General features: G+C 41.8%; 4 protein-coding genes across 8 annotated transcripts; 1 reads left to right on the top strand and 3 right to left on the bottom strand.

The window, feature by feature from the left end:
- Positions 1-48,692: 48,692 nt before the first annotated feature.
- On the top strand, positions 48,693-53,878 carry LOC132955454 (nucleoside diphosphate kinase A2-like). The gene is made up of 5 exons (XM_061028304.1): positions 48,693-48,824; positions 50,677-50,809; positions 52,319-52,420; positions 53,164-53,276; positions 53,399-53,878. Exons 2-5 carry the CDS (start codon positions 50,681-50,683, stop codon positions 53,511-53,513), a joined length of 459 nt encoding a protein of 152 aa, XP_060884287.1. The 5' UTR covers positions 48,693-48,824; positions 50,677-50,680; the 3' UTR covers positions 53,514-53,878.
- A 2,121-nt stretch (positions 53,879-55,999) lies between these two features.
- On the bottom strand, positions 56,000-77,151 carry mbtd1 (mbt domain containing 1). 2 transcript variants are annotated; one of them, XM_061029104.1, is made up of 17 exons: positions 76,969-77,150; positions 73,390-73,594; positions 73,153-73,286; positions 72,931-73,045; positions 72,769-72,851; positions 72,559-72,676; positions 71,616-71,750; positions 71,423-71,511; positions 70,299-70,533; positions 69,934-69,989; positions 68,819-68,923; positions 68,582-68,729; positions 68,010-68,092; positions 67,292-67,526; positions 66,258-66,329; positions 64,777-64,932; positions 56,000-63,545 (listed from the first exon to the last, which is right to left on the bottom strand). In XM_061029104.1, the coding sequence occupies exons 1-17, from the start codon at positions 76,987-76,989 to the stop codon at positions 63,427-63,429; spliced, it is 2,109 nt and encodes a 702-aa protein (XP_060885087.1). In that variant the 5' UTR covers positions 76,990-77,150; the 3' UTR covers positions 56,000-63,426. The 2 variants fall into 2 exon arrangements, with proteins under 2 accessions (XP_060885087.1, XP_060885088.1); XM_061029105.1 differs by lacking the exon at positions 64,777-64,932 and having other exon boundaries at positions 76,969-77,151.
- Positions 77,152-78,120: 969 nt separating this feature from the next.
- On the bottom strand, positions 78,121-92,177 carry tdrkh (tudor and KH domain containing). 2 transcript variants are annotated; one of them, XM_061028196.1, is made up of 15 exons: positions 90,937-90,992; positions 90,667-90,808; positions 88,288-88,451; positions 88,068-88,159; positions 86,581-86,782; positions 86,103-86,242; positions 85,703-86,021; positions 84,698-84,864; positions 84,236-84,411; positions 83,310-83,374; positions 83,067-83,218; positions 82,858-82,968; positions 81,211-81,265; positions 79,895-79,976; positions 78,121-78,396 (listed from the first exon to the last, which is right to left on the bottom strand). In XM_061028196.1, exons 2-14 carry the CDS (start codon positions 90,729-90,731, stop codon positions 79,921-79,923), a joined length of 1,764 nt encoding a protein of 587 aa, XP_060884179.1. In that variant the 5' UTR covers positions 90,732-90,808; positions 90,937-90,992; the 3' UTR covers positions 78,121-78,396; positions 79,895-79,920. The 2 variants fall into 2 exon arrangements, with proteins under 2 accessions (XP_060884179.1, XP_060884180.1); XM_061028197.1 differs by lacking the exons at positions 90,667-90,808; positions 90,937-90,992 and adding an exon at positions 92,114-92,177.
- Positions 92,178-93,152: 975 nt separating this feature from the next.
- Positions 93,153-138,793, bottom strand: tmem94 (transmembrane protein 94). 3 transcript variants are annotated; one of them, XM_061028987.1, is made up of 33 exons: positions 138,675-138,793; positions 131,775-132,183; positions 124,673-124,792; positions 123,162-123,289; positions 120,450-120,586; positions 119,629-119,834; positions 116,885-117,036; positions 115,640-115,742; positions 115,468-115,554; positions 115,228-115,344; positions 113,185-113,241; positions 112,778-112,807; positions 109,923-110,027; positions 109,211-109,384; positions 108,822-109,043; positions 108,419-108,731; positions 107,159-107,332; positions 106,886-106,988; positions 106,573-106,781; positions 105,713-105,894; positions 105,350-105,482; positions 104,483-104,598; positions 104,223-104,322; positions 103,933-104,041; positions 102,931-103,120; positions 102,439-102,516; positions 102,267-102,352; positions 101,354-101,435; positions 100,416-100,579; positions 99,297-99,391; positions 99,114-99,207; positions 98,816-98,986; positions 93,153-98,501 (listed from the first exon to the last, which is right to left on the bottom strand). In XM_061028987.1, the coding sequence occupies exons 2-33, from the start codon at positions 131,796-131,798 to the stop codon at positions 98,429-98,431; spliced, it is 4,134 nt and encodes a 1,377-aa protein (XP_060884970.1). In that variant the 5' UTR covers positions 131,799-132,183; positions 138,675-138,793; the 3' UTR covers positions 93,153-98,428. The 3 variants fall into 3 exon arrangements, with proteins under 3 accessions (XP_060884970.1, XP_060884971.1, XP_060884972.1); XM_061028988.1 differs by lacking the exon at positions 112,778-112,807; XM_061028989.1 differs by lacking the exons at positions 112,778-112,807; positions 113,185-113,241.
- Positions 138,794-144,179: the final 5,386 nt, after the last annotated feature.

The following is a 144,179-nucleotide window of genomic DNA, read 5'->3' as shown; positions in this document are numbered from 1 at the left end:
TACGAGGAGGAAAAAATGCTTAAAAAAGAAATAATTCAAATGAGCTCCATGAAAGCACATGAGATGCTGCAAAAAAGGAAACATTCACACTCAGCTATGCATAGATAGCTGTGAATAATTAATATTCATGAAAAAATAGGGTGCTATTAAAACAGATGGTTTGGAGCTGATGCCCATGATTTTCTGCTGGGAGTGTAAAAAAGCTTTTCTGTTTTCATTACCGTGTCCAATCTAATGAGTGATTGCACTGCATTCTGGGGTGGATATACTCTAAATACAATTTCACATCAGAAACGTTTGGCATGTGAAGCTGTGGCTGCTGCAGGAGGAATCACTCCCTGGCTAGGAGAAACCACCTTTTTAATAATGCGTCAAAAAAAGACCTCACGATGTGAATTAAAAGTTGATTTCTACCCCTCTTGTTCTATTCTATGCATTTCCAAGAAGGTATCGACTACCATGAGGCCATCTCTTTATCTGAAAAACAACCAATTAGGATCCAAAGTTTCATGGATGAGTCTGAGTGATAGGAAGACATATGTTTTCAGAGATGATGATGGTCAGTCTGTTAGATCTGAGAGCAAATGTGATTTCAGTGTTTCAAAGACAGAAACTAGCTTTTTTGTGAAGCAAGACAAAGATGTAACCCTCCAGTACATTGACTATCATACCGAGATCTCATACAGTTATTATGTAGTAATTTTAGTACATTACGGTGGTGCATGGTTCTCTGGGGAGTTTGCCATTTTCACAGATGGATCTTAGTTCATTAGCTTGATGCTAACACATAATGGTGATTGCCATTAATTGGCTAACAGACGTAGCATAAATCATGTTAAAGGCTGAATATGTGACATTTGACACATAAATGTAGCAGAAATCAAGTATATCCTCATGACTGTCTACAATGGGTGTGATGCGCGAGTCCCGCTGTCTGTGATGTTTTCCGAGCCGTATCTAGGCCTATATCGTGTTTACATTGACGGGACGGCCGGCCGGCTCCTCCCCTTGCGTATAAAAAGTGTTTAATTGAGGGACTAGAGAAAAAAAAGAATAACATACTGTACTCACTGCTTATTTGAAGTTATGAGCAAGCTAAAGAGCGCTAGCATTAGCATGCTAACACAACAATGCAGCGCAAGTTGTTTCATGCTGGTGCTCAAGGGCGACATCTACTGGATCAAAGTAGCATATTCTTCCTTTAATATTATCTTAGTAAACGTTCTGTTTAACTTAAGTAAAATGGATAAGTTAAGAGATGCTAATAGTTTCTTAACGTCTCTGCAGTCTGTAACACTACAGTTGTGTTATTGGTCACTCAGTTAGCTAAAGGGCAGGGGTGATGGTTGAGCATCTGTAGTTCAGTCAGACAACTCACGTTTGTATCATTTAAATATCGCAGCCGAACATAGTTTGTGTTTGGCATCTAGGCTCCAACCTCATCAGTCCTCACAGATTTTATTTACGTGCAGAAATTTGAGGAGTGATGAGATGATCAGTGGCGATTCTAGAGTTGGTTGGGGCCCTAGGCAAAAATGTATTGGGGGCCCCTTTAAACACATTTATATATCCAGTGTCCTGATGCTCTTCCTCTTTCTTTTTTCACTCCAAGACAGATAACCCCTCTTCATTGTCCTACCGTGCTTTTCATTGAAGAGTAATACATGAGATGTTAAGCAGGGCAATGAGAGTGAGGGCTGTCAGATGGGGCCCCGTTAGGGAGGTTTCCTTCTGCCATAATTTGCACATTTTGAGCTACCAATTTTAGTTTTCCGACTACTGGCGCAAGTTTGCACGGATGATGGTGGCAAGGCTTTCTTCAAGGGAGCCTGGTCCAACGTGCTACATGGGCGGCGCCTTCGTGCTGGTGTTGTCTGATGAGCCGAAGAAAGTCCTCTAAATTGTGATTTAGTCACATCACTGTCCAATTTGGCTGAAGGTAATAACCTTCCTGGCAACTGCTCGGGGCCTGCCTTGCCTGTTGACAAGCAACGCCTCTGCACAAAACGGTTTGATCTGTCGTTATTAGTCATCATGTGTGGGGTGTCTAGCATTTTAAACATCTGTTTAGATGACAGAAACATCTGTTTTGTGTGGACCAGGCTATATTGACATACTGTAGTGTGTATTGTGCTGATATTTTCAAATCCTGTTTTGTGTGCATGACTGAGACTAGAGATCAGAATATCTGAGTTCCTTCTTATATGTGTGCTACAGGTTAGGATTATGAAACTCCTGTTGTCTGAGAGAAATCAGCACTTTTCATTGTTGTACACCTGAACATTTGATTGCATACCTGCTGCTCTTTCTGTCCTTGTTATTTTAAGGAAAACTTGATGCAAATTTACACAGCACAATGCTTTTGTTCTGAAAGGTAATGACAACATACGCTACAGTTCTCGGCTCCTGAATAGAAAGGAGTTTCACTGCACTCATGTAAAATTATAAAAATAAACAATCTCACTGCAGCCCACACAACCCATTTATTAACATGACTGCAAGCAAACTGTAGGCTGTACCACCTCAAATATGCAAATCTACTATTCATGCAGTTGCCGAGCACAACTAATAGTATTCATTATGTATGAAGACAGTAATGTAGTTATGAGTTTGCAATGCTTTAGGAGAAAAATACTCACAACAATAAGATATGGGCAGGGTGTGTGAGTGTGTTTGTGTGTGTGGAGGGGGGGGGGGGGTTGAAAATGGTCAATCAAGCTTGATATGTTGGTGTCCGTGCCGTGACCCGCTGAGATTTACAACATTACCTTTCCACAGCCAAACGCTGCATTAGTATCTGGGCAGGTCTCCTGTCACTCCTCTGTGACAGGCCCTGCAGGGAGGCTCCATGAAGCTTACAGAAGCCCGGTGTATGTGTGTGGGTGTGTGCATGTGTGTATCAGCTCTTCCTGTCTGTTTGAGTCACGCCGCTAAGCTAACACACACACATAACCAGCATCAGTTTAAAGCCTACAAGGACACCGGCGGCCCTAATGCTGTTGTCAGTCTAACAAATGCCTCCGTCAGTCTGAGTGTGTGTGTTCAGGAGGAATAACCGCCTCTCTGCTCAAACACGAGCGTCACAGATTAGTGTGAAGACGGGCTGACAAGACGGTGTTTAAAGAGAGAGAGAGAGGTGGAGAAACAGTGTGTACTTTTCAATCCATCCTCCAGATAACTCTTGTTCTAAAAATGAGAACACTTATATCTGATAAGGCTGAAGGGAAGTGAGTGACTCACAGTTATCACTCTGTTGAATAACTGATCTGTGCAGCAAATACAAAGGAAGAGATATTTTTACACAGATTTTACTATATAACTATAAATCCCACTTCATGACACATAACTTACAAAGCCCTTTGTTTTCTCGCTTTTTCTTTTGGCGCAGAAACACCAAAAACTCCAAATAAGCTGCACAATGGAATTTATCTCTAAAAGAAGATATTCTTAATTAACCCCTCGAGGGGAAATTCAATTTTACACTCTGTTGTTCGACATACTACACACATATAGCTCAGGAATTGAACTGGCACCTCTCCAGTAGTGATGGGAATTCCGGTTCTTTTTAGTGAGCCAGATCATTTGGCATACTCTCCAGCTACCAGACCAATTTCCTGACTTGGTCCACACCGGGACATGAAGTAGCGACCCTCCGGTTCCAATACCTAAGTCCCTACAGACTGATTTAATGCCGTCCCCATAAGAGATCGATCTTAGCTGACATGTGGTTCTTAATTTCAGAGCTTCTCCCTGAATGGCCCATCACAGCAGGTAACAGACAAAGAAGGTTTGAAATATCAGCAGACGGTCTGTGATTGCTACTCCTGAGTAGAACGCTGTGTTTTGAGCTATGTTTTATTATTGTAGCGATAGTGTGCATGAAGTCTTGCAGCAGTTGCAGGATTAAACGTCAACCCTCCCTGCTTGCTCGTTGTGAATTTTTCTTAGTATTTCCTGCTGTGTTCATTGAACCAGATCACCCAACTTCACACAGAAAATGTACTATGGTAACTGGAAGGAGAAAGTTCAGGGAATCTTCAGGAGGTTTGTTTGTGTGAAAGCCTTTTTAGATTCAATCTCTAGTCTGAAAGTTTTACGCAGCTCAATGCATGTGTGAAGAAGAAAATGTTTGTCCAACAAACTGCAGTCCTTCCAGCACTGTGTGCTGCACATGTAGCAGAGCATCACAGCTGATCTGAAGTTTGTTCAAACAAGAGTTGGTTGAAAATACAAAATAATTGTTTAAGCAGTCCAACTGAGTTGTACTCTTCACGATGCACTGGTTGCCTGATCTGCCGCCTCGGATGACAAACAAGTGACGCAGCAGATTTGTTGTCATTAAAGAGTCAGACATCCGGACAAATACCCTTACCCTTATTTATAACTACAAATGAAAAACACAAAACACTGTCGGGTTGATGTTTTGAACGGTGACTTTCTGCATTGGACGGCTCAGTCTGCTAGTGACCTCCTTGTTCATGCAAATGTCATATAATTAGTCTACTGATATGTCTGATAGGTCACACAAACATGCAAAAGGTCAAGCTGATATATTGATGAATATTTTTAGCACCCTCCTCTGCATCAGGAGGAGAAAAATCTACTGCAAGCTACTACTGTGTGCGCAGTGAATTAAAACATTTCCCCATGTTTGCAAGGATGTTTTAATATTGTCTTTTTCAAAATTATCTGTAATTTTCACCTCTACTCTAACACCCAAATGTTTCAGAGAAGACCTCTGCTTGGTAACCAAGCATCACCTCTGTTCGCCTGGTGTGAAATGTGTGTCATAAGGTGAGACAAATAAGGAAGATTGGAGGAGTGCAAAAAAACTGACATATATCACCAATAGCTGCGTCTATTTCAGGTTGAGTCAAAATGGAGGACAGTGATTCACAGTCAATGCATTTTTTTCTCCAGAGTAAGCACAAAGTAAGAAGGTAACCATGATGACTGAAGACGCTGCATACACACATCTCCCTTATAAAAGAGAAACAATATGAAGGGAGGGGTCTCCTCTGGGATTAAGTCCATCCATACCACCTGAGGATTACAGCGTGTTTGCCTTATTTCCTTTACAAACATCAGGAGGAACACACTGTCAGACACTGAGGAGCGACGCACAAAGCTCGCCGAGAGATCCAATTATACTTTGACCAACCAAAGACAAAGGTCACACAACTGCAATTAGACATTTAGACCAACACGAGGAAGAGATTTAACCCCAGCTTTATCCATGTAATTAGTTAAATCCTTAGCTAATGGCTGTCAGGCTTTTAATGTATGAAATCAGATTTAAGACGGCAACAAGGTGGAGGAGAAAAGCATAAAAATACTTCATGGTTCCCGATGAGGCACACAGTCAGACTCGGCTCTGATTGGCTGCCTTACATTACACACTGTGAGACGATATGGTGAGTAATTGAACTTAATCACAGTCCTTCCTCTCTACATGTACTTTTTCCACAACTTCTGGCTATTCCAAGTGCTTTCACACCACAGGTCACATTGTGATGTAGTGAGACCAGAAGAAGCAACTAATCCCATTCATACACAATCATAAGACGCAGGCGAAGCAGCGGGAACAATTCAGGGTTAAGTGTCTTGCCCAAGGATACATTGGACATGTTGCATTACTGCTGACGCTGCACCAATCCACCTGTTAATCTCATGGTCCATTTTAAGGTAAGATGGGTTGGGACAGGTGCATTTTAAATAAGGTTGGCTTCAAGGAAGCAGTTCTTATAGACACCATAAAGTGATTTGCACTAACAGTTTCTTTAAAAAAAATAAAAATAAAAAGGGTTTCTATTTGTTGAAATACATTTTGCAATAGCATCGTATTTATATATGGGCTACTTCTCTACCTCCGACCATGTGACGGTACAACAACTGAAGGGTCTGACCGTCTCAAAAACACACACCATCAGGGTGTGAATGTGTAGGTGTGACCTGTGGAGTAAAAGCGCTTTGAGTAGTCAGAAGACCAGGAAAGAAATATACAAGCTCAAGTCCATTTAACATGAACCATCTTATAATTTGAGTTTCATTGTTTTAAAACACTCAAACTAATTTCCTGCAGCATGAAAGAATTTAAATTACGGCATTGCAAAGCACTCTGGGACTTGTATGTCTAAATGCAACAATGTGATCACTGTGTTTGCTGTTCTATTGTTCTATTGTTGTATTTTATCATGTGGGTGTCTTTCTTTCTGTCTTTAGGAGCAGCATTGTTGAGTCATATCTAGCCTCGCCGGAGGATATAAGATTCAGCAGACAGCTTGTCTTCAGAGACCTACATATCATATTTAAAGTGAGCTTTCCTCCTTCATACACCTTTAGGCTCATATATTTCCTGTAAAGAGAATCAGGGGCATTGCAAGACTCTGATTAGAATGTATGTGAATACCTCCTGTCATTGCAGGACTCTTCTTATTTAATTACATTGTGGTTTCCTCAAACTTACAGACTGACACAGAATATTGTAACTGCAGGCTGTAAATCAAAATGTGCTGAAGGATGTGGTAAATGCAGGTGTCACACTGAACCAAATGATATACCCAAATGCAAGACTCCAAGACACAAGACAAAGTTTAGTTCTTTTAATCAGGCATGATTCATCACATGGGGGCAAAATATGTTTTGTTAATGTTAACATACTTTTTATTAATTCACGTATTGCATATCAATTTTTTGCTCGAATATCACATTAAAATTAACATTTCACTTCTTCATAGCATCAACGCTGTTTTTTGTGCTGTCAAAACAAAAAAAGACAGACCTGAAATGAGGCACAGGGTAAGTAACCAACAAAAAACACAAAGGAATCATGAGTATAAAAAAATGGTAACATGATTATCCAGTAGCCATGACATGAGAAAAAACTCTGGACTTTTGATGACAAGTATTGGTAGATTTCCAGGTGACCCCTTTCCATTTTCCCATGATGCCTTGCTGTAATTGTCAAGATTTATGAAAAGTAAGCTGAAAGTCCTCTCAACAAGGGTTCCACTTGTTAATGGTTTAAATGAACTAAGGTCCCAATAACCCTTACATATTGTTATTTATATTTGGGACTTATTGTCTATTCTGTGGTATGTTCCTGATACCTACTGGTCACCAGCTGACATTACATGTAGGAGTATGTTTTGAGTCGCATGTTTTTGACAATAATCAAACCTTGTTAATAACTTATAACTAGCAGTATCAGTTGTAGTAGTACTCGAGTAAAGACACAACGCATATTATTTTTATTTTTTGGTCCACATGGAGGACAAGGTCTGCGACAAATCAGGAAGCACAGAGTGTGGATCATATCATATATTAAATCACTCTCAATATTCACAAATGCACACAGAAGGATTTACAAATTTATTTCAATGCACACACAAATATATACACTTTTTTATCAGACATTATTCTCCATTAGTATGCTACCTATAATACGAATGGTGAGCGACAGCGGTGTGAAAAAGGTCTTCTCGTATCATAACAACAGACTACCGCCGCCTGCTGGCAGGGAGAGTAATTTCCTCTCACCAAGCGCAGAACATACGTGGTGGTTGGCCGTCGGCTGTAGTCTTTGCGGTGTGTTCTAGTGGCTTTTTGGCCAAGACGTGAGGCGATGCTACAGACGGTACTTTGTCGCCACTAGTTCTTTGCCGTCTGCTTGGTGTGTCGGGGCCTTAAAGGCCCAATCTGTGAGATACCTAGTGAATGAAATGATGGTGGGTGTCTTAAGAGGCAGGACATGATGTGAAAAGGACAACAGGGAAATGATGGATGATGCAACAGCGTCCAACGCTACAATGACAGTCTTTATGCCCTTTATATCAGTGATAGATGTAATTGAACATTTTATATTAACAAATGAGTGTCAAAGAACATACAGTAGTTTCAAGCAAAAAGAGCATGAAGCGGTGTGAGCGCAATGATCTCACAATGCCACAAACCAATTTGCATGAGATTGACGTCATAACCCGTTAAAATCGCTTGACTTCACACGGACATTTTTCAAGGGGGCATGATAGGGAAACATGCAGGTGAAGTTGGGGTGAAACAAATCGGCTGTTTGCATTCACACATGCAGCTCACCATGAAAATGTCATTTGTGCACGTGTGAAGAGACCGTAAGAGGGTTCAATTTAGCATGAATCCATTGCATGGTCCATATTCGTCTGAACAGTGAGGATTAGATTCATGACACAAATAAGTGAGAACTGTGCACACAGCCAGTGAAAAGTAAAAGCGTTTAAATGGAAAAGGTTGGTTAAACTTTGTGCTGTTTGAGTTCTGAACCCGCAGAGACACCAAGCTGCCCTTCATTATTTAGAGCGCGCAGCCTGTGAACACTTAGAAGTACAGCGGTGGCGTGAGGTTTGATTCAAGTCCCCTCGCCCTGTCTCCCTACCACTGAAGTATCATTAATTATCGGCACAGACGTTTCCTTAGGCATTCCAGGCACAGCATGTGTTGCTTCAAACACAGGCCTGCTCACATCAATTCCACCACTAAGTTGGCTTTCTGAGGAGTTATCAAAGATCTGCGGTTCGCTTTGGGTTATTGTGCCCTCGCGGAGTCTCTTCCTGCTGCATTGGCAGTCGTTGCAGCTCTCCAGCACCTTCTTCTCCTCTCTACATCTCCTCTCCTCTCCACCCTCTCTCTCTCTTTGCTCTTCCCCTATAGCGCTCTTTCATAGCACACAGCAACTCTCCTCTTTGTCTTTGTCTCCCTCTCTCTTTTTTTTTTTGCTTCCCAGGAGCTTTTCATTCACCCCGGGCACGACTGCTGGTCCTCTTCTGAGTGTATCACGCTCTTCTGCAGCAAACATCCTGCACCCTGCCTCCAGACCTTCTTCACCCATGTTTCTCTACATGTTCAACTGGGCCTGCTTTCTTTAATCACCAGTGTTTTTCTTTTGCTGCGCTCATCTCTTTCATGGTATTCTAAATTATTTTCTTTAAAGCAGCATTTTTCTTCATCGCACCATGGATTTATTTTGAGATGTCTTTTGTGTATCATGCTTGCAATAAATGTGGATTTAAAAATCAAAGCTGCTTTTGACTACTTGAAATTGATGAGCAGAGTATTATTGTCGTCACTTGAGGGTATGTTCCTCATTTGCCCTCTGATTTGGACGAGGTCGTGATGAAGATTGGGGTTGCTGTAGGGCAAGATTTGGGAATGATCCTCCTGAAGCCAAAGGGCATTCTGCTGCTGAAAAACAAGAGTTGATTTGGTAGATAACTACAGCATGTCTCAAAAGGATAGTTTGAAATGGGGTTGTATGAGGTACTTCTGGATTCAAACTTTATCCTTTTGGGTGTACATAAATAACATGAATAAATTGTTAAAGAAAACTTGTATCTTTGAGCAAACAATCTGCTTGACAATCTGCTGTGCCAGCCAGCGTTTAGATTTCCCGAATTCCTTGAATGCATCAGAAATGATCGATCGGACCTCAATTCAATAAACAAACTTTTTAAAAGTTGTTTTCTTCACCTCTTGAGGACAGACCTGACAAAGCTTGACTTTTTACTCATGACAAATCTGCAACATAAAGTTACTTCAGCAAACTTAAGACACGTCAATGCAGGGGTTAGAGTTAGGGTTCCAAACCTTGGGGTCCCGAACACATGTGTGGTCGCATGGAATTCAAATTGGGTTGCCTGAAAATTAAATCAATTGATTATTAAAAAATATGATGCATATTAAAATATAGTGAACACAGGCTTCTGTGGGCCAATGCCAGAATAAGAAACTGGCAGAGTCTCTGTCTGTCTGTTATCCATTGTGCAGAAATGTCCTCCCAACCTTTCTTTCTCTGCCCACAATAATATACATGAAAAAGCCTAAATGGGGTATAAAATGAATGTTTATGTTCTAAACAATAGAAAAACTATAACCTGATTGGAAACAAATTAATTAGAGCAGAAAGCTGTTTGTGTTTTGGATGTCTGGGTTTCACCAAAGTCAAAGTGGGGTCATTCACAAGCCAAAAAAAGGGTTGGGAACCACTGCGTTAATGTGAGAAAATCACAAGGAAATCAGATTATTTTTAGGCTCATTCCGCTGAAGTAAACTTCTGTGTAACCTACTATTTACAGTTCAATACATGTTTTGTTTTGTTTTAAGTTGTCCACCACCATGACTGCGATGAGGGTACCAAACCCATCTCAAATCTAGAAGAAGCACAAGAGAGAAGGTTCACATCGAGGGGATGTTGAGGTTTTTTTTGGTTTATAACTCCTGTATAGTTTCGGCTTCTTCTCACCTCTTTCTCACTTTAGGGTCACCCTGTTCCAGTCCAACTTGTTCCTGCAAAGACTGAGTCCATGTTACCCTCCTACTCAGAGCTTTGAGTCCACCTGAGAGGACTCCAGTCCGGTCACGCTGTATTAATCCCATCTTAAAGCTTGAAAAGGGGGATAATATGTCTTCTTTAAATGACTTTAGACCAACCTGTCATTTATCATGATAGACACACCGGCGGTTCTGAACGCCCAATAACTCGTGATGTACATGAATATTTCAACTCTGTACATATACTGTGAGAGATTTAACTGTGTGAATGTGAAATGATCCCGGCTCCAGGACCCACTCTAACATAACAACACTAATGCAAAGTGACACTCGTGTAAATAGATTTCACAAAAAGTCCCTGTTGGTTGTTGACTAGCTTTCAAGCACCGCTGTTGTTGTGAAATAATCACAGAGCTCATAAATAGTTAAGGAAGGGGAAGAGAAGTTAAACTATTATTAGTATTATTAGAGAGGAGAAGATGCATTACAGCGAGCTCCCTTTAGGAAACAAACAGAACAAAACAAGAAGCCTGCTGTGCACTTTGTGACTGTAAACAGGAGATGGGAGTCTCGTCTTTTTAAGTGGTTAACAAAGTCATTGACCTGTTTTTAACACCTTCATAAAGGTCAAAGTTACAGAATGCCTTAAACCCTTTGCATGAATGATGCAGACCTTATTGTAAATGATTGTTCAAGTGTCAGGATTCATGATTTTCTCTCAATGCAGTGTTAATCATTCACTTTATAACCATCGCTTTCACAACCACCATCATGAAGACTATCACTGTCTACTACAGTCACTATACTTATACGTTAAATTGGTAAAAGCCACCATCTATTGTTTTTTTTAACTTCGACGAGTTGTTTCGTTTGAAGTAGGAGGTGACAGTATACAATGGGGCAGCTTGAGACAAAGACACAAAGTGTTATCCAACACCAAGTTATCTAAACAGTCGGTCAAAAGTCTAATTTGAACTTAAAGACAGAATGTGTTACTTTTTGGACCAGTAGGTGTCCCCTGAGCACCAGCATGAACCCAAAACAAACTGCTGTTTGGAGACACCTCCGTCACACTGAATCCTCCGCTCCCCTACAGCGACACCTCCAACCCCTCTCTCCTCGCGTTTGGCACCATAATTAACATACACACCACAGCCGAAAATAAAAGTTTGTAACGGCATAAATTAACATGTTTCCAGCCTGGTACAAAAACAAAATCGGTCTGATTAGTTATTGTCATCACTGGCACACACTTTACGGGGAGTGAATTCATTCAAACGGCTCCATTTTGATTCTGAAAACGAAACGTAGTTAGGCGTGTAGCTGACAGGGTTGACAGGTGGGCGCGGTGTAACGGTTCGTCTAGAGGCTTAAAACCCGCCTCAGCTCCAGCTCTCAGCCTGTCGTTAGGTTGACTGAAAGTTATGCTGAGACAGGATTTACAGCATGGAGGCTGCTGCAGATGAGCCTCCGGAGCCCCCTGCAGGTACAGATGGGTGTTGCACTCAGGCTTCGTCCATTTACATTTACAACCAGCCCCAAGTGGCCACTTAAGGAACTACAGTTGTTTGAACTACATCAATCACAATGGTCATCATCATCATTATGGCACATCTTAATTATCTTAATGTTTATCTTCATTATCACAATCATTTGTTGTCATCATCATCAACTGATTCTACGATCATGTATCATCATCATCATTATGAATACTCAGCATCATCAGCACCAAAGACATCCTCATCATAATTATTCATGTTTCAGACCTTCTTTTTTTTACGTTCTGGTAGTGGGGGCCATAAGGGACCATGTGGTGAAGTAGGTAAGATATAGAAGCTCTGCATGTAGGTATCGTTGGTGATGAGAATATGTTTTGGTTGTTATGGCAACTAAAGCCATAGGGTAGGTTATGTAACATATCAGTAGGATATAGAGGCATGACTGGAACAACGGGTGTCTTCACTGAGCACCTAGCCTTTCATTAGGGCATGAGTACCTTGTGTTTATTTTAAGTTAAATTCATTCACTAATATTTTCAACTTCATCATCATCCTCATCCTCGGTCGACATCATCATTGTTTTCATCGTCACATTCCTTTCTGTCACCTTTATTGCCTCTGCAATCATCAATTAATTTCATCATCTTTTATAATTGTTGTTTGATTTCATTACCAACCACAACATGTTTTGTTTTATGCAAGATTTTCATATTTACAATTCTTCATTATTTACAACCATCTTCATCATTGCATCGTCATCCTCATTATCAGGACTGTCAGATCTTTTAAAAACTGTTTTCCCTGCTTTCTCTCGGTTTGACTTTTGATTTGACTTGTCGAACATAAAGGCTCTGCAGAGAAAACACATCGATGTTCTGTCTGTCCAGTAAACTTTTCTCTTCACTTCTTTAACTCCACTTTTTGACTTTTAGCTCAACTGGTAAGATTTTTACTCTCTCTCCGGAGAAGCTCCAAACAACACTTGTTTGGAGAAATAAACTCCTGTTTTCTTCCTCTTATTTGCCTCTTTGTGTGTGTTTACCATATAATACACATGATTCACCTGTTGTGTCATGATCCTGAGCCCCCCAGGCCACCGCTGCCTGTATGTTTGTGTGTAACAGAGAGTTTTGGGGCTGTGAATCAGGCTGCGTGGCTGCTGTAGCTCTGGATCCAGGCGCTGTGTTCCGAGGCCGTCATGAATAAGTGATAACAAGGTAACACAGGAGAGCGCTCGCTGGGACTTGGCTGTATTACAATGCAATGAAAGAAAATCAGGTCAGGCCCCGGTTGCCTCTGTTGTGAGGTCAGAGCGGGGGAGACGGTGAGGAGGAGGTAGAAAGGAGGAGTGAGGAGGGAGATGGAGATGGGTTGAACACAAACAGAACATCCCAAACAGACAAAACCCTCCCTCTGCTGAGGGAGAAAATTTGGTGATTACTTTGTGCTCGAACTTTACAGCAACAACTGCAGAAGGCAGTAACAAGAAGCACATGTTTAACCTAAAGAGGAAGGTGTGAGTTTTACAGGAAGTGCACTACCATCAGGATAAAGCATTCAGTTTGGCCAGTGTGTGGAGAAGCCAGCCAGCGCAATGAGGAAAAAAAACAACAAAGAAGATCTGTGAGACAGAAACGTTGCTTTTGCACTTAAAGTTGCTGGGAGCTTTTAATACAGCGGGCAGATCGTTTTTTGATTCTTGCAAAATAAACTGTCATTTCTTGGTTCATTACATCCCCTGAGGAGCACCTGTTCATCTGTTGCTGGTTTAAAAGAAATATATCTTCACTTAGGAAAGGTTCAATGTCCAGAGGGTTGATTATTATTTTACTGCCGAGCAAAAAACTGCACCTTCCCTGTCTCTCTTGAATAGATTTTCAAAGTGAATTTATACGGTGGCTGGGAGGTGTCAGGCAAATGCATTTACAAAAAATGCATTGCAAACTCCAGAACACAAATGCAAAAGAGCTGCAACACGAATGCAGAAAATTTGTGTAGCGGCTCCTTTGCATTCCTGTTGCGGCTCTTTTTTGTTTGCGTTTTGGAGTTTGCAAAGCGTTGTTGTAAATCCATTGGCCTGACACCACCCAGCCACCGTAAATTTGCCTTTTTAGCTAAAGCCACAGCTCATTTACATTAGCCAGACAATGAAACACTATATCTATCTATCTCTCTGCTTACTGTTGAGCTGCAGGTAAACTTGCATCATGTGCACATGTTTGTTGTTTACATCCCGGCGTGTTCTCTACAGCAGTAATTCTCATCTGATCTTCCCTCAGGACCCACCACCCACCCCTTAATGAGGAAATGCAAACCAAATTTCTGATATTTTTCAAACAAAACAATTTATTTAATGAGAACAAAAGTGTGCAGTTTGGACCGCAGATGTCAGAACAAAGAAGCTGGAGCAACTTAGCGTTAAGTGTCTCTCTCAAGGACACATCGGACATGTTGCTGCAGGAGCTAAGATCGAACCCCCCACCTTCCGGTTGACAGACAACCGACTCTACCACTGAGCCACAGCCGCCCCTGTTTGTTAACTCCTTGCCCCTGCTGTACTGCCCATGTGCACATTCTACCTTCAGTGAGGCGGCACCTGCACATCACAGCAGTATGCATTTTAACATTAATGTATAAAAGTGCTCTATTCACATCATTCATCCTTCTTGTTGGGAGCAAACAGCCTTAAAAAGCACCATATTTTAATAATATTTTGTATGACAAATTGAATGCCTTGACATCGCATCGTTGTGTGCAACACATTTAACCTACCACTGCAGTATAATTTAGGAAAAACAACAGCCTCTTGCAGTCATTAAAATGGGTTTTCTGTTTCCGCGTGTGACACCAGAATATGAATGAGTGCACAGCAGAGGTCCGGAGAGGGAAGATGCTACAGTACCCCGCTGTATTTTTATCTTCTGACAGAAAAGTTTCAAACAGGCATCAAAAAGAAAAAGTGTTCTCATCTTCTCGACTTCTTAGTGAAGTACAACTTAAATCTGTTCTAATGAGGGGCTGAGGATATTTGAATTCCCCTCTTTTCCATTGAAAGACACAACAATTAATATTTAACTAAATATAAAATTGTAATGTGACAGAGGTTGCTCAAAGTAACAAACCGTCAGAGAATTATCACTTCACTGCACTTCCTTTTCAGCTTCGTCTCTTTGAGGTCATTGTTACAGTTCCCCAACCTAAAAACTCCACATTCATAAACTGGAAGCAGCAGCAGGCATGAGAAAACTCTTAAAAACAACAACTGTACACCTCCGCCCCAGCACCTAACAGCTCACCGATTCAGTTAGACATTGGCTTGTGAGGAGTGAGAAGCTTCTAGCAGTTAAAGAGACAGTGTCTTAGTCTAGCGTCAAAGTCAGGAAAGAAAAATGCCAGCTGACAATTTTAAAATATCACATCTATCCCATTTCTTTAAACTACATCTACACAAACACTAGACGGGAAAGAAATGGGAAATGACAGGAGGAACTGAAGATCCTTGTCAAGGATATTTAGGAAAATTCAGAAACTGCCCTTCCAAAATACAACTGAACAAAACATCTGTGCAGCACATTAAGGCCTGTCAGTAAGTTCATAGTAAGTGTAAACGTCTTGAGGCTGTAATTCTTAAAGGGAGCACAGGGTCAGGTGACAAAGTATGAAAACAGTAGAGTCGGTTTTGAGCGGCAGTCAGAGATGTTGGATCTGAGAAAATGACATCAGACTTCCATCCAGGGCACCAGAAATGAAATCCTGGGTGAAACGTAATGTCCATTTTGACTGTTGCATGCACAACATCTCTGTAGCCTTGGTCACATTTTCACAAACTTAAAAGGTAGAGTTAGTGACATTCAAACTGGGCCCCTCCTCCTGGGCTCATCGACCCCTGAAGTGCACACTCACTGCAGGACGTTGTGTGTACGTTTACTGCTTGCACCTACACTGCAAGCTAATGCACGCTAGCACAGGCTAACCGCCGGTGTTAGTCACCTGCCTGTCCAACAGGAAGCAGACCAACTCCACGTCTGCAGGTAAAAGCCAACACAAGGTTCACCCTCGTTTTAGAACGAGCTTTATCCGCTTGGTGTTTCTCCTCACTGTGATTATATTCTCTCTTCTTTGCTGCTACGTCCACGTCCGTCATATTCACCGGTCTGAATTGTGTCTGGACACTAGATTGCATCCATTACCAGACTCAACCGCTGCGCTGTCATTGGCTGGAGGAAACACACCTGCTCCACCCAGAAACGTCAAGAGTCAACCAGAACAAACCGTAAAATCCAGTCAGAGGACAGGGTCTCTGCACACACAGTCACCACCACACATGTACGGAGGCCCAGAAGTGATGAGTAAGCAGTCTGTATTTTATTTTGTAGGAAAAAGCTCCTGACTCTACCTTTAAAATACTGTTACCTAAGTTATCAAAGTAGGCATGAGAAGTGTTGAATTAATACTTCTACAGATCATAAAAACATTGGCTGTTCTTATAAATAAATACTTTCTGTGTTACTTTACAGCGTTAAGGCATAATGCACTCGCTTTTCTATTGAGCCTTATTTTAAAAGTGCAAGCTGAGTGTGTGTCGCTTTAACACATCTTTAAGTCAGAGACACCAGAAACCTTCTGCACCATAAATAATTGATGGTCTAAAAAATGTCACCTCCCATCTCACTGTGTGTACTCATCTCACCGACAGAGAGAGCGCGGTGTGGGAATGAAAGAGGAACTCAGGCAGAGATGAGTTTACATGCAGAGAATAGAAAACTGTAGATGAGTTCTGAGAAATAAAGTCTTTATTTTAATCTGACCTTCTTCGTCTCTGCATCTCAATAAAAATCTCAGAGCACACCTGAGCTCATTCAAGGGCAGACGAGACTCTGGTTTAAAAAGAGAGGGGGGGGGGGGACTCACTAAATCTCCTCTCCTGCCATTCCCTTGAAGTCCGAAGCTTTGGACAAAAAGATACTTTCAACAGTCGCTCTAACAAAGGAGGGATCACTTGCCTCTCACTGTATGAAGATGCATGTCTCACTGGCTGCTGCCGTAATTGTTCCAGGTGTAAAGAGGCTTCAATCAATGAGCCAGAGGACTGACAAACAGAGCGTGGAAGAGGAGAATACTGGATAATTTCCTTTTTGCTCTTTTGTACAAAACTGAGCTTTGAAGACACGGGAAAGTTTCATGTCAAATTTTAAAAAATGCATGTACACAGAGCTCTGCACACGTCCGTCAATCGTTAATTATCAGCGTTATATTTTTATTGTTTTATATGTAGGATGTTAATTTGGAAGACGATTATTGAAACCTTTAATTTACGCTAAATTGGGTTTCCGGTCATGTCCAGGTTAGGAGAACTTGAGCAAGAACACAGCGCCTCCTGTACTTTAGAGCAGTGGGCCTGAACTGGTCAAGCCTCAGGACCCACCACAAACTCGACCCACCACAAACGCAACCCAAATTTACGGTACAAAACATATGACATGAAACTAAACAGACATGTTTTAAAAGTGGGGTTTTTTTCGACTTTTTGACACTTTTTGACACCAGGCACACTTTTGCGACGCACTGAAAACGATTTCAAGACCCACTTTTGGGTCCCGAACCACCAGTTGAGAGTCACTGCTTTAGAGACCTTTGTGTAATTTTGAGTTTTCTCGATGTGGATTCTTAAAAAACATAAACAGCGACCAAACGAAGGCCACTTTGGTATTTTTTGACAGCACAATAAAAACTAAACAATCATAAATGATCACCCTGTATACGGTAACACAGGTTCACTTTTTGCTGATTAACTGCTATCAAAGTTAACGTCTTTGTTAACGGTTTAGCGCTAAAAAGTTAAAATTTGAATTCACTGTGCCCACCTCTACTTTTACATAAAAAACATTAAAGTCTCAGTAAGACCATCAGTATGAAATAAACCTCAGTATCTTTATCAATATGTCTTCGTAACTTCTAGATGACCTCAATTCTTAAACCGCTCCATTTATTTCTTTAGACTATTTCTCAAGACATTATGGGCATGGTCGATCACATTACATCTGCCTCATTTTGCAAAATGTAGGGGACATCCAGCTCAATGCAGCTCTTAAAACTTTGAGACAGTGGCATGACAAATATGAATGAATTCAGAAAATGTGTGCTCAAACAGGCCGTTTGGAGATGTTCCCTTCATGACATCACAAAGGGCAGTAACCCCCCCCCCCCGCAGGTGGGTGATACTCCCACAGCTAGGTGTTTGTTCTGTCCTCTGAGTCTGCCTTCTCACCGTAAACAATAGGACATGGAGCGAGAAAGCCCGAGACACCCAAGCTCTTCCAGAGAGGGGGCGTGGTCAAACACAGCTCATTTACATTTAAAGATACAGACACAGAAACAGCCTGTTCTGAGCAGGGCTGAAATAGAGGGGTTTATAGACATGATCAAATACAGAATCAGAGTGGATTTAGAACAAGGAACTTCACACTATTGTTTTGAGGAGCTCTGAGACTTATTTACACTGGTTGAAGAGAAGGAGGATTTGTGACCTTTAATTATTTTCCATATTTAACAGTTAGCTTACTAGCAAATTAACTTGCTTTATTTGCCTAGCAAATAATCTGGCCTTGCCTTACTCATGCAATGTTAGCTGGGATGCAGCTAATTGTTTTCAATACAATCTTCGAACTCAGAGGCTGTATCATCTGATGACCTCAACCACAGTCGTCACTCAACATCTGCAGCTGTTAATAATCAAACACAGCCGTCAGTCTTTGGCTTGCAGCGATGCTAACGCTGGATATAAACGGTCAAACAGCTGCTGTGTTACCTTTCTTATGACTGGATGACAGAATTTATTGATATCAGAGCAGAACCACGCCCAGTCCAAACATAATATCAGTACCGTTCACAGAAAGCATACTGTATAGGAACAATAATTTAAATGTGGTAACACTAAATTGGTATCCCAAGAATATATAACACTTTAAAGATGCTTACAGTTATGTACGGCATGTCCCTAAATGACAAAGTCAGATGCCTTCAATCTATTTAGGTGTCCATTGGCTTTAACTGAACACCAGCCAAGACCAGTTTTTCCTCTCAAACTGAGTCCTCGTGGACACTCTGATCTGATCGACATATTCAAACACCCTGTCACAGTAAGTCATATTTACTCCTCAGAGTGTCTTTAACCATCACGAATCATCTACTGTAAATCTGAGAGAGAAAAAACCTTCAGTGCACCAAAGATCTCTGTCCAAACCAACACTGCCACCTGTTGTTTGACGTGTGCTATTACATGACATGCATATCATGTAATTAACACTGTAATACCTTTAGTCCCACAGTGTAAAGGATTGCCATGTTGCACATTTTATAATGACAACCTTATACGTCGTTAATTCCCTCATTAACATTTTGATCAGAGATGATCTTCATCTGGGTGTCAGCATGAAAGGCACAGGCTTCAGGACTCTCAATGCACCACTGCCTCATGGGAGTTTTAGAGGCTGCATGTGTGTAAGTCAGAGAGGGGGTGGGGGGGGGGGGGGGTCAGTCAGCGTGCAGTGGGGGTCCCTGTGCACGCTCTGCAGCTGCATGCAAACATTGCACATCGCAGTATGCACATGAATAAAAGAGCAGCCTGACAGGAAATTAACAAACGATGGGGACCCGCTGGAGCTGCATCATTACATATTCATCTGAGGCGACTTCACACTCCTGTCTGATTCCATCACTCGATTTCTTTTAGCACCTCACCGGCTTTAAGTATATATATATGTGTACTTTATACTGCTGAAGTCTGTCCAGGTCAACCAAACACACGCTTGTTGAGGAAGTAGAAGAGAGCAGGCGGCTTGGGAAACAGAAAACAGACATGAAACAGAAAAGAGAAGAAGACGAGGAGAGAAAGTGTGAAAAAGAGAGAGAGAGAACAGCAGAGTTAGTCGAGCTCTACAGGAATTATTGAGGAGCGTCTGTCGGTTCTTGCTTTCTAAATAATGGATGAGATCCTCCAATAAGATAAAACCAAAAATTCAGCGCCGTTACAAGGACATAGACTGCCGTGAATACTAACTACTACACTGCGCTTTCATTTGGTTTACTGTGTGATCATTCGGGCCCCCTCCTCGCCGTGCAAGTGCCAGCCGCTCATAGAGCTGTGTGCATCATCACCTGCCTGGTATAAGGGATCTCCTGCACCTTAATGAGCCGGCTGCTGCACCCGCTGTCACATAATAACAAGGTGCTTTCACTCCTCAGATTTCTCTATTCTCATATTCCATACTGATCTCATATTCTCCCCTTGATAAGCCACCTCCTGTTTACTTATTTATACAGAGAGCATAAGGAATACACAGGGATCTGTCAGGATTATAGATTCTGTCCGGTGTTGTCATTTCTCAAGCCCACTGAAGACTTGTTACAGCAGCAGGTTTTTGTTGTTCTGGGTCTAAACAACCTCATCTCACAGAAAAACAACCCTGACGTTTTAAAATTACATGACGGCCACGTTTAAAAAATAAAAAAGCAATGCATAAAAAAGCACATGGAACATGAAAAAATCTTTCTAACGTGGTGGCTGTTGTGGAACCATTGCAAATTACAATGTTTAGAACTAGTTTGGTTTAGCCGGGGCTGCTGTTGCTCAGTTGGTAGAGTCAATCGTCTCTCAACCGGAAGGTCAGGGTTCCATCCCCTGCTCCTGCAGCAACATGTCCGATGTGTCATTGGGCAAGACACTGAACCCCAAGTTGCCTCCGCTGCATGGTGGCATATGAATGTGTATGAATGGGATTAGTTACTTCTGATGGTCTCTTTACACAGCAGCCTCTACCATCAGTGTGTGAATGTGTAGGTGTGTAGTAGTGCCAGATCACCTCACTGAAGGTTGGGGGAGCTCCATCTACTCAAGAGCCTGGCTTTTGCTGCCAGGACACGACCTCCTGACTGAAGGATGTTTAACTACCTTTCTACATTCAGTAAAATATGTTGATACACTTTTCACACATGCACAAATTCACAAGAATTTCTACACATTTGTGAATGCAAACAGCTGAATTTTTCAACCCGCCTTTCCCGGTCTTTTTCCTGTCAGCCCCCTCTTTCAGCAAGAAGTCAAAGTGAGCTGTTGTGTGAATGTAGCAGAAAATATTCTTGAAAATTCAACGAGAGCGAGCAACAAGTTTGACGCAATCATATCAAGCAAATGCTGTACAGCATGCAGGTTTGATCTTTGTGCACGTAAAACAGTTTCATCATTCTCTTTTCTGCCCTTCAATATGTTCTTCTCCACTCTTTTGTTTGTTCTGTAAAAACCTCAGATGGCAAAAAAGAATCAACATTACCTCTTGGTATGTCCGCTCTCTTTGGATAAGTTCTTCAAGAACTCACATGGGGTTTGTCTTTTATTCTTACCCTCATTCTTTTCTTATTACCACAGCATCAGACTTTCTGCTAAATGTATTTGTCCATTAATAAAGGACCCTCGTTGACTTTCTTTGTCATTTTCTTCTGTTGCAGGGGCGTGTCCAGACGGGTGGCAAAGGGTGGTATGGGCCCCCCTTGAAACCTGATTGTCCACCCCAGGTGCCACCAAAAAAATCCAAATCTATGATTGGCTAGTTGCCTAATTAGAGGCAGGACTCAAAAAATCATCTACTCTGTATGATCTCAACAGTCTGCTGGTAGTTATCTTTAAATACTAATGTATTATATTTTTCTGTTAGTAATTTCAGTAGTAAATTCATACAAGCATCATCCACACTTCCTAACTCACAATGGACTTTTTCACCAATAAAGGTTTTTTGCAAGTTAGACAGTGTACAAGAGTTGGCATTTTTGCAGTTTTTTCAGAGTACTTTATATTATGTCTTAGCACATCTTTGTTTTGGAGTCCCTAAAGAATCAAGCTAAGAAGGTTCATATGTTTCCAAATTATATAATAATAATAATAATAATAAAGTTTATTTATAAAGCACTTATCAAAACCAACGTCACAAAGTGCTTTACAGAAAAAAGAAAAAATCCCAATAAATACACAACAATAAAATCCTATTAAAAGCATGAAAAATAAAACAACAGTGCAGCAATCATTCAATTAACAGAGAAAAGAGAAACAACTGAGACAAAGATTGGCTAAAGTTAACAGTAAAACAAATAAAACATCCTGGATCAAACAAAGATTATAAGAAGGCCTTAGGATAAAAATGTGTTTTTAAAAGTGATTTAAAAGAAGATACTGATGTAGCTAGTCTGACATCCTTAGGCAGGTCGTTCCACAGCCGAGGAGCCCGAGCTACAAATGCTCGATCTCCTTTAGTTTTCAAGTTTGAGGTGTGAACAATAAGGAGGTTCCTGCCTGAGGATCTCAGGTTACGCACGGGCTGGTAAGGGGACAGCAGTTCAGAAATATATTCTGGGGCCAGACCGTGAAGTGCTTTAAAAGTAAGAAGTAAAACCTTAAAATCAATCCTAAAAGAAATGGGTAGCCAGTGTAAGGTCATTAAAACAGGGGTGATATGTTCTCTCTTCTTCGTTTTTGTTAAAAGTCTCGTGGCTGAATTTTGCACGATTTGGAGACAGCTGATTAATTTTTGGTTTACACCTGTTAAAATACCGTTACAATAGTCTAATCTTGAAGAGATAAAAGCATGAATAATTGTTTGTGTGTCGTTAAAGGATAGCATTGATCTTATTCTAGCAATATTTCTGAGGTGGTAATAGCATGACTGGACAATTTGATTTGTGTGTTTCTCAAAGGTTAGATTGCTATCAAAGGTCACTTCCAGGTTTCTGACATTTTGCTTTACATTAAAGGATAGAGGACCAAGGGAGGACAGGACATCTGGGTGCAACTTATCAGGGCCAATTATTAAAATTTCAGTTTTGTCAGCATTTAATTTGAGAAAATTTGCTGACATCCATTTCTTAATGTCTGCAAAACAATTTCTGAGGTCTTCTAGGTTTGGAGAAGCCCTTTGGTCAATTGGGAGATACAGTTGTGTGTCATCAGCGTAGCAGTGAAACTGAATGTTGTGTCTTTGTATAGTTTGGACAAGAGGGAGCATATAGAGGGAGAATAAAATTGGTCCCAATATTGACCCTTGGGGGACTCCACAGTTCACTGTGAGGGGAAGCATGTTCATCAATAGACACAAAAAATTTCCGATCTAATAAATAAGAGTAGAACTGTCCCAGATAAACCAACCCAGTGCTGAAGCCTCTCAATAATAATTTTATGGTCCACTGTATCAAATGCTGCACTTAAATCAAGCAGTACAAGGACAGAGCATACACCAGTATCAGCCATTCTTAAAATATAATTTGTTACTCTAATAAGCACAGTCTCAGTACTATGTAGAAATTGTATTACTTGCAAGTATATCTATTAGTGGGGGTACAAAGGTGTCAAAAGTAAACAAAACAAATGATTTGGGTGTGTATGCCCCTGCATACAAGTCAGTGTTTCAGTTAGGCCAGCCCAGTTAAAAGAAAGTCTGGACATGCCCCTGTTCTGTTGGGATTATATTTAACTTTATGAGACACCTCTTTTGAGCTTTTGATATCTTTAACTTGTTCTGTAACTTAACTTCTGTAAATGTTCAGTGACTGAATCCTCTGTAACCCATCACTTGTTCACACATGAGTTTTACATTCACAGAGTGTTCAACTGCTGTTTGCCCTACAGCTTCAGTCTGAGACTGTAGATCATGTAAAGCTTCAGTGTTTAAGATATGATGATGAGAGAAGAGATGTAGTCTGAGCAGTACAGAGAATCCACATCAAGAGGAAGACGTGAGCAGCATTTCAGTTTCATTTCAGTGTCAGTCTGTTCAATCCACGACATCTCTGACCTCTATTCTGCAGACTCCATCCTCAGAGGAAGCCGTGTGCTTTATCAAAGAAGCATATGACATGCATGTGATACAATGATGCACATTTCATCAAAAACATAGAGTGAGTTTGTTTCAGTGTTTTTTGAAGGGAGCCATCTGTCTTATAAAAAGGGCTTAATTAAGCAGCATACAAAGAAGCAACGGGCACGTTTCAGAAAGAGCCTTCATCGGCCTGTTCGGTCTGCTCTGACTAACCAAATCAAACAACAATGAAACAGCACCCCTAACCAACTGTTCCTTAAAACAACACAAATATCACATGTTTGTGGATATGTCCTGAGCGCTAACCGTTACCCAATCTTGTCTGAAGTGTCTCCAGACCCAGTTGCAGAACACGGTTTTCAAACAAGGATAATCTACAATGAGGCACAAATGAGGGCATCTCAGTGTCAGGTCAAGCAAGACGCCACTGGTCAGGCTCTTAAAGGCTGAGCAGGCAGGTGCTCTCCTTTGACTGGTTAATTGATTATTAGCATCTGTGCACCGACCAGAGGCTGCACAAGTGGATGGTAGAATCAGCATCATGTTGACTTAGAATGCAAACTTCACTTCTTGGCACAGACTTAAAGGCAGTGTTGGTAATTTTCTCCAGATCCACTTTTTCGGATTTTGGTTGAAATTGTCTTTAGGTCCTGACAGAAATTAATAACTCATGTGCTCTGAAAAAGGAACGAAGAAAATCCGTCATCTGTAGCAGTTGTAATCCTGTACAAACTTTGACCAATGTCTGCCACGAGGTACCAATCTGATGAACCAATCACACGCCTCCTTGTCTCCCTGCTCGTTCTCTACCACATGCGTGCACTAGCCCTCACTCAAAGCATGAGCTGAGGTCCGCTTCTGGAGCAACAGCGCTTGTGTATGTAAGTGAGGGGCGTGGCTTTTGAGGGAGCACAGAGGGGAGGGGGTGGGTGTAGACGGAGTACTGAGGGAATGCTACTTTCAAAATCATGCTACTTTTAGAAAACCCTGCCTTTAATGTGGGGGGAAAACAGCCTTTTGTCTCATTTTTAACATTATTTTTTACAAAATGCAATGACATGAAATGCTTATCAAGCTTGTTATATTGTGCTATACTTCGTTAGTGTAGCGTTAAGCTGTTATCTGTACACTCAATAGACTTAATTAAATATACCTTTGGGTGTGGGTAAGCAGGAGCACAGGGCCGACCTCTGCTGTGGGTCTCGTATACTTTAATGCCCGTCTCGTAGCGTAGCGTAGCATGATATACCCGTCTCATCTCCATCTTACATACTTCACTTTGTTCAGATGAAGTGTCCTCATTTCAAAGGTTATGAAAAATAATGTAACAAAAATGAATCTCAGCTCCATCTTGCATTAGCATAGTGAGTGGCCTGAGAATGTGTTTGAATTGATTTAGTTATATGAGCGCCTTATATCATCCTCATCAGTGTAACAATGAGTGAATGTGGCATGAAGTGTTAAGCTTTGAGTTGTGAGGAAACTAGAAAAAGTGATGCAGCTATTTATCATTGTCCAAAACTCTGATGGCTGTCAGCGTTAACGAGTTAATTACGCAACTAAGGTCTGTGTGCTTTTTTGTCCCTTGAGGCCCACTGTAGGTAAACCAAAGCAGCAACTCCATGTGATCACAAGAACGACCATGTTGCGTCTTTAGACGTCTCATTTCACTTTAAAAAAAAAACTCCCACACAGCGCATTTGAGAGTCAAAAGTATTATCCAGCTTATGACATCATACATTAAGCTTTTTCAGCGTCCTCTTTGGCCGTTTTTATAACTCTGTAATGAGTTCTCTGTTTTAGGCAGATCAATCTTTATTTGACCCTCGATCTACAGAAAGTTCCGGAATTTATTTAAAAATAAAAGCAGGTTTGTATCAAAGCAGGGATTAAAGAACCCTTAGGTCGAGACAGGACAAAAAAAAAGTTTTTGTAATGTTAAAGGTGCACTACGTAGATTTGGTAGTGAAATTTGAATGTTGGAGAAGTGAAACAATTCTATGCTATATTTTCTGAACTGAATACACAAACTCCCAGGAACACTGTTTAGAGCTAAAAAGCTCCCAGGAGAGTTACGGTTTCACTGATGCGGGCCCCCCACCATAACTTCTCACGTAGCATTTTATCTTCAAACTGTGTCACAGGAACCACATGTTCCTCTGAGGACAGTTTGTGTATAGAGTTATGAACATAGACCACAGAATCTGTACACTTCTCCAACTTTCACATTGCTCTACCAAAACTCCATAGTGAACCTTTAATTAATCAAATTTCAAACATTAGGTTTTTAATATGTGGGCTGCATGGTGGTGCAGTGGTTAGTGCTGTCCCCTCACAGCGAGGAGGTTCCTGTTTTGAATCTCTGTCTGACAGGAGCCTGTGTGGAGTTTACATGTTCTCCCCGTGCATGTGTGGGTTCTCTCCTCCCACAGTCCAAAGACATGCTCGTTAGATTAACTGGAGACTCTAAATTGTGAGTGTGGCTGGTTGTCTGTCTCTATATGTTCGTGCTGTGATTGGCTGGAGAACAGTCCAGGGTGTAACCCCGCCTCTCGCCCAATGACAGCCGGGATCAGCTCCAGCTCCACAAATGTTACAGCGGTAAAGATAATGGATGAATGGAGGTTGTTAACATTGTTAACAGTAATTAATCATGATTTTAAAAATGTATTGTCTGACTTCTCTTTATGAAACATGTAAATGTTTACTGACAGAGAAGTCAGTGATTTAAAAACATTTAAATGGAAAATAGGAAATGACCTTCAAATCGAGAATCAGATTGATTTGTGTTTTTTTAGAACTGTGACACCTCGAGCAAAAATGTTTTATCCTCCTCTACATCGGTTTTTACAGGACACTGTTTACAGCTCAGCATCAGTCAACCCATCAGCCTGCTGTATCAGGGAATCACAGCCAATAATAGAAGTGTCACAGCTACACACACATACACACACACACAATTTTCCACAATGATTCAAGGTCACACAGCTCCCTCTGCACCGTTTTAAAATTCTGTTTTTCTCTCATTTATTTTCTGTATCCCCGGTGAAAACAGATTTAGCAGCACGGCATCATGGGAATCAGGGGAGACAGGACCCCATCAGTGTCATGTAAATAGATTCTGATGATCAGCAACCAGGCCAAGAAAAGCACCGACTGACAAGTTAGTGCATTACAGCCCTGTGGATACTGAAAAACCATGATTTAACAAGCAGATCTGATTCCTTTAGACAATTTAAGACACTGATTGACTTCAAACACTTCAGGAAAGACAGAATCATGACAGAAAATCATGTTTGTAATGTGAAGGGAGATTAAAGTAAACTGTCTGATTAGTAACCAAAGAACTGCTTCCAGAAATGTTTGCCATGTCGTAAAAAAAACAAGGAGGAGGCTCCACATGCAGAAATCCAAAATATTTGATTAACCAATAAAAAGTCCATCAAAAGTCCAAAAATCAAAAGAGAAACAACAAGGAGGACAGCCACAATGGAGGGGGGGGGGGGGGACAGACAAAAGGATGATGTGAGAAAAGACAAGAAACACAGGGGACAAGAACTACAAAATAAAACAGGAAACACCAAAAGTTTGAGATACGGTGATATTTTATGAGATGTTTGTCCCTGGTTGTCTTTGATGGGGGATGTCTAGGAACTTTATTTCCATATAAAGTCCTGGAGTTGTATTATTTAGCAGTAAATGTCACAGCCAGTCTACAAAATACACAGCTGAAGGTGAAACATCACTCCTGAAATGACCTGTCAGTCATTCTGTGTTTTTTTCTTTAAGGATCTGATAAAAAAGGGGACTGGGATAAGGTTGGACTGAACATGCAGCTTTCTCAAGCAAAACTTTTAAGGTGCAAGTTGTGGGTTCAAATAAAGCATATTTGGATCCATAAAATGACATTTCTCATAATGTGCCAGTGAAGTGAAAACCTGACTCCTCATCAAAACTAAAAAGAGAGATCACATCATTTTAGCTTCCCTTCATTGGCTCCCAATACATTTTAGAATTGATTTATATATAAAGCACACTCTGGACTTGCACTGAAGTACAGTAAGTCTGATCTCCTTACCCATTACATACCGGTCCCAACCGCAGGTTCTCAGGCAAGGCTCTGCTCGCCATTCCACAATCAAGGCTGAGGACCAAATGTGACCAGGCCTTCTTTATGTAATTCTTCCAAATGCTCCTCATGTTCAACTTTCATGTTGTCAGTCTGTGAAAACTAAAGCTCTGCATGATTTAAAAAACAAAACGGTTTTGTATAGCTGCTGTCTCTTTAAGCCCCCCCCCCCCCCCCCCCCTCTCCACGTACCAACTGTCTTCTGATTGGCCAGCTCTCTGGAAACCTTTCGGGTTGGGCAGAACGCTGCAGGGCTGCCAGGGGATGGCTGCTCTCTAGTGCTGGGAGAAGAGAGCTTATGTAAAGGGCCACAAAAGACTCCAGATATTGCTACTGACTGAGCCCAGGTGTCCTGACATACTTGCTTTTGTTCTAGGAATTTTACTACATAGTCCTTAAAGGCCCTGACACACCAAAGAGATCGTCGGCTGTCGCTCCTAGTTGGACCGTCAGTGAGTGATCGTTGACCTAGTTTTTGCGGTTGCTAACCATCAGCCTTTTTTTGTTGAATCAGTGTCTGTGAGAAAAAAATCTCTCTGATTGGTTGTTAGAAGGTTTCATTTCTCTCCAGCTCTCGACACAGGTTCAGGAAAGCCCCTTGAGCATGCCGCTGTAGTATCCATGCTTTCACCCATTAGTGCGCTTTCTCCTTATCTGTCTCCCCTGCCTCTTCTTTTCTTTTTCCACTAAAAGACCAAGGACTGACAACGCCAGCTCCATTTTCAACTTTTTATCAGACATTATTCTCCATTAGTAGGCTACATACGAGTGGTGACCGACAGCAGTGTGAAAATGGTCTTCTCGTATCATAACAATGGACTACCGCCGAGAGTTATTTCCTCTCTGCCATGTGTTCTAGTGAAACTTTTTGGCCAAGACGTGAGGCCCTGAAGAAATGTACTATAATAATAAAAAAGCAGATAAAAACTCACATAGAAGAATCTGTAAACCGTCTATTTTAGAGGATTTTCTATGTTTACTATGTCTATGATTTTCTGTAACTGTGTGTTCTTTTCCTGAAGAGTTATTAGCCAGGAGGACATCAACCACCTGCTGCACATCACCCGTTACACATTTCCCTCGCTCGCTGTTTCCTTCAAAGAAAACCGGACTCCAGGGGTTCAGAGCCTAATTATACGTCTCAGGTGTTGATGAAGAGGTTTGTTCCTCTCTTTAGGTGACAGCTAAGGACAGGACGACTCTACCTCACTACACACACAGACTGATATCTCTATAAGAGCACATATCTCTGTGTCACGTTATTACTCTCTGACTGTCACACACACACACAAACACACACACACACACACACACACACACACAAACACGATATCTCTGATACTCTCTGATGTTTCTGCACAGTTATCTCAGTCCGACGCTCCACTCTGACAGCACGCAGTGAGATACATCAGAGGTGAAAATCTCTCCATCGTTGATGTTTGTCAAAGAAACAGGCAGGATGTGATGTCACTATCTCCTGTGCAGACATGTGGAGAGGCTGACAGGTTGAGATGAACACGTTTAGACGAGAGCATGCGGAGTGAGTAAGAAGAAAAGGTCTTGATAACGCTTCACAGCTGTGGAAGTGTTTTGGGGTCATGTCTCTGATTGTAACTCGTCACTGTTGACTTTTTCACCTCTGAAAAATATAAACCTATATATACACTACAGTCAGAGACATGACCCCCAAAACACTTCCACACCTTGTCAGCATCATTGCAGATTTGTGAAACGTTATAATCATACAATAATCTGAAACAGAAATTCCTACAAGAAGGTGAAATACATACTGGTGGAAAAAAGATCTTTCTTTCATTATTTCTCCAATCATACGGAGGCCCTTAAACATTGTACCTATACACTGGCTGTTTTAGAAACCAAGAGGTGCTGATTGTCAATATGCACGGCAGGTAACTGCTAAGAGCCCGAGGCCAACCACTAGCATATTGGTGATGAACACTGCTCGGAGGGGCCCCAGGTAGTTTTTGCCTGGGGACCCAATGGAGTGTAGAATCGCCAGTCGAAACCGCCACTATAATAGTAGTACGTACTGATTTGGCCAAAATGCATTATTTGAACAAATGCGAAATCCGCAGTGTGCCAAAAAAACCCGGATGTAATTCTGATTCAGGAAAAATGTTCAGTCTGCATCAGATCATTCTTCTTTGCGTACTGCTTCAAAACGCATATTGACGGACATCCAGCAGATGGCAGTAATGCAGGGCTTATGGAGGCCGACCACCATGAAAACCAACGGAAGAAGAAAAATGATGGACAGCAACGACCATCGTAACAGGGGAAACAATCACAATCAGACCAAACTACACAACGATAGCACCGATTATCTTTTTGGATTCTCAAAACCATGAACATATAAAGAATCACTTGTCAGCTTCTTTGAGTGGATGCTACATTTTACAGCACAGCTGTTGTTTACTTCTTCATTCCAAGACCGCAAACCAGCTTAGGTTTGGCATACTGCAAAATAACCACCGACTGGAGGTCATACTACATACTACTGTCCAGTGTAGTATGAAATACATACCGCAAACTGCATTTGCTAGAAGTAGGGGGTTTCGAAAAAAAAGCTACAGTCATGATTTACTCCAGTTAAGTTGTTTTTTCCTTGTTTTGTTGCTACATTGAGATTTCCTTGTATTTTGTCATTTACTACCCGCCCCTGTGTCTCAAATCCCTGTGTGTATATTGACTGTCATCTCTCCCCCTGAGTCTATTTTGTACTGTTTCCTGTTTTATTTTGTAGTTCTTGTCATCGCAGTTTCTTTCCTGCCTTCGTGCGTTTCCACGTCTTAACTCAAGAGACTGTTTTTGCATTTTTCTCAGTCGGTGGAGGATTGGTTTGGATTCAACATTGGGCGGGACACATTTTGAGCGTCAAACACTTAATTTCCTGCATTCTGGTGAATTTTTATGCAACAATTTGCGCCTTTTCTGAATTAATTTATGGCGGAAATTTCTTTACTATGTATAGGAAATTATAATTATTTTTGGTTTACTATTAATTATTCAACTGTATTGTTCTTAACTTTCTGCATATTCAAAACATTACAGGTGTTTTGGGATGTTTTTTTAGGAATCATGTACATCTCAAATCAAATCTATTAGAGAATGACACCTTGTTATAGCCTTAGTATCCAAAATTTAAAACTACATAAAAGCCGTTGTTATGGCTGACTAATCTTTCACTCACTGAAGAGCCATTATTTTGTAAAAACCCAATGTAATTACGAGGAGGCAGGAAAACTTGTCGCACAGTTCTCGCCTCCACGTCGTCCATTCATTACTGATAATTGGACACCTCGTCGGGCATTAAGTCGTATATTTTGTTGTGTCACCTCTATACAGTTAATGGGACACTAATGCAAACGGGGGACTATTTTCCTCAGGTGACTTACACTTTGTTTCGTGAAATATCTTCTAATATCTTCTTCCACCTTTCTTTTCTTGCCCGACATCCTCGTACATGTGTCGCACACCAACAGTATCGACCTCCCTCTCGTCAACACTGGCAAAGCCTGCAAGCGAAACAACTTCCGACAGCCTACAGGAAGCTAAGCCAATCAAAAAAACAGACCTGTCTCAAAGACGTATTTGAGAGGCGGTGCCGAAGTGGGAAAGGATTTAACCCTTTGTGTGCCGCATGAGGTGCCTTTTTTTTCCTTCAACCTTAATATTGCTGTGGACATTTCAGCCATCGTTTGAGATTGGTATGGACACGTCCATACGCGATTCTACGCCTATGTCCTCTACCATTTTCTCACAAATGTTAAAATAGTAGAAAATCTTGAAGATGAGAGCCTCTGTAGACACAGATGAAGGTTAATGCTGTTGATAGTGTTACACCTCACCAGAAGGCAGCCCTATGGAGTTAACAACAAACCACACATTGACCCAATAAAACACTTTAAACACCTTAACCAAGTCAAAATCTAGGGATTGCCAAAACACAACAGACAATCCCTGACTGACTCCAAAAGCCTCTCCTCTGAAACCAGCGCTGGGATTTTAAGCTCTGAGGCCAGGTGCGCATCGTTGTGCAATTAGTAGCGTCACCTGGGCTGGAGACAGCAGAGAGGGAGAAACATACAGCCGTAACAGATGGTAAGATTATCATTTCGAATTCAATCTAAAACATTTTTTTTAGGAACTTTTTATCAGAAATGACTACTGCACTTATTTTAGTGATAATATGTCACTGATATTTTAATAAATATAATAATTTAATTTTAACAAATAAACATTTTATAATAATCTTTAGTACCACCTGCAGCTCTCCAAAGTACCCTAGAGGTCAATAGCATAAAGTCCATTTGAGAAGGACCTATATATATTTATATATATATATATATATATATATATTTATATATATACATATATACTTCATTAATCCCCATGGTGAAATTCTGGTTTAACACTCTGTTATTGAACTTTATGCTTCTCACACACATAGGCCTGAAATACACACAAACAGATACCTGTGGACATGCATTAATGGAGACATGTCAGAGTTTTGCGGGTCCTGCATATTTTTGTGTAGCACTGATGTGTGTCATAGCCTCATATTCCAAACATGAACTACATGTATCCACATGAACCTCTCCACACAGAAACTCATTCCCCTCTCACTTCTCCTCCTCTCTCTGCAGACTCAGCTGCACGACGTCCAGCCTCCCCACTTTGCAGGTGCCAAATAACATCTTAAGTGGTTACAGCAGCACAGGGAGCAGCTGACGTGTGGATCGCCACATATAAAAGGCGTTTATGAGACAACTTAACAACTTCATCCTTCTACCTATACTGTACTATACTCTCCATCCACCTCCTGGCCTCCGCTGGAGTACAGGGGAGCCACTAGACTGCAGATAGCTATTAGTGCCCAGCGAGGAGCCCTGTGGTGTTCCGGGGGCCGGTAATGGCCCACTTTGAAGCATGGTGAGAGCTTGTCAGAGGGGCCTAATGAAGACAAAGGCAGGGTTTGTGAAGTACGGAGGCATGGACGAGAGAAGGCTAATGCTCCATTAATGGAAACCTCTGCTGTCCTTGACAAATCGTAGGTTCAACACAGAGGGCGTGTTAGTGCGGGGATGCATATGCACACGACACATACAGCGCTCTACACATGTGTTTTACATAAGGTTCTCAGAGGTTGGATATACATAAGGTTCAAAGTGTGCAGCATCAACACATAACTTTTACTGTGCAAATATGGTGTGTTTTTCCCTGAGGTGTTATTTCTTTCAAATACATAAATCACGTTACAACCAGATACAAAGTTAAGAAGTAACGAGAGGACATTAAACGTTTACGGCCGGCTGGAAAGGCCCTCCACATTCTGGTCAATTAAAGGATGCCAAATGGATTTCTCTGGTTGCTCACCTTCTTTTATGAATAGTGAAGTGAGAGTAGCACCAGGAAAATTGATATCAAGGGACACCCAAAAGGAAGATCACTGGCTCTGCTTCTTGCTCCACTTCCACAGCCGGCCGTATTCTAATGCAGCTGTAACCCTCTGTACAGTGGGATGGGTTGTAATCTGCAGCAGCAGCAAAGTGCTCCTAAAGATCTAGGGGATGCTTAATCAATACTTAAAGATGGAGATGGAGCTGTATAGTGAAGCATATAGCAGCTAAGGAGGTAAATGTTTTTTATAAGGAGATGGTTTGAATGGGAAAAAGGGCTTGAAAATGAAAACGATATTTATTTTCTCCGTGTTAAAAATAAGCGTGTGAAAGCTTTGAATCTTATTTGTTGAATGTTTTCTTGGCTTTTATCAGAACAGTGCCCGTTCAGAATGTGCTTGTTTATAATGTGTTTGGTGAGAACGTGGCTCAATGCAAGTCAACTGGTTGGTATGATGGCTAACGCCTGGCAGTGGCGATTCTAGAGTCTGTTGGGGCCCTAGGCAAAAAAACATTTGGGCGCCCCACCAACCAGCGTTCATCACCATCATGTATTCCTGTTTCTTTTTTCTCTGCTATAGACGAATACCTCCTCTTCATTTTTATTTGTTGACTTTCATTGACTCACTTTGGTTTTTACAGCAATAATGCATGCAACGTGTAGCAGGGCAACAAGAGTGCTGTCAAATGGGGCCCCCTTAGGGAGGTTTCCTACTGTCATTCCAAAATTTGCACATTTTGGGGCATTGCTTTGGTTTAAGTTTGTTAGTCCTCAGGGGGCCCCCTACTGGTCTGGGGCCCCAAGCAGTTGCCTGCCTTGCCTGTTGACAAGCAGCGCCTCTGACACCTGGCATTGCTAACGTTAAACAAAACGTAAAACTATTTAAAATGTTATAGCAACAATATGAGCTCATCTTCTTTGCCCCCTCCTTTGTTCAAAAATAATCTACAATTCTACAATTCACTTAGCAGACGCTTTTATCCAAAGCGATCAGAGAGTAAGTACAACACAAGCAAGGATCTAGAAAAAAGGGAACAATGTCAGTAAGAGCAAACGATCAGCTTTGAGTCCGATTGGACACACAGGTGCTGACAGGAAGTGACCAGAGGCAAAGCACAACATTGACGGCAGTTCTTGAGAGCTCTAATCAGTATAGAAACCATCTTAAAAGTCATCATTATCAAACAAAAACCATCGTTACCATCATCAATAATATTACCATCATCATCATCATCATCATCATTAAGTTAGTAGGTATTCATAAAGAGCTGGGTCTTAACCTTTTTCTTAAAGGTGCAAAGGGACTCTACAGATCGAATGGAGTTTGAAAGTTTGTTCTAAAGTCACCTGAAGAAGTCTTCTGGTCGAAACATTATGATTGTGATGAATTAAAACTTTTTGGCATTTGAGGAAATGTGTGGTCAAATCTCTTTCCTCAGTCTGCTGTTTTTGCACGGCCTTGCACCTACGTGATGTGGTTTAACAACCTCCTTTTTCTAAGTTTGTTTGCAATTGCAAATCTGGTAATACGAGATAAATTAATCGACTTCTTGAGGAAACAACCAGAACTTACTTTTGATCACTGGAAAATGGAGCAAATTAATGTATGCTGGCATGTCCACTTAGGGCTTCCATAGAAACCAGCATTAGAGAGAAAGTATTAATAGATGAAAAGCCACTCCCACCAAAACACGCCCTTGTACTCTGGTCTACATTTTATATGTCCAGAAAAACTTTAAGGATCAAAAGATAAGGGTAACAAAAACTACCCACGACTTTTTTAGTGGACCAAATCTTCATAAATATGAGAAAAATTAACCCAGAATAAAAAAAGATAATAATTCTGCAAATGGACAGAATGTAAAGGAAACAATACAAACATCATACAACAACATTACAGCGACAAAGGGTCCATATATAGAGATGCAAGTTTCATCATCGTTTGGGTGGACTGACCCTTTAGGAAAAGAAGTGACTGTGAAAAGTGGGTCTCTGTCAGTAATTGCTCAGTTATTCCCCATTGTGTAAAAAAGTAGTGATAGGCAGTCTGGGATGGGAAGAGGCATCGCTACTAATAGCAGAGCATTGATTTTCACTGCCATCCCACACATCATTCAGTGGGGATGCACAGAAAATAGCTGCACTCACTGGCTGACACACACACACACACACACACACACACACACACACACACACACACACACATACACAAACACACACACACACACATGAACACACGGGAAAAACAAACTACTGCTCCACCTTCATCCAATCCCCTCCTGTAGGCGCACAGAGCGGAGGGGTGATGGAGGGCGGCTGTAAAAGACTTCAGACCATTAGCTTCATTGATACCTGCCAAAAGGGTGAGCAGGAAGGTGTGTGTGTTGGGAGGGGTGGGGGGTGCAGGTGTGTGTGTGTGTGTGTGTGTGTGTGTGTGCTGACAGTACAAGCAGAGTGTCACAACAACATTATAAAGATGTTTCAAGTAAGCATGAGGCGCCGCGAGCTGACAGGCTGGCATCACTCACCCTGTCCTCGCCTCTGCACGGGAGCGTCACAGCCAATAACCCCCACCGCTCCGTCACTGCAGCAGCAACACAGCGGAGAGCAGGGGACCTGCATCCAACACGGGGAGGGAGTTACTAAATACACGTTTTTTTAATCACCGTCCTTGTTGGATATATGTCAGGACACACGCCTTAATAATAACTGAGTTCACTTGTTTCAGCAGCACCCATATCAGCTGCATGAAATCCTGCAGCCATCTCTTCAGACAACATTTAGGGCGCATTCACACCTGAGCTGTAAGGTCCATTTGAAATGAACTCTGGTGCACTTTGTCGGATAGTTCGTTTGGTTTGGGGAGGTGTGAACGCTCAAACGGACTCTGGTCCAAACCAAACAAAGGAAGTGAACTAAAAAGGCAGTGCATTGTGGGTTGAATTTGTCTGGATATTTCAGAGTGCACAGCAAATCTGCTAACGTTAGCATCGCTAACAACACCAGCCTTCGTTCCTCCTTGCAGTTTAATGTCCACATGCCTGTTTTAAATGTGGTTACACATTGCTCCGGAAGATATTCTAGTTAAACCTGACACGGCCGATATAACTTATATCTCCATTTTATAGATCAAAATACTGACAAACTGTGCCGCGCTACGAGATGCCATTCTGCGACTGTCCTGTTGTTCACTTCCTGGTCATAGTGCAGCATTAGGCTGGATGGCAGCAGCCACTGACCTGAGCTACAGCCCCAACTAGTTGCAGGTGGCTATAGTACACAACATTTGACACGCTTTGGTGCGGTTGAAAAAGTGCAGCGTCAAAGCAAACCAAACCAAATGAAAAAGTGAAACTGTTGTAACGTCAGCCCTGAATCCCACAGAGTCCATTGGACTTCATGTGTGGAAGAGAGATCACAATTTGGAAGAACTACATCATAACGGATTCAGGTTTCGATTTGCATTACCTCCTCTAATTTAAATGCACTCTCAGGAGGACCCTTTTGCATCCTCTGACCATAATACATATCTCTCAGAACGACGGCCGGTGTTAGCATTAAAAAACTTCCAGCCAAGACTTCCACTTCCTCTGCGCTGCATTGTTCACTTCCTGCAGTTAGCATCGAGATGTGACTGTCTGGTCTTTCTACAGAACTGATTTCTTAGTCCTTTTAAAAACAGTGTTCATGTAGTTTTGGCCTCCTGTGACTCCTCATGTGGCTGTCTTGCTCCTCTTTGTATCCACTCGGGCCATTTTGTGTCTCTGTTGTTGCTTTGTTGTGTTTACATTCCTTTGATGTTACTTTGAGTCTTTTTCTGTTTCATTTGCATCTATCTGTGGTTGGTTTGCATCTTTTTGTTGAGATTTTGCGTTTCTTTCTGATGCTTTGAGTCCTTTTTGCTCATTGTGTGTGTCTTCATCACTTTCTTTGGGTTTCTATGCAGATGTTTTGTGCCTTGTTGTGGTCATGTTATGTTTTGTCTTTTTATGGCTGTTTCACTTCAGTCTAGTCTGTTTGTGTCTCCATGTGATGTTGTTAGGTTTCATTTTCAATGATTGCATAGCATTGTTTAGCATCTCCTTTTTGTTTTTGTGACATTTGGAGCCTTTTTTTTTAAATCCCTTTTTTTGTGTTCATTTGTTAAAGCCAGGATGTATTATGGCCTTCTTTGGTTCCCTTCGCGGCTGTTTTTCTCCACTTTGCTCTCATTTGCATCTCTTGGTCACTTTGATTCTCTCTAGTCTCTTTCATATACTCCTCACATCTATCTGCTGTTATCTTGATTTTTCTCTTAATCATTTGCTTCCCCTGTGGTTGGTTTGTGGAGAGTTTGAGTTTCTTTCTGGTTGTTATGTGTCTTCAGGCTTTCTGAAGTTATGTTTGTCATTGTGTTCATTATTTGTACCGTTTTACATCTTTCAGCGGTCAGTGTGTGTCTATTTGTGTTCTCTTTAGGTTTGATTGGAAATAGTTTGCATCTCATTTGTAGGTTTTGTATATTTAGAGACCTTTCTGCATCCCTTTTTAAGTGATTTTGTTTCTTTTTGAAGCCGGTGTGTGTATAGTCGGGATTTCTTACAAATGGCAACCTCTGGTCTTGAAAAATGAAACCAATGCAGAAGTGCAAAATCCTGCAGTTCATCAAGTGTCCACTTGAGGCTGGCTCCAGGAACCCTGGAAGTCACATACACACCACAGGCAAAAGAAAAAGCGGTTTCTACAGAAGAAATAAACATGTTTACAGCCTGGTACAAAAAAAAACCAAATAGCTCCAGCTCTCAGCCGGTCATTAGGTTGACTGAGAGTTAGGGTGAGACAGCATTTCTAGCATGGCGGCCAATGAGCCTCCTCATCCCCCCGCCGTAACAGATGTCTGACGTCACTCAGGCTTCATCCATTTATATTTACAGTCTATTGTTTCTTTAGTTTTCTTTGCATTTTTTGATGTTGTTCTGTGTCAGTTGCACAACCCTGTGCCCGCCTGTAAACATTTTTGGTCACTCTGTATCTCTTTATTTTATGTCTTTCTTGTCAGTTTGTGGTTTCTTAATATTTTATGCAGGTTTCAGGCTTTTCTGTTGTTGTTTTTTTCCTTTGAGTCTCTTTCTTTCAACCCTTTGAGCGGTCCTTCTTGTGCTTCAAACACACAAAAACATATGGACACACACTGCCTCCACCTTGAGGAGATATGTTTGGCTGAGTGCAGAACTCCAGCAACAAATACAACTTTGTTGCTGAAGCAAAAAGGCTGATTTCACAATAGATCTGTTAGAATGAAAATCTGAAATCTGGGAGAATCAGAGAGAAATACACCTGTTTTACACATGTCAGCGTTTGGTGCATCTTTGGAAATGTTCAGAGTGAGCATCATGTGAGTAGTATTAAAGAAAATGGCAATTTATTCCACGCCATCAGGACTTGTTTCCTGAAATTCCACCTGCAGCAGCTCATCAGAGGCAGGAGAAGAAGAAGCTATCACCTCTGCCTTACGAGGCTCCGGCTGCACGTCTCCCTGGATGTCGATTCACTTTCAAAGGAAGTGCGGCGAAAATTCATTTCAGGGTGGATCTGTCGCTGTAACGATTGGTTAGCAGAACACAAGCCAGTGAATGTGCTGAAAGCTCCTCATTCCTCATTTCACTCTCCCACGAGAGGAGGAAGGAGCTCCCTGGCATGCTGCCACACTGCCCCCTAGTGGTGAAAGATTAGAATTGAAATAAAGCTGGTGTAAATCATCAGCTGATTTGCTTGTTAAAGGGTGTGGCAGTAACTTTATTTATTCCTTATTGGTAGTTGATAGACTCTAATGTGATCCTTAAAGGGGAAAAACACAAAAAGTTCACCAAACATACGCTGAAAATAAAAGATTTAAATGATAATTTGTGCCAATCTTTTGTTCTGATTTTTATTTGCCATCAGGCAGTCTTACAATCTGCTGGTTTAATTTGTAAAATAATGTAATATAATTATTGATTAATATGATAATAACATTTACTGGAACTTTAAGCTCCTGTGAAGATATTTTGGCCATTCATGACAGACTGAAATGAATACTGACGCCTCTCAATGGGGTTAGGGTAAAACAGACAATAGGTGTTTTACCAACAGTTCTGGGGATTTTTTAAAAGAGGAACTATCTGCAGATATATATTTATGGACCAGTCACCGTGCACATATACATCACTCAGAGTCCCTCTCGTGCTGGGAGAGTACCTGCTCTCAAGCAGGAACTAAAACAGTTCCTCTAAATGGGATTCTGGGAACTAGTTCATTGATCCTGCCGTGCAGAATCAATAAACAAAATAAAAAAAATTTCAGTTTTAAGGACAGTATGCTGTCATAAAAGACAGATAAAAACAGAAAGTAAGGAAAGAAAAATGGAAAGGGTCAAATGCAAAGCTTGCGTTGAAATAAATACAGATTACAGAAACATGCATACAGAAAACATGAATTATCAAGATGTAAAGTATTTACTCTGTTCAGATTTTTCCTTTTTATTAATGACCTGATAATCCTGACATGACCCCATAATCTGAAACCGACATCATGAAGTAATCCATGCTGTTCATTAGCGCTGTTGTTGGTACTGGTGGTTGGTTTATTATGGCGTTATCATCGGGAGCAAAGAGCAGCATTACAATAAATGACGATAAAGCAGGCGGTGGTTTGTGATTGGCTGCTGTTTGGGCATGAGGAGTGTGGCAGCTTCGTGAAAATACACATATCATTACTTTTAGTAAGAGAATATTTAAGGAATGTTACTGTACTCACCTGTATTTTACAGGGTGTTTCCCCTTTTTCTCTCGTGTTCTCTTTGACGTTCATGTGTAATGTTGGCACCATACATATTTGTATTTGTCGTTAACAGGGCGGCTAGATATGTGGTAGGGTCGGTATCAGTGTTGTCACTACCTGTAGCTTGCATGTAAGGAGCCTGCAGGTCTTAGTGTCTTTTTGGCAAGATGTAACAACCCAATTTGCACATTGCACACCCATTGCTCCCTCTCCTCATATTCTCTCTAGGCTCAGTTTGCAGAGCTGCAGCTTGCACTTTTCAATCCTGACAGAAATAGTTAGAGTGCAAAACACAGTTCAGTCCCATTTTAGGCGACAGGACGAGGCTTGTTCCATGTTCTTTTAAATTATGGATTCATAAGACTCTGTGTTTCATATAGGAGGGTTCTTGCCCTTTTGAATACAGACAGCTCTTATACAGCTACGGTCGGAGTCAATGGGCTGTGGTGGAAAATGTTCTCATCACAGCCTCAATCTCAAAACAATGCGTGTTATATTCCGGTTATGATTCTCAGCCGTGTAATAATCCCCTGTGAGCAGACGGAGGCTGCAGAGATCTACAGGCTTCATAAACCTGACTCCAGATAAAAATTGCACTTTTCTATCTCTGTGACGGTGCACTCTGGTGTGACTCTGCACCCTGAAAAGCACAGCGATAGATAAGGCCGGTAGGTGGGGGAGGTGTGCATAGCAGCTGGTGTGTTCATGTGTGTGTGCAACCTCATTCAGACACCCATCTTCAGAGGTACAGGGAAGATTTACAGGAACACTGCCACTAAAAAGCTCCTGCATGACACCTGAAATCGCTCATTTGCCTCTGTGCAGGAGCAATTTCAGGTAATAAAGCCACCTTTTTGCCTGCAAGGATTTTTTGTCAACACCATTTTACATCTGAGGCAGTTCTGCAAAACAGCCCTCAAAGGCTGAGAGCTGCCTCTAAAAGCAAAATAATGAGCCTGCATTACTATCCATCACAGCACAAACACATTCCTGCTTCTCTGTTTCTGCGAGTGATGTGCTCGGCCCTCTGTGTTCAGCATGAGAAAGAGCACATCACAAAACCACGAGGCGATGCCAATTAGCCACATCCTCAGCATGCCGCATCTGCACGCCCTGCAGGAGGCCTTCATACTGAGACAGCACAACAACACACACACTGCTTTGAGGAGGAGTGGTGTAAACTGCACTTAACCATCAATAGTTTCATCCTCCAGAATCACACAGTGAGAGAGAGAGAGGGAGAGAGAGAGGGGAGAAAAGGCAGTTTAATCCTGGCCTTAAGCTCTGGTAAAAATAGGACTGGGAGTAGAACGCAGGAGATTAGGCCCAAGGATTAACTCACCATTTGTTTTCTAACAGCATCCGGTGCAGGAGGAGCCTCCTCTCCTCTGCTCTGCTCTCCTCTCCTCTCCTCTCCTCTCCTCTCCTCTCCTCTCCTCTCCTCTCCCCTCTGCTCTCCTCTCCTCTCGTCTCCTCTCCTCTGCTCTGCTCTGCTCTGCTCTCCTCTCCTCTGCTCTGCTCTGCTCTGCTCTGCTCTGCTCTGCTCTCCTCTCCTCTCCTCTGCTCTCCTCTCCTCTCCTCTCATTTCCTCTCCTCTCCTCTCCTCTCCTCTGCTCTCCTCTCCTCTGCTCTCCTCTCCTCTCCTCTCCTCTCCTCTCCTCTCCTCTCCTCTTTCCACTCTAGGAAGGTAAACAGCCAATTAAACTACAAGAGGGGCCAGGAAACAGGATTGGAAAGGGGAAGATAGGACAGGAAGAGGAAGTGAGAGTGGAGGAAATGTAATTAATTTAACCTTTTTAATCAGAAAGGAATTTAATTTCCTAGTCTGAGCTGATGACCTGCCGTCACTGTCTCCAACACAACATATGAGCAGCACCTGTGGAGAAGTAAGGTTAGGGCTGAGCTTTGACACTCAACTTTGTCAAATCGAAAACCTCCAAAGAATCTAAGATTTCAGAAACCCAAACATCAGTCCTTATAAGGAAACACGAGTATTATGATTATCTTGAGCTTCCAATCAGGGACATGTAAGGTTGTCATAATTTGATCCTCCGATACTTTTAGATACCATCGTTTTCAAACAACACCATCTCCATTATTTAAAACGATCAAGAGTATCAAAGTACCAAGAGTCTTCTTTTTTATACCACCAGTAAAATGGAGAGGAATGAATCCATCAAAGAGTAGCAGGCAAACTCCTGCAAATTGTCCAAACTGTACAGAAACATTGACAAGGTCAACAAAAATGCTTTCACTGTTTTTGTGCATTTACAGTAAGATGGTGTGCAGGAGTATCCCTGCAATTTTTGATTACTGAAAAAAAGAAATTACTCAACATTGGGTGCCTAGGACTTCTATATTTGTTGCCGTGGTATCGGAACAGGTATCCATATTGTTTGATTTTTAATGGACTTTAAAATATATATGTATCGTGACAACCATTGTTCCTTTTGTAACTTCGCTCTGGCTGAGAATGTACTGAACCAATTCTCATGTAGATCATTTTATGTGATCTGAAGACAATCTTAAAAGATTTATTTTGGGATTTTATGCCTTTATTTGGAGATAGGACAGTGGATAGAGTCAGAAAACGTGTGGTTTTAATTAGATAGATAGATAGATAGATACTTTACTGATCCCAAGGGAAATTCAAAGCATGCAGTAGCAGGTTACATGACATGAAACATTTGTTACAAATTAACCACAAAACTGACGCCTCCCTCCCATACATATATATTAACCCTTTTTTTTTTTTTTTTTAAAGAATACCCCTAGATGAGTCAAACTTAAACCTGTGCAATTAAAAATAGTCTTGAAATGTACATAACCCGTGCAGGAATACAAATATTTAATTTCTTTATAACTGTGCATTCTTTTTTTTAAGGTTTATTTTTGTGCTTTTTATGCCTTTATTTTAGAGATAGGAGAGTGGATGGAGTCAGAAACCGGGGAGAGAGAGAGAGAGAGAGTGGGGAACAACATGCGGGCCACAGGTTGGATTCAAACCCGAGCTGTTCGCTCTCAGGGACTTTACTACGTGTACACAGGGCACACACTAACCACTAGGTAACCAGCCCCCCAATACCCGTTCATTCTTAAAAAGAAGGGGCAAAAGAAGAGGTTGATGTTTAGTATCACTGTAGTCATTGTTGCGTTCAAGTTACAAAACTGAAATGGACTTTGATTTTATTTTGAACTTACACATCTTCACAGTTTTGAGCCAATTTCATCTCTTGGTGGCTTTTTTCTATCGTGTCTGTTGAAGAGAAAAATGTCCTTTCATGTGCGATGCAGTGGCTGGTTCAGATGAGTTTTATTTCTCTGTGCAGTGTCTCAGGGAGCTGCAGAAGAAAACCCTCTCTCTCACTTGAGTGAGCTCGAGTCAAGATTATAAACTCAGGGATACAGGAAGCAAAGGGCTAAACAAAAGGTCGAGGCTAATTCTATGAAAGCAACGAGGTGCAATTTGCAAACATCAAAGGGCAATGCACAAACACCAAATGAGGTACATTCTGAGGCGTCAACTAACAACATAGTTAACAATATGCTCTAACAGAAAGTCACTACAGCCTTAAATAACCCCTAACTGATGAGAAGAAAGAAAGGACATACAGCCGGATTCACACATGCTCTGAAACAAGGCTGTTCAGATAACTCTAACTTACAGAAGGCTATTACAATTACATAAAAAGAGATTTTAACCACGTTAATCAACACGTTACACGGTATACCTACATACATGCATATATGTAGCTAACCCCTATGGAAGGTTAAAATTCAGGTATCAGGATGACCATTGTTCCCTGCGTAACTTTGGTTTGGCTGAGAATGCACTGAACCAAAATGCATGTTGATCATTTAATTTAATCTGGAGACAATTTTAAAAGATTTATTTTGTCTAGCTTTTTCTGCCTTTAGTTGGAGACAGGACAGCAGATAGAGTCAGAAACCGGAGAGAGAGAGAGGGGAGTGACATGCTGGAAAGGAGCCACAGGTCGGATTCAAACCCTGGGCCGCCTCTGAGGAAATTTTTACAAAATAGAAATATCAATCCGAATTTGGCAAAACTGCATGCATAAACACATCTATATATTTAACCCTGTGCAGTAGTTTGTGCAAATGCATGTCTGTATAAAACCCGGTGCAATAGGGCGATTCAAATCACAGCAGCACTTTAAAATGACAGGCTCTGTGGCAAATGTGCAATTACTTCATAATCATGTGCGATGCAGCACTTCTGCACTGTCATACTCCGGCACTTTTACTCTGAAGGTCACTTCATTATCCTGGTTTGTTTTGAACAACATCGCACGGCCACGTTTGATGCTTGTATAAATGTGTCTATGTGAACTACTGTTGTTTGGTTTTACTTGTCTTTGTGGTTTTATGTAAAAAAAAATGATACGTGTGTACCACAAACCTGCAAAGGATGGAAGCTAGCCTAAAGCTATACAACAGCTTATTTACATGTTAATGTTCATTAATGTGTACCATCCCTATTTTAAATCAAATAAAAATAAAGAATAGCTGACTTTATTCTGTTTCCACGTCATGACAGTAAAGTTCTGAGTCCAGAGGACATTTCTTATCAAGTACAGATACTTGTGTGTGAAAAGGTCTCCGGTAAAAGAATAAGTTCTGACTCAGCTTTTTTTACTGAAGTGAAAAATGATGAGTGCAGGTTCTGAAATGTCCTTACTGTAAAAGTAAAGTGTCCCTCTGAAGGACTTTTCCAATGGCTTTTTTCCCCCCCTATCCGTCATGGTGTCATCAGAAGGGTTCAAACTGTTCCTGATGCTGGGAGAGCTGTGTGGAACGATGGCAATGAAACACTCTGTAATTTCACTGTTCAAATCTGTGAGGTACAAGTTTAAAAAGTTGATAGAAAAATAAATGTTTCAAGTGAAGTTCTTAAACTTAAAAACTGTATTGATACTCTCTCCTGAAGTCAGAGTGAACCACAGCCAGCAGAGCTATGAAGCCCTTGACGTGGAGGACAAAGTGTCTCCCTGCATCTCTGACTGCTGCCTCAGCATCCATTAAAGCCAGCAGCAGACAGCCAATGAGGCAAAGGGTGAAAACTTAATGTTTCACAGCAGATTCAATTTCAGAGGGAGATTTAGTTTGGGCCGACATATCTCATTTTATGATACTGAACGAGAAACGTCCATTCACCGACATCGAGCGAAGTGAATGAGGTGGAAATACTAACACTTTAGGTAAGACATACAGTCCTCTATGGTTGTAATATCACAGCTCTTTTTCCATTAATGTTATGTAAAGATCCATGACTGCATGATATATGTACATTACTTATGGTATAAAAGCTCTAATCTGCAGATTTAAATCTATAAGTCTTCTTAAAAGCTTATTTTCATGCAATTTTTTTCACATGTGTGCAAACCACCATGGCGTGATCTTATCTAATGTTTAGAGGCGTTGCATGTCAACAGGCAAAGTAGGCGACTGCTTGGGGCCTCAGGCCAGCAGCGGGGCCCCAAGCAGTCACCTATTGCCTAAAGGGCCTAACATCAGCAGTCAGTAGTTGGACCGTCTGTGAGCGATCGTCGCACTAGTTTTTGGGGAGGGCAAACGTTGCCCGTCGGCCCCCGTCTGCCTTTTTTTTGCCGATTCGACATGTTGAATCAACAACAGACTACCGCCCCCTGCTGGCATGGAGAGTTATTTCCCCTCACACGTGAGCAGAACATACGTGGTGGTTGGCCGTCGGCTGTAGTCTTTGCGGTGTGTTCAAGTGCAACTTTTTGGTCAAGACATGAGGCGAGGCCACGGTTGGTCCTCGTCGCTACTAGTTCTTTGCCGTCGGCTTGGTGTGTCAGGGTCTTAAGGGGGCCCAATTTACCAGCACTCCATCGCAGTAACAATATATAAACTTCATAACCAGAGAAACAATTTTACCAGAATAAAAACATGGTCTCTGCGAATGCCATAGTTTACCGTGTCAGATAACTTATAATGTAACGATGATAAAGAGTGTTGGAGGGGCCCCCTGTGAATCTTTTTGCCTAGGGCCCCAACAGACTCTAGAATCCCCACTGGTTGTTCCTTTATGTATAACAGCCTGGTAGTTTAGTATGAGGTGAAGGTGAAACACACCAGTTTATATTCTTATCATAGTACAGCTTAATATTTCTTTTCAGTTTTGACTGACAAATGAATTGAAGTCTTTATTTTCAAACATGTACTCCCCCTGCCAGATTTAATTGTATCATTACCCCACCCTCTATCAAAGAATAGTTTTTGAATATCTAAAAAAGTAAAAAAATAAGTTGGGATTATCTGGAGCTGTGCTTATCGTAAAACTTGAATAAATAGCCCTGTCTTTTATTCAGATCAGGCTATAAAATGACTCTGCCTTAAGTGGGAAAGACGTCAATACAAGACGATGGGCCTTTAATGATTTTTCAACAACGCTCGTGCATAGCAAAAATGGGAAAGACTATGTACAATATGTCTTGGTATGTCCGCCCCTCTCTGTCAACCTGCTGCACTGTGCGGGAGCGGGAGAGAGACCCTGGTTAATATAAAAACTAATGAGTTGTGTGCTGGCTGGCCTATGGAGCTATGGAAACATATCATAGCGTCAAAATTCCCTTTAAGAGATGGAAAGACACTTTTGTTTTTTGACATTTCAAAATGTATTCCCATCTTTGGAGACAGAGCAAGCTGCAGAGTCGTCCTCACAGGGGCGTCTGGTGTCCAGACTTTTTGGACTAGGGAGGCCGACCTGGGGCACTGACTTTACATTTTATTGTTTTTACCATTTTATCCAAACTAATGATATTTACTTATTAACACAATGTGGCAACATGTAAATCTTCTTAACTTGATTCTTTAGAGACTCAAAAACAAAGATGTGCAAAGTCACAATTTAAAGAACTTATTATTGCATGCAAACTTTTAACGCCATATAACCTGCAAAAACACATTTATTGGCAATTGCAGGTTAGAAAGTTAGTTAGTTAGTTAGTGTGCACGAGTTTTTGCTTGTATTTAATTACAACTGAAAGTACTCACAAAAAATGTACTACCTTAACGAGTAAAGAATACTACCAACAGCCTGTTGAAAACAGCCATTATAGTTCATCTTAACTTAAATCCCGCCTCTGATTAGGCCAATCATAGATTTGAATTTTGGGGTGGCAAACCAGATTTTGAAGTGGCCCGTGCCACCCCTGGACCATCCCTCAGACACACCCCTGCGGATGTCCCTCCTGTCACTCCTGTCCTCCTTACTGTTGTTCCTCAAACTATTTCAACACTAAGTTCACTGTGGCCTCTAATTAAGATCTGCCTCCATTGGTCAAAACATGCAGCAACAGCAGGATAGTAAAATGGACTTTTATTTTAAGTTTTATGGTAATGTTAAACGTGAGTTAGAAAACCTTTTTCTGTCTGACTATTATTAATTGTCTTGATCGAGCCACTGATGGCTGCATATGTCTTGTCCTCTACACATCAAACTCGTGCAGAGCTCAGTTGGCTGTTCCCGTGTCCTGGGTGCAATCAGAGGCAGAAATAAGCACCTCTATGTCTGCCCTTTGAGCTTACACTCCTGCACCCGAATGATTATGTTTGCAGCCATTACACCCAATCTCACACCTGACATGAGAGCTCTGAGCTGAGAAGTCACATCAAGCTGGTAAACAATTGATTTAGTTAACACAGAGTTTCCAAGAGGGAAAATACGTGAATGTAAGATTTTAAAATATAATTTTCGGACAAAGTAGTCATTTAAAAGTGTGTATACCACTTTTTGGTAATTTTGCACAATTAAATGAACTGTGTACCTATAGAACTTTTGTGTTATGACAGGAAACAACACTAAAGGCTATTATCTATTTCTTTTACAGAACCAACTCTACTACAGATCAACAGGGACAGCTGTGGAATTTTTTTTTTTTTTTTTTTTTATTACTTTACACCTATACATTTCCTGTTAAGACATGCATCTGCTGTGAATAAGGTGAATGAATCCCCCTTTGATGGCATCATAACCAAGACTTGTTCCCTTATTTTGCCCTTATTTTATTCATATTGGTGTGCATTAATGTTTACTTCTAAATCATGTATCAGTGTTATTTTCACCTGTATTCAGAAAAGAACGCGACCAGTAAACAATTTTTTTTTTTTTTTTTATAAAATAGGTTTTCTTTAATTCAAACGAAAGATATGTAGGCCTAATGCAAAACAAAAATATAGTAGGCTATAAATAATTTAAAAAAGATAAAGATAAAAAATTAACGATAACGACAACAGGATTTTTTGTACATTCAGTAGTTTCATTTAAAATCAAATATAACATTTAATTTATATTTCACCTTTTAGTGCCTTTAAATCGTATTTATTCGATTTGGAAAGAGTCGTTAAAAGCACCGGCTGGTCACCGGTTGCCAGATCCCGCGAGAGAAAAGACTCTGAAACAGTCGTTCTCGCGAGAGTGTGCAGCTGAGGCAGAGAAACGTTTACTCCGATTATCCTTGTTTGTCCGCATAACAACTTCATTTTAATTATTTAATTTTATGTAAACGGTAAAAAAACAAACAAAAACAAAAAAAAACAATACAATGTTCAATTCGCGGATGGAAGGACGGGTAAATTGATCAGATTATGTGCTGTTCTCCCATTGAATGATCTCTGATCCCGTGTTTCGTGTATTTTTGGCCCTTGTGAGTTGCCGTCGCTCCAGGCCCCGCCTACGTGTATAAAAACCGGATGCGCGAAGTCAGGCGGTCTTCTCCCCCGTTAACCGGAGTAACTGCTGCGTAATACTACCGGAGCTTCATTATCACGGTACTGTGAGCATTTCATTTCTTTTAAGAGCCCAATAGCTCTAGTATGCCTGTAGTAAGGCTTCTTATTGCGCCTCCTTTTCACAAAGGGGATTTTTAAAGATACTCCTCACTTGTATTTTCACAGTATTCTCTCATGTGTGGTGCCCATTGTCAAACTTCCGGGTAATGCATAATCTCAAGAATCGTTTTTTTTTTTCTTGTTAATTATGAATTTGTTGGAGACGTTCTCATGTTGAGGGTTCAGTGTCGGTGTGTTCGGCGTTTTCCGACCCGCTGCTGCCTCGTCCGTATGTTTGCATTCAAGTGCTTGTCCGCCCCGCTGGAACAAAAGACCATGTGGCGGTGTGTGAAGGCCCGGGCCTGCAGTCCTCCTGACAGCCCCGCAGAGCACACACTGTTCCCCTCTGCTGCCCTCACCGCCAATTAATTCGCTCGCTTCTTTTGGCTCGTGTGCAGTATCCAGTAACGAGATGTTTGTCTCCAGAGGATGAAACTCCTTTCCTTGGCTGGCTGTGACTCTGACTTGGCTTCCTGTCAGAGAGAGAGAGACTCAGTGACATCAGAGTCAAAGTCTTCTTTAGTCCTCTTTGTGCACGTGGCGACAAACGCCCTTCAGGACGCAAACTACTTCATATTTAACAACTGTTACACTTATCATTACTATGGATATTCATTTAAATGTAATGCAGTCGTACCTTTACCTAATGCAAAGTGTAACGTTGCAGGTTTATAGTCTATTGGGTCTTTAAAATATCAGTATTAGGGAATTTTCTGTAGTAATGTGGAGAGGGTTGGCAGCAATCGAAAAGTGGACAAATTGGCAAGAAAGTCGTCCCTTGACATGGTAGAATCTGGATTTGAAAATGTGTGAATGAGAAATGGTGCATGGTTTAATTCCCTAGAAACTGACTGTCAGCTGGGACAACTCTTGAAGTGCAACATCACTGAACTTGGCGCATCAGCTTGTTTGATGACTGCAGCAATAGGGCGGCTGCTACATCAGCCTGCTGCTCTGATGTGTGACTCACACAAAGGAGAAACACTAAGCGCTTATTACACTGCAGGTCACTACCTCCCAATTCACACACTGAAGGCAGAGGATTCTATGTAGAGCAGCTAAGGACACAAAGGACCTTCCTGCGTCTGCAGGGATTGAACCCATGACCCTCCGAAAAGGGAGATGGACTCTACCACTAATCCACATCAAAGCGTTACCTTGTCTGTCCAGTGAGCCTATTGCCTCCTTCCAGCCTTTCACACAGGTTGTGTTCTTGTTTGGGAGTCACATTAGATAATTGTCTGAGGCGCTGGCAGGAGTTGGTATCAGGATTATGTGCTCGAGATCTAAGCTTCAGTGATGGGTCGTCCAACATCAACGATGTCTTTGCTGCACAGAACAATGACGGAACTAAATATACAGCTGCAATGGTGAACTGTTAACACTGACTTCTTGTAGAAACAATAATAAAAAAAACAGATCTCAGAGCTAGAGAGGAGAGAAAGATCCCTTCAGTTCTTTAGCGTCAGACTTTTAATGACACCTGAGCAGGGAGTAATGAATTTGTCTGATGAGACTTCAGGTGAGGATAAAGGTCTTTGCCGTGTGGGCGGGACTGCATGTCAAAGTCACAGCCGTCCCGTTTAAGCACTCTGATTCACACTAACCCGGGCTAGTGTTGTTTATGTTTGTCTCTGTGCTATGGGGTCGGTGCACTCTGCACCGGCCGGCACCACAACTGATAAAAGTGCCACGTGCATCAAAAAGGAGTAAGCGCCATTTTTTTAGTACAGGTTTTTTTTCTCTCCTGCGGCTTGTCCATTTGTTTCATGTTGTCTGTTTTCTGTTTTAGAATCATGGCCGAGCTGAAGGAACGCACATTCATTGCCATCAAGCCCGATGGCGTGCAGAGGGGCATCGTCGGCGAGGTCATCAAGAGGTTTGAGATGAAAGGCTTCAAACTGGTCGGCATGAAGATGCTCCAGGTAAGTTTAAAAAAAATATATATATATTTTGCATTGATGTGAATGTTCTGAAATGAACTGCTTTCATAATATTCTGGGTAAATTTTAACCACGCTCAAGTTATAAACACGAGCATGTGAGAGCAGAGTGAGCGGTAAGACCTCGGGTGAGCTGATTATCCCGCTTGTCTATTCCTGACTGTCGTACAACAGATTAACACAGAGAGACCAGGTCCCTGATCCTCTAACATCTGATCTGGGACTGAGTTGGGATGCTTCTTAACATTACCATGAAGTCTGCTTCATTTCTAAACATGCATAATGGAAGTGTTCATGTCATGTAATGCCCAGGCTGTGGGTTTGAATACAAGGACATGTCCAGCAGGCTTGGGTGGTATCAAATTCTTCATACTGTCTTGCCGTTTTACCGGGATATGCGGTATATGACGGAATTTGTAAAACAAAACATTCAGTTGATAACCTGGTTTTGCTTCAGCTTAGTTTTTGAAGGTCTCAAAAAGAAGCTAAAGTTTAAACTGTCTACGATTTCTATTGTGTTCAGTAACATCATACATCAGGATTTCTAAATACCCAGGTATATCTTAATACTGTGGTACTGCCCAAGCTTAATGTCCAGTTGCAAGTAACTGGTGGGAGGTCAAACAACACCTGTGTACAAGTGGTGCAGCAGGAAGTGAAACGTAAGTGCAAGCCAGGTATCTGCACAGAATCCTCGACTAATTATTAAATACTACAAGTTAAATGTTTAGATGCACTCTTCAAGAGAATGACCAACATGTCTCGTTGCTCTGTTGTCATTGGATCAGAAGTGTTGTAGGATGTGAGCGTTGACTTGTTTTTGCGCAGCCTCACTGTTCGGAGGTTTGTGCTTCTTGACCCTGAGTGGGATCTGATCACCATGTGACCAGGTGTGTTGTAAGGTTGTCGTGTCAGATGTGACGGGGTGTGCAGGCAGGGTCTTTCAGAGGATAAGCCTGGAAGATTATTATGCACACCATGATGGGGGGGGGGGGACTTCAGTATAGTTTTTTTTACAGCCTGACAGGTGTTTGTGTACATGAGTAGGACTGGACTTAACGCTGTTCGTTTGCACTTAGCGACATTGTTTCCTCTCTTTTAGATACTTGCTTGTGTTGAACTAACTCTGATGTACGTCGCTTTGGATAAAAGCCTCACCCTAACCCATGTACCTTGTATTTTTTTTTGGAAGATTTAGGATTTGTCATATCTGTAAAATAAGGTTGTTTATAGCTATGAGCTGTGATCATTGGGACTAATTGTATATCTGATTTTTAAATGATCGTGTGCTGTCTTCAGGCTAATCGTACAAAAATCTTAGAAGTCAGAACAGCAGGACTTTAATTCATCCTTGGGCTGAGTTTGTTCTCTTATTAAAAAAAGTTCAGACGTTGAAGATTCCCATGACATTAAATCATTGTACTGTTAGTCCCGTCATGTATGTAAAACTAGGACTGGTGAGTAACTGACCTCTTGTCCCTCTGTGCTGCAGGCCTCTGAGGACCACCTGATGCAGCACTACATCGACCTGAAGGACAGGCCATTCTTCCCCACTCTCATCAACTACATGAGCTCCGGTCCAGTTGTTGCCATGGTAAGAGTCAATACAAAACAGACTGTGTGGTGTGCCAGCTGCAGCAGAAACCCTTAAGCTCTGAAAAAAACAGTAATGGAAACTTAAATCTGCTCTGCTGCTGTTTTGGAAAATAATGCCCCCAATTTTAGCCCGTTCAGAAACATGTAAAAGGCACAGTACTTATATAACGGAGATCCTACCCTGAACATTTTGGAATAGACACCTTTTTTTTTAACTGGACATTATTGATGCAAATACCCAGTGGTATGTTGTGTAATGTCAGCAGACAGACCAACAATCTAAATGTGTTGGTAGTAAGAACTGTGGATGATTCCTACAGAAAGCAACCCTTTAGTTAACAAGTTTGCAGCTTTTGGTTGAACCAGAGACAAACGTTATGACCTTTGAATCGTCTGATCTAACAGATTGTAACATGGAAGCTGTGATCTACAAAAGAATAGTTGTTCATTTCAAACGCTAACGTCATCATTGCAGCAGTAGTTGACATGAAATTGCTGATTTGCAAAGATTGCTTGGTTGCTTAAAATCATCTGACAAAGACTGTTAAAACTGGGATACTGCATCACCCAGCAGACTTCAGCTGCTGCCAGATTCACCTCTGCAGGCTGAAATGATCTACTGGAGCAATTTGAAATAAAGTGATTTGGAACCCAAAATCTAAGGGTTCTCTTGACAACATGACGGTACTGATGTAGCCACTGGATTAATCTCCCATGATCCCTCTCTCTTGTGTACTCCAGGTGTGGGAAGGCAAGGGTGCAGTCAAGACAGGCAGAGTGATGCTGGGTGAGACCAACCCCGCTGACTCCAAGCCTGGAACCATCAGAGGAGACTTCTGCATCGACGTCAGCAAGTGAGTGCACCGTTTGACCTCCAACAAAGTGAAGGGGGAAAAAAAAAAGAAGCCCATTAGAGGTTACCAAGATGTCGATGATTCATTCTTTCCCTCACTTTGTGCCCCACTCTCCTTCACAGGAACATCATCCACGGCAGCGACTCAGTGGATAGTGCCAACAAGGAGATTTCCCTGTGGTTCAAGGATGACGAGCTGGTCAGCTACACAAGCTGTGCCTTCAGCTGGCTCTACTAAAACCTCTCAGCCCTGCAGCGCCCCCACACTCATCGGGGGCCCAGTGACACTCTTGCCTCAGATTTCCTGTTTCTTTGTTTTTTGCCCGTAGCCTAGAGGGCAGAAGAACTCATGTGTGTGTGAAGTTCTTCCTGTCCCACAGTCTTCACATTCCCATTCCACTCATCGTCATGCTGTACTTGGACTGTACTGTACTGGTCTGTTAAGGTCCAGATCTAGTCCGGATTCATTCCTGATCTCAGTCATTCCCATAGAAACATTCCTCCATCTCATCGACGTACAGTTAATGACTTCAAAGGGCCTTTGACTGTCGGGTTTTGTTAAACGGTTAATCTGCTTTCCAATAAAACTGCACACAACACAAACTGTCTCTTCATTCATTGGTCAGAGTTCACTCGGCACTAATGTGCACATGTCCCTCTGATGGAAGGATTAGTTAATGACACCACACAGGATTGGAGAGAAACCATAATCTGACCTTCAGAGGTTTGCTGTCAGATCTTTGTGCTCGGATGACGGCTCATCATGTAACATTTTGAAGCTTTAAAAAAAAAAAGCATCTGCCGTCTACTCTCCCTGCATTGGCCTTTTGCTCAGATGGTCTCATTTCACACATGGGGAGAAGTGTCAGGTTTTGATTGGTTTTTACGCATTTTTTTTTTCTAGGTGACGAGTGAAATAATTTAAAAGACTGAGACTCCCACAGTGTCATTATGCTGACAAATTAATTTGATCATGCAGTGTCGTAGTTTTATCCTCCTGACCGACCGGTCACATTAAAGTCTGCAGAGATTTTATTTCAACGGTTATTCAAAAACAATGCAGGGAGCTCTGAAGTCAAAGTAGCAGGAGAACACTTGGCTGGCAGCACTTTGATTGGTTAGTCAGTGTGTCCCATGTATGGATGTTGGTTCTCCAAATGGGCAATGCGGGTTCAATTCTGACCTGTTGCACTGTTCCTGCACATCATTCTCTCTCTCCTTGATTTCTGACTATCCACAGTCCTATCCCTTCAGTAAAGGCCCAGAAATAAGCCTTTAAAAAATGTTTTGCGGTCCTTAAAGTATCAGAGTCCTGAGTGACCTGTTTTAACATTTAAATGTGTGCAGGAAACAACCAGTATGTGGAGTGACATGGGTCTCTTGTGTTAATTGTTAATGTCATATGAACTCATAAACTACCAGCTCTGATTGGCTGACTGCATGGGACACACCTAAACACCAGAGGGTGTACCCACAAAGCTTAAGTACTAAAAGTGCATCCATGTTTGAACACCTGCTGAAGTCGGAACAACATGGGGGGGGGGGGCAATACACATTTTGTTAATGGTAACATACTTTTTATTAATTCACGTATTGCACATCAACTTTTTGCTCAAATATCACTTTTAACAGTAACAAACACTGATCTTCTTCGTAGCGTCAACGCTTGATTGTGCTGCTGTTACAACATTCATACTTTCACATGAACACACTGTAGTCGGAAGAACGACATCCCGACTTAGAATGTTGAAATGTTTTCTAAGAAATTCCTCTCAAAGTGAAGACTACATTCTGGCAAAGATGAAAGTTATTCACTTAACGAGGAGGAAAACTGAGCGGAGTGAGGATGACTTTTAGGAGCTTTTAAGAGTTTCTCAGGCAGAGGAAGACGGAGAGAAAGGTGAGCATACAAACAATGACAGCTCTGACCGCCTCGTATTAATATCAATTAGATTAAATAACAAAATTAGTTCTTATGATTGTTGATAAATGAGAAAATATAAGTGTTAACCAAGGAAGGAGTCTTATTCAGAGAACTTCAGGGCGAACGGACAGACGGGGTCTTTATTGAGAATATTCTTATTGAATCATAGTTAGGCTGAACAGACAAAAAATATTGATGCACATGTTTCAGTCCATCTTGGACACGTTGACATGATATCGTCACACAGCTGCTGCAGATTTCTCTCGGTTGTGCGCTCAGAGATGCGTCTACATATCTCGTTTGTAACGAGGGGTCATTTCAGTAACTGTTGCCTTTCCATCAGCTCGAACCAGTCTGGCCATTCTCCTCTGACCTCTGACCTCCGGCATCAACAAGGCATGTGTGTGGAAATCCCAGTAGATTAGCCGTTGCTGAAATAATCAGACCAGCCCGTCTTGCACCAACAACCATGCCACGTTCAAAGTCACTTAAATCTACTTTTTTCCTCATTCTGGTGCTCGGTTTGAACTTCAGCAGATCGTCTACTTGGCTTTATTCATTGAGTTGCTGCTGATAGGCTGATTAGATATTTGCAACAGCTGTACCTAATAAAGTGGCCTGTGTGTGTATTATATGAATATATTTCTATGAATGGTAAATGGACTTGATCTCGTGTAGTTTGATTACTGCTCCTCAAAGTGTACTCATAATTGCCACGAGCAGACGCTCTTCTTCAGGGCGTAACAGGAAGTTTTCATTCCTGCTGCCTGTGTTCAAACAAGAACTCGACGGGTCTCCAGTTGTTTGAAGTCATAAGCCTTTTTATTCAGTGTAAAAGTCAGATCTTACAAAAAATCACCAGATAAACTTTCACAGCCATGCGGAAACAGTTTGCAATGCTTGTAAACAAAGAAGCCGTTCATTACAACCGATATAATAATCCAAACATTTGGCTTTATTTACAAAGTCTATCAAAGCTTGATCACAGCACAAATTTACCATATGAAAGGAAACTGGTATACACTATCAAAAAGATGTACAAACTTTAAACTGCAATCTAATAATGTACCTCAGGGGGTCAGTGTTAATATCAATAGATTTATAACTATTAACATAGATTTTTTTTTTCATTTGTATCCAAAATAAAAATTTTCACAACAACCCTCTCCACTCACAATTATTTTCAGACGATAGCAAACCCGATACATTTAGTCATCATTTTTATCAAATATATATAGCACCACGATATAATGGTTTAATATAATGAGGGGGATATCACATACAAAAGACCCGTGTTAGTATCCAAGAACACAAAAAAAGAAAAGAAACAAGACTCCAGCCTGCTCCTCGTCACCGCGAGCAGGAGAAAAAACCTGATCAGGTGTAACCTCAAACAGGTACCCTCTATGGAAGCCCGCTCACCAACATGCTCACACGGCGGACATTTTAACTTTAAGTACGCGCTCAGGGTGAGACGCTCAAGCGGTGTTACAATGCCGTACTGCTCCAGGATGCTAAGTGTGTTAGCGTAGGTCATCTAACAACTGGTCAAATCTCCCTAATCGCCTTTGGCTAAAGGGTTTGACATCACATTTTTATACGCTTATGCTCGCATTTAGCAACTTTCTAGAAAATGGTAGTGTTAGCTAGGAAGTATGTTTATGCTAATCTGATGCATTAAAACTATGTTGTTATTTTTGCTCGAAATATCGCTGTACGCTCCTTCAAATGTTCACTATTCCTATTTTTCTGTTGCTAATCAGTTGCTGAAAGAGGTTAAATGATAGAAAATGGTCAGATTCTCTACATTTATAAGACTCACAACCTTCAACACAGAACGAGGAGCTCCAATTATGTTTTAATGTCGTAGCGCTGAGAGTGAAGTTTGGAGAAAAATGGCCACTATGTGAATACAATCCTTACCGCCAAATGTTTTAAAAACATGATAAAAAAAGAACAGCGAGTTTATGAGACAGAAGTCAGTATGAGGACACATCGCGTCAGAATTCTGACTTGAGCCACATATTTTGATAAAGCACTTTATGGTCTGGATTAAGCGCGAGTATTATGATTTATCATGCATTTTAATGTTTTTTTTTTCTGTCATGGCGGTAGTGTTGTAGTCAAGACCAAACTAACTGAGACCAAGACAGACCCAAGACCAGAATGCTCCGAGATCGGGACAAGTCATTTAGGGATCGAGACCGAGTCAAGACCAAGGCAGGGCCAGACCGAGACAAGTCCAAGACCATGTGTAAAGCGGGCGTGTCACTCACTTAGAACGTAACACCGGGAAGGTTGCGGCTGTAAACGGGGGGAAAAAATGGAATTATCAATGAACCAAAGTTAATCGCTCTTTTAGAAAAGGGTCGTTGACATTCTAATGACTGGTGGTTTTGACCTGTCAGATTTAGAATCTGGAGTCCGCCAAGTCTGAGACCGACACAAGACCAATCAAATGCTTTCGATTCCGAGACCTTTAAAAAAGTGGTCTTGAAACAGGTCTTTAGACCAAGACTGATTACAAATACTTCAACACTTCATGGCGGACGTGGGCTTCCATACATTCCCCGATCACAGTGGAGGAGGAAAAACAAAAGACAGGCTGGAGAACAATGACGGTTACAACAAAAATAACAAACCACAAGCTCGGCACGACATCAGCACAACGCGTTCTGTTCTACATGCAATCTGTTGATCAGTGCACCCGATCCCAAATCGATCAATCTGCAGAGACTGACGCCCAAACTCTTTAAATACTCAGCTACCCGTGGATGGAGTGAAACTTGTTCCACTTTTTGATGATTTGGGGATCAAGGTGAAACAAGAAAGTTAAATATCTACAAGGAAAAGTGAGAAACACAAGATCCAAAACAGTGTTGATTGTGCATTTGATTCTTTTTTTCTTTTTTTATGGTTTATCTCGAGGAGGGTTAGCAGCAGTTAGTCCATAAAACAGTCTTTTTGTTTGTACTAAGTTATTAATGCAGTTTGGTCATGAAAATCTTTTAATGCTTCTTTCAACATCAGAGGAACCAAAAGTCCCACGACAGATCCCTAACCTGACACCCGATCTGTTTCTAATGATTGTGACACTTTTATTGCTCGTTTGGTCTTTGAAGCTTTCTGCGGAGCTTTTATCAAATCTGATCAGGAGACGAATAAAATGACAAAAACAGGTCGGAAACTATCTCAACACCCCGTTAGGAAACAAGAGGAATACAGAAAGTCGGCAAAAGCTAAATTCAAACACCCCAAAAAAACAAACATGTTTTTTTAGACATCATTCAAATATAGAATTTAACATTAAGACAGATTTGAAAAAGTGACAACAAATCATGAAAAGGAAAGTCAGATAAGAACTGGATAATATGGAAGCAAAGAAGTGCCCTCGTGGTGAGAGTCTGAAACGCACTCGAAGACTTTTAAAAAAATGTCATCACAACAAAAACCTCATCTTGAACTTTTTTCTTTAAGAAAACTAGAAAATAACGTTTCAAATTGAATTAACGAGGTTACCCTGATGTCCTTATGTAGGTTTTTTTTTTAAAAAAAAGAAGATTTGATAGTGAGATTTTTTTCTACAGGAAAACTTGATTGGGCTCTAATCCTTAAAATAATGAAATAATCCTGGAAATAAATGACTTAAGGTCATATAGGTGTTTGAGTGTGGGAAAATTTAAGTTTAATTGTGTATGTGTTGTTAGAGATGACAATGAGTGTGCAAGATTTAAACTGAACTAACCAGATAGGCTTTTAAGGACGAGGATTACGTCCACTTCATTTCCATGTAAACACGGCTCTGACAACAACACAGCCAGCGGGACTCGAGCTTCTCACTCATTGTAGACAGTCATGACTCAGAGACACATTTACACAGGATAGACTTGATTTATGATATATTTATGTATAAAATGTTCTACACTCTTCCTCCCTGAAAATGTGATCATACTTATAAGTCAGTATTTTAGCGTCAAATTTATTTATGATATGAAATAATAGGTTTCAGTTACTGACTCTCGTAACCGAGGCCCTTGTTTGCTTCCATACGGACGATGCACACAAATGAAGACTTCACCTTCGAGCATTTCAAACCCAGCTGATTCAGATTTGTAGTCACAAACTTTTACATCCAAAAATAAAGAAGAAGAAAAGAAAACACAAACTTCCTGAGAATTGAATTATGAACCTTACTGGCAGAAAGAGAAATGATGGATCTTTTTATTTTTTTTATACCGGCACTGAGAAGTTTTGAATGCGCTCTGCACTTCTGTATATGAACCCTTACTCACAAACACAATCACAGTTATACAATAGCATTTTGTTAAATTATCTCATATGTTAATTATATTATGTGTATGTATGTAGTGATCATGACATTTGAGGGTGCTATAAGTTTCGTATTTAACATAGCAAAATAATATGGGCTCTATATTATTATTGCATCACTCAAATTAGAAGACTACCTCGTGTGCTGTTGGGTGTTTGGTGTCTAGTCTTTTTTTTTAAATCATTTTCATTTGCATATGCTAACACACTGCCATAGTCTATTACGTCACACTCTGTTTTAGCTGAGCGTGGCTAGCATCAGGAGGTAGTAGATAAACAGCTGCAACCAATCTATCTGTAAAGAGAATGAGAGGAGTCTCGTCTGACTTACTGACGACTCACCATGTGTTCGTCCATCAGAGTCATGAGGAATATATATATTTATAGAAGTATAGAATCTGTGTATTTATGCCACTTTCTTTAGATCCTGTGGTCTGGTTTAAAATGCCGTCCTCGGAGAGACTCTGTGAAAAGCAGTGCATTGTTCCCGTGTTATTCTGTGGCTCAGGTGAATCGTCGACTAGCTTGCATACATATGGCTCCAACATGAGAACGATAGAGGAAAAAAAAAAACACTTTGCATATGACCCGAATACAATATTCAATAAATTCTTTTTTTTTCTTCTTGACAACGAAGTTGTTTGATGAGGAGACCGTTTCACCAAAGCTTTTTTTTTCTTTTTCTTTCAATAAAACACGAGGTCAGACGTCTGACCTTAAACGACACCAAAGTTGGTGACCACACGTGCTGATTGTACGGAAGCTCGAGAGGGCCACACTTAATATGTGCAACTGGATTCAACTTTAAAATGTGTTATTTTTTAAGAAGCAATTATTCAATGTGTTCATTTTAGTAATGCATCAAGAAAACAATATAAAAATGATTTAATCTACAAATTGAGTATCGTATTTCTCAGAGTTTTACAACATTTTGATCGTTATGTTTACGCTAAAGATCAGGCATCTGAAAAAAGAATTACTTGTCCTACATTTCCAGAAAAGTCTCCTTTTTTTTTTTTTAGATGTTAAGAATAGATGAACAATAAAGTTTAAATCAAAAGAGGACACTTTTTTTGTAAGAAAAAAATGTAAGAATAAGGTTTAATTTATTTCAAGATGCGGTTAAACTTCAATTTTACATCAGTCTATAAAATGACTTTGGGACAGGCGCCAGTACGAGGCGGGCCTTCATTGTATTTTTTTGTGTGCACATTGAAGATGGGAAAGAATATGAATGTGAAAGAATTTTGGAGTTCCCTTTTTTTTACGACTTCAAAAGTTTCTTGACTTTCTGAAAATGTAAAACAATTAAATCTAAGTTTTTTTGATGCATTATCCAAATAAAACATGAAAACGAATATATATAAGATCATTCTGAAATGTAATAATTAACTCCAGTTGCACAAAGATTGAGTCTGGTTATCGTGGCGGCACACTCCACACTCCGTATAACTCGACTGTTTGAACTTCTGTCTTCATCAACCAGCGGACAAATGGTCCAGAGAACAACACCAACCGATCCGTCAGGATGTGAACCGCTGCTGGAGTGACACTTGATGTGAGTCAAGCATCCAGCAGCGCTCACAACATCTGAACCACACGAGGTCAACGCTGCTGCTCACGTTACCTTCCTACGTCCAAACGTTTCCGCTTCTACTCCGTGTTGAACGGCGAGACAGTGGGAGTAAACGTGTGTCAGTAAGATGCAGTCTCTCTTTTATATCCTGCTGCTTGTTTTCAGTCACACTTTCAGTTTGTTTCTCATCTTTCAAACTTTGAAATGGAGAAAAATCATTTTATCTCCACAGTGACATCATTTCTGCTCGACATTACAGCACACACAGAGCCCCATGTTTTTATTCTAAAGTTTATCTTAAACCTCCAAGACTTTTAGTTTAAACATGAAGAAAGCTTTCCTCTGGATGTTCTCTGAGTTTTAAGTGCTACTGTGGGAGTTAGGATTACTGTGACAGGTCCACACGGAGTCATCACAGCAGTCCACCCAGCTTTTCCTCCAGTAAATAATATAAAGTGTGGCGGTTTTGGAGGTGGACGTAAACAAAAACTGAACGACACAGATAATCCTGTAAATACAATACAAACAGTGCTAATAAGAAGGAATGTTTAAGTAAATGTTTCTGTTGTTAAATAAGATCGTTAAATAAGGACGAGTTCCACCAAATATCCTCAGGAGGTGTGGTCACGGTTAAAGCTGCGACAAAATGTTCAAAATAATTACTGAGAAGTGAAATTTAGCTCCACATGGAGAGGAAACAGATTTCTAAAAATGTCACCTACCAGCTACGTTCAACAAAAACAACTGACGCTCCTACAGGAAGCAGAAGCAGCTTTAAAGTGGAATCTTTTAGGCTCTATGCTTTGTTCAGACCAAAGGTGAAGAGAATATTGACCCAAACGTTAATTTACGTAGACGTGACCTTTGTGGAAATCTGATCCGATCCAGATGTCATGAAAAACTATTTTTTATGGGAATGGTGAGCTGCTCCACTTTTGGCACAGGGACACTACCTACAGAGCCCCTGAGGGGACAAAAAACAAAAGAAACAAGTAAGAGAGGTGCACCAGAAAGTATCTCGTGAGCATGAGAAGGTATTGCATGCATGAGAAAATATGCCGTGAGCAAGTTCTCATGCACCCGTGAAACTTTTGTGAGCACAAGAAACTTCTTTCCTGCTCATAGGATAGTTTCTGGTGAGTGCCAGATAGACGTTGTTTTTTTTTTTGTTTTTTTGTCCTCTTAGGGCCTCTGTGACTTTTACATCTATTTGCATTCTTTAAAATATGTTACATGTAATTGAACCTTGCAGAAATTCCTTTCTGTCTCTCTCTCTCTCTCCCCCTCTCTCTCTAAATCACCTGAAAGCATTTCTAAAAAGTTCTGAACATTCGCCTTGAATCAGACTTTGGTTGTGTAATGTTTGGAGCAGAAATGAACGCCGCTGTGGACGTCTTCAAAGTGTGAGAAACAAACAAACAGAATGAAACATGAAGACGGTTCCTGCTGAGCAGCGTTGAACTCGTCTGTCTCTTCAAATCATTAATATCTATACTCTGTCACTCTTTATGAATAAGCCTTCACATACTATATCAATATAATCACTTTTATGAAACAACGCACATTAACTTTCCCACGCAGCCACCAAATATGTAAATGCAAAATAAGTACATTAATAAAAAATAAAAACGAAATCAAGGGGGGGGGGGGGATATTTCAAGTACTATAAACAAAGTAAAAGTCCAGCTGGCAAAAATGTTCAGAAGAAAATAATCAAAATGTACAGAGCTGTTCCTCTTCCTGCCAGCCTCTCCGCGCTCCTCAGGCCGTTCAGTGGCTGACTCTCTGACCTGAAGACAAACAAAAACGAGAAGAAGAAAAAAGAAAGACATGGAAAGACCTGGCTCAATAAATGGTTCTCACAGTTTCTACAGGTCTCTGTGTGCGGCCCAGATAGCAGGACCCCCATTTTTGTAGAAAAAAGGTTGTGTTTTTTAATCCAATCAAAAATTATCGGATTTCAGACCGGAGAGGAGAAGAATCACGATGCATCACCCGAGGATGAAATCGCCCAAACGGTGTGAGACCCAGGCCCGACCCTGGGTGCATCCCAACCCCTCCATCAGACACATGTTGTGAGTGGTCATGTGCACAAACAGCTACAAGGTTGGAAAACTGGGGGATACGCCTTCACGATGTTTCAGAATCATAAAAACTCCCCCCTGTTCTGCAGCGTGGCGCTCTCTTGACTCCACAGAAGGCCCGTCTGCGTTGTTGGTCTGAGTGTGATTCGAGGCTTGTTTAACTCTCCGCGTTCCTGATCCTGGCTGGGGGGGTGTGTCCTGTCCCAGGTCGCCCTGCCCCGTCCTGGTTGGTGTGTCCTCAGGGCTCCTGTTTGATGTAGTAGCTGCCTGAGCCGTTGCTCTCCTGGTCCGAGGTGCCCTGTGAGAAGGTGAACTCGTCCACCTCGGCCGCCTCCTCTTTCATCCGCAGAAGAGACTCTACAGAGCGGGACAGTGACACATAAGAGAGAGAGAGAGAGAGAGAGAGAGCAGCAGCACAGATGAGCCAGTTGTGTTCATGCACCTGCACGTAAAATGAAGCAGGAGGCTTTGTCTTTTTTCCAGGTGATGGAGGGTCATTTGTTCTTTTTACACCTAAGCCGTTCTTGACACAGGTACAAAAAGTTTGGGAATGGCTGAACAGGCTGAAATAGCATCGCTAATCCCTGCAGGCAAATGCTCTCAATGTATAGGTCCAATCTGTAAGATATCTACTGAATTACATGATCAAATTACCTTACTACATCAGACATTAAGGAAATATGTTGTTTAAGTGCTGGCTTCTCTTATTTTATCCATCCAAGAGATCAACCATCGATTACTCGATGATCGATTAATAAGACGGTCTGCCCTCTCCTCCTGTGTCTGTCTGCGTTTATACACACACACACACACACACGCACACGCACACACGCTGAGGAAGGCTATGTCCAAAATGTGAATAGTATAGAAAGTAGACTTCTGTAGGGATCCTTCTGTTTTTTGTTTTTACAGACCACAGCCCTTTAAATAATGCAATAACGCCAAATCAACGCTGACATCACTGTGTCTTTGTAGTTTCACATTGCATCCAGTACAGCGTGATACTGGTGTCCCTAAAGGGAAACAGCGCTGCGGAATTGGGAGAGGCCCTGCGTGTAGGCACACAGCAGCACACACAGCGCTAACCCGACCTGCCATCTTAGTCCTTACACAAAGCCACCGTGAGAATAAAAATCTGTCAGAAACTAAACTTTTAAAGTTTTTTTTTTTAAAGTTGAATTTTTCCTGCAGGAATTTTGTTGCAGCTATTCTAAACTTTTTGTACCTTTTGATTTGAAAAAGGTTAAACAAATATATAGTCCTGGTTTAAGATGACTGGGGTTTCCCTTCAATATGAACTTTACAAGAGTTTAAAGCATCAAGAAAACCGCTTCAATAAAATATAATAAACATGCAGAAGAAGAAACGCAAGAACCGCAGATTCCTGCAGCGTTGAATGACCAGACGTTTGCTGACGTGAGGAAATATTCACGAGAGAACACAGATATAAAAAACATGGAACAGAAGAACATGCAGCAGCATCAGCAGCGTCCACAGTGAGGCCCTGAGAGCCGGACTCAGAGGACCCCCTCCTGCGAGTCCGAGGAGACTCTGCGCTGTGCTGGTTCAATCGTTAGTGAGATGTTACCTGATTTGTGGGTTTGGTGGAGGTGGGTTCGGGGTCGGGGCCGAGTGGGCCCCTGGGCAGGGTAAGGGGGCGGACTCTGCTCTTCGTCCCCTGAGAAGCTGCTCCTCCTCCTGCCTGCCTGACTGAAGGGACGTCGACCAACCGGAATCTTCCTTTCTAAACACCAAGCCAGACTCGGGTAAGCTACCAGGGGCGTTTTACACACATGGGTTCAATTCAATTCAGCTGGAAAAGTGTTCTGGATGTTTGCAGTTTGTGTTCGGAAGGAAAGTTAAAAAAAAAAAAAAAAAGGCGAGAACTTAAGGTGAAAATGACCCTCTGAAAAAGCCCCCGGCACGCCGTCAGCAGACCACCAGACCCACGTGAGCAGCTGCACTGTTCACCACCAAGATCACACCGTGAGCAGCATAAACACATATAAAGAAGTCTATGACTGCCGATATTTAAGTGGTTTAATATCATTTTAAGTCTCTTTTGGACAGCCATCTTTACATGACAGACATGGAAGAAGAACCAGAGAGATAATGGTAACAAGCTTTTAAAGCCTTCATTTCAGAAATAGGAGAGAGAGAGAGAGAGGAATGACATGCGTGAAAGGAGCCACAGGTCGGATTTGAACCCAGGCTGCCCACTTGGTAGGACTGTAGACATTGTACAAGGGGAGCATGCACTAACCGCTAGGCTACCGGTGCCTGATAACGTCCTTTTTTGATCGAAAGAATTTGGGTGGATTTGGCTCAGTGGTAGAGCCGTTCATCTCTCAACCGAAAGGTCGGGGGTTCGATCCCCCCACTCCTGCAGCCACATGTCCCATGTGTCCCTGGGCAAGATGTATGAATGCCATGGTAAAGGACTTGAGCTTGTATAGTTATTTTCTGGTCTTCTGACTACTCAAAGCACTTTTACACCGCAGGTCACACAGGTCTGCATGTTGACGAGGCTTGATTTCATCTTAGTTCAAAAAGTTTACTCTTTCTGCGTCCATATCGGGAATCTTTGAATATGTGCCCTTAAAATATTGACCTTGGCCGATCAATCGGGCTCCAGTACTCGTCAAGCATAAAGTAAAAGCAAATCATGATACATTTATTAATTTAGATTCTTTAATATTGGCAGCTTCAGACTTCCATATGAGCTGTTTTGTTTTGGTAAAATGTATCCATTTAGCCTTAGCATCCATGTTTGTGATCGGAGAAAGGACGCACACCAGACCCTCGAGTATCTCAAACACTGAAACTACATTTCACAAACTGCATTTCAAAGGCTTCGTTTTAACAAGTGCCCACAAAAAAAAGAAAGAGGAAAAGACACCCCTGAGAGGTCAGCTGAAAACTCCTCGCTGACACTAAACAGATGAGAGAGCAGCAGAGCCTCCACAACCAGTGAAACCAGTGACAGTGAGAGGAGCAAGAAAAAAAAAAAAAGGACAGTGAAGAGAGGAATGGAGAACAATAATAAGTCACCGTTAAAGGATCACTCACTTTTCTTTTGGCCTTTGTACTGCTGAGCCTTTTTCTTCTGCTTGGGTACAGACTGAGGCATTTCTCTGTTACCTGAACGAAGCCAGAAGACAAGAAGCGGAGGCGTTAGGGGACAAAACCAGGAACAAACTGTTATCACGCACATAGAAGATGGATATATTACTATACTGCTGCACTGAATCAGATATGTAGGATCAGAATGAACTCTGATAAGGCCTGACTAAGAGCACTGGATCCTCTCCGTCCACAGTGATCACAGTTTGGTTGTTGATGTTTATCTGTTTTTAAATCGCTACACGGCTCAGCACAATATTTCTCAGAACTTTGCAGCCCGTCAAGATCACTCATATCTGCCGGCCAGTTGATTTTAACGGCTCCAAACACGAGGCTGAGGACCAGAGGAGACCGAGCTTTTTCAGCTACTGCCCCAAACCTCTGGAACAAGATCTTCTCTTCATTTTTAATTGTGATTTTCATCATTCTTGTGTGAAGTCAAGTCTTACAGGTAGGAAGGCAGAAAGAAAGGGAGGGAGGGAGTTAGGGAAGAAGGTCGGAAGGGAGGGAGGGGCGTAAATGTCACGGCTAAGACTAAGACATGTCGACAAAACTCAAGCAAAAATCAAAGAAAATGTAATTTTTCTGTCTGGAAATCCCCCCCACACACTCTTGAGAGATGAATTTGCACCATTTCATTTATGGTTGAAAATACTTTATGGAGAGAGAGAGAGAGAGAGAGAGAGAGAGAGAGAGAGAGAGGCAGAAAAAAATCAGTGAGATTACCGAGAGTAAGCAGAAAAAAAAAGGCCCAAATCACTGAGATGCAGATTTACAAACGCATATTTTGAGAAGTCCTCAGGTAAAACTGATCCCTTTGATTAGCGCTTCACTCGAACACAAGACTCAAAGAAAAGAACATATGCAGCACATTCTCACAATCAAGTGTTATTTATAATGAAATGCAAACAGATTCTGCTATCTAGCCTCATGTCAGCTGTAATCTGTTATGTTTTGAGTGTAGGTGTGTCTTCACTCACTCTGTGAGGCGGGCGGTTGGAGCTGGTAGCCCGTCAGCTGACACCAGCCCACTGGGTACAGGTCAGGTGACTCGCAGTCCACCCACTGGTCGTACTCGTCCTCCCAGCCGTCAAAATGGATCCTCAGTAACCGGTGCACAATCCTCGTCACCGTGGCAACACACACCAGCCGCGGTTCCATCAGATCCACGGCCTCCAGCTTCATACCCTGCCGGAAACCGTGATTGGGAACCTCCTACAAAAGATGCAGGGCAGCGAAGAGGAAGAAAAAATAATGTTACTCATCAACTAGCAAGACAAAGAGAAATGATAACTAGAATGGGAGACATTGATCTGTTTTTAAACCAAATTAATCAGACAGAGGGAAAGAAACACTGGGCAATATGATAAAGAGATGCTGCCATACAAAAACAGCTCACAGGAAGTTAACCCAACTCTACAACATAAGAGCATTGGTGTCACTAAAAGGTGCACAACTTTATTTTCCTGTAGCTTTAAACTCCACAATAGTGGGACTTAAGAAAGGTCAAGAAGGAGCAGATAAAAGACTAAACCACAACAATACAATGTGAGTGGCGGTGTCATGTTTTATATGCATGATGCAAACCCATCTGTAACGTTTAAGATGTGGAGGTGTGAAATCATTTAGTGGTCATTGATAACCTGAAACACTCTGGTTTCTTAAAACAAATCATCAGGGAGAGTCGATGAATCCCACCTTGTTGAAGAGCTTGACAGGAGCAGCGATTGATCCCATCTCTCTGAGGTAGTCGAACCATTTAAATGGCAGTTTAGTGTACCCTGAGGAACGGAGAGCACAACATTCATTAACCAATCAAAGCTGCATTTAAATGGCACCTTTCAGACTCATTCAAGTGACCCTTTGATGGCTCTCTGATTAGTCCAATGACCCCACCAATCAGAGAGTCCCCTCTTATAGCAACAGTTGCTGGGCTACCACAGGTTAGACAAACTTTTGCCTGGACCAATTCTTTTCGACGTACAAACACAAAACATTTTTTAATGTTAGTAAAATACAAAAATATTATAGAGAGTTCAAAAAATATGCTTTATATTAAAAACAAAATTGGCAGGAGAAGTGTGAAAAAAATTTCAGCTGGCTGCATTCACACATGCAGCTCACTCTGAAAACTTCAGGAGTTTTTCAGGAGTTTTGTTCCTTATTCTGTTTAGTTTGTTTTATTCAAGCATGTGCTTCTCTCTAAGGAAGCCAAGGCCCATTCGCTTTTCTCAGGGACTAAAAGTAAGACAGATATGAGCGTGCATTACCTCTAGGGGGCGTGAGTTCAATGTTGTTGATTTCACAGAAGCCGACAGGGAAGATGGAGGGGGAGGTGCTGTGGTAGCAGAACCAGTCTGATCCATCCACCGCCTCCGACCCGTCGATCCCGATCATGAGGTACCCGTCTGCCAACACCTGCAGAGACAACAGTATTCATCCGTACGTTTTTTTAACGTGAGATTAAATCTGCATGATAAAGAAAGTGACATCAAAGACACACTCACCTTTCTTACAGTGGCTACACATATAGCTGAGAGGTTGAGGGGGTCGATGGCTTCTAGCTTCATCCCATCTTTGAACCAATCCCCGCTCTGGTCCACATCTTTCACCTGATCAACACAGACAGGTGGACAAAGAGCTGAAGACTATTTAAATGTGGCAATAAAGAGGGCATATTATCCTGCTTCTCCACCTTTTCAAACAGTCCCCTGTGGTCTAAATGAAACATCTGTGCTGTGCTTTGGTCAAAATATAACATGAATCAAGCACCAGAGGAGGTTTGTGACCCTGTATAAACCAGCTCTCTCAGAACGCTCCGTTTTGGTGTGTGTGTCTCTTTAAATGCAATGAGCCCCCCCCTGAGTTTTCCTGGTAGACATCACTCACCTTCACTAGCGAGAATAACAGTTTTCAAAAACACTGTAGAAGTGGATTTTTCATAATATGTCCCCTTTAAATCAGAACACCTTCATGGTGACGACATGGGTTAGGGATTGTTTTGAACTTTGACATGAGGGAAGCCGGCTTCTGTGTTAACTATTAAAACAGAAGCCAATATTTTGCTGTGCATTAAGCAGGGTTCACACTACAATCGGGCCGATTTTGGGACTGCTTCCCCACTTCCGACCAGAGTCAGCAAAGGCCTGATTATCTGATGGACTCTAGTTGTTGGTTAATTAATTGGTTAGGGTGTGGTGTGCCGAGTCGGTCATCATGTTGATCTCCACACGCTATAAGAACTGAACTGTTAAATCTGGCATGATTTGTCGTCATGTGTGGGGTCTCCCACATTTTCAAAATCATTTAAGATTTTAAAAATCTTAAATTTTAGTGTGTTCAAGGCCTTAAAAGAGCATGTTCAATTTAAGATCAGTTTTGCAGGTTAAAAAAAATGATTGCACAAAATCCATAATGATGCAAATTCTCTTTTTTATGTTGACTCTGTAAAAAAACTTTGCACCACCTGAAATATTACCTGTTATGGGTTTGAGCACACCTCTAAAGGGAGCATTAAAAAAAACACATTGGCCTCAGTCTAAGAAGGATAGCTTGGCTATCCACATATTCTAGGATTCTTTGTTTAGTGAGGCGGGCGCAGACAATGTGTGTTTTGCGTTACCTTTTGGAAGACCTGTGCAGGAGCATCAGCCTGACCCTCAATCTTCTTTGTTACATCTAAAATAAAATGAAATAGCAGATCAAAATTAGTCTAAGCATCAGTATACATGATGTTTCAGCAATCAATCAATCTTTATTTGTATAGCAGCATTTAGCAAAATTACAGTGGCAAAAAAAAAAGTCCTTTAAGAGGCCAACTTTTAAATATTTCCTTGTTATTCAATATGGCTCATACCTGTTACATACAATCACACAAATAGCAAAAGGGACAAACTGTACATACGTCACTGAAGCTAAAAAAAAAAAAAAAAAGAATTTAACACGATTTCATCGTTTAAACCTCTCCAACTCGCTGTATTCACTCACCGGATCGTTTGAAGCGATGTCCGATGCTTCTCGACCAGCCAATGTTGTGGATGAGGGGGCTGAACATGTGGCACCAGAAGTCATCCGATTGGTCCTGGCTCTCCTCGTAAACAAGCCTGAGGCGACCTCCGATTACCTGCTCCACCAGCGCCACCCGTGTCCGGCACAGGTAGTTCTTATCCACCACCTCCACGCGCATCAGCTTCTTAAAGGGAAACTGCATGTTTTCATGTACCTGTGGTGGACAATGACACACCGGATAAATGAAAGCACATGCAGCTGTCAGTTTGTTTGTGTATTTGTGTTTAACACAACAACAACAACAACAACACAGCCATAGTGAGCAACCAGTAAAGGCAACAAAGTCAAACTATAACTCGCCAGTGAGAGACACCACAGTAGAACACCAACTGAAGCAAAAAATGTTTTCTTTTTGAAAAGAAAGTTTGGTGACGTCGTACGCAGCAATCAATAGTTTCTGGTTTCAAAAAAGCATCAGACCCTTTAAAGGTGCAATATGTACCTCTGACACCTAGTGTTTAAAATGGGTAATGCAGTCTAAATTCAAAATATTGTAGAGAGCTGTCTCCCCCCTGCCCCCTCCTCTCTAGAGTCGATGCTCACGCAGGTCACCATGTGGTGGACACTGAAGCTTCAGTGTTTATCCGGCTCTGCATCGGTCTGTAAATCTTTCTGTGTTCTAACCTCTCTCCATTTTTCAAAAACATCTCCAATATTGATCCTAGTTTGAGCTCGTTTCTGCTCGTGGAGCTTTTTAGAAACATGCAGAGGCTTTTTAAGTCGGGTACAATCACTTCTATCTGAACCAGTTCTCTTGCCCGCTTCCATCACTGCAACACCTGTTGGTTTGACCTGATAACTAGTCATATATCTGGCTAACCGAGGGACATCCAAAACGGCCATGCGGGGGCGCCTTAAAACCGCCTACCTTCTCTGGTCCAAATAAATCCAAGCCATAGTCCAAAAATAAGTTTGATAGTCAACACTGAGCACTTTTGTCAAATCAAGAAGGTAACCGCTAGCAGATGGATCAGATCTGTAATTTCGGCCCTGACCATCAAAACCAGTACCATCAGGTTTATAAAGGGATTTGAGTGTTTCACCTTGGAATTAAAGTCAGGCGGCAGTGTTTTAGCTCCAGTGAGACGCTTCACGAGAAAAGCTTTCCAGTTTGAGTACTTATGCTGTATGCCTGTCAGAGAGAATACAGAAATTACTTCAACAGTTCAAAACATCCAAGAACAGAAGTTTTAGAAACATTTAAAAAAAAAAGAACGAGTCATGCACGAGGCTCACTTTTGGGAGGTACGAGGGGTTTGCCACTCGACGCACACCATCCCACCGGGTGCACCTCGGGGATGCAGAGGTTAGACCAGAAGTCTTTACTGGTGTCGTTATCAAAGCCCTCATACCGCAGGAGAGCCTTAAACCCTGCACAAACATCACAGAGTTTCACATTAAACATTTAACATCTTATTGTTAAAAAAAAAGAAAAGAAACAAAAGTCTTCAAAGCAGCCTCCACTCAAAGGCGGCATGCTCACTTGTTCTAATCTCAGATGTTTGCTCAGATGTCGTGAAACTGAAGATGTCGATAATGGTCGGGCTCAACTTTTAGAGAACAGACATGTTGCACAGTTTTTAGAACAACTGTACAAACATCTGCTTTTTATTTTCGTGTAAAAACCAGAGTCTCTTCAGTGATTGCTCAAGATAAAATATTTAAACACCAACAAAAATCAGAGACTCAAGGTTTTCTTCAAACAGTGTGATGAAATACTCCAATTTTTACCCTTAACAATTGTTAATATCCATTATCTGTACTGCTTTTCCCGTTCGGGATCGCAGGGGAGCCGGAGTGATCGCAGCTGTCAGGTAGAGGCGGCGTTACTAGACTGGTCGCCATCAATCACAGGGCTGACTTGTAGAGACAGACAACCAGCCACACTACGGCCAATTTAGAGTCACCAGTTAACCTAACGAGCATGTCTTTGGACTGTGGGAGGAAGCCGGACTATACAGAGGGAACCCACACATGCACGGGGAGAACATGCAAACTCCACACAGAGAGGCTCCTGTCAGACGGGGATTCAAACCAGGAACCTCCTCGCTGTGAGGCAACAGCGCTAACCACTGTGCATCCCAATTCTCTAAAATATAATTCAAAACATCTGCATACAAAGAGGATAAATACTGAATTCAAACATCGTCCCATGAACCATCTCCTGACGTAGTCTTACCTGCTAGCTTAATGATTTCTGCTATCCAGTACACCTTAGTGGAGAGGCTGGTGTCGGAGTTGAGCACTTCAATCCTCACTCCTTCCGCTATGCCGCCCCAGCACGTCCCCATCGGGGCCTGAAGCAGAGCACAGGAAGCCGGGAAGTTATTCAGGGAAAGAAGCAACACATGTGTGCGCGCTGCGCGGCTCAACTCCAGTTGTTACGTACGTGTTTGAAGCAGCTGACTGGAGCTCCAACGGTGTTATTGCTACAGATGTACCGCCCCCAGTCAAAGATCTCAGCGGGGACCACTGACAGAGACGACAAACAGGGTCAAGATGGCGTACTGTTACCATACAAACCGCTACTAGTGCTTTTTGTGCAACTTACCAGCTTTCGATTTGGCCTGGTTCTGTTGACTCGCCTGGTACTGGGCGTAAGCTGCCAACTTCGCCACAAGAGGCTGTTTCTGTAAGACTTTTGCCTTTTTTGTTGGTGGTTTGCCCTAAAAAAAACAAAAAAAAACAAAAAAAAACGAAGCAGACGATATTTGTGTCAAATATTTTTTGCATTGATGAAATATTTGTTGCATTAGCTTTGTACTGCGCTTACCTGGAGTCTTGCCAGAATGCTAGCTTTTTTGGAATTTGAGGAATAACTCCTCGAGCAGGACACACTGCAGAAGCGCTTGGTTTTTGAATAAAAAGCATCTCGTACTCCGACCATCCCACACATCTCACAAGTGGCTGTGGAAAAAGAGATGGCGAAACAGACAAATATAATCTCCTCAAATCATCACTGGGGTAATATCCTTGAAAAGCACAGGAGGCATAATTTGCAGGTACTGACCCATTCCAGCCTTGCCGTCAGGGTAGGTGTAGACCTGACCATTGTTCTTAATGATGGGCAGGCTGGCAGGGATGGAGGGCACCACCTCATCTTCACTGTCCTCTGAGCTGGAGCTGCTGGTGGACTCCTCGCTGCAGCTGTCGTAGCCATCAAACATCCCGAACGAGTCTCTCCGCTTACGCTCTGAACGTGGGGTTCGTTCAGCCTTTACAAACAACAACAACAAAAACATGACATCAGAATAGGACTGAATGAAAGGCTGTGAAGCAGGGACTAACAAGTACCTTCCCTAAATATATTTTATATCGGAAAAACAGAACACCCCCACAAACTTGGGGTTAAGAGTCTTGCCCAAGGCCACGGCGGACATATTGCCTTAGGAGCTGGGGATCGAACCCTTGACCATCCAGTTGAGAGACGACCGACTCTACCAACTGAGTCACAGCCAGCAGTAGCATCAGTGGTCAAAAGGATGTTATTATTATCATGCAGATATTTGGTTGATTATTTAACACAAATATATTTACATTTTAGAGCCAGATGTTGTCACTTTTTTCTTCTTCTTCTACAAGTTAACCGTAACTATCAGACTTATTCATTGGCTGAATCACATCACATACCAATATAAGTCTATATGTTATATTTTTTCCTTATATTTTGATTATGAAAACATTCTTACAGAACAGATAACACAGGCAAAGAAAGTTTTGGATCATTTTAGGTCATCCAGCAGAGCATGCCTAAAGTCCATAGTTTACAAAACGCAGAGTTTGCAGCTCGTGTGTCAGAAAGAATGACAGCTGAGCAGATAAAGGTCAATGAAACAACGCTCTGAGTTTGAAGAAGGGCTGTGCAATTAATCGAGTTTAAGAAGGTAGACATAAATAACAATTGTTGTTCAGTGACTGACTGAATAAATGAATAAACAGTTATAGTGTTGTTACTCCATTCATCCATTTTCTTCCGCTTATTAAACATTTAGTAAGGACTAAAGTAGTAAGAAGCTATAACACAGCAGAGCTCCGAATGACCAACTTAAATAGAAGATACAACAATATATAAAACGCAATTACAAAATATATAATAGAATATAAAAACACAAAATATGCAGAAGCTGGAGAAGCTGTGCAGTTGTGCAGATATGTGCATGATTTCAGTGAAAATCTCCCCACATAGTCCAGGGTAAAAATCCAAACTGATCTGCTTTCACTTCAGAAATGATCGCCCAGGACTACATTAAGTTTTTACAGTGCTCACGTTCAAACAGTGTGCATAGGATCATGAGAGATGAGAGGATGATATTAACATGACTAGATGTTAGGACTGGGCGATATATCCAGTTTTTAAGATATATGGATATATTATAATAATAAATATATATAATAAAATAATGTTAAATGTGTCTTCTGTGTTTATGAGCAAGTGTAGCAAACAAATTTCCCCCTGGGATTAATAATTCTGATTCTGATTCTGTAGAGCTGCCAGGTCACCCTAATTCTCATCTCACTGTCTGTCCCTCTTCACCCTGCTCCTCCTTCTCTTTTCTCTCCCTCTGAGGGAAAATTAAAAAAAAAAAAAAAAGCCTGAAAAACACAAAGCTGTGTCGAGATATATATCGAGTATCGCCATTCAGCTAAACAATATCCAGATATGAGATTTGATCTATATCGCCCAGCCCTACTATGTACAACATCAAGATCAATCATTGTATTAACAGGTATAGTATGTGGGTATTCCAGCTCTATAACACTCACAGAAAAAGGACACTTTTTTTGCAAGGATTGCAACGGACAATCAGGTCTGCAGAAAAAATCATGGGGGCTGACCTCCCACTCCAGGGTCAGGAAACAGCAGCAGGTAGCATCACTGCAGACCCCTCACACACCGGTCACAAACTGTTCAAACTCCTCCCCTCCAGGAGGCGGTACAGATCACTGTACGCCAAAACAACCCGACCACAAGAACAGCTGTCACTCTGATGAACAATCCCTGTGAAATAACCCTGTAATAACTCGATCCACCTCTGGTCAAAGTGCGTCTTTATCTGAAGCTGTACAGTCACCTCAAACTGGAGCATTTAGTTTAGCTTGGAAGATTTTAAACCAGGGTAACGGATCATTTAACGCCTGTGGGCGCATGTGTTTCTTTGCTTAACGCTTCTGATTTGTTGATTGATGTAATATTTGATCGTTGTCGGACTTTTGTTCTCTGTGTGAAACTTTAACATAGAAACACACACTCAACTCAACATGCACTGACCCTCCCACCCTCATCACACACACACACACACACACACACACACACACACACACACACACACACACACACACACACACACACACACACACACACACACACACACACACACACACACACACACACACACACACACACACACACACACACACACACACACACACACACACACACACACACACACACACACCATCATCCCTCCTCTCATATTGTCCTACTTCTCCTGTAATAATCACCAGTGCAATATTATTACATACTGTGCAACTTTTGTTTTTTTTAACCTGTCCTGAACTATTTATACACTTTCTACCTGAGCATAAACATACATAAGCATGCTTTTTTACACTGAATGGTCTTGGCAAGGAAACTGGCGAGACTCTTGGTAAAAAAAGAGTTTCTATGTCAATGAGATTTTTTTCCTGCTAAAATTAAATGAATCAAACAACACGCCCCCCTGTGGATGTAAATAAGAATATTTAACCCCCTTTTCTTTATAGTCAAACACTTATTCTTGTAAATATTGTTATCCTCCTCATCTGACATTAACCTATGCACCCTGCCTTCAGGTAAACACTGTAAAAACCATCAGCTCTACCTAATGTAAATCAACCCACCTGCACCTAATGACATAATAAGGTACAGATTTTCATCTCAGCATCTTTAACACTGATCACCGCTGCACTACTATCTTATATGTTAGTTTGCGTATTGTTAACATTTACTTGTGTACACAGAGAGCACAGTCTGATCAAAGTTAAACTTCCTTGTATTTGTAAACACACCTGACCAATAAAGCTGATTTTCTGTCTACTTCCTCCTCAGAGCATCACAGGTGACATGCTAACTGGCTGCGCTAACAAACGTTAAGTCTGCAACACTGCTGCAAGAAAAAACAACAAACTGCACCTCAAGAAAAACACTGTGCAAAATGATACATGTACAAAATAGAAAAAGCAAGCCTTTACGTGCGCGTCAATAAAGGGCGGCCTTATTAGATATAGCCCCCCCCAAGGCTAGCTAGCGGTAGCAAAGCTAGCTAGCGTTAGCAATGCTAGCTAGCGGAAACCAGTTTTTCCTGTTTTTGATTCACAAAGGCTCCTTATTTCCTTCAGCTACTCAGCAACCGTGCACCTACACATATGTGGGGGAAATGTAATTTTAAATGTAATATTGATTCTTGCGAGACAGAGCTGTGTGATGTTTGTTGCTGGCTGTCCCCACTAGCTAAACATCATAGATAACAACAAAGGAGGAGCGCTAGCCGAAGCAAATCCTCTGTAATCGGAAAAACTCGCGGCCCTAAAACATCTCAAATACACTCACCAGATCCCTTGTGTCTTCCATTAGCCCTTCATATAGATCACTGTCTCGTTAACGACGCTGCCAAATGCAAATAAAAAAAACCCCTAACGCTGGGGGATAACTGTGCCTTTTAAAAAATACCAAAAGTCTAAATGAATACTACCAAGCAGGATATCAACAAATTACTCTGCTGCGTCTGCGCATGCGCTAGCGTAACCTACTTTCATGTGATTGGTCGATCAAAAAATGGAGGTCATCGACCCACACAGAAACAAAACAGTGGACTAAGCAGTGAAGATGAATGAATGGTAATTCACCTGCTTTTATGCAACAGCTGAGTTTATTAAAAAGAGGTTCATTTCTGAAGTGAGACTCTTGTTTGTGTCATGTCCAGTGTCTCAAACATTTTGGGCCAACATAAAAAGTTGTCATTCAGTCTTTTAAAACATATAGCAGTCTCTATGCAGTGTTTTAGTGCAGGGTGTACCTTAGTATATGGAGTATACCCACGCAGTGTGCTTTATGTTTTCTCTCCCTCCCCTTCTCTCTATCGCTTCTTTCACTTCTTGTATCCTTTCTTAGGTATTTCATGTAGTTTTGTAATGTATTTGCTGGTTGTAGTTTGATGTGTGTCTATTGATGGCTTAGTATTTTGCTGTCTTTATTTTTTATTTTTTTTTTTTACTGTATTTTGGAGTTGTTGTCCTGACCTTGTCTGTTTGATTTTTTGTGCCTCATTTGTTATGTATATATCACCAGTTTGTCACTCTATTGCACCTAATAAAAAAAATAAAAGAAGCTGTTAATAATGTTTTTTTTCTTTGTGATTAAAACATTGCTGTTATCCATTTGAAAAAAGGACACTGAGGATTCCTGTGACATAAAATAAATCCTTTATTATATATAGTGCAGTCTGTTACACCTCTGAAGACAAACTACTACTTTCTTTTGTCCTTCGCTAAAGACACAGTAGATGCCACATTTGAATACTGAACACAGTCAATAATACTGTATGGTTTCTCTTCCAAAATAGAACTTGTGTAGCCTAATATATAAGCAATCTTAATATACATATATGTAGAGAAATAAACTTGAACTTTTGAGCTCACCAGCTGCCTCCTGGTTCCACTGATAGACATCACAATGCTTTTCAAAATAAAAGTAATACTGGCATTTTGTTTTTTTTGTTCCTCTCTTCATTTCTTGAACACAAAATAAAACACATGAACAAAGCTGCAGGAGGTCCAACTGAAAAGCAAAAAGGCAAAACGTAACATTTCATTTTGTGCTGACGAAACAATAAAGTGAATATGGCTGGAAGCTTTGCGCCCGCTTTTCAAGTCGGTGCGGCTTCACGATGAGGATCTATGTGGTTGAGTTTTGGGTCAGACAAGGAAAAGGCCCCCTTCGTCTCATTTGGACTGATGCCGAGGAGTGGGATGGTCAGTGCTAGAAGAGGACAGGTTCACAAACATTAGGTTCATAAATATATACCATAAGACTTCAGATAAAAGCCCATCCCAATTTAAGGCCCACTCCCTTTTAGTAGCTGCATGTTTTCACAAATAAATTCAGCTGTCAATTCGAGACCACGACGCATTCAGTGTGGATTTGTTAGTAGATTTAAAAATATGGAGGAAAAACAGCAAGACACAAAAAAGGCAGCAGCTCAGTCTGGAGGGACTTGAGTTGGGCACCAGAGGGTCGCCAGTTCAAGTCCCGATATGGTAAATGGACTTGAGCTTGTGTAGCACTTTTACACCGCAGGTCACAGCTACACATTCACACACTGATGGTAGAGGCTGCTGAGTAAAGGGACCATCAGAAATAAATCACATTCTCACACTTAGGCCCCGTGTCCACCGAGTGTTTTTCCGGACAGAGAAGTGCTGGGTGTACGCTCGGAGTGTCTGCATGAAGCATTTGTTCGCTGAGAAGAAAAGCGCTGCACGTCTGTCCTGTCTCTATGACAACAGTGTGTTGACAACACCAGCTGTATGACCGACACTGATCCGTCAACAGCGCCTTTCTGAAAAGTTGAAAGATTTTCAACTTGAGCGCTCGGAGCGGCCGCACAAAAACCACAGAGCGCTTGTAAAAAAAAGACGCTTGGCGCTGATAACAATGTGATTGGGCGGACACAAAAAATTCGCTGGCGCTGAGAAAGACATGCTAGGTGGACACAGGGCTTTATACGCCGCCGACAAAGCAGCGGGAGGAATTCAAGGTTAAGTGTCTTGCCCAAGGACAAATTGGACATGTGGCTGCTGGAGCTGGGGATCGAACCCTCAACCTTCCGACTGACTCTACCAACTGAGCCACAGCCGCCCCATGGATGGAAGTTGGTCTGGTAGCTGGAGAGGTGCCAGGGCACTTTCAGAATACTGCCAAGGTGCCCTTGAGCAAGGCACTGAACCCCCAACAACTCTGGCGCGCTCCCTGTGTAGCAGTCCCACTCTGACATCTCTCCACTAATGCATGTCCACAGGTCCTGTTTGTGCATGTGTGTGATTCGGGCCTATGTGTGTGAGAAGCATGTCTCTCAATAACAGAGTGTACAGCAGAATCCCCCTCAGGGATTAGTTAAGTATGTACAATCAAAATAGTCAAATTAAATTAGAGGATGAACTTTAACATCTCTCCAAGTTAGACAGAATGATGCTTCTATTCGTAGCAGCCGTGCAGCAGGTTGGCATACTGTCTTAAAAAGATGAATCTAATTCTTGATTTGTAATTTATTGTTAATTGTTTCCTAATTGAATGCGGTGTTAATATTCTTTCTGGTGTAAATTAACCATTTTATCTTTCCCATCACAAGTTATGTTTGAAGCCTGTCCCAAATAAAGGACGGGTCATAGAGTTAAGTAAATAAAAGCCCGGGCTACCATTAGAAGTTTTACGGTATTTAAGAGAAATGTCAGTCTGTTAAAGAGACAGGAAACAATACCTTGATATTTATTTACGTCTTTGGTCTCAGAGCAGCTCGTCTTCTGCGCCATCATCGACACTCCCTGAGATCGAGGCAGCTTCTGAGGGGTTCAAAAGAAAAACACAAAAATCGTTCTATCAACAAGTGAAACATTATCCAGCTGTTATTTCACTTACAGCAGCAAAGATCCAGTAATCCACGGCCACCGGGGAGGAATCAGGAGTAACCCTGGATTATAATAATCCCAGATCATGTTTGTGAGAGGAACTCGTGCCTTCTAATGCTTTCACTTCTTGCAGAAATCACCCAAAGAAAATTAAGTAAAGGGAGATTCTTACATGTTTAAACCTGAGCATATATATAATATATGTTCAGATTTGCAAGTCCACTTAAAGTTCTTGTTTTTGCGAATGACAGCCCTCCCCTCCTCGGTTTATTAACATCAGCTGTGAGATCATGTGTTGACATTGATCATTTACATGTTTCCAGCTGATGCTGCTCTCTGTCACCAGGAAATTCTATCACTGCTGCAGCTGCAACTGTCAGCAGGAGCACTGCTTTTATTCAAAACAAATCACATTGTTATCCTTTTTTCTACTCTGTGCTAAATCTCCTCCATGTACTCATTGCAGTGACTGGAGTGTAGGAGCAGACCGATGTGGAGGTTGTGGCTCCTCCTCCATGCTTCTAGTGTGACAGGAGGAAAAACTCTCTGTGGTTTTATTTAAACTTGTTTCTTTCGGTTTCTCCTTCATAGCTTCTTGCTTCTAAGAGGGCGCTGCCTCCACTTGTGTCATCACTGATTAACTCGTAGAGGATTGAACAAGTGCGGTTGAAGGTGTAGGTTTGTTTCGCTGATGACTGTACACTGTAAATCATTTCTGCTGGGTTCAAAGCTGTGAGTCAACTTACATGAGAAGCGGTCAGATTGCACAATATGAAGATAAGATGCAGAACATACAGATGACGCTTCTTCACTCTTCACGCCTTCAATCAACCCCACCCAGAGGATAAATGGACTTCAGCTTGTATAGCGCTTTTCTAGTCTTTTGACCCTGCAGGTCACACACTGATGTTAGAAGCTGCGATGTAAAGTTACCATCAAAAATAGCTAATCCCATTCATACACATTAATACGCCACTGACTTGCCCAAGGACACATCGGACATGTGGCTGCAGGAGCTGGAGATCAGACCCCTGACCTTCAGGTTGAGAGACAACCGACTCTAACAACTGAGCCACAGCCGCCCCAACAGGAGGGGAGAACAGACACATATGTTAAAAACACCAATCTGCATTTACTGAGTCCCTTCCTGTCGCTTTGCTGTTCTCACCTGATAAGCTGATACAGGAGAGGCTGAGCTCCGATGACGCTCCGATAACGTCGTCCTACAGGAAGACAAGAAATGAAAATGTGTTTAGAAGTTGTGATTTTTAGACATGCTGTTAGAAAATCCAGCAAGCCACATTGTATTTGTAATAACAATATGATTAAATATTTAAAGAACTGTATCTTCTGTTTCTATAGTTTAACTGCAGGGATCATAATGAAAGTTAGTTAAAGTTAAACTGAAGTTTAATCTTTTTCTCAGGTGTTAAAAAAAAAAAAAAAGAGGAAACACACTTTCTAATAAAGTCATCAACCTCCGATTTCCCTGCACTCCTTCTAACTCGTGTTTCAAAGCCTCATCCGTTGAAAAAAGCAGTTGAACATCAAGATGTTTTATCGTGCTGTGCAGACATCTTGGAACTTAGATTTCACGTTGTTTATGACCTAAAAGCACAACGACCGCCTTATCTCAGCATGCAGCTTGGACTACAGGTTTACAACAACCATATTTTCTACAGGTAAGGATTGTTTTTCTGCTCAATGAATAACCTCGTCAGATTATATTTGTAGTAGTCATTGCAGCATGGTGTGTTTCCAGACTAAAATATCTCAAAATTACAAGATTTACATGTATGACATATTCAATCATTCATGATCCTAAGAGGATGAATCTTCCTGACTTGTATTCTTTAGTGAAGCATCCCAACTACTCATGGAAGATTACCATGATATATTTTTCATACATTAAAGGAGCTATATGTAACTCTGACACCTAGTGTTCAAAATGGGTACTGCAGTCCAAATTCAAAACATTGTAGAGAGCTGTCTCCCCCCGCCCCCTCCTCTCTAGAGTCGATGCTCACTCAGGTTGCCATGTGGTGGACACTGAAGCTTCAGTGTTTATCCAGCTCTGCATCGGTCTGTAAACCTTTCTGCGTTCTAACCTCTCTCCATTTTTCAAAAGCATCTCCAATATTGATCCTAGTTTGAGCTCGTTTCTGCTCGTGGAGTTTATTAGAAACATACAGAGGCTTTTTAGGTCGGGTACAATCACTTCTATCTGAACCAGTTCTCTTGCCCGCTTCCATCGCTGCAACACCTGTTGGTTTGACCTGATAACTGCTCTCATATCTGGGCCGTTGTTTAATCCTTAATTTTCATCGTTTTGTTCAATATTTTAGTTTGTGAGAAAACACCAACCTAACTTCAGACATTCCTGTCATCCTCAGCTCTACTTGTGTGGCAAGTGGCACATTTTAAAAAAAGATACAAGATGCTTAAATAATAGAAAATGAATCAACTGTCTGTATATACACAATAGAATACCAAACAAAAAAGGTGAAAGAATAAATGTGAAATCAGAAAAAGAATGGAAGCAGTCTAGAAGCAGACTGTTTGGGGATTTTACTTCACCTGAGAGGTAAATTAATGTAAAACTTGTTAACCTATAATTTCTGTTGAATGACTTATGTTGGAATTCACTGGATATATAAGAAACCTTTGAGAGACTCTTATTTTACATGAATTAAATGTTGTTAAAAGGGAATTTAAAACAGCATATTTAAATCGAGTCAAAAGTTTTACATGAAACATTTTTGTGTCTGCAGTGTTAACAAGGCCAATCAAATATTCAGTGTGTTCAGTGACTCACCAACATCCTCTGCAGACAGCCGAGGTTTTCACCCTCAGTCCTCCCATTCACCACTTCCTGGAAGCTGACGGCATGGCCCCGCCGTATGAGCTCCTCACCGATATCTACAGTCTGAGACAGACGAGTGTTTCACTACGTGTGCAAGGAAACAGCAGGCAGCAGAAGAAACAAACAAAACCGATAAGAAAATAAATAAAAATTTAGCAGACCTTGCCCTCACTGCTGTCATAGAGCTTGACGCTGGGCCATGACGAGATGTCAGAGTGGGAGTAGCTGCACAGTTTGGCCTGCAGGGGTCTCCAGGAGGCACAGTATGTCAGCTGATCAAAGTCATCCAAAGCTTCCTCAGTCCACACCTCAGCTGAGGAAAAAAACAGAATAATAAATCAATTCCCATTCCAATATTATGCATCTTATTCCACGTGATATGTTTATTAAAATGAGGGGTTTACCTTCTGGTCTCACTCCTGCTAAGTTGCACTCAATAGCTTGGAAAGGCAAGCTGAGGAAGTCACTCCTGAAATGTTAATGCAGCAAAAGCAAAGCTGTTAACAACTTAGCAGGACCATCTCTAATTGATGCAACAAAGATGCAATGATATGCACAGTACACATGCTGCAGTACAGCCGATCAAAAGGCCTACAGTAGTTTCTGAACAAGCTCCCTCGACTCTGAATAAACACATATGTTATTTCTGACAAGAGGGGATTCAGAGGAGTACATGGGCCTGAGAATGATCTTCTACAATTAGTTCAGGCTAGGGTAGGAAACTTTTGCAGATGCATTTTTGCAGTATTTGTTCATGTTATCTTTGCAATCAGACAGCAATCAAAAATTCTCTGGTATCGGAGGATGTCAATGCCCTTTTAAGAGTCGGTGTTCTTAAGAGGGAAGCAGATGCAGAAAGCACTGGCGAGCTAGCCAGGTGTAGTCAGGAAGACTGGAATCATCGCTGAAGTGTTACTGTCTGAGGACAAGTGAATTATGAATTTAAAAGGACAGGAAACAGGACGTTTCGTTGAGGGGTGTGTTACTATTTTTTGTCAAATATTTCCCAGAATGCTGTTGTGTACTTCACATGCAAGCAGAGGACTGCTTGAGAGAAAATGTCAAAAGTTCATCATTATTCACGACAGAAATGTCATTGTAATCCTCTAGACAGATTTGATCACCCAGCCTTAATGAGAGGTTACAGTTTGTTAACTTTATAATCAAAGGCTGATTATAAAAGGCAGAGGATTTCAGTAAACCTTTTGATTTAAACTAACATACTTTACTTAGAAACAGTATAATTCTGAGGCGCAGAGCCAACCAAAGCACAAATCAAATGAAGGCCAGCAGTTCTTTCTACTGGCGTGTAGGAAATTTTCTCTCTCACCTCATCCTGCAGAGGCTCTCTCTGGGCAGCTCCCCATTGTCCCCAAAGTCAACATAGTAAAGGTCCACAAGGCCAGAGCTGAGTACTCCCAGCACCCTCGCCCTGTTCCATGTGACATGATCTCTGTAAGGAGCCGCCACAATGTCCCCGACAACAACAGTCTCCACCCTCTGCTCCTGGACAACAAAACACAGGGACAGTTACACCCAGGAGGTCACTTGGTACAGTCCAAGTGAGCTTTTGTCTCAAATTTGACTGAAGCTTTCAAACTTTCCTTCCATTGTATCCAAATGTTGCTAGGTGATTGCTCATCGTATATCAATGTTGGTTCTCTTTAAATAATAGAACAACAAGTACAGACTAGACCCGAGCATTTCGTTAAAGCAAAACTCTGTGTGACTTGGCACTTAACAGAAATTGATTTGCCCGAGTCGATGGAATATCATGTAATGTGAAGCTTACGGTGTGGTTTCCGCTGCTGTAGAAGCGGTTCATTTCCTTGATCAGTTTGTCCAGCTGCAGGGAGCGAACCCCGAGAATCTGAATCCAGAAGTGGTTCGGGTTCTCATAAGCAGAAACATAAACCTCAAGGTGTTCATCTGGCTGGAAGCTCAGGTCCGGACTGGGAACTGAACAACACACACAGGGATAAACGTCACAATGTTTGTCATGTAGAGCCCTTTGCACACATTCATTCCGTACTGTGTGAAGTTTTCCCTGACAGATGAGGGTGTTGGGGTGCTCTTAGGATGCAAGGCAAGAAGTAAAAAGGATGCAAAGACATAGTAACATAGACGCTATGACAGTTTTTAGCCTTTAAATCAATGCTTCGTGTAATTGGACAAGTTCACAATATATCCGAATGAATTAAAACCAGTATTCTTGAGATGGCATCGGTGGCCTAATGGTGAGTGTGCGCACCCCATGTACAGAGTACTGAAGTCCTTAAAAGCGGTGTTCGAATCTAACCTGTGGCTCCTTTCCCGCAAGTTATTCTCCACTGTCTCTGCCCATTTTCTGACTCTAACCACTGTCCTGTCTCATCAATAAAAGGCATAACAAGCCCCAAAATATGTATTGATTTTTTTTCAAAAGGACATTCTGGCAAGCAGAAAATGGTATCAAGCAATTTCACTGCATGCACGAAGATCGAACCAAAGGTTATAAACATCACCCCCCCCTTCTCATTCAGAGTACAGTAAATTTTTCTGAAATCATGCTTCTTTCACACATCGGTTCACCCTGACGTCTTGCAGAAATGTTACTAGGGGCTGGCAAGAAAATCTGTGTGATGTCGCTGTGAAAAAATGGTCTGTTTGTGTTCACGCATGCAGCTAACTCCGGGACATTTTGGGACATTTTGAGGAGTTTTGTGCATGTGTAAAAAGGGCTTAAAATACGACCCATTTAAGTGCAGATTGTAATTTGAGTGTTGCTGTGTTGCTGTGTGGATGTTTTGATTCTTACTCTCAAACTTGGAAACTTCAGAGGGAGACTCTATGGACACACTCTCCTCCTGCTCAGTCGCTGTGTCTGTGATCTGCAGCTCCTCCATCTTTTCAAGAATCTCTTCTCGATCTCGGGCGGTCCCATTCGCATGAAAGAGTCCATTTTTCTCTGTTTGCGAGTAGGGGCCGTTGTTGTTCAAGCTCACAGGTGCTTCAGTCTCTGGAGCCTCTGGTTTCTGGTTCACAGCAGTTTGGCCACGTTTCTTTCGCTGGGCAGATGATTGTGAGATCTTCAACCTCACAATCATGTCCTCTTTGACCTTTTCTAGAATCATCTCCTGCACCAAATCACAAAGTAGGAGTTATAGATTGTTTTCTGGGCTGAACATGTTCAATCCATAGAAGTGAAATGTACTCACTTTGGCCTGTTTCAGTTCCTGTCTGGTCCCCGTGATCGTCATGTGGCCCTTTGCCAACGGGCCGTGTGTCTTCTCTTTGGAACAAGTCATCTTAACCCCCGTGGTCCTGGTGATCAGTTTCAAACTCTCTCCTCCGCGGCCTGCATCACAAAACACACACAGTAGCACACACAACATGAGACTGTCAAGAAAGGTGGATCATTTTGTCCAGATGTCAACACTTAAATGTCTTGTTTGTCCATAACCCAAAACAGTTTTCTGTCATAGAGGAGGGCAGATAATAGAAAATATTCTCATTTAAGAAGCTGAAATCAGATTTTCTTTTTAACCTGTTTTCCTCAAAATATTACTGAAAAATGATCAATCAAATACTTCAGAATTCAATCAATCTATGTGGCTCAATAATGTTGGCAGAAAAAAAAAAGATACTGAGGCATCTCAATACGATGAAATCGATTTGCACCCTCATTTAAGTTACCTATGATGCGTCCAAAGGCTGTCTGAGGAACCTCAACAGTCTCGGTCACTGGTTCACATTCAGTGACCAGGTTCTCCAGGACACAGCGGGCCAGCAGGACCTGTTCTTTGGAGCCCTGCAGCATGAAGCACACAGCTGTCTTACATCCCGTCTCCCCTGAGTCTGACAGAACCCTCACATGAGCTCCGGACTTATGGGTCACCTGAGGAGAAGACAGAAAGCAGGAGAGCAGAGAGTAAAACAAACTCAATAAGAAGTCAAACACACAGAGCTGCTTGATTTGAGAAATTTGTCCTGGGCTCTTCATCCATGCTGCAGCCATTAAAAAGACAACAATCAACACCATTCACATTCAATTTAAAACTATGAACGTTATAAAATAATGTCCAGAAGGGGCTCTAATGGTGCAGTGGGTGGTGAGCGCACCCCATATATGGAGGCTATGGTCCTCCAGGAGGGCGTCTCGGGTCGGGTCCGACCTATGCACCTTTCCTGTATGTCATTCCCCACTCACTCTCTCTCTCTCCCTCCCTCATTTCAGACTGTCCGTTGTCCTACCTCTCAAATAAAGGTAGAAAAAGCCCAAGAATAAATCTTTTAAAAAAAACAATAATATCCAGAAAAAACAAAGAATATGAAAAACATCAGGTTCTTAAAATGCCATGTAAAAATGCAAAGACAAATAAAAGTCCAGTGCCTATCCTCTCTTTTTTGCCATTATTTAAAAGCCTTAAAGACACAGGGATAAACAAAGGGTTAAATGTCTATTTGGGTAAATACTTTTAAACATACAGGGGTGCAAACTCATCAGGGATGTGTGTTATTTCATTTGTTGACACTGACACATTTGCTGTCACTTTAATGTTGCCTGAAATAATAATGAACCAGAAAGCTGTATGAAGTTACCTTCAAGCTAGCATGCATTTCTCTCAACATTAAACTTTACCTATGGCTACCAAACGGTAAACATGATCAGACAGCAGGTTTAACAGAAAGGCTGGCTTGCTAGCAGTCCTTTCACGGAGAAATGACGTTATGTAAATTAGCCATGTGCTGCACATTGTGACTCATTGAATCAGGTTTCATGCTTCTTGCAGTCGGCGCAGCAATATTGCGCAATCACGGCCGGTGTAGGTACCAGATGTGCTCGGGTGTTCAGATCGACTCAGGGTCCTGCGTCTGCTAGTGACGTCATACAATATGATTATAGCGTGTCTTCTTAAAAATAACTTTTGTCGTGGTTATAGTTTTTATACCGTTAATACAAGGGTTGTACTGTCTTGTAGTTTGTGTTGTGGATAATATAACCCCCCCTTCCTCCACATATTTTTATTGCAGATCTAAATTAATCACACAAATGACCTATTTGGGATCCTAAACGGCAAATTTTGCCGAAAGGTGACAAGTTTTCACCCCTGTACATATTTCAGATGTCATTCAAAAATGACTGAGCTGTAAAACGTTTTTTCTGGTTCTGAACTACTCACCATCTCCAAAAACTTTGCTTGGTATCTGGAAATGTTCCGATAAACTTCTACTGGAAGTGTCATCTTGGATACCTCGGTGTCGGGCCCCTCACCTGTTCATGAAACAACAGAAACAACACTCAGCCACACAGAAAAAGTCATGACAGTAAAGAGACACTCCTTCAATTTGTGATGTGTTCTTGAATAAATGTCATTTTAGTTTTCATCAGTAGATTCTCACTGTGGCAGCTGCTGCTGTTTACATGGCGGTAGACGATGTAGCCCACTGTGGCTCCGACAGAGAGCCCCGCAGCCAGAGCCACCATCTTACCCGAGCTCAGGCTGCTCATGTGACCCACCCTAACTGCGTCCATGACACGCTGTGCACCCAGTGGGAGACTCCACCTAAACACAAACATGACACAGGTCACCTTCCACTGGTAATATTAAGTATGTGTTTCCAAACGTCCAGAAACATGAAGGGTATCTCTGGAACCTCAAACCTGGGCTTCATTTTTACAGATTCTGGGGTCTAAATAACTACTAGCTACAAGATGTTGTGGAATAGCTTCAGTATGTTGCTTAAGTCAGCAGTCAGGAAACATGATCCCTGCAGGCTAATGCAACCACACAGTTATTTTTCCACTGATGGGCTCAGAAGTGTCTGACAGAAAGTAAATGGTAAATGGACTTGAGCGTGTATATTTCTTTTCTAGTCTTCTGACGACTCAAAGCGTTTTTACACCGCATGTCACACCTACACATTCACACACTGATGGTAGAGGCTGCTGTGTAAAGAGACCATCAGTATTCTAATCCCATTCATACACTGCTGAGCAGCGGGAGCAACTTGGGGTTTAGTGTCTTGCTCAAGGACACATCGGACATGTGGCTGCAGGAGCTGGGGATCGAACCCCAATCCTTCCGATTGAGAGACGGCCGACTCTACCAACAGAGCCACAGCTTAGGTTAAGGATCTTTAACAGTCAGTTACAGATATTATGATTTTACTTAACAAAAAAAAGCAGTTACATTGCTTTCTTCAGGCCACTAGGCATCATTGACAAAAACAGTCATTTTACCTTACAGAACACAGGAGGAGCTTGTATACCGCAGCCTCATTAAGCTAGTTTTTCTTTGTGACCACACTGCCATATTCTGTGAGGTAAAATTAAAGGATCAATCTGTAAGATATCTTCCGAATAAAATGTTAAAGTGACCTTACTACATGATCAGACATTAAGGAAACATGCTATGTTGAAGTACTGGCTTCTCTGACAACAATGCAGCAGCCAGTATGTCCTCCTTCTAACTTTAGATTCTGCTCCTGAATGCTCTGGATTTGTTTGGACCAGAGAAGGTAGCTGAAGCTAAAATGTGTCTACCTGTCAGTCAACTCATCCTCGCCACTGATTATGCACATTTGTGAACAATTCTTAGGCTTTATAAAAAAAAAGAATGATTTATAGTACAGTATTTACCAATAAAGGCAGGAGTTATTGATACCACATTTCATTTTCAGAACCAGGCTGTAAACATATTACTTCTGGTGTAAAAATTATTTTAATATGGTCTCTATTCTCTAATGGGGATTGTTTGGCTTTTGTTGGCATCTCAAAGCTCTAAGCTGAAGCTATCTACTGGAGCAATTCCAAAACTTTTTTGTAACTAGTTATTTACACCAAAACACGAGTTAAAATGTGGCCCAAGTTCAAGAATACCTCAGAAGGCAGTAAAGTCTTCTCGTGTATGAAATGTAATCACAACAAAACATGAATAAGTATTATAGGGCTAGCTAATGTCAGGTAGTATCCTCAGTGCTGTGTTGTTCCCGTTGGGCAGCTGAAGTCATGCAGCAAAGAACTCAAAGCATAAGCCAGCCTGGATTCAAAACAGCGGATCATTTGTTCTCAAACATTTCACTTTCATTATCCACCTTACAGATAAATTAGATTATTTCTAATGTAGAAATCCAACTGATTATTTCTCCCAGGGACAGAAAAAAGAAGGTGCTTGTTATTCATTTCTTACCATTCATTTGTGTAATAGTCCTGCAACACCAGGTTTAAAAATATCACAAATGTTTTGTTTTGTGTTTGTAATCCCCTCAAAGGACCACCTGAGGTTTGGAGATCCCATTTTGAAAAACACTGTGCAAGATCATCCCAATGTAGCCTTTCATTATGTCAGACTACATCACTTGGCAAAACATGAGTCTGCAAAAACGTGCAAAAGCAGTCGCATTCAAAGAAAATAGCTCCCTAAATGATGAAACATTTAGTGTAGTACACACACACTCACACATAGCACTGCACTTCTTATGAATGCACCAAGCCAAACTGCAGCAGCACCGACCCTGACTGCAGCACCTAATGCACTGAACGCTGCTGTTGCACACATTGAATACCATTTACTGTAGTTGGGCGACCTCCAGACTTTCCTTTTGTCACTGAACACTCTCATCCAATTCTTTCTGAGGCGTTTGAGGTCACACTGCCAAAACAACAGCTCACACACAAACAGAATGAATGCACTGGAGGTAAGCCAACAGTGAAGAGTATTTGGGACCAGGCAGGACCCCGAGGAGCACGCAGCACCACCATGCAGATGCGCATCTCACTGGGAGAAGAGGGCTCTGGTGCTGTAGTTGAGAAACACATGGGACTTGGACACTCCAACGTCCATCTCGGAGGAATCGTGAAAATAAGACACAAATCTTCACCGATCCCGCACTGTTTTTGTTTACATCCAAGTTCAAACTACTGACAAGACAGGTAGAGGGGGAGGAAAGTTCAGCATTTCAAGTCACTACATGGGAGCAACTCAGTCACATTGCATTTTCATGTCAAATTGTGAGGAGAATGCATGAGATAGATTATGTCGGACTTACTTGCTTATGTAGTTTGTTTTTACTGTTGCAGGAATATGCAAAACAAAATTGTGCAAAACACACCTACATTAAAACAAGAAACAGATCACTTTAATTTAATTTGACAAAATTGGAAAGTAGCTGGAAACTGCGTTTAGTTTGGTAGTTACTGATCAGAGGCGCTGCTTGTAAACAGGCAAGGCAGGCAACTGCTTGGGGCCCCAGACCAGTAGGGGGCCCCTGAGGGCTCACAAACTTTTAACCACAGCAACGACACAAAATATGCAAATTTTGCAATGACAGTAGGAAACCTCCCTTAGGGGCCCCATTTGACAGTATTCACTCTCCTTGCATGCATTATTGGTGTGAAAACCAAAGATTTTCAATGAAAGTCAACCAAAAAAATTTAAAGGAATTATCCATCTATAGGAGAGAAAACAGAAACAGGAAAAAGAGGAAGAGGAGTAAGCAGGACACTGGCAGACATAATGGTGAGAAATGCAGGTTGTAGGGCCCAAATAGACACTAGAATCGCCAGTGTTACAAATTAATTATCCTCATTACAAATTGTGGTACTTATTGTTTTTGAGGGCACATATCAACACCCAAACCAAAGACTTCATTGGTAATGTCAAGTTTATTTATAGACAATACAAATCGCTTGACAGTGGATATATCCACACCGAATAGAAGAGATTACCTATTTACACCCAAAATGTGGTCAGTCAAATCACAGCAAAAAGTTATATTAGAGTATGAGCACATTACTCTTAAATGTGGAGATTTTCAAATGGAGTTTGGCGCAGGGTCGCGTCACGACACCAAAGAAAATACAAAAAAAAAATGTCTGGTTTAATAACCTTGGCTTTCCCCTACACTCTACGGCATCCTAAAGTACAACAATTATCTTAGGGAAAAAAGCCAGTTTAAACAGTGTGCCCTTCAAATGGCCAGTATTGATTTTTACATTTTTTCCGACGAGTTGTCAAAACGACCGCAAACACACTTTCTCCCCCTGGGCTAGCAAAGCTAACATAAGCTAGCTGCTGGCTGACACATGCAGGCAAGTCAAACCGTAGCAGAAAACTAAAGGTCTTAAACACGCGCATATACACAGTACATCCTGAATTTTAACATTTTCAAAGTATGAAATAATTATAAATGAACATGTCAAGACATGTTCATGTGTGACACTTACAGACCCCTCGCCCTCTTTCGAATCGACCCTGACTGCAACAACTGTCAAGTTACCTTGAGTATCGCTAAAATATACCGGAAGTTACTTTTTCATTCGCTGTTAAAATCAAAAATCTGTATAAATTACTCATAATAGTAAGAAACAGCAGTTTAGTTATGAGAAATAAACAAATTACTACCGTAAACGTGCATTTTAAAATGAATGAACCACAATATTTGAACAAAAGTCACATAAAATAGTTTACTTTGAAGGGTCAACCGGAAACTGTATTTTATGTGTTTACTTGATATTTATGGCAGGTCAGATGCTCAGTAAGCAACTTCATTGAATCGAGTTAGGGACACGTGGGGGCGTCTGCTGCTGCGAATGATAAATTCACTCATACAGGTGTTTCTTGCAGGTTTATCAGAGTGAATAATGAGATTTTAATGAGAAAATATATTGCTGTAACTTTTTAAAATAGATAAACACGTCTTAATACAACAGAGAAATGTGTTAAGAGAAGGCCTTAGATTTTATATAAATATATAAGTAAATAAAAATTAATTGTAGGGATCATACAGCATCTGTGTCTAGCCCCTAAGTCACCACAATACATTGTACATAACTGAATGTGACTAAAAAGTTTGAATTTGAAAACTTCTCATTGCTCTCTATTGGAAAAACAAAGAGCTGTCATCCTGTCTTGCACTGGAGTAATTAACATATGTAGTCTTTAACATGAGCTCAGTGACTTTTACAAAATCTCTTTTTTGGTAAATGGACTTGAGCTTGTATAGCACTTCTTTTTTTTTTTTTTTTGTTTGGCTATTATAACCATGCTGTACAAATGGATGATGCAAATGCATGTCATTCCCCACTCTTTCTCTCTGTGTGTGTTATGGGACACTGAATTGATGTTGAAAAGAGAGGCACGGTAAGTGACAAACAGGACATTTTTGCAGTTTTTCTGTGGATAACATCATATTGTATTTTCTAACTCTGGAATTCCACCACGTTTTGATTTATTGTTTTCAACTATAAACTCACAACAACGACCTTGTGAATAAAAGAGCATTTTTTATTAAGATGACAATCAATACAGAAACAAATTTGTCAAAAGTTCTGAACATAGACACTTTAAAAAATACAAAATATACATTTATGTATCTTGTGAACCATCGTCCATCAGCCTCACCCTTACCCGACATTTTCACTGAGGGCTGGGGGATCTTAGTGCGTCGTGATAATGTTAGCATCAACTCTGCAGGTTTAACCCCAGGCCTGGTATCATACAGTACGACGTCCATGCTTTATGAGACCATTTGTGTTTGAAGCTACCGATGTACATGTACAATGATCGAGACGGAGCATTCACTGGGTCGTATTCATGCAGCACAGTCGATGTTTGTCATGACATGAAACAATAAACGTTTAAACCAGGCAAGCTAAAACATTTTACAAACATTTTCCTGCATCGTGGTGTTTGTCTTTGAGCCATCTTCAGTAGTTTCATGCTGACTGTTTCGTCCAACAACATGTGATTAAGAGAATTATGGTGCCATAAAACCAGAGAACCACACTGTGCTTCTACTCTACCCTTCTTGTACGTCTTCACATACATCACCACTTAAAATGAACGACTGAAAAACAGGTGCAGATACACAAGTGAGCACAGGTAGAACAGGGCTGTAGCCAGAATATCAAACAAACGGAGGTCATGAGTCAGTGCCCCCCTCCCCAACTCCCAAAACACAAACAAAAAAACACAAAACTATAAAAAAATAAAGTCTGTAAAATGTTATTTGAAGTTTCCTTGTGTTATGACCATTCATGGGTTTTGGCTGTAAATCTAAAAGTAACTTTAATTGTTGGGAAATACAGAGTTAAGAACTGTCCATATATCGATTTTTGGCCACAAAGCAGAAAAATAGACATGTAATGTCCTGAAATCAGCTGTAAAACATCAGTTTGTGTCATAGTTGTTCACTCTTGTGACTCCTCGTTGTTACAGAGGGGAGATTTACCCCTGATGCCATGTTTGACTCCCTTACATCAGATTTGAAAAACATATTTTTTTCATGATGGGTCTAAATGGCCTAAATAGTTTAAGAATTCCTCCAACTGATCGCTCCAGCCGTCAGCAGCAAACAGGCCGTAGTTGCTGCAGTTTCCTCGGGGACAAATTGCTCAGTTGAGGTATCCATACATGCATCCATCCATTATCTATACCGCTTCTCCCTTTCGGGACACAGCGGGCTGGAGCTGATCCCAGCTGTCATTAGGTGAGAGGCAGAGTTTCACCCACCAGTCAATCACAGGGCAGACATATAGAGAGAGACAACCAGCCACACTCACACTCACACCTACAGACTTTTTGGAGTCACCAGTTAACCTAACGAGCATGTCTTTGGACTGTGGGAGGAAGCCGGAGGGAGATCACACATGCACAGGGAGAACATGCAAACTCCTCACAGAGAGGCTCCTGTCAGAGGCGACAGTGCTTATCACTGCATCACCGTGCAGCCCCCTCAGCTGAAGTATGTCCACTAAAAATGTCTGATTTTGCCACTGACAGGCTGACATTGTTATTCTGAGTGTCAGACATCATTACAGAAAGGAGAAAGAGCTTTTTGGTTAGAATGAAATGTTTTCTTTCTTTAAACCACAGACAGTGTTAAAATGCTCTCTTTAAGGTCACCAGACCTCATGGTTACCCACATGCTGCTGTGACCACCTCGCTCTTAAGATGTATTGAATCTGAACCAAACATCCCATAATAACGAACACATTAAGGATGATCAACTCAAACTTCTGCTTTGGTCAATAGAGGTTGGCGGCTTTGAAACAGAGTGATGTAACAGCTGTTTCTTTCACTAAAAGGTCTACCTATGTAGAGATCCTTTCTGTAAGTTTGTCAGACTCTTAAAACAACAACCTGAGCCCGTCAGCGACAAAAACCTTTAGTGGATGTACACTGCAGCTCTTACAGCCTGTTTCACTGAAGAAATCTACCGGAGCAATCTGCAAACTTTCCTGTATCTATACGTCTTTATTCAAAAATAAAACTTAAAAATATAAAACTAATAGGAATTTAAAAAAAATAGAAATAGAAGAATGAGCCTTTAGGACTACAAGTGGACATGAATCAAGGCCAGTTTAGAAACAGATCTCAGAGCCGCCAGGGTTCCTGAAACCCGACGATCACCGAGTCTCTTTGTGGTCTTTGATTGAGCGACATTTTTGTAGTTTTCTTATTTCTATTATCCTGCATCACAAGAAGACTGGCTGCACACTGGACAATTTTAAGCCTGATTATTCTACTGCTCCCAATCCAGTCAGAGCCTTATCGATCTCGTATTGCAAACATGAAACGTGTTTGACATTTCCATTTCCAGATCGGGCTGCTTCCGACGGAATCCCTGCAAGAGCCAATGAGAGAGCAGACCGGGGAGCGTCCCCAACCGGATGTTGTGACTTTAACAGCTCACAAACATAAGTCAGCAAACATAAACACAACTTTACCCCCGGCCAAGTGGAATATTGTAAATAAAAAAAAGCAGCTTATGGAAATACGGCAACAACACGAGTGATGTTGATCTTCCTCCATATTTGTTTTTTTTTTGTTTTCTAAGTGTCTGTGAGATCTCACGTCTGTGGAATCGTTTCTATAAACGACAGGTGTGTGTTCTCACAGTCTGGCAGGATTATTCAGTGAGTGTGCTCAGAGGATTATGTTGATAATGAGGAGAAGCTGTCCTCATGTCTGCAGTACTCCACATTTTTAAAATCTGTAAATTCAAATTCAGATTTGAAAATCGTCTCGTGTGTAAGCGGGCCTAGGTTTTTTTGTTTTTTTTTTACACAGGAAACATCTGTGACATTTACTAAATAAATGCGACTTGATTTCCACTTGAATTTGAACAATAGAAAAGTTTTACAGTATTTATATTTTTAGATCAGTATTCCTGTACAGGCTGCAGGAGTGTTCACTTGGCAGTTGGATCTCGTGGCTGACTTTGACTGTTTTATATTTGTTGACGTAAAAGCTCTAAAGTGTGAATAACCAGCTAATGCCACCGTCCCCGCTGTATACAGTAAACATAGGAAACATCACGTGCATGTGAAATACCGACGGCACCACACAGAAGGCTGGTTTGATTGAAAACAAAAGAGATGCAGACCTCTGATGCTGCACATGAACTGCAGGAGACAGATTTATGGAGGAATCTGAATCTCGGGAACATGCTGGTCAGCAGGTCAAATATAAAGTCTGGGGTAATTTACAAAAGAAATCTCTACTAATAAAAAAATAACCAGTATCCTGAGCTCCTGTCTGCTGCAGTGTGAGAGCTGACACAGGCAGACAGGAAGAAGAGGAAGAAGGCAACTGAATGATATGAAGCACCTTTCAGAAGTCTCAGGTGTGTCAGCACACCGATGAAAAACAGGATCGCATATTCAGAACGCCCATCGCTTCAGACGGACTCGCTCTGATCGCTGCACAACTGGCTGTGTGAGTTCATGTAGCATGCTGGCACATTCTTCAGTTCGACTGATGTCAAATATACAGTGTCGAGTCACATGAGGAGAAAACACAACTAGTTCCACTGAATCCTCGTTGTGTTACAGCAGGTCTGACCTCGGCACGGAGCAACAAAGAGAACACCTGTCGCTAAATATCGTACAATAACACAAAAGTATGTCTAACAGGTGACCACCGTGAAGATGAAAATGTGGCTCAACAACAACAGGAGGGTGAAAGAGAGCGGACAGGAACGTCTTCATTACTTTTTTTCAGAGGTAGTGTTTCATCCTATTCTGGAGAATTCAAGTCTCATGTAGAGCCGCAGTGTGTTCAATAAAAGCAGTGTGAAGAAGAAGTGAATCACATGAATACAGTTATGACACATAAACACATGAAGGGAATCGTTGATATCTTCAAAAAGTAAATCTAAACTCAGCTGACTTTTCTTTTTGTCTATGCTGTCAAATTTGAGTTTCTATGGGAATTCTTTTTATCGTCAGTATAGAAATGTCCTCTTGTGGGGTCGTAACATCCTTACAGTTTTACAGCCCTCGTCTGCCATTTCTAACACAAAACCAAAGCAGTTCAGTGTTTACAGCGCTTCGTGTCCAAAGCCAAAGTCGCAGTGCTCTCAGTTTAACTTTCAGATCAGTGCCACGCCCATAAATGTCGATTCTCCCTCGACAAAATAGCTTCCAAGAAAGTTAGCACTAAGTTAGCCGCTCCTCTCAACACTGTCCTGTTAACCCTCCTGTACAGTAAAGAACCACAACGTTTAACCCCTACTTGTACCCCTTGTTGGCCAGAAAGGTGTTGAGTAAGCGTTATTATTAAAAACACTTGACAAAATTGAGGGACAGACACGATCTGATTTCAAATAAATTTGGAAAAGCCGAGCAGGAGTCGTGTGCAGGATTTCTTCTTCTGAATGATATAGTTTGATGCCCTCTGCACCTTCAGTGCTTCATGAGATGGTTTGATGTGTGAACACCTCCTTTAAAAAGAGGAATAAATATAAAATTTGTTTCTGTGTGCTGTGGTAATAAACAACATCAGCTTCTTTAGGGCTGATAACTTGATGTTTTTGTGCTTAGCTAACGTTAGCTAACAGGCTAGCTGCAGATGATGAGATCATATTGTAAGAGGCAGGGAGAATGTGATTGGCAGGAGGATGAGAAAAGGCCGACTGTTGACAACACCACAGTCACTTTCACAGCTTCTCCTTACACGTATGTATTTGACGTGATGTATTCATGTGATTTATTATCTTGAAGTTGGTTATTTCATGTCGAACACTTTGCAGCTCCACGGTTACAGACTCCCCTGTCTTCACTGCCACAGCAGGCGGGCCGACACTGGATGTGAAACTGAATAAGTGCTGCGCTGGTCGAAATCATACGACATAGTTCAGTGTGTCTCAGAAGATGAAATAAAAAGATCTTCACATCCTGTCAGAGTGAAGAAACGGAGAACAGACGTAAAAGTGATGAAGCACGAACCGCTTCAGGAAACATTCCTCATGCCTTTAAAACTAAAACCAGGACAATAAATAGTTGCCTTTTTTTGGCTCTTTTCTGTTCAATGGAAATGAATGCTTTGGAAGTCTCTTTTTTTTTTCCTGCCCTTCATTTTGACGTAGGAGTTTTTAACCTCCGTGTCATAAATCCCCGGCCGTCACACTCTCATGATTTCTGCTCCACTCGATGGCCGCGCTGCTGTTGGGTTTAAGAGATAACACGAGGGCTCTGCGTCTCCCGGGTTTCCAGAGCTCACTGAGAGTACTTTTCACCAGCGTGGGCTCGCACCCATCAGAACGGAGAGTTCATCCCCAGCTTCGTTTCAAACTGCAGCTTCTGTCTCTTCTGGTAGCGAACTCGCACTCTGAAACGGACAGAGGAGAAAAGAACGAGAGGTCATGATCCACACAGGGCTTCAATCTGCTGCGTCTGCTCTGCACACGACGAGAGGAAACCCAAAGACTGCTCTGATCTCTAAATAATCCTCAGTAATCTACACCGGCCCCGGCTTCTTTTCCTGCTGGATAGATCTGAATCTGGACCGCTTAAGACGGCTGAGCTTAGTTCAACACTTTTAGCGAGCAGTCTGAAAACAGCTGATGTTTCTCCTTTGGTCTGTGTCTGTCTCACTCCTCAGTACATCAGAACTTTGCCTTTTTAGGTGATTTGGTTTCTTACCGTATCTCGTGTAGCTTCACCACTTCATTGACCACCACCACCACCAGCGGGGACACAGAGACCAGCAGCCAGGCCGGCAGGGGGATGTCACTCAGGTTAAAATCGAGGGAGCCATTCCTGTTGCGCCATAACTGGTAATCCACCGTGGCCTGGACGACCTGGGAGAGCAGACTGGAGCAGAAACATGACGATGGTGCTTAAAAACATCGAATAATTACAGAGACTCAAAAGGCCAGGCGAGCGTTAACTCGTCTCTTTCAGCCGACAAAAGCAGCAGGGACAGAATCTGAAGACTTACACCACAGGTACAGTGAGAGACCACCAGGTGTTGCTGAAGGGATTCTTTCTCCACAGAGGCTGAGAGCGGTGCACGTAGCTGAGTGAGATCACCACTGAGAAAAGAAGCAGTCAAAGGAAAGTGATTTTAATCATCTTGAGAAATATGAGTGGGTGTTTCTGCCTTCATCGTGTGGAGTCATACCTGTGTGTAAGGCGAGGAATCCTGCCATCACCTTCTGGGTGAGAAGCAGACCGTTTGACAGCTCGTGGAACCACTGAGGAGCTGTCTCTGAAGAACTGCAGAAACACAAGAAAAGAGTTTATCAGTTTGATCAACATATCTGTATTTCGCTAATGTGTGTCATCAATCCAAATGTGACTTAAGTAAGCTGTGCACATGAAATCTACTTCTTTATTCTCATTATCAGTGACATAGAAACAGAAAGACGGGACAGTTAAGCTGTGTTCAGATCAAAAGCAAACTCAAAGGATGTAGGAAAAATGTATTTCATAAGACAGGTGTGATGTGTCCTCCAAAGCTTAAAGGTAAACTCCTGCACACTGTTTAACTTGCAAACATTTATTAGCAACGTTTCAGTATTAGACCTTCAACAGTTTGTAATAACTGGCCGGACATCTAGAACAGGAAGTGGCTACAAGCTGAGCTGGGTGGGTGTAGACGGAGCACTGAGGGAATGCTACATCATGCAAATTTTTGAAGAATTACCAACCCTGCCTTTAACACGTGGATTCATAATAGTCCGGACAGAAAAACTGTAACAGATCAAAAGTTCAAGTGTTAACAAACTGTTTGCCTGATGAAGGTCTAATACTGAAACAATGCCAATACATGTTTGTTTGTAAGTTAGACAGTGTGCCGGAGTTTACCTTTAAGCTGATGCTCTATTAGAATAACCGATAATTAAGAAGTAGAAATAAAACCTTTGTTGTTATTGTATCAGGATACAACTAAAACAAGAGTGTCACTCCTGTTTGGCGCTTCAAAATTCAGACACGCTTGCATACAATATTTAAAGCAAAAATCCAAACAAAGAACATCAAACTGCAGAGCTAAGAGCTGCTGCACTCATGCACGCCGCCATCTTTCTCTCACAGATCTACGCTCTGTCCAGTTGATGGAGATGAAACAAAGGGAGTGACTTTGAATGAAGTTTGAATGAAGGTGCGATCTTACCTTTGCACGCGAGAAGACAAGGGAATACAAACTCTGAGCACATCTACATCTGTTCACATCTTTCATTGAGTCTGTAAAGAATCACGCAGTGCATGAGCCTGAACACACCATTAGAGACGGACCCACCTCTCTGTGAGAATATGAAGGCAGTTGGCAGTAGTGTTGTCAGCGAGGGTGAGGTTGCTGCTTCTGAGGCACACCTCCTGCAGAGTGAACCCAAAGGCCAACAGGTAGGCACACACCGTCAGGCCGAACTTCAACAGGAAACAGCCGAGGAAGTAGTTCTGGGTCTGTTCAGGGAAGGTCAAGTAGTCAGACTCTTATCTGATATTAGAGGGTTTGAAATAAAAACTCCAACTGCCAATCTTTCCTTTGATGAAGGAGAAGATGTTAAACCGGTGTGTCCTACATACATACAGCACTCTGAGGCCCCCGACTCGACCTAGCGCTTTTTTCTGAGCACCCGTGTCTTTTTTCAGTTGTTTTCAATGAGTAGAGAGGGTTCGCAGCAGAAAGCGTCCGCCTGGAGAAAAAGCGCAGCGCCCAGCGTCTTTTCTTCCGAGCACTCAAATTGAATTCTTTCAAAATCTTTCAACTTTTCAGAAAAGGCGTTGTTGACGTCACCAGCGCAAGTGTATAATATTCCCTGTAGTTTAGCCGCCTATAGATCGTGTCTTGTACCCTCATCCTCCTCGCTCCATGTCGGATTGTGAACTAAACGATCTCAAATATAAAACATGCAGTAAAATGTAACGGAGCCGTGTCTGTCATACAGCGGCCGTTGTCAACAGACTGTTGTCATAGAGACAGGACGGACGTGCAGCGCTTTTCTTCTCAAAGCACAAACACTTCATGCAAACACTCCCGAGTGTAGAGCCAGCGCTTTTCTGCCCGGAAAAAAAAACGCTAGGTGGACGCGGGGCCTAAACCGAGCGTTACTTTAAACATGAATAAAGCCGCCGTAAAAACGACCGCAGCCCTTCAGCATTTAACATCCAACATGATCTTCACCTCATGTGACACGTGAAATGTCTGATTTGAAAGACTGTAGCTTATATTCGTACCTTCCTTGGAATTGCATCGAGGTTCTTCCCCGTGGCGACCGTCATGACTGAACTGTCCGACGGCTTCCCCAGAAGTGACACACTGTCGACACAACACAAACACACTATCAGTATAAACTCTGCAAAACACAACAAAAAGTATCTTTTTTTTTCATTTAACTCTGAGCTGGAAAAGCTCCAAAGCATGATGAACCTGATGAATCCTCCTGATGTTGTTCACACATGCACCTCACAGCGGGAGACTAGATAGTCAGATGGGATGGGGGTGGGGGGGGGGGGGGGGGGGTCTCCTGAGGCAAGACGTGACGTAAAAAGAACAACGTGGAAGTGGCACAAGTCTGCTATGTGACGCTATAATTTGAATGTTTCCCTTCATATCAATGCTAAGTGTAGTTCAACAGAATCTTAACATTAACTTAAGAGTGGAGAAGAACATTCTGGAGAACAGGAAACATAATGCAGCAGGTTGATCACGTGCACGGAGATCGTAGAGGTGGCGTGCAGACAGTCTATGGTCGTCCATCGATCGCAGCGATTAAACGTCACCACCCTCTCCCACTCGCTCCAGGTGAATTCTCCTGATTATATCCTGCTGAGTTCTCACATCAGCTCACTCTGACTTCATACGGATGAAAATACAAGAGAAACTCCAGATAAAGCGGGACTGTTGCATTCACACACAAGCTCCCTCCGTTAACTTCAGACGTTAATCAGGAAGTTTGTTCTGGTGTGAACGAGGCTTTAACGATACTTTTTGTGTGTCCAATTATTTCCCCAAAGCTGTCCAAAAGGTCGTACTACTGTATGGCTAAGTTTTGTGAAATACATTTTAAAGAAATACAAGCCTTCAGTAGGAGAAGGTTGAATTTCCCAGTAATATATAGTCAGTGTGTGTATGTGTGTGTGTGTGTACCTCAGCAGTGGGCAGCTGAAGCAGGACAGCCACAGGATGTCCGTGGTGTTCAAAGGAGGAGGAAGCTGAACGAGGCAGGCTAAAAACTGACGACAAACACCAGGAAACTTGTTGTTAATATCTTCATGTTGCTAAAAAACAAACGAACTAAAGAGTGTGTATACTCTCTCACCTGGATGATGACCAGACTGAGCTGACACTGCAGCAGGAAAAGGAAGCACTTACGAATGCCGTAGGTTGTGTGCCGTGCCTGAAACAGATTCCCTGGTTAAAAACTGTGTCTGTCTGATGGTGTGTGTGTGTGTGTGTGTGTGTGTGTGTGTGTGTCTGTCTGATGGTGTGTGTGTGTGTGTGTGTGTGTGTGTGTGTCTGTCTGATGGTGTGTGTGTGTGTGTGTGTGTGTGTCTGTCTGATGGTGTGTGTGTGTGTCTGATGGTGTGTGTGTGTGTGTGTGTGTGTGTGTCTGTCTGATGGTGTGTATGTGTCTGTCTGTCTGATGGTGTGTGTGTCTGTCTGATGGTGTGTGTGTGTGTGTGTGTCTGTCTGATGGTGTGTGTGTGTGTGTGTGTGTGTGTGTGTGTCTGTCTGATGGTGTGTGTGTGTGTGTGTGTGTCTGTCTGATGGTGTGTGTGTGTGTGTGTGTGTGTGTGTGTGTGTGTCTAACCTGCTCTATGAGCTTGACCATGCTGACGCTCTCTCCTTGGTGAAGGGTGACAGAACAGCCCAGACTGTTGAGCTGACCGGAGAGCCTCAGAGGAGTCAGACCTTCGACCTCACCGTTAAATCCTCCCCCGGTGGCGTAACCGAACGTCTCCCACGAACACTGAGACGGGTACAGAGGGTCCAGAGCGATGCTGTGGAGGGAGGAGGTAAAACGTTCATACACAGACCAATCATCAAAGACACTCTGATTTGGAGAATATGTCAGAACTCTCCAAGTGATTTTACTAATATTTCTAAACCTGGACCCTATTTTTGAATATTCAGCAAAGTCTACAATGGTCAGTTTCTGAGCAGCTGTGTCGCTCTTTTAGTACCGTCTGATTTCACTTTGTGGAGTTTGCACTCCGACTAGCTACAGTACGGTAGTTGAGCTCTCAGCCTGCGGGGGACATTATGAAGTACAGACCTTCGTCCCTCGTGTCATGCTGCCCTCCTCCACTGGCCACTCATAGATTTTAATTGATGAGTCTTTCGATCAAACCAGCTGCATAAGCTGATTTACTGAACCGTATACAACTGTTTGCTTTAAATGAATGATTCTGACCTCATGACGGAGAAAAGATGGTTAAAAAAAAGTGGCGATGCCAGCCTTGTCAGCGTCGCTATGTTTCCCAGCATGGCTTGGAATACACAATGATCAGAGTGAATTTGCGTCATGTTGGGTGCAATGTGTGATGGCGGGGGTTGCACTCAAGGTAATGACTGTGCGTGCCTCAGTTTTTAACACAGGTAAATTGGTCACACCGGTATAAAGGACACAGCCAACTTTCTAGATGAAAATAAAAATGTATCTAAAGTGCGTCTTATGTCCAATAAAAAAAGCTTGTTTCCCCCCATGAAAAAAAATGTACCCTACCTTACAATCAAGATAGACCACTGCACTGTTTCAACCCTAATATCAAGAACATTTACTTAGAAATGCAACAAAAAAAAAAACACTGACCTGACGTCGCTCTGCAGAAACAGGCGGCTGTTGCGGAAATTGGCAGAGCTCCCCAGACAGCATGTGACCTCCCTGTTCTCCTGCATGATCTTCATCATCTCACACATGGCTGGGAGGAATCCAAACACCATCCATGTCAATATATACCGTGATGCAAACACTCAGTATTTCTAAGACACAGGGTCATATTTGTGTAACATCGACAGTCCTTATTTGTAATTTATTTGGTATTTACCTCCAGGAGGATCAAAGTTTAATCAAAGAGTATTAAGCTTGTGAAGAGGACTCACTGTCGGGGGTGCAGTCCGTGAAGAGTGGCACCAAAAGAGGCACATTATCAATGTTCTTCAAATGAGGACGAACCTGGTGGATACCACGAGGTAGTTTGGCCTGAGGAGGAGCAGGGACAGAAAAGACATTTAAATCACAGAATATAATCATGACTGCAGGAAAATCTGATATTCTGAAATCTCTGAGACAGATCGTCTGACTTGTGCATTATTCTATCGTATGGAGGCTGATCGAGCATTTTACTGGTTTTAATTCTTACCCTGTTACAATCCTCCAGAAAGCTGGGCACGTCGCTGTCTGTGGGCTGGAAACTGGCGAGGTCAGAGTGAGCCTCCTCCTCGGGCAGCAGCGGACCTTCTGCTTCATCCCGAGAATCTAAGTTACGTGTGAATGGAGATGTTCAAAAAGTCAGAAATGACATATTTCACACGTAGTATGTTTTTAACTTTCCAACTTATAGGTCTTTTCATGCGCCATTTCTAAGAGTTTTCCCGTCATACAAAAGCTCACAATAACCACGTTTTGATTGACCCTGGATTAGAACAGGATTAAAGTGATATCAAATGACCTCTTATTAGTCTTAATAGAGCCACGCACATATTTACACAACTTAAAGTCAGGGTTGGTTATTTTCTCCAGATACTCCAGATACACATTTTCTCCAGATACACTTCATATATAATTTTAACTTTTTTGTAGAAGCTGACTCAGGGAGAAACGCACAAGAATTCCAATGTAACTGTACCTGTGCAAATGGCAATAAACATCTATTCTATTCTATTAAGATTCTGTTTGAAATTGTCTTTAGGTCTTGACAGACATTAATAACTCATGCTCTGAAAAAGGAACAAAGAAAATCCGTCATGTGTAGCAGTTGTAAGCCTGTAAAAACTTCAACCGAGGGGAGGGGGTGGGTGTAGAAAGAGCACTGAGGGAATGCTACTTTCAAAATCATGCTAGTTTTTTTTCAAACATGACCAACCCTGCCTCTGAAAAAACTGGATAAACACAAGCAGCCTCCCTTTCTCTGATCAGGTCACATGACCAGGGCAGGGGGGAATAAGTTCTGTAGCAGAGTCATGCATTGCATCATCAATGTACATTTCTACAGACACAGGTGTGGTACCTTGGTTCAGGTCTTCATGCAGGGAGCCCTGACTGGGGCTGGACGGCGCTCCATCACAGGGACTGTCTCCGTTTGGAGTCAAAGAGATGTGACAGTTCCAGCCTGTCTCCAAACCCATCTTCTCTGCAAAAACCTGCACGCACACACACACACACACACACAAAACTATTCATTTAAAAACTACTCACACTCTTACTAATGTGACGTTTACAGCTGGTAACAATTTCCAAAAAAACAGATGTGCTGTTTATTCAAAACGGTGTATCTCGTTTTTATACTTATAAATCTTCACTTTCATTTCCTTTGTTTATTTCTCTTAAAGCATGATACAGATTCTATGAATGTGTGTGTGTGTGTGTTCACCTTGCTGCGGAGTTCATCCTCCATGGAGAAGTAAACAAAGCGGATACAAGCAGTGACTAGGGCATCGATGAGACGGACTGTGTCCAGCCTCGCCTGGAACTGGGACGACACCATCCCCATGAAGATCTGCCCGCTGAGGGCCTGAACGCAGTCCTCACGCTCCACACCTTCACCGATGCCCTCTGCAGAGATGACAGGCAAGACAATATAAAGGAACATTTCTAAAAGTTGTATTGTTGATATATTATTACTTAAAGGAGCAATCTGTAAGATCAGTATGTCCTCCTTCTAAGTTTAGATTCTGGTCCTGAATGCTCTGGATTTGTTTGGACCAAAATGACAAAAAAAGGTACAATATGATTTGGACTTGGTCCAGTAGATTGGGATGCGGTGGCCGGTACATAATCCTTTGGAACAAATGCATGTGATCAAAATAAGTCAATTAAAAGAGGTTTTATAAGTATCTAACAACACAGAAGATCCTCACAGAGATAGACCTCTTTATTAAAGAGAAAGATGCTTTTCTAAAAACCAGGCACAGCTGCCACATTGCTTTCTTAAAAGCCAACAGACTGATGTGTAAAAATGTAGAATTTGAACTTTGCAGAGTAAAGCAGTGGTCGTTGCTCAACAGCAGTCTACGGTCTACTGCTACCTCCATCGGTTGTTTTTGTGTTATTGTGTGACTCTGGTGTTTTAAGATGTACGTTTTGATCCAGACCAAAACTTTTATATCACACAATAACCCAAAGAAACAAACAAACAATGGAGGTAGCAGTAACCAAGATCTTTAAACTTCAAGATGTCAATTAAAAGTAAAAAAACAGGAATACTATTTCAAAGTATGGAGTTCCTCGTACCGTCGGAGCTCCAGCTGTTCCTGCAGGAGTTGTGTTTGATGGGGGTGGTGGAGGGCAGCTCCACTCCAGAGAAGAGGAAGGGACCAGGAGCCAGCTCCACACACTTCCCATCCAGCTGGTTGGACAAAGATACCTGCATGGGCTTGTAGGCAAAGGCTGAGCAGTAACCTGACAGACAGGCACGCTGGTAGAAATCCAGAACCTTCTTCCTGTAACAGGAAAGAGAGAATAAGAGTTACACATGGAAAGACCGCCAGACGTGTGGATGAAATGATAAACAACAAAGTGAAGATTAGAGGGACAGATACGGCACCTGTCTGAGCCTGAGAGGGGATAGATATCAGTTCCATCCCAGAAATCAGTGCAGGACTCCAGGATGAGGTCGGCCGAGCCATGAGACAGCATCTGGACGTTATCTACAGCAGAATGGTCAGAGGTCACGACAGGAAGAGTGAGAAACATCACATCTAAATGATCTCAATCTAAAACCTACTCAGCTATTATGGCACCGGGAAGACAAGGGCAAAGAAAGATGACAAACACAAAAACATAGAAGAGGAAAGAGTTGAACTGTGTGTGAACTCACTGGAGGAAGAGTCTCGTACAAACAGGGAGATAAGGTGAGAGATGGGAGGCTGGCGTTTGGTGAAGTAGTGAAGACGGCGTGAGGTGAACTCCTTTGTTTTCTCTCCAGACGGCAGCTGGTAGAGAGCCAAGTGGTTCTCCTGTTTGAACAGCTCCCTCGCACCAGGAGTGAACCCTGATACACACAGAGCAAACACAAGTCATTTTCACATGTCATTTCATCAGATGAATAAAAGAAAAATGTAAGTCCAGTTTGGATGAATGATATTTTTTAAAATGCTAATCCTTTGCCTAAATTTTAAGGCCCTGACACACCAAGCAGACGGCAAAGAACTAGTGGTGACGAAGGCCGCCTGTGCCGTCGCCTCACGTCGCGGCCAAAAAGTTGAACTAGAACACACCGCAAAGACTACAGCCGACGGCCAACCACCACGTACATCCTGTGCATGTGTTAGAGGAAATAATTTCCATGCCAGCAGGCGGCGGTAGTCCGTTGTTATGATACGAGAACACCATTTTCTCACTGCTGTCGCTCACCACTCGTATTATAGGTAGACTGCTAATGGAGAATAATGTCTGATAAAAAGTTGAAAATGGCGCTGGCGTCGTCAGCCCTTGGTCTTTTAGTGGAAAAAGAAAAGAAGAGGCGGAGGCGACAAATAAGGAGAAACCGCACTAATGGGTGAAAGCATGGATACTACAGCGGCATGCTCAAGGGGCTTTCCTGAACCTGTGTCAAAAGCTGGAGAGAAATTAAACCTCCCAACAGCCAATCAGAGAGGTTCCTCTCACCGACCGCCAACGCCGATTCAACATTTCGAATCAGCCAAAAGGAGGCCGACAGGGGCCGGCGTGTAGCGACGAAGCCGGACACACCGCAAAAACTGGAGCGACCCCTTGGTGTGTCAGGGTCTTTACATCTGTCTAATCCATTTTGGATTAACTCAGTTGCCTGTGTTGAGTCAGTCAAAAGAAATGATGTTGAAGTCGCCCCTCTGTGCTCTAAACATTATGTTAATTTTACATCAAGCAAAGATGGAGCAAGAGTAGCAGACAGCAGAAGTTTGTGAGTTGGCTGACAGTGCACTGACATTTACTATGGGAAAGGACTTCTGGCTTAAACAGAATCATATCTAAAGTCCAGACACTGACTCTTATTTAAAAAACCTAGCACATGTGGCAAACCAGGCTTCGGTACATATAAGCACCATAAACGAAATGGAGTGATAAGTAGACTTATAAAACCCTGTTTCACGCTCACCTATGAGCCTTGAGAGCTCACAGAGCCCCCAGGGGACGCAGACCGGCAGCACAGAGCCGTGGCTCTCCTGCAGAGCCAGGTTGGACAGGTGGTCGGAGAAGCGACAGAGCTGCTGCGTGACGCTGGCATTGCAAAGGTTAAGCATGATGTTGAGGCCCAGCGGCTTCAGAGAGGGCAGGTGGCACTGCCAGGAGAGGTCGTCAAACTGGATGCTGTTTGGGTTCTGCTGGTCCTGAGACAGACTCAGCATTTCAAGGTGGTAGTCACACACAAAGTCATCGGCCTCGGCCTCAGGGCAGCCCACGGCACAGTCCTGGAGACGGATCGGACGGAGAGGAGGGTCAAATAAAACTTTCAGAACTGTTCTTTTATACACTTGAAAAGAGTTAGTTCCACTTCATACCTGTGTGGGGTCATCCTCTCCTCCCTCGGTGTCACGGCTGAAGCTCACATTGGATCCAGAGTGGTGTTTGGTGCGAGTGTGTGCAGGCTGGCTGGGTCGCACTAGACGGAGATTGTCAGACGATGGGTTGATGTCATGTGATGTCTCATTTGGCTCTGGCCCCTCCCCCAGCTGGGGGATAGACTCCGAGGGTAGAAAGAGCAGAGCCTCCCCCTCCTGGGCCTATACGGTGGGCATGAAGAGTGAGTAGTGGATATAACAATCTGCTTTATCATTGGTGTTGGTTTTCTGTTTGGTGCAGTTGTTTTAGTTAAAAATAACATTGCCCATAATTTTCCGCATTAACTGAACAAACCCTGCAGCAACGGAAAACGCCTGAACTCACACACCTCGTCCCTGTCGTCATCCGTCTCCATCCTGCAGTAGGAGTTTACAGACAGATCGTCTCTGAGGTCGTCCTGGCTGTTGTGAGGCGGCTCCACGCGTCCGCTGAAGAACAAAACGGTCTCTGGACTGGGGTTTGGCCAGGACAGGATCCCCTGCTTGTCCACACAACACAGCACCTACACACACACAATAAAAAGTTTCAAGAGTGACCCATAAACATGCACAAACAACTCCAAGGATGTTTCCCAAGTCGATGGAGCCTGGATGTTAATCTACTGTTTTAACCTTCCTTTGAATTATTTATTTATGAAAACAATCCTGCTAATTACTTTTGCCATATCAGTCCAAAACTGATTTGTTTTCTTTCCAGGCCGAAAACTCACCTTAGCATCTGTAAAATTTGGCACCCCTCCTCATATCAGAACTGAACCAAGGGGGAGACAGCTCTCTCCAATGTTTTGAATTTGGACTGCAGTACCCATTTTAAACACTAGGTGTCAGAGTTACATATTGCTCCTTTAACTTATTGTTTTCTTTTAATTTCTCTCATGTTGTGCTGCTAAATTGATCTTTCTATTTATATATACATCATTTTATTTTATGACACTACACTTGCGACCTTTCACTCACAGCACTTTCTCTTATAACTGTAAATGTATTCTTTTTCAATAAAGTTGGGGAGAAATAAATCTCCTTATTCATTGTAATACTCACAGTAACAGATCCCAGAGTGTGTAAAAGGCTGGAGGTGTAAGAGAGTGTCTGAGACTCTCCCTTCAGGACGCCCACCAGGTGTCTCCACACACAACGCAGCATCTCCTGCACACACACACAAACACACACAAACACACAATAACAAACAATTAGAATAAATCAGACAACTGTTTTCAACTTCCTACCACAGGGTGCAGACATGCCTTCATTCATGGAAATTATTTGAATAAATTGACAAAATATCAACCATGAAGTTTTAAAACAATCAATTTGAAAAGCTAACTTGAGCAGCAGCACCGCCTTTAGAGCAAAAGAATCAGCTACTAAAATGGAAAAGCCTTAATCAGCTCTGTGATTGGACTACAAACAGAGACAAGGACAAAGCTTCTATTCTACAATACGAGGAGGCGAAGCCAAGAGCAAGCTGCAGCAAACTGTCTGTGTGCCGTCCAAAACAACATCCAACAACCTGCCCTTCCTCTTCTCCGCTCTTCTAACATCCTGAAACCTTTCAGGTCCACTGAGAAACATGAACATCAGGGTTTAAACTCAGAGATACTGTCTGTTTCACACTGCTCATGTTTGAGGAGTAAATATGGATACACAGAAATCCCTAGAAGAAGGTTAGGAAAAAGATGATTGAATTAAAAAAAATAAAAATAAAAATAAATAACAAGCAGAGAATTTAAACTATGAATTAATTCCAGATGTCAGATATTTCACACACTAAAATGTTTTAATTTTCAGATTTCATACACTAAAATGTTTTAATTTTCTGATTTCAGACACTAAAATGTTTAAATTTTCTGATTTCAGACACTAAAATGTTTAAATTTTCTGATTTCAGACACTAAAATGTTTAAATTTTCTGATTTCAGACACTAAAATGTTTAAGAAGTTCTGATGTTAGAGGACATGTCTGTTTAATTCTAGCCTGGATTTATTTTGATATATCTTTCGAGCACAGTGATGAATACTGAAAAACAAGCTGGTGATCCCTTACAGAAATGGACACATTTCCACATATAATGGTAGTATTTATGTTTGTCAAGATACCAGCATTTCAGACTTTGATATCAGAGACAGTATTAGTTGTCAATACCTTGATACTTGTTAATAAGAGTCCTTATGGTATGACATTTTCTGGGCCAATACACATAACGATATTGGGCAGAGAAAAAATGTGGAGAGATCTTTGAAATCTGCAGAGATTGATGCATATACAAGTACACATTCATGGCATTGACCCCTCAAATGCAGTTTTAAAACACTTGTGGGAGAGATTTGGAAGAAAAGATCTTCACTTAACTGAGCATGAACGAGCATCACCGCTCGACACTCTGCAGAGTGATGATGCTCGTTGTAATCCATATAGCGCCCTCTGCTGGTGAAAGAGAACTGCTAGTGTAACACAATGAAACTCAAATTAAATGATATTTGACTGGTGAATAAATCGAGTAATATCGGTATATATCTACAATAAAATAGCCGATACTGATAGTCACTGGATAAGTTAATATCGGTCAATATTATCGGCTGGCCGATTAATTGGTCGGGCTCTTTTTTTTTACACAACATATTTTAGAATAATACAATCACTGTGTCTGATTCTCGTTATCCTTTGTTTCAGTAATGACTAATGCTGAGTGATTCTGTTAACTGCAATCATTTCGACTAATATTGCAGTTTCAATAGGATTTGCCATATTTTAGGGAATCAACATTTTTGCATCAATATTCTCATTTCACTATAGAACATTAAAATGATGATAATGCGAGTCTCTGCGGGGTTTTCTCCGTACCAAAGATATTTTATACTTACGTCTGTGTTTTGATTTTAAACAAGAACATCTCTGCAGCCCAATATTCAAATCTAAATGGTATTTTTAAAAACATTTCACCTCTGGCGATTTGAAAACTGCAGTAGTAGGCGTAATTCCTCTGCACTAATTTAAGAAAATGTAAGGGTGTTATATTTTAGGATAATTGCTTCAGGAGGAAAATAAGGATATTGCTGCATGAATATTTGTACATCTCTGAAGACCACTACACTGTTCTTCCTCTCACAGAGAAAATGCTTGAATGCAGTCTTGCCCTTCATGTACATGCATCAGGCGAAGAGGAAAATATGAACTAGCTTAAATTATCCACAGCAGTACAAAACACTGTAACACTCCTCAAGCATAAGGCAAACAAATCCTCAAAGAGTGTAAAAAAAGTTTCACACAATACTCCTATGAGTATCTCTCACTGATTTCAATCTCTACCCACCTCCTGTCTCTAACTAAAGGCATAAAAAGCCCCAAAATAAACCTTAAAAATGGGTAAAGATTCTATTTTGTTCAAAGCACAGACATCTTTAATTCTTGCATCTTAAAACAGCAGATAATCAAAAATCTGATTTAAATCAACCAGGTAAAAACAAATCTGCATTTCAAAAGGAAGTAAGCAAAGGACTCAAGGAGAGAAAAAAAGATTAACAGCATAGGGCCGTGTCGGAGCTGATTTCCAGTCATGCAGAGCAGGCAGACAAGCAGGAGTGGAAGGTCAGGCACAGATTCAGGTGAAGGTCCCTCTCAGGATCATTTTGTGTTCCCTTTATTTAACATTTAATATGTATTCATCTGGAGCAAAGCCAAAGCCAGAGACAAAACACTGATGGTTTCAGAAAGAATCTTAAAGTGCTTCAGCCTTGAATTAATGGAGAACAATGATTGGGTTTGGTCAGGAAATGTGAGAGGTTTGTAGGAACATAATTTGAATCCATGATGTGAGGAAATGATCTTGAAGAGACATGATTGGCTGTCCGGATTACATGTCGAAGACGACAGGAGGCATCGGAGAGCGTACACTTACATCCAGAGGTGGTCGGTCAAGATGTGTCGACTGAAAATCCACAGAAGAAGAGTGACCAAAAGGAGCGATAAAAACATGTCGTGCAGGATGAAAAGATGAAAAAAGTGCTTGTATGGACGGAAAAGAGAAACAAAAAGGAGTGAAGATGTGTAGAATCAGAAGGATGGTCTGATTGAAAGATGTTGGTAAAGATTTCCATGATGACGATGAAGAAATCAAAGATGTAGTGGAGATTGGATTGCGGTGGAAGTGGAAGTGTAACGATAGCTGTGCACAAAGGGTTCCAGAGAGGGAGTTGCAAAAGGGCGAGGACAGCTAGCGAGTGAAGACAGGCGGGTTCGGGTGGAGTTGGGAGCCAAGCGAGTGGAGGAGGGGGAGGGGGAGAGCGAGACAGTGAGAAGTTATACCTGGGAGGAAACCACTTCGGTGTAGCTGCTTAGAGTGTCCTCAGAGAACTTAGCAAGCTGGGGCGAGAGAAGAGTCTCGTTAAAACACAGAGGGAGGCCCTCGCTGTGTCTCCTCTGTGAGAGAGAGAGTGTGTGTGTGTGTGTGTGTGTGTGTGTGTGTGTGTGTGTGTGTGTGTGTGTGTGTGTGTGTGTGTGTGTGTGTGTTTGTGCTGATGAAAGTTTGAGTGTTGGGGTTAGGCTGATATGGGTTTATAGATTACTATAACTACTGAAGTTTTTGGGTTGAGCTGCATGTGTGAACGCAAAGGTCTCCCAGAGAGAAAAAGGCATAAACTGTCTTCCTGCGTTTCAATTTATATCGTGTTCAGCGAAGTCTACAACGTGCAGTTTCTGTGCAGCTGTGTCGCTCTTTTAGTACCGTCTGTTTTCACTTTGTGGAGTAAGCACTCCTACTAGCTACAGTACGGTAGTTGAGCTCTCAGCCTGCAGTGAACACAAACTTTCACCTGGACTTTATCAGGAGTTTCTCCTGCCAGCCCTCCAGTAGGCATTCTAGCAAGAAGTCTGCCGGATATAATCAGGAGAATTCACCTCGAGCTAGTGGGAAGGGGTCGTGACGAAGATTGTATGCACTGTCAAACTACACATAGCATTGATATAACGGCTAATATTCTCATTCTAGTGTTGTATAGCAGACTCTGTTGCTTTGTCCGCCACTACCTCGTCATTCTTTTTACATCATGACTTGCCTCAGAGACCACCCTGCTCCAGTGTGACAGAGATAGTCTCCTGCTGTGAGGTGCATGTGTAAACAACCAGATCAGGAGGATTTCAGGGGCAGTGTATTACTGTTATCAGGTCAGAGCATCCTCACTGCCTGTCAATTCTGTGATGAAAATCAGGAAATTAAGAGTCTATTTTTATCCTGAGTCGTCTTTGGTTCACAGACGGAGCTGAGTTCAGTCGGTGAACTTGCACCGCAGATTTAAGCCTTTCTGTAGACCAACTGTATGGCCTTGATTAGTCTATCAGAAGAATGATGCTCGAGCTTAGGGCTGCACCATATATTGTTTAACCATCAACTTTGTTTTATGCACATGTGCAATAGACACATTACAGGACTTGAAATGTTAAGGCCCTGACACACCTATCAGATGGCAAAGAATTAGTGGCGCTGAAGGCCGACTGTGGCGTCGCCTCACGTCTTGGCCAAAAAGTTGCACTTGAACACACCACAAAGACTACAGCTGACGGCCAACCACCACGTACGTTCTGCTCATGTGTGAGAGGAAATAACTCTCCATGCCAGCAGGGGGCGGTAGTCTGTTGTTATGAGACGAGAAGACCATTTTCACAACGCTGTCGCTCACCACTCGTATTATAGGTAGACTGCTAATGGAGAATAATGTCTGATAAAAAGTTGAAACTGGCGCTGGCGTTGTCAGCCCTTTGTCTTTTAGTGGAAAAAGCAGACAAATAAGGAGAAACCGCACTAATGGGTGAAAGCATGGATACTACAGCAGCATGCTCAAGGGGCTTTCCTGAACCTGCGACGAGAGCTGGAGAGAAATGAAACCTCCGAACAACCAATCAGAGATTCAACATGTCAAATCGGCCAAAAAAAAAAGGCAGATGGTAGCAACGGAGCCGGATACACCGCAAAAACTAGGGCGACGACCGCTCACCAACTAGGACCGACAGCCAACGATCTCCTTGGTGTGTCAGGAACTTTAAGCCAATTTACTGAAACTCTAGAAAAGATTGTAAGCATAAATTGGATGCAGATATCTGTTTATAGAGATAAACAAATCCCTGTCACACTTGATTCACTTTTAGATAATAATATGACAGCAGGAGTAGCTGTAAATGTGGAATAAAACCAAGAAATCAGTCTAACCCCATGTTAGAGTGTATGTGTCTGTAGATGTTAGTTTACACATAGATCACAATCCTCAGGCTCAGTCACTTTCTGTCTTTCAGTGCACATCACAAAGTTAGAACTGCATCTGCATTAGTACAAGCATGTGTGACTGTGTGCCTCACCAGACCAGCTGGTGATGCTCGGCTGAACTCAGCCAGGACCCTCGCCTCTCCAAAGGCGTTCAGCAGCACCCACATGACGGGGAAGAGAAGGGGCAAGACGGGCAGAACACCCATCACCTGCAGGTATAACAGAGAAGGTTAACGTTTAAATGATTGATGAGGATTTTGTGATAAGCTCGTTGAGATGTTTAGATTCTTCCACTCTGGTCTACACATGTACAGTTCTTAGAAAGGTTGTACCTGAAGTTGAAAGAAATTGAAGCAGGCTGGGGTGAGGCTGGGAGCGTCACAAAAAAAGCGGACAGTGTTCACTAGCAGGAACGCCACCTGAAGAGAGAGATCATGAAGATACCGGTGAGGCAAAGGGGTGCACTTAACACCTTGTTTGTTTTTAGTGGAGTTAACTGCTCACCAGCACGACGGGACAGACAAGCTTAGTGATCACAGACTGCACTGTAAACCTCTCATTATCCAGCACTGTGATTGGTCGAGCTAACGCCAACTCCAAACCGTTCCTGTTGAAAAAAACAAATTTGTTATAGATAAGTAGAACACCTTATTTTCTCCATTTTCCTCCCCCCAGGTATTACTGCTAAGAAGAGGTGACCCCATACAGCCGGGTACTCGACGAGCTGTTCGTCAGAGCACAAGGATCATTCCATTCCAGCTACATGGGGGTTTTTAATGTCTAACTTTATATAGATTTTAATACAGATCTAAAAATCCTATCCTGCTTTAAATCACTCTCCTTAGTGTGTGCATGCAGAAATCACCCGGAAGTATTGATTAAATCAGCATTACCCATGTTTAGAGAATTTCATTGGATACAAGAAATATCAGTCATCGGCATAGTAGTGTGCAATTCACTTTCAGACGGGGATCGTTTTTGATCTAATGTGTTTGGATTAAATCTTTCACTGGAGTCGAATAGTGGGGGACTCATTTTCGGTGGATTATAATGATCAGGAGACTTCAGTTAATCTTCAAATGCTAAGTTAAAAGTTGTAGTTAGTTTGTCAGTGGTCTGACTGATGTGTGGATTGTGGAGGCTGTGGTGGTTGAATCTGCTCACACTGGGCCGTCAGTGTCTGCTGTGTGTAATTTCATTTTAGGGTCACATTAATGCAGATTGATGAGTGAAATAAAGGATGGATCAAGTCCTATCATAGAATCAATTGTTATTTCAAGTCTAGGAGACAAACAGTTTAATGACGTGGTTAATGTCTTAAATGAGAATATGGATCAAGGAGCGCAAAAACAACAACAACAAAAAGCACCAATCAGTCGGCGATGGGCAACACATGACCAATCAGGTTCAACTATGTAAATCCTTAGTCGGGACAGGCCTAGAAATGAGACATTCAAAGATGCAGCAGTGTTTTCCATCACTGTGACTACAGGGAGGCACTGAGGAGGCTTATCTACGGTGACCCCAAAGGGACAAAATATCATGCAACTAATGCGATTAAGAAAAAATTATTTCCTTAAATACTGACCTTAATCGCTTTGTTATAAACAAGTTAACGCTGGCAGCCCTACCATTTGTTTTCATGTGGTTATCTTTTAAAACCAGATGTTAAACAAAGTGTGGAGGGATCTTTGACAAAATCCAAAATCATCCAGAGAAGCTACACGTAATGTTTCCCAACACCCCTACCTGACTATGTCCAGTACCGGGGTCCGGACCACTCTGAAGAGCCGGTGCTGCTGGGGGCTCTGTGGTGACCTCTTATCATTGGCTCGTGGGGAAGGAGGAGGGGAGAATGGGGGGAATAAATCTCCTGGCTCCAACACGATGTGCTCATCATCCTGAGGAGGGAAAAATAGATGAAAATCATACAGTCACTAAAAGCTGCCAACAGACCTGTGTGCAGGAAATGTGGCTCAAATGGGCCACACTGCTCCGACTGTTTTCACCGTTTAAACAAACAATTTGCATTTTTATAATTTAGGTTTTTGGGAAGATCTGGAAACTGGTAACACCTCCGGTATGACTCTAAATAAAGGCATTAAAAGGCCTTAAAAGGCATTAAAAATACTCTAACGAGCGATAATCGTGATGGTGGCTCTGCAGTCTGAGTGACTGCATTTTATCCAGAAACCAGTCTTTAACGGCATCCACAGATTTCACTCTTATTAATCTACGACAAAATTATTCTTTATTGTTTTTATGAATAAATGAATAAAATACTGTAGTAGGGAACTGGTGAAAATAAAGAGACTACTGCGTCCACACCTATAAGTGGCCTGCAGGGACTCGTCTGATCTGAGCTGTAGGGTGAAATCAAGGACAACCAAGTGGAGTGCATGTATGCAATACGTGTGCTGAGCTTGCTGGGTTGTTTACATATCTAAAAATAGAAGCAGATGTACATGAGCAAAGGAGCAACATTTGGCTCCAGCGATCTGGTGAACCATGGCCCCCTTTTTTCTTAGAATTAATGAAATCATTTCAGACATCCTCATCTCTCATCCACTTCAGTATAAATCCATGTTCTGCCCACACAATGAGGTCTGTCTCTTACGTAATCAGCAAACGTCAATGCAGCTACATAACAAAGACCACCTCCTGCTGCAGACTTTATGACATCCCTGCGTTATGACAGCAGTCAAACATTCAGCTCATCCTGCAGTTTACACTTGAATAAAAATCAGATCAAGATTCAGTTCGTCACTAATATACTCTCAGCAGCATACATTGGAGCAACAGGCCGTTCTCCTGAAATCAGGCACATTCAAAAAAAACAGAGACACATGAAGAAGAAGACGACGCATGACAGAAACAGGACGAACAGTTGTCTTTGCTACAACAGCAATTTGAATTGTTAAATATGTTAAACTAATTAGTCAGCAGGTCACAGAGGCAGGAATGCTTTTAAAACTGAAATCCTGCACACCAGCTACACACCCTGGACGTGATTCAAAAGAGTACACACAGTCCCAGGATGATCACCCTGAGGTGCAGGACTGAACGTTACAGGAAGTCCTTTCTCTTAGCTGCCATCAGACCTGTGTGCAGGACCGCTGTGTGATTTGCTCACTGACTATGTCAATCACATATCTCAGATATCTTTTGTAAATGTTAGTCTGTTTTAAAAACTGATTTGAGTCTTTTTTTTAAGGCGCCTTAATGTTCTTCGTCCAGTGTTTATATGTTGTGTGTTGACTGTGATCGCAGATGCTGTGATTGTGTAAGATCCTGCAAACAGTCTGTCAGCTGGCAAACAAACCCAAAAGTGAAACTAGAACAAGGGCGACATCGGGTGGGAACTGTAGAGCACCAAAACGCAGAACTACATTTGGTCAGTCATCCTTCTCAGTAAGAGGAATACATTAACCATCTGAAAGTAAAAAAACTGACAGAGTTCAAGATTTTTAAGACACAACTAAAACAACGGCTGAAACTGAAACAAGTCTGAGAGCATCGACTGTTTCCTCTTATAATCCTCATTTTACTGTTTTAATCCTTAAAGCCGGGGACAGGCACAGGGGATGCAAATTAGCCACGGCTAGAAACCTGTACATACGGCATTTACTTTTTATTTTATACATATGGAGCACGGACGGAGCGGCAGTAGCTCAACATGTAGGGACTTGGGCTGGAAACCGGAGAGGCGCCTGTTCAAGTCCCGGATGTGAATTACGACTGTAAATTGGTCTGGTAGCTGGAGAGGTGCCAGTTCACTTCCTGAGCACTGCTGAGGTGCCCTTTAGCAATGCACCGAACCCCCTCACCAGCTCAGGAGCGCTCGCTGTGGGCAGCCCCCTCACTCTGACATCTCTCCGTTAATTCATGTCCATAGGATCCTGTTTGTGCATGTGTGTGTGTGTTTCAGCCTCTGTGTGTGTGGCATGTTCAACAACAGAGTCGCAGGACTAATTGTGTATATCTTCTTCTACTTCATTGCATGTGTCCCTGTTCAAAAAAACTAATAAAACATTAGTACGGCATAGCTCTGGGTTTGGTGCTTCCTTTCTGTCTGTGCAGCTTTTTTCACAGATTGGTTTTTCTGGCTTTGAATTTGCTTTTGGAAGAATATTTTTCTGTCAGTATTCCTATCCCTATTCCAGTTTGTCCCCTGTCGCAGGCTGTGAGTGCGCATCACAAGTGTTGGATCAGTAACACAAATATTAGCTCTGTAGCAATACCAGTTCTGTCATTTGGTACCTTTATATATTCCTAACTAACATCTAGAGCAAATTACAGATAACTTTCATGTCAAATTTACTGATAAATAATTTTGAGATTGGACAGTGGATAGAAAAATAATCCTATTCTGACAAACAGTCATGCCAGCAAACATCACCAAATGTTACCTGAATGTGACCCCCTGTCCAAACTCAGCTACACCCCCATCCCGCATCTCTCCGTCTACTGTGAATATGTCCCTGCAGACTCACCTTGATGCCTCTGAGGGATGCAAACGCCTCTTGTCCAGGCCTCAGAGCGATGATGTCTCCCTCCACCAGCAGACTGACTGGCAGGTTGACCAGCTGGGAGTCTCTGTAGGTCCAGTGAAGCGACCATGATGGCGATGTTGGTGTGTACAGATCAGGGTACAGAGACGGAGACCACCGTGCTTCACCCACACAGCCAGTCAGATAGTCTGAAGGAACACAACACAGAAGGCTGTGGGTGCGATATGGACTGACCAGATAAAAGATTATCAGTGTCTTCTGTTTTATTTTTCCATCTGCTGTATAACCCATACTGTTTGTTTTTGTACATATATGTATTTTGATATGATTGAAATGAACAAAGCAACTTTGAAATAAAGCTCAAGTTAAAAAAAAGAAACAAGGCCTAGCCCCCTGCAGGAACAGACGACTGACGTCACTCAGGCCTCATTCATTAATATCTACAGTCTATGTGTCCTCCTGCAAGATTTGAATCTCGTTGCAGTTTTGCTTTGACTTCCTTCGTGATTTCTTCAGCTACGTAATTTGCCTTTGGTCTTACTACAGTTATAATCACTAAAACATTAGCTCAATCACTTAGCACGGTTGACACATGATGTATAATTTGAAGAACTGATCAAACCTTCTTTTTTTTTCTTTAAATACAAGTGCATTTCGACACGCTCCAATGGTAGGTATTACAACGATAAATGCATCAAAGAGGATGGTAGGAGGTAAACAAAGACGATCTTGCACAGAAAGAGCAAATGACATAATTCCTCTAAATATATATTTGCATTGATGAGTCACAAAGTCTGACTCACCACCGAGCTGTGCGATGATTGCCTTCAGGCGCCGGACCATCTCGCTCCTCTTCAGCCTCTCCTGACGTCCGACCAGCAGCAGGTTGAGCAGGAAGAGGAGCAGGAGGGCTGCAGCGTTCACCAGCTCGATACCAGAACTGTGGACGAGAAACAGATGAATCAAAGTGAAAATCAGAAATTCAGTCTTCAACATGTCCAGCACAGTCAGAGGGAAATATTATTCATATTTCTTGCCCAGGTCTTTGATAGCTTGTTTTAAAAAATAAGCTTAGAGTTTGGGACATTGTGCATAATTATATATATAAAAAAAAAAGAAAGATAGAGTAAACGGTCCAGAACAGTCCAGGCAAGTGCCATGCAGCCAGGACATGGACAGCTGGTGTTTATGTAGCTGATGATTAATTACAATTTCTCACTTTTTCTGTCAGTAAAAAACTGGGGCGCAGATGGCCTAGCGATTAGGTCGCACCCCATGTACGGAGGCTGTAGTCCTCCAAGCAGGTGGCCCGTGTTTGAGTCCGACCTGTTGCTCCTTTCCTGCATCATCTCTCTCTCTCCCTGTCTCCATCTCGCTGCTTTCTGACTCTTTCCACAGTCCTTGAGAACCACTGATCTAGAAAATGTCAGGAGTTCATGTTCATGTTCTTGTGTGCTTTTCTGACATTTCAGCAAAATAAATGTTTGTTCAACGTTTATTGACTCCACCTGCAACATGATCCAAAGTCTCAGGCACCATTGTTTGAAGTGAACAAAAGATCCTGAAATCTCAGAGCCAGCAGGTATTCATTTGAGATCTCATATTTCAGCTCTTATTTATGAACTTTATTTTTGCCTGGGTTTATCTTTAGTCCTTTTCAGACTGCTTTTTTTTTATACATTCATATTGATTGTGCGATGGTGTAATATTGGTGTCTCAGTCTGCAACATTCACGTTGCATTTTGGCGTTGCAGAAGCACAGCACAGCGGGAGCTCCACATACACACACAGTCAGACATGCACACACACACACACAGTGCTGCGCTCCCCCTCTGGCTCGACTGATACTGCCTCGCCTCTGTAACGCCTCTGTTACTACCTCTGAAGACGGTACAGAGGTAAGATCACTTCGTCCCCCCCCCCCCATCACGCCTCGGCAACATCCACAGGGACGTAAATATGGCGTCTTGAAACGGCAGTCTGAATAGGGCTTGTGTCTCATTTGTACAAGATGCTCAAATCCAATTACCCCTTAAAGATAATAATAACAAAGTTGTTTGAATTATGACTGCACTTTAAAGTTACCATTATATCGTTATAGTGATATAAGCATGTGCAATAAGCACACTACAAAAGACTTCCTTTGTCACAATGAATAAGAGGGCAGATTTACACAAGTTGTGCATTAACATCAGCATGAAAATATCTGACCTTTCAGATTGAGCCCTGAATACATAAACCATGTTCACACCATCGTAGCGCCAACTAGTGGTCAGCTACACCTAGAATAGTTGGTGTCCATTTGAAGTTGTTTTTTGCTGTCTGTGCAGTACGGCAGCTCGACAGCCGAGGAAAGAGAGAAGAACGAGACATGAAGTGCCTGTTTGAGAATATTTTGGATTGAAGAGACAGTTAGCAGTTACTGTGCGACTCGTTCAGAGCAGCAGGAAGACTACATGAGCGCAGCTAGTGATTTTCCTCACGTTGTATCAGCCGAGTTTGAGTTACCCCCAATTCACACATACTCTGCCATCCCCGCTGGATGCGTTTCTGAAACGTGAGCGCACCCATGAGCAGCTGTACACACATCACAGGAGAACTACAAGATCCCGCGGGAATAAAGAGAAACACATGCAAACAACATGTTGCTTTGTCTTTCTGAGGATGACTTGTTGATAAAGTGATGAAAAATACGATCGCGAGTCCGTATATTGCGTTTTATTTTGAAATTGACCAGATGCTCTGTGTGTTTCCTTGTCTGACTTCCTGTCCGGGCTGTCATATCCTGTCCGGCATGACGAATGCATGCAGCGTACTCCGGTGAAAATAGACTCGCAGAGTATTTCATTTAATTTCAAACCTTTATTTAAGCCTCGAAAATCATTGAGGTTTCCCTCATTTACAATGATGTTGGGATACAGATAAAAAAAAAAAAAGGGGACAAATAAAACAATAGACAGGTCAGGATTCTCATTACAAACAATAACACACTGTAGTAAAGTGGTTTGAGATCATTGTCTTAATCTGCCCAAGAGAAACAGGAGTGTCAATCTTGAAACAGTGTTGTAAATTGTTCCACGTCTTGTTATCACAATGATTGGCCTGAGTGGCAGCTAAGTACGGCGTAGTGCGTGGCGCTGACTGACCGCGGTGCGTACGGAGTATGTGTGCATTGGGGGTTATATGGTACTGAATTGAGTGAACACTCTACAGACACATAACTTTAACTAAGACATGAACTTGTTTGACAGATACATTTTTTTTTTTTTTTTTTTTTAAAGCAAAGTGCTTTAACTTTTAGATGATGGAGCTTCAGACATGACGCAGGTGTGTAAATAATCATGTTTAAGCGATTAAATCAGATCTCACTGCAGCTTTAAGAAAAACAGAAACTAAGATACGTCTCATGTTTATCAACCAAAACATCCCGTTTTAAATCAAAAAGTATTTCTGACTGCAGAGAGATGTTGCACAAACAGTGCTAAAGATGTTCCACAACAGGATGGTGCACCTACCTGCCCTTTGGCTGGCTGCCATGGCAACAGAAGAGTCCCAGCACCACCAGAAGAGTGAGGGCAGCTCCCGGCCAATGGAGACAGGAGTGCCGGTTGCCATGGTAAAGAAAGCTATTTAGCCACTGTTCCTATGAAAACATGAGAGAAAAACAACAAGGCGTAATGAACAGTGTGTTATATAAGCGCTCCGACATGTGACGGTTTATTTAAAGAATGATCAACAAGCCATGCTGCTATTAGTGGAGGGGATCAAGGCTGCGTGAACATCCAGCTTTCTGTGCATCCATCAGACGTCCTCTCCAGGATGTGATGAAGACAAAACCCTTATTGTGCTAGTCCTCATTTATTAACTCAGGTTTAGGGTTTGGTTTAAAATAAATATTATTTTTAGGTCAGGGGGACGTGATTAAATTTGGGATTTACGTTACATAAAGGCTCAGCGTTTAGACGACCTCAAGAGGAGATTGTGATAAAAATTCAAGAGGATGGGGCGCCTGTTGCCTATTGGTTAGCGGGTGCACCAATATACGGAGGTTTAAGTCCTCCAGGCGGGCAGCCACAGGTTCAAATCCCACCTGTGGTTCCTTTTCCCGCATGTCTCTCTCTCTCTCCCAGATTTCGGACTCTGTCCAATCTCAAAATAAAGGCAGAAAAATGCCCAAAAATAAAGAAGTTGAAAAAATTAAAATAAAATTATTTATGATCTCACTGACGAACTTTAACATTTTTACTCACTAAGAATAGATCTTACAGAGTATAAAATTGATAGACAGACATTAGCTTGTAAAGCAAACAGCAAAAAATTTCAAGAACTACTTTTCTCACTCCATCAGACTGTGTCGACCCCACAACCACCGCCGTCCTCATTCATGCACGGCCTGCTCCGACCTCCACCTCAACGGACAGGAAGTGTGGACAACCGGAACGCGAGGAATACAAAGGAGAAATCCTTCCTGCATATTATCCCATATGCTCTTTTAGTGTCTCGAGATAACACTTATGAATTTGCGCTATACTAATAATGGTTGATTGACGAATCCAACTACATCAACGTCTCTTTTAGGACTTGGTCACTTAAACAGATTTAAACAACGGACGTCTACAAAATCCAAAGTTCACGACAGCTAGGCTTGCCGCCTAATAATGACAACTGGAAACCATGAGATAAACATTGATTCTAATGTGAAACTGATTTATTGATTGTTTTGATCTCAGTGGATTATTCGACTCCTTGTTATCGTTTTGTGAAAGAAGAACACTGTAGGGGTTCTTAACTAAAAATAACTGAGCAGTGTAAGCAGCTCCTCTTGATGTGCTGTGTTTACTGAAGTTGTTTGCTGCTTCTTTACCTTGTGTCCACGTATCTGTACTCAGAAAGTAAAAAAAATGTATACTGTATATGTAAAACAAATACTGATCATGACTGAAAAATGTAATGTGATCACATTTGTTTCCATATCACACAGCCCTACAGTACATAAGGACTAGTGATGTAAACGTGTAATGTGTACCTGTGCAGAGGCTCGTCGGCGTCCAGTCCTCTGGTGCTGCTCCAGCAGGCTGTTGAGCTGGTCCCGCAGCTTGGCCAGAGCCTGACCTGTCGACAGACCCAGTGCCACAGCATTCTCCTCCTGAAACAACAGGAAGAACAACTATTAGATACTCCTGGTGACTCTTGACCCCCCAAAAAGGGGTGCGTTGCAACCATCATTTTTCACACATGCTCTCCTAAAGAAAAGGGGGGGGGAGGGGTCTCAGGAGGCAGGGCATGACATTCAAAGGACAATGCGGAAATGGCCGACAAAGCCACAGCGTCAAACTTTCAAAACTTTGATGACAGTTTGTGCCTTGATTTAAATGTACTAAAGCAGAAATTACCCCAAAAAGGGAGGAGTTATTTTTGCGGTCACTGCGACGGCCCTAGAAGGAGCTACAGAGGCAGCAAGGGACAGCGTTGTGTATTGACATCATTTAGACCTATATCTTGATTTTTGTCTCGATCAGAGTGTCTCGGTATGAAGGCAGAGAGAAGAACATCACTGCACTGTAACAATCAGGAAGTCTTTAGTTTGGCTTAAGAATATTAACCTGACTGTATCACTGACTTCTCTCAGTTGTAATCAGCTATACAGTACATTAATCTGGTCATTTATATCACTTTTTTCATCATGTATATCATAATGCTGAATGTTAGCATCCTCATCATAATCCTCTAAGTAGCTCAGTTTCTTCATTGCTGTAATTATAAAATGTTTGGTAGATTTAAAGAAAGTGGTGCTAATTAAAATGTATCTCTATCCAGATCTTTTCCGCAATGTTTTCAGAAACATAAAATATCAATCTGAGCTTGTTGGTGGCAAAAACAAATGGTAAATGGACTTGAGCTTGTAAAAGCGCTTTGAGTAGCAGGTCACACCTACACATTCACACACTGATGGTAGAGTCTGCTGTGTAAAGAGTCCATCAGAAGTAACTCATCCCATTCATACACATTCATACGCCACCGACAAAGCAGCGGGAGCATCTTGGGGTTAAGTATCTTGCCCAAGGATACATCGGATATGTGGCTGCAGGAGCTGGGGATCGAACCCTCGACCTTCTGGTTAAGATACGACGGACTCTACCAACTGAGCCACAGCCGCCCCTACAAGCGGAAAAACAAGCACCTCTAGTGGACACTTTGATCAGGAACATTAGCGTCAAATAACGTGTCAGATATTACGGCCTATTTGGGTTGCCAGCCCAGCCGACAATCCACCGCAGCAGCTCCAAACTTTTTCTACAGATTAGTAATAAAGACTGCAAAAAAGAAAAATACGGCCAAAGTTTAAGAAAGAAATTGCATCCGCCTTTGAATAAAATAGCTGCTTTCAATGAAAGGAAATGGTTGATAATGAGGAAAGGGGAGAGAGAGTAGTATCTAATACTGATGGGAAAGTAACCTTTCCCACTCTCCGTGTCACTATTCGGATGTGTGTGTCAGCAAAGGCCGGCTGCGGATGCACAAATATGAAAACGCACACACACATGGTTCAGCTTTCAAGCTCTACATCCCACAGAGACATCTATAAATATCTCTCTGCTTTCCCAGAGAAAGAAAGTCTCAACAAAAAAATCCTCCAGAGGCTTAGAGCAAGCAGAGGCACAAGGAGCTCATACAGCCCGAGGAGAGCAGACCAGACCTGCAACCTGGAAGATTAACCTCAGACCACCTCCTCCAAATCCAGAGCTTTATACGATCATGCAAACACAACTGCTGATGCAAAAAAGATCAATCTAACGAGAGCGTATCAGAAAGTATATTTGACTGTGTTCTGACAGAAATAAGCAAGAGACAACTTACATTGCTCTTCTTCCTGAAGCAGATCCCCTGCTCTCTCATCGTCAACACCATGATGACCCTGCTCTGCTTCAGTAAAATATGTTTTTACACTGTGCCGAGCTACAAGGGCATCGACCGCTTAATGACGAATGTTACATTTCAGAAACCAGCTCCAAGATGTGAATTAGGTCCTGGAGAGAGAGCCTGCTCATGCCTACAGTCAGGAGAGAGCCTGAGATGCTGCAGAACCTCACCCAAAATTTCCCTCGTCACTGGGCTGCAGACAACGCGGGCCCAGCGTCAGTGCACGCTGCCAGCTGGACCTCAATTCAAAAACACAAAGTCTGTCTGCCTCTCTGGCACGGGCCGAGCCTCATTCAGTTCAACTCAGCTCAGCAGCTGGCTCGCACACTGAGCAACAAACCCAGAATACAGAGGGAGAGGAGGGAGGGGGGCTGATAGAGGCCAGGGGTGGTGGAGGGCTAAAGAGGGGCTCTTTTGATGAGAGGAACAATGCCAACCTGGCCTGAATAAACCTGGCTGGGTTTTTTTTCTACTCCAGCTAGCTTAGCATGTTTTGCAGTGATTGAGATTTTGCAAAAGCAAAGCTAGAGAGAGAGAATTGGTCGTGAAGATGTTGAAAAACGGTTAAGAGGATCAACTGGTTCTGTTGAAACCACAATCAATATATTACAAGGTAATATTGGTATTAATACAACAAAGCAAAGACATTTTCAAAGGTGTAATATGTAGAATATTTACACTAAAATATCTAAATTCATTAAAAATTAACTAAACCTATGTTATATACTTTTTTGTTTTGTTGATCACTTACATTACCTCTAATGTTTACATCAGTTATCAAAGCCAGAGAAGTCCCTAGTTTTAGATTTGTAACATTGATGACCCAAAAGACGATTTTTGCGTCATCGGAGGCTCCTTTTCAGGAAAGAAATGTAGAGCTTTCCCGTCTCAGGGGAAAATGAGGGCGGGATGCACGACCATTCAAAAATACTACCAGGTTTCTAATGATACAAAGCTTAATGCAAATGGGTGAAGTGTCCCTTTAAACTCCTGTACAATTTCAAGGCTGTGTCGTTCACAATTACATTGTTTGTGTAAAAAACATTAACACTGAAAATTATTTTACAGTTACTTTATAGTGAGCGAACAATGCCTTTCGCCTGAAGGTTCCTCAGGTTCTCCCAGCATATTTCTTGTATTTACATTGTCTGTTCTTGCAACCAACTGACACCTGAGTTTTGTTATGCATGGGGTACCCTGTTGGTCATGTACATTGTGTGTGTGTATACAGCGCTGTGTGTGTTTATACATAAACTGCTGCCGTGTGCTTACGCTCCATGCCTCTAGCGCTTCCCCAACACCTTAATGTAATGAATCATCACAGTGGGGGAACCAATATGACGCCGTTAAGGATGCAATGTGTAAGTACAAGGGCGTAATGATGGTGGAACTTAGTTACAGCGCTGTTGTGGAACCACAATCAGTACTGTGTTACGTAATTTCAAATGTTTAACGTGAACTAAACTCTCCTCTTTCTTCATATACATCTCTTTGGAACGAGGGCAGCTACATGCGTCTGTACAGTTATGAGTTAATGATTATATAACAGAAAACAGCACATAGGTGGAAACACTGAGCCCGAAGAGGAAGAAAGCTTTCCTTTAAACCGGTTGAGCAATCAGTTACTGGCAGCAGTATTTGCTCTCCTACGAGCCCAAGCAGTGCCAGGTTGTGAAATGTCTCTCCTACACATCTATCTTTAACTGAAGAGGTTTGATCTTTTGACCCTTCAGAAGTTCACCTGAAATCACTGAATAGTATTCAGGACAGTTAGAGTTCATGTCAGAGAGTGAGTATGTGGGTTTATGTGAATGAAGAAAGTGTTGAAAAAAGGATTTTAAAGAGCAAAAATAACAAGGAGGGGAAGCTTCTAAATGTTTTACTTTTTAAAGTGTCAATCAGTAAGATGTGTAATGAGTGAAATGTTAAAGTGACCTTACTATAAGATCAGACATTAAGGAAACATGCTATGTTGAAGTGCTGGCTTTTCTGACAACAATACAGCAGCCAGTATGTCCTCCTTCTGACTTTAGATTCTGGTCCTGAATGCTCTGGATTTGTTTGGACCAGAGAAGGTAGGCGGTTTTAAGTCACCCCCACACGGCCGTTTTGGACGCTCCTCTGTTTGCCAGATATGAGACCAGTTATCAGGTCAAACCAACAGGTGTTGCAGCGATGGAAGCGGGCAAGAGAACTGGTTCAGATAAAAGTGATTGTACCCGACCTAAAAAGCCTCTGCATGTTTCTAATAAGCTCCACGAGCAGAAACGTGCTCAAACTAGGATCAATATTGGAGATGCTTTTGAAAAATGGAGAGAGGTTAGAACACAGAAAGGTTTACAGACCGATGTAGAGCTGACTAAACACTGAAGCTTCAGTGTCCACAACATGGCAACCTGCGTGAGCATGGACTCTAGAGAGGAGGGGGCGGGGGGGGGGAGACAGCTCTCTGTAATGTCTTGAATTTAGACTGCAGTACCCACTTTAAACACTAGGTGTCAGAGTTACATATTGCTCCTTTAAATAAAGAATTTCTATTCCACTCCATTCTTCACATTTTGTTAGGTGTGAATTTTTAAACCGCCTTAACCTGTTGGCTTTCTTTGCCTCTCTTTTCCACACACACACACACACCTACACCTCTGCTCCTTAATTAAACACAGCTGCTGGCTCTCCCCCGCCTCTTTCTGTTTATCTCCAGCTGCCCGGTCGACTTTTTTAATCTGCTGCATGTGTTTAATAGTCCCGTAAAAAATGAACTCACATTTTGAGTTTGTTCTCCTGCAGCTCCATGTTCTCATGCAATGGGTAACTATATTTTTAAGATGCTGCAGGGTTGGTGATGTTGGGGCTTTAAAGAAATATGAGGGACACAGCAGTATCCTGCTTTTTCAAAATGGTTTAGAATAAATGTTAACAACTCTAGCTACTTGCTTAAAAGGTCACATATTAAGCAAAATATACTTCACCATGTTTCTCTAACACTAATACCGTAAAATCTGGTGTATAAGACGCACTTTTAATACCTATTTTTTCGTCTTAAAAGTTGGCTGCGTCTTATACACCGGTGCGACCAATACACCAGTACAAAATTCTGAAACACGCGCCGTCATTACCGCGGGTGCAGCAGCCTCTATCACTGCGACCTGACGTGATTAAAAACCCATCCCCATTGTGTATTGAAAGCTGAGTGCACGCTGTGCTGGGAAAGACGGCGACACAGACCAGGCTGGCTGCGTGACTTTTTTCACATCTTTTCTCCCTCACGAGGTCATAATCATGCATTTACAGAAACAGTGGTATATTGTTCCGTAAATAAACCTTGTGGAGTGCTCTTTTGATTGAAAGAGTCCTATATCAAAGTAAAAGAGTGACCAGCGGAGTCAGGCAGCGTGACTTGCAAGCTAGCAGGTCTGTGCCTCTGCCAACTTTCCCTGCAGGCTGAGAGCTCAACTACCGTACTGTAGCTAGTAGGAGCGCAAACTCCCGAAAGTGAAAACAGACAGAACTAAAGAACGACACAGCTGTACAGAAACTGCACGTTGTAGACATCGCTGAACACAATATAAATCGTCACGCAGGAAGACAGTTTAAAGTTTTTTTTTCTCTCAAAGAGACCTTAAAAACAGGGTGCGTCTTATACACCGTGTGTCTCTGTGTCTCTAGTCTGTCTACAAACCCCCCAATTATGAGAAAAGTCCATCCTCTCCGTCTTTTGCCTGCTCCACTTTTCAGAAAATGTGTGCTCAAACAGGCCGTTTGTAGATTTTCCCTTCATGACATCACAAAGGGCAGTAACCCCTCCCCCAGGTGGGTGACACTCCCACAGCTAGGTGTTTGTTCTTCCCTCTGAGTCTGCCTTCTCACCGTAAACAATAGGACATGGAGAGAGAAAGCCAGAAAACCTTTCCACACATACAGAAATCTCCTGAAAAACTCCAGAGATTTGGTTACCCGGAGGTTCTTTAGGCTATATGTGAACGCAAACAGCCCCATTTTTCGTGCAGACTTTACCCGGAGTTTCTACGGCCAGACCCCTAGTATTTTTTCCGCAGAATGTCTGAGTGAGCTGATGTCTGAAAGCGGCATCATATACTCTGGAGATTTCAACTGGAGCCAATGGGAAGAGAATGACGTTTATATACAGTGACTGCCTAAAGTGTCTGCACGCGACCTCTACGATCTCTGTCCACGTAATTAAACGGCTGCATTATGTTTTCTGTTCGTCAGTATGTTGTTCTCCGCTATTTTGTGGATGTTGTCATCCCATTGGAGTACACATAGCATTGATATAAAGGCAAATATTCTCATTATAACTTCGTGTAGCGGACTCTGTTGCTTCGGCTGCTACTTCCACGTTGTTTATTTACATCACGTCATACCTCAGGAAATCCCCCGATCCCCCTCCCCTCTGACAGGGATAGTCCGCCGCTGTGAGGAGCATATGTGAAAACGGCTAGAGACACCCAAGCCCTTCTAGAGAGGGGGCCTGGTCAGACACAGCTCATTTACATTTAAAGGTACAGACACAGAAACAGCCTGTTCTGAGCAGGGCTGAAATAGAGGGGTTTATAGATATGATCAAATACAGGATCAGAGTGGATTTAGAACAAGTCACTTCACACATATGTTTTGGGGAGCTCTGAGACTTATTTAAACTGGTTAAGTTAATAAGCATCACGCTTGAAGGTCTCTAATACAAGATGAAGCTATACTAGCTAGGGATTTAAGACCTCTAATGAGGAAAAAAAGCTTTTTTAAAGACTTTTAATGAGCTTAAATTTTATGGATAAATGTAAAATAATTTTTAAGGATCCGCGTGAAACACTGTCATTTATGTTTTATCTATTTTTGATAGTTGATGTGCATTACCGATGGGAAAATGTCACCACATTCAGGTGTACCTGGCATATAAACTGAAGAAGAAAAAAAAAAGTGAAATGTCCCTGGCAGTGACAGAATCAATCAGCATCGTGCAAACTCGCTGGGTAAGAGCTTGAATGTAACAGATGTTCTAATTGAACGTCAACCTTATCTTTGTACAGCACCAAAAACACATGCTAGGCGTTGTTGCATCATAGCTATTAGCTAAGCACTCCCCTCAGGAAAGTGTATTCGCAGGGGTCCCATCTGCTCCGTAAACAACTTTCCACCTCAGGGACATTAAGGCAGAAATAGCAGATGCTGAACTAAGCAATCAAACTCACCTGCTTCTTATCCTGCTGCTGCATGGCAACTGCAACCTCTCCACATGCTCTGCTCCTTAACCAGCCAACGCCGCCTGGCAGAGCCCTGTCACTGCCGCTCTGCAATGTCCAAATCTGGTCAGCACACACTTGAGGCCCTCGGCTGGATCCCTCTCAGCCAGCTGCCTGAAGAAACTGCAGCTCACGTGGGTCGAGTTTGGACGGAGGAAGATGGAGAAGGCAGGTGGGTGTAGCCTTGGTCCCCAGCCTGGCAACACCTCCCGCCCCACCTCCTCTGCCAGTGTGACAGAAGGCACGCCAACACCTACAGGGTCCAGCACAGGGAAGCAGGGAGCCGAGGGTTTCTGGGCTGTGGGCGTTGAGGTTTAACTGTAGCTCAGGTGTGTCTTCACAATGTTCATGTGGAGGTCTGTGGAGATATGACCGATTACATACATCAATCAAAAAGCAACTAGAGCATTTCTACATTGACCTACAATGCAGTATTCTATAAAAAGGAAGGTCAGTTTTAGTTAAGACAATGGTTGATTTATAATTATGGTGGATGACTAAGGGAAGATGTGCTGCAACAGCACAATAGTTTTTGATAAGGACAGACCATATTCAACTTCAACAATGATTCCCATCTAAACACAAACACAATAATGGGAAAGTGCTGCAAATGACAGTACAAATACATATACAAAAAAAACAAGCTGTATGTTTATAACTTATGCAGAGTAAAAAATATTCACCCAGGAAAACCTGCAAGAGAAGAATTATGCATATCAATTTAATCTTCTAGGGGAGCATTAAGTTTATCGAGCATCATGACAGGGAAACCAGGCCAAATTTGATGAATTTTCCATTTACCAGACTACAAAACAGCCAGTTTAGCTGCGTTTAGCTGGTAAGCTTGGCAGCTGGCTGTACAATAAGCTTAATTTGCCTATTCTGGGAGCTCTGAGCATCTCTAGGGTGTTGGTGTAAACACCAACACTCACACAGCACTTACTTCTGGGATTACAAAGACATGGCAGGGATTTGAGAGGAGCGAGGGCGGGTTTTTGTTTTTTGGTTTACAACAACCCCTGTTGTACTATTTTACCAGTTGTCCCCAACATCTTCTGTTGGACTCCCCAATGCACACATACTCCGTGCTCGCCGCGGTCCGTCAGCGCCGCGCACTACACCGTACTTAGCTGCCACTCTAGTCAATCATAGTGTTCACACAGGGTGCGCTGCAGCCCGTCTCCGGAGCGTGCCACCAACGGCACTACGCTCTGCTCTGTTTCAAATACGCAGCGAGTCGATTTTTCTATGGAGTAAGCTGCAGGCACGCATCAAGCTGGACAGAATATGACAGCCCGGACAGGAAGTCAGACAAGGAAACACACAGAGCATCCGGTTAATATCAAAATAAAACACAATATACGGACTCAAGATCGTTTCGTCACTTTATCAACATGACGTCAAAACAGGCACAGAATGAACAACAACTCATCCTCAGAAAGACAAAGCAACATGTTGTTTGCATGTTTTTCTCTTTATTCCTGCGAAGTTGTCCTGTGATGTGTCATGGGTTCGCTCCGCTGCGCTGACGTTCCAGAAAAAGATCCAGTGTGAATCGGTGCACGCCGTCCTACGGAGCAATACCGTGGCGCTGACGGACCGCGGCATGGTATGTTTGAATTGGGGGTGAGGTTGACCAAGGTTCAACCTTTCACTTTTACCGCTCATGTATTTCTTTGTTCTTCAGAGCATGTTGCAGCACTTTTCTGTTCTGGCTTTATAAATAGGCTTCGTTCATGATTTTTTTTTGCCATCTAATGATCTCTTTGGCTGTTGTAACTTGTTTCAAGTCAAATTTTATCCCGGTTGAAAGACTTTACTATCAACATATCAGCTCAACCCGCTCAGTCAAAAGTTTTAACACTATTATGTTGAATGGTGTCGGGTCAAGTGCAAAAGCACCGAGATGTTTGTTAAACAGCTCTATTGAAAAGCAGGCCGTGGCCCTGACTCTACTGACACCAGGCTCAACACTCGCTCTGACCACATAAGCAGCTTCCTTTGGCACAGAAAACCAATGAACTCCAGAGTCAGCAGTCTACATTCGTAAAGAGTTGAAAGAGCTCAGCCAAACAGAGGAGACAACAGGCAGACAGACTGAAGGGTGAGAGGGTGCACCGACTGCAGAGTAAGACTGTTCTAGTAAGATTAAACCCAGAGACGGTCCTGTTGGGGTCATCAGAGAGCGTGTAGGTAACACAAGCAAAGTCAAGACGGACAGAAAAGGGCAAAGACCATGTAGTTTGAAGAAGCCCAGTATTGTGTTCAAAATATTCACAGGGATACAATTTGACTTTGTGCAATCGCATCCTAACATCATTTTTTATGATGTTTATCCTGATGCAAGAAGCAGTCCTCCTGTTATCATCTGGATATTTTCAGGAGTCAACTTTAGTAACATGCAGTTCAATGCGTTACAGAACATAACCTTTAGCCTTCAGACTTTGTTTGTGACTCAGAGAGGTTTCTGTTGGGGCTGATTACTATCCTCGCTTTGCCTCACACTTTACCTAAGAGGTTCTATCACCGTGAACTGTGAGGTGAAACCACACCTTACAACACACACTTACACTGCCATCCCTGTTTAGATCTGGCACTCCAGTGCAGCTGAGACACGTTTCTAAAACAGGTTACATTACTACTAGCCAGGTAAGCTTAATGAGCTAATCCTCGTCAGGCAAGCTGAACGACTTTCGCTGGATTTGTCTCCCCACCTCATGGACTTAAAAATAACACTGGCACTGCGGAAGTAAACAGGGGTATTAAGAAACTGCCTTTAACTTCGATTACGTTTCTATTCTTACTTATCATTCCTAGTCTTTAACAGGTGATACAACATGTGTAGAAGTGCATGCAAGTGAGATTTATCGTGGTTGTGTATCTTGAGTTGAGGACCTTACAAGACTTTTTTACACAGGTTTAGATCTTGATAACTAAAAATATGTAGGTGCAACAATTGAAGGTTGAAGGTTGTCTGACGTAATCTGAAAAAAGGAAACTTCACCTCATTCAAAATATTTTAAGGATTAGCAAGCTGACTACTGGATTTAGACTTTCACCCTCTACACTGTACGTTTAAAATCAAGAAGATGGAAGACCCAAACTCATGAACCATGACGGGACTTTAATTTGATAGTTTAAGCCTTAAAAGGGTCGGACTTTATAAAGATGTAAAATACGATACAGAAAAAAAACTCTCTAACCTCTCCAACTATCCCACCATGACTGATAGTATCAAAAAGTACAGAAGCTTTACAGCCACATATTTAACAGACAGCTAATTCCTGACAGCCTTTCTGTCATGTTGGGTTTATCTGCTCATGTTTTGACCCTTCTTTCTGCTTTACAATAAGCCCTAAAGGTTCGGTCTGGTTGTAGCATAAAGAGTTATTTTGAGTGAGGGGAAATCAGCTTCCCCTCCTTCTTTTCAAAACATGGAGGTTAAAGTTACAATATGTAGATTCCGCCGCCAGACAAGACACGTCCCGTTACAACTCTAAAATGACGCATTTCTCTTGGTTTGATAACTGTCAGAGATATTTGAGGTAATGTGAGTACTCAACAAAACAATATATGTAAGATAGGTTTAGTCAATTCTTAATTAACTTTTTATATTTTATTGTAAACATGGTCATAAAATTTTACATTGTACGTTTAAACGACACGTTTCAGAATACACTGTTAAACACACATCTCACGTTTCTTAAGATTTGGGGACCTTTTATTGAGTATATTAGGAAGGAGAGAAGTCAAACTGGGAACTGTTTGCATTGTACTGTATCTTCAACTGTTCTGTATTTAGATGCTTTGAATCCTGGCCTTGACCCTCCCTCCTTAGCCTTGCCTTATCTTGGTCTCTCGGACTCTACCCCTGACCATCAATACACTTATTGGTACATATGGGTAGGCCTGGGCGATATGACAATAAATGTTATTGCGATAAAAAATGTCATATTAGTCGATATCGATAATTATCACGATAATTGTCAATCGTTATTTCCTTCAATTTTAAAAGCTGATTTTTGCTCCTGAGTGAAAGTTGAAGAAACCAGATGGTTAATTATGGTTTAATTATTCTTTATTGTAAGAACAGGACGAATTATAATTAAACAGAAACATTTCAGCATCATAAGCTCAGTGCATGGAGCTGGAAACCCTGATATGACACTTTGTTGCTGTTTATATTATTTACAATATGATCCACACTAACACTCGTTTATGAAAAAAGTGGACATTTATTTCCTTCGGTGTGTTCTAATGGGTCATATTGTTTCCAATGGGGGAACAGGTTCGTGGTGTCACCGTTTTAGCTGCCCTTTGGCACAGAGAACTTTACTCTGTTTTTTTGTCGGAATGTAAAGAGCCAAAATGTCTCTAAACTCCAGAAGTTAAGCGGCCTTTCTTGTCGTCTTGTCGAGGATATTTTCTCCTGCTTTGAGCCGGTAGGTTCAGCGTTTTCTTCAGAGTAGCTATCGCTAATTTCGGCTGTTTCCTTTCCACTCCTGAGGTCTGTAAGCCCGCCTACCCATATCCCTGCGACATGATTGGCTGTCTGTAGTCTTTTTCTTCTTCTCTTTAATGTTGGGTGGCAACACATTAGCGCCCCCTGTATCCCTGTGGTTGGATGGTGTAATTATAGGTTTAAATCTGTCAAACTTTTTTAATATTTATATTGACAAAAATTATATTGTGATAATTATCGTTATCGTTTTATCGCCCAGGCCTACATATGGGAGATAGATAGATAGATAGATAGATAGATAGATACTTTATTGATTCAAATTCAAATTGCAAACTCACATTGCAATCAACTCCTGAACTGACATGGACACTTGATTCGTTTCTTTTAAGATGGCAGTGTGACCTTTTTTTAGTGTTGCTGTTGTGTTTGTCTTTTGTCGGTATTTCTAAAGAACAGAAGCTTTAAAAAAGAACTCCAGATCTTTAGTCAGATTTTAACCACAGCTGCTTTGAGCTAAAGAGAAGAATCCACAGGTCAGCAAAAACTGACGCTCCTCAAGTTCTTTTGGCGTCTAATAAAGACCCAAAAATCAATTAGTAACTTAAAAGTGAATGTGTCTGACAATCAGACGGAGAGCAAACGGGGTGACCCCGGCTTCATTGCACAAATACACATGTTACCGATATATTTGTGCATTTTAGACAGTGTGCAGGAAGTTGCTTTGCAAATTAACCACCAAAAGGGACACATTTAGTAAACCTCCCAATGTATTTATTTAGAATAACTTTTACACTGTTGTAAACTAGCTTTAACAAGACGCGTTTGACTGGATATGAAGGTGCTAAATTTGTCTCTGAAATATATATATTTTTTTTGTTATTTTGAAATACAGGGGCAAAATTTGACCTCTTTCTTCCTATATATTATAGTGATAACACACCTTCTTTGAGATGTTATTTTGGTCAGACCTTTTAAAATGAGCGTGTTTTAAAATATGTTAGATGTTAGAAATTAAGATCAAATTCTATTGTTTTTGTTTTGTGCCTCCCAAAAGGAGTGTATTTGCAAGGGCTGTCAAACAATAATTTGAATCTAATCTAATCTAATCTGAATTTAATAGATAATCGCAATTAATCGCACTTTTGAAATTTCATTATTTAGCATTTAAAAATAGAAATTGTCCAGCTTTTTTATTGCATTTTAGTACTGTTCTAAGCCAAGAGTACTTTACTTGCTGTTTGAATTTACACCTGCTTTTATTTTGAAACAAAGTAAGGACCTTCTGGTAGTTTGAAGGTTACGACATTGACTTATTAACCACAGAAAAAGGAACTCACTACGGATCAAAAACTAAATTAAAACAGCTCAAAGGAACGGTAACAAAGGTCAATGAGTGATGTCATAATGTGGATATTACTTTGGACTCGTGAGCTGAGCTGTCTGAGAGTTTGTTAAAGTTAAATGAGACATTCAAAGCTGCAGCAGTGTCCTGCTTTTACATCACTGAGACTACAGGGAGACACTGAGGACGACTATCTACAGGGAGACTAAAGGGACAAAATAGCATGAGATTAATCCCATTAAAAAATGTAATGCAATAATTTCAGACTTTAATTAATCGCGATTAACTAGGTAATGCTGACACCCCTCGTTTTTACACTTGGCATAATTCACCCCAGCAATTTTGCCAAACACTTTAGTGTCTTCTCATCCTCCCTAAAAGCTCCACATAGAAACAATAAAATACTGCAAAAACTCGTTATTTTATTCGTTTATATTTACATCAATTTTTTCAGTCATGTGTGGACTTTTTCTACTGTTGGAGTAAGTTTTAATTATTTGAATAAAGTTGTTTTTTTTAAACGTAAATCTTGATGTTGCGTTCACTGTCTCGAAAAAAAAGTGAAACTATCCAACGTTTAATCGTAAAATGCTTTTTAACCGTTTTCATCTATAAAAACAGATATTCTTAATTGTATGTAGCAAGAATAGAACTATTACAGAGCTTTTATGTCATTATTAATATGTCAGGTGCTGCCAAATTGCCAGTTAATTTCGATAAGTTGTTGATTTAATTGGCGAAGACTTACAAAGAGAGGCATAACGTAACCTCAAGGGTCGATAGTGACAGCTGCCATAGCCTGCTGCAACGCTTTGGCATTGGCAAAATATCTTGAGCAATGTTTTTACGAGATAAAAGCAATAATGCTGACATAATTTAATGCAAATGAGTTGATTTAAAGAGTAGCTTGCATCGCTGCTAGCAACTGACGTCCCTTCTCTTCCTTAGATGTCAAAGGCAGATGCTAATAAAAAATAGACCCCTCGACCTAACTGGACCTTCAACACCACAACACGTCGATGACAGCAATACTCCGAAAACTCACCTTTGGTAAAATTCACGTCTTTGTTATTAAAATCCTCCTTAAATTGATGATTTTCCCTCGAGTGCAAACGTACTTCTGGTCGGACACTGTACCGCAGCAGCCATGTTGTTAGGGAGCGTTCTGGCTTGGATGAGGGCGTGTTGTGATTGGACGGCGTCAGAGTACTCTGTCCTGTGATTGGCTAAGATTAGAGTAGGCGGTCCTAAAAATGTGTACGCTTGCTTATGGTTTTATTTTGAAATAAGAAACCTGTAATCTTAACTGCAGAGTGGCTGCTAAACCAAGAAGCCCACTTTCACTCAGAGGCGAGTCTAGAGTCTGTTGGGGCCCTTGGCAAAAATTAATTGGGGGCCCTTCCAACCAGCATTTATCATCTGTTTCCCAACACTTACTTGTCTTCCTCTTTCTCTCTTTATTCAATCCCTGACAGATAACTCCTCTTCATTTTCCTTTGGTGACGTTCATTGACAAATGTTGATTTTCAAATCGAGCGCTGTCAGATTGGGCCCCCCTTAGGGAGGTTTCCTTCTGCCATTGCAAAATTTGCACATTTTGAGCCACTGATGTGGTTTAAAGTTTGTCAGCCCTTGGCCCCAAGCAGTTGCCTGCCTTGCCTGGTGACAAGCAGTGCCTCTGCTTTCACTGAAAAATATTCTTATATTAGCTGTTAAGGGAATACCTTTATGATAATATGATAATGATTAAAAATATGCACAATGCTCTTAACAAACACGCTGTCACTTCCTTAAAGTAAGGAGCAATGCTGCACTGTCTCATTGGTAGGCTACTGATCTGTTTTTGGGGAAGTTAGAAGTGCTGAAATAATGATGAGTGGTATGTTATATTGATCCAAGAAGAATCTGAGAAATGCATTCAAATTGATGCATAAATTATTGGGATTAATGAAAGTGCCAAAGCAATAGGTATCATGATAGATTGCATATAAAGTAAAAGGATGCCACAGCTGATGCATTTTTAATAGTGCATTCATTGTGACGACTGTTTTTAATTTTTTTGTGAGCTCTTCAGGGTGACTCAGCATGTGCAGACTCAGTGTGTTGGGTTACAGTGGTTTTTAAAGAGAGGGGCAGACTTCTTGTGACTGTGTCGTGTTTACTTAAGGGTAGAAGTTGGTTAAGTTTCCCTTTAATGTCGTAGCTGGTGAAAGAGTCTATAAGTGATTTTGACATTGCATCATAGAAATAAGTTTTTTGACACTGAACTTCCCAACAGCTCATAAAAACTAAACAACCAACTAGGTCGTAGCTTATATTTTTGAACCTTTTATAAAAACAACTCTTACAGGGGTTTCATTTCTAATGTTTAATAAAATTACATCTCGATTCTAGGACTGCTTCGACTGTAAAGTACGGTGGCTGGGAGGTGTCAGGCAAATGCATTTACAAAAAACGCTTTGCAAACTCCACAACACAAAATGCAAAAGAGCCACAATGAAAGTTGTGTCACATAATATGAAAATATAAAAAACATTGGACAATATTTATCATTTAAAAAAAATCACAGTGACAGTTATCATACTTCGTCGTGTCCGTCTTTGGAAAAACAGTCCGTCAGAAACATGTTCATGTGTCCGTCTATAATAACGGTCTGTTACCAGATCCTATGGGGCTTCAACTCTCATTGTGGCCAACTTCTGTTGTGTTGCAGCTCCTTTGCATCGGTGTTGTGGAGTCTGCAAAGCGTTTTTGTAAATGCATTCCCCTGACACCTCCCAGCCACCGCAGAAAAGTCTTGCACTTTTGCAAAGTGTCTAAATGAAGAACTCGTTTGCAAAAGCAGATAACTCTGTTTTTATACATTTTCATCAACTTTTTTTTGTTGTTTATTTCAGGTAATATCACTCAGACTGACAGTTGTGTAGCTTTGACCCAGTTCCCCGTAGGCTGCCTGACATGTACAAAGCATCACTGGTTAGGAGCACTGCGTGGGTCCTCAATCAAGCTGAACAGCAAACAGGCGCTCTTTGGGGAGGGGGGAATGAAACCATGAAAACAAAGGCTAGATGTGGCTAGACATGAATTAATAACAGAGTGCCTTGGATACAATTTTGTGTTTGCCATCTTTACTATTCAGAGGAGTTTTTCATAAACTCATCTAGCCTATTGTTTTCCCCATAAAGGCTGTTGGGTTTTTGCACCGGAACAGATTTTGGATCAGAGAACGGCTTTTTTTAAAGTGGTAATCAAAACTGTCTGGGCTTTTCTCCCATGATCTGTTTTTGCTAATTAACTCTTCAAATGCTTCTTCTTCCCACAGACTTTAAACTCAGCACAAATCTGCAGTCGGAAAAAGGTTAAGGTAATAAGTTAATGTGTGCTAGACCGGCAGAGCTCAGTTAGTAAGTTCTTTCCTTTATTCTGACAGAAAGTTAAAATGTACGAGACTGTAACCCAAACAATAACTCTGCAGTCAGCGTGTAGGAATGAGCAGCTGACAGGAGCTTGTGTCGTTGTGTCACTGCAGACTGAGGAACCAGAGAGAAAAACAGAAAACCAAACAATGGTTTGTATAAATGTATGTGTGGATTAATTGATTCAGAAAATGTGATCATAATGTCTCTGACTCCGCCCACACTAAGTGACACAAGGTATTCCTCGTGTTTCTGGAAACACTGGCGCAAACGTCTCTCTTTGTATTTTAATTAGTGACTAATTGTGAACTGTAGTGATTTTATCCCTTTTATTGTTGTCCTGTAATTATATTTCCTGTGCTTTTTTATGATGATATTACAGAAGCGTATTGTATTCATGTGGTGATTTTTTTTTTGTGTGCCTGGTTTCTTGTTACGAGATAAAGATCTCGTTATTAAGAGATGAAGATCTCATTATTACGAGAAAAGCATTAGGATGGTGGGAGTGCACAGTACACCAGCGGCAGCTCATTACAACATTTCGGTATAAACGCCGTGGCAGGCGATTCCGTTGTATCGCCTGCGTTGAGTTGTATTTCATGGGGTTAAAGTATTTTCCGTAAATGCCTGATCGTATCTTGAGACACCACGTAGCCTTAGCTTGAATGCATTTCATATGCATGACTTTATATCTGTGAAGCATACCATATCTATTTAACTGATCCTGGAGGAATACCGCAATGTCAAATAGGTCAGAGTGTTCTTTCCGTCTGAACAACCTTAACGCCTTCAGATGCCTGAGCAAAGTCGACAAGCTCATGAGAATACCACCTGTATTACTCAAAGACGCTAATATTTCCCAAAGCCTTAAACCAAGATGAAAATAAAACACAATCAAATCAATGACCCTGGTCATCGTTGCCTTTTGATCTTCCTCCCTCCTCTGCCTGCCACAATGCAAACTGCATTAACCCTCTAGTATCTTTTTAGTCTTTTTAATGTGATCTTTTCTCGTTATAACGAGATCTTTTTCTTGTTATAATGAAATCTTTATCTCGTAATAACACCTGGCAAAAAAAAAAAAATTCCCCACAATTGCAATACGCTTCCGTATGATATGAACCTTATGGTCTGAAATAAAGTATTTTAGCACCCTCATGATGCATAACTTCAATACTGACATGATCATCATTACTTGCGACCCACCACCTCCCTATCACACCTCAGACGATATCTTCAGTCTTTTCGGTCAAAGCCGTTCCTCAGTTCGATCAGCTTTTTCATTCCATCAGCCTCAGATGACATCATCAGCCCTCTTCCCGTCAACCAAAGTCTTCACAGTTCGATCAGCTTCTTCCTCCCATCGGCGATAGATCTTGTTGCTGCTCAGTGCAGACATCTTTGATTACCCTCTGTCTCTGTAGAGTTCAATCTGCCAAAGATTCTCTGACAATGACAACATCACATATGTAAAATGAATATTAACTTGTCTCCCCATTGTATTGAGGTCCAGAAATCTTGTATCTTACAACGACCTGCTTAGTAGTCTCGACCGTACACACAAACAGGCCTCGCTCTGCTCTAACTTTCTGTCTGCGTCACTGCAGACGGCTCTGTGTCAGGAGGATCTGAGGTCAGGTTGCTTCTGTGTATAAATCAATAGCTGTCAGCCTCGGCTGGGCCTGCTTACACACTCTCCAAAGATGACTGTTCCTCATAGCAGGGCTCTAATGTGAGTCATGGTGGCGAGAGCCAATGTAACATGGCCAGGGCCTGTAGGCAGAGCGCAATGCACCATTTTCTGGAACACTATGCCCAGTATGCAGTCAAGTGCTGAAATGTTTACAAAATGCCTGTAGCATGCTAAAAACATTACATTTATGAATCGAAAATACGTATTTAAGCTTCTTATGCTGACCGGAGAGGAAGAACTCAGTATTGTCACCTTTCCTCACGCTGTGTTTCTTGGAGTTAATCCTGCACAGAAAAGCCAGAAATTAAATACCTTGCATTTTATTTCACAGAATCAGCAGGTAAGATCACCACTAAACAAAAGAAGATAAAACCCAGCATTTCTTAGCTGCACTTCAGAATATGCAATCAGTCTGAAACTAACCATGATGCTGCCGTTTTCTCATTGGTCCTAATGATTCTGTCTGCATCCGATTTTATCATCCTCTCATTTCTTTTCTATTTAAATGCTTACACACGCCTAGCTTTTACAGCTTAACAATGTTGGTAGTGCATCCCACTGCACATTAGGTTTTAGCTTTTCTTCTGTTGTTTGCTAGCACAAGAAAGTGATGGAAATATTTGGAGAGCCATGCAATGTTTCCTCTTGGTTCTGGAGGGACCTACTTCTGCTCTGTTTCCATTCTTAATAAGTTTGAAATATATTTTTTCTATGCAACCCACTTGAAGCTTACTTAATTCTTTAAAATCCACAAAATATAAAATATTGTTAGAAAAATCACTAAATTTGACATCGAGAAATTCAAATCCAACCTGTTTATGCATCAGCCGGGCAGCATAAAAGCAACATAATGCAAAAGTATAAAGTGCAAAGTACGCTCCAACTAAAAGCTTAAATCAATTTTGAGACCATGGGTGCTATGTAATTGCCAAACTTTCATACTCTTTATATTGCCAAAATACACCAGCATGTTCAAATCAAGCGAAAACCTCCGGTGTTGAAAAATTAAGTCTATGTCCGCGGAAGTGAAAATCCTGCAGTTCCTAGAGTGTCCACTAGAGGCTGGCTGCAGAAGCACAGGAAGTCACATACACACCCATTCAAAAAGCCTGTTTTTACAGCAGAGATTAACATGTTTACAGCCTGGTTAAAAAAAACAAACAGGTCTGATTAGCTCATGTCTCGATCGGCACACGCTGTACAGGGGATGAATTTTTTGATGACTCATCAGTTTGATTTTATGAAGGATAAGAGTTATTCACAATAAGGCGTGTAGCTGACCTGATTGACAGGCGGGCACGGTGTAACGGTTTGTCAGGAGGTTTTAAACCCGCCTCAGCTCCAGCTCTCAGCCTGTCGTTAGGTTGACTGAAAGTTAAGCTGAGACAACATTTCCAGCATTGAGACCGCCATTGATAGGACTCCAGCGCCCCCTCCAGGA

The sequence above is a fragment of the Labrus mixtus genome, chromosome 21 (genome assembly GCF_963584025.1).
Source record: "Labrus mixtus chromosome 21, fLabMix1.1, whole genome shotgun sequence".
Taxonomy (NCBI): domain Eukaryota; kingdom Metazoa; phylum Chordata; class Actinopteri; order Labriformes; family Labridae; genus Labrus; species Labrus mixtus.
The sequence above is the reverse complement of the archived record's forward strand: the minus strand, read 5'-3'. Positions and strand labels throughout refer to the sequence as shown.

What these genes read in the sequence shown, in the direction of transcription:
- LOC132955454 (XM_061028304.1), top strand. Translation starts at nt 50,681, where the DNA reads ATGGCCGAGCTGAAGGAACGCACATTCATTGCCATCAAGCCCGATGGC. An exon ending in TCGGCATGAAGATGCTCCAG is followed by an intron (nt 50,810 to 52,318) that starts GTAAGTTTAAAA and finishes TCTGTGCTGCAG; the next exon opens with GCCTCTGAGGACCACCTGAT. An exon ending in CCGGTCCAGTTGTTGCCATG is followed by an intron (nt 52,421 to 53,163) that starts GTAAGAGTCAAT and finishes TGTGTACTCCAG; the next exon opens with GTGTGGGAAGGCAAGGGTGC.
- mbtd1 (XM_061029104.1), bottom strand. Translation starts at nt 76,989, where the DNA reads ATGGAAGACACAAGGGATCTG. An exon ending in CTGTCAAGCTCTTCAACAAG is followed by an intron (nt 67,527 to 68,009) that starts GTGGGATTCATC and finishes CATCTTTTGTAG; the next exon opens with GAGGTTCCCAATCACGGTTT. An exon ending in CCACCAAACCCACAAATCAG is followed by an intron (nt 63,546 to 64,776) that starts GTAACATCTCAC and finishes CCCGCTCTGTAG; the next exon opens with AGTCTCTTCTGCGGATGAAA.
- tdrkh (XM_061028196.1), bottom strand. Translation starts at nt 90,731, where the DNA reads ATGGACGTTGGAGTGTCCAAGTCCCATGTGTTTCTCAACTACAGCACC. An exon ending in AGGAACTGAAACAGGCCAAA is followed by an intron (nt 86,022 to 86,102) that starts GTGAGTACATTT and finishes GATTTGGTGCAG; the next exon opens with GAGATGATTCTAGAAAAGGT. An exon ending in AGCAGGAGTGAGACCAGAAG is followed by an intron (nt 83,219 to 83,309) that starts GTAAACCCCTCA and finishes TTTTTTCCTCAG; the next exon opens with CTGAGGTGTGGACTGAGGAA.
- tmem94 (XM_061028987.1), bottom strand. Translation starts at nt 131,798, where the DNA reads ATGCAGCAGCAGGATAAGAAGCAG. An exon ending in GAGCATCACCAGCTGGTCTG is followed by an intron (nt 113,242 to 115,227) that starts GTGAGGCACACA and finishes CTCTCGCCCCAG; the next exon opens with CTTGCTAAGTTCTCTGAGGA. An exon ending in TCGATGCAATTCCAAGGAAG is followed by an intron (nt 100,580 to 101,353) that starts GTACGAATATAA and finishes TTCCCTGAACAG; the next exon opens with ACCCAGAACTACTTCCTCGG.